Here is a 144,179-nt window from a genome sequence, read left to right on the forward strand (position 1 = left end):
TACATGTTGGTCACCAACCATCCAGGATAACTATATCTTAGTGAAACTTGATTAAGCAATAAACCAGCAACATTAAAATTTGCGAAGAGAACATCTGACAATATATATTCCATGAAATCGTGAAGATTCAGGTTATTGAAAAACACTGAAGCTTCACTGCTGGTCAGGCCTGTACAGGGAACGGGGAGGAATCAAGGCTTGTAGCAGCTGACTCTTGATTCAGTTAGACAAAGTGGTGCGACAGGAAAGGGACAAAGTGGTCATCCTACCTCAAGAACAAGAACCAACACCAATGGGTCAAAGATAGACCTGTTCCAGCCGGGAGAAGGACAAGACCCGTTTCAGCTTTTGAGGACAGCACAGTTGTGTAGCAGTTAGTGCAACTCTTTACAGCACCAGCAATCGCTGACTGAGGTTTGATTCTGTGAGGAGTTTGTACATTCTCCCTGTAACTGCATGAATTTATCCAGGTGCTCCAATTTCCTCTCACATTCCAAAGACACATGGTTAGGGTGAGTCATGGGCATGCTACATTGGCACTGAAATTGCGGCAAAACTTGCAGCAGCCCAGCACAATCCTCACTGATTTGATTTCATGCCAATGACACATTTCACTGTACGTTTTCATGTTTTGATTTACATGTGACAAATAATCTAATCTTTAAAAACATAGACCTTCTCTGGCTTGGACTGAGATTTTTCAGAATTCCTCAAACATTTGTGATACAAATTTCTGAAGTAGCTGACCAAAATACTACTTAGTTTGAGATAAAAATTAATGTCCGGGTGTCAGGAGAAATAGGATGGTTAAGCATGCAAGACAGATTTCTCAGTTTCATTCAGATCTAATGCAAAGATCCTTCAAGTAACACACTCTAAATGCAACGTCCCGAGGCTGGGCTAGGGATTCAGACAAAAGTAGGAATGAGCCAGAAGTATTACTACCAAACTAACCAGATGATTCCAATAGTTCAATTAACTACAAGCAAATAGCAAGTGCCGCGTTGATGGTGTTGGCTACAGAACTCCTCACCCAACAAGCAGATTCCGCTTTCTCAAGTGTGTCTTCCTCCAGCAGTCTTTTCAGAGTCTGCAAAAATTAATTGACAAAATTTTACAAGGTTAAGCAACTCAAAAATCAAGCTTCAAGCGTTAGCATTGAACTGAAGCCTAGCCACGATGGATCCAATGAAATATTCCACCATGCAAGCAGCCTGAATCACCAATTCATTAACGTTATGGGAAATAAAGCTGCAGATGCTGGAAATCTGAAATAAAACCAGATGAAACACCCTGGTTTCCTTGGCTGTGCAAGTCCAGGGAATGCACTCTCCAGTCCTGCCAGACCTGTGAGATCGAGACGACTCTCCCACCCCAAACCCCGGGTTGTGTGGATGTTGTGTAGTTTACCACCATTACAAATCAGTGCCATGAAATTACAGACAGTACCTGCATACAGTTAAAGGAATTATATTTATCAATCCTAACTTAACTAAAAGGTTAGCAAAGAAAAACAAAAAGAAAAGGGCCCATTTTAATTAAACAAGTTGGAGCTCAACGTTTCACTATATTCACCAATCCTCAATTGACCTTGGCACCTGGCTCCATCGAATCAGATCCCACTCCGGGTCAAATCCTACAACCTGTTCTCTCCAGCGTCTTCTCTCTTCATCTCCCGTCAAACAAAAGCCCCAAGCCCAACCTTAATATCCCTCAGCAGAAACACCCCCGCCCCCAGATCCACCTTACTAATTGGATGGCACACATTCCTCATCATCAACACCCAAATCCTAAGAACTTTCTACAGGGGCACAACTGAGAGCATCCTGACTGGCTGCACCACTGCCTGGTATGGGAACTGTACCTCCCTCAATCGCAGGACTCGGCAGAGAGTGGTGCGGACAGCCCAGCACATCTATAGATGCGACCTTCCCGCTATTCAGGACATTTACAGAGACAGGCGTGTAAAAGGGGCCCGAAGGATCATTGGCGACCTGAGTCACCCCAATCATAAACTATTCCAGCTGCTACCATCCAGGAAACGGTACCACAGCATAAAAGCCAGGACCAACAGGCTCCAGGACAGCTTCTTCCACCAGGCCATCAGACTAATTAATTCACGCTGATACAATTGTGTTTCTATGTTATATTGACTGTCCTGTTGTACATACTATTTATTACAAATCACTCATTGCACATTTAGACGGAAGCGTAATGTAAAGATTTTTACTCATGTATATGAGGGATGTAAGAAATAAAGTCAATTCAATTCAATAACCCAAACAGGCTGAAAGCAGAACAAACAGCTCTTACAGAGCTGCTGAATGAAATAACTGCAGCATAACGGTAAAACTGTGAACCAGAGCATTACACTGATAGAGAGATGACAACACGCAGGGCAGGCTTCAGGCTGAAGACGATTCGATGGTCCATCTGTATCTGGTTGCTTTCCTTACCATCAACCACACAGTCAAGCTGCACATTATCATGCAACGTCTTCTGAGCAGCCAGTGCAACTTAGCCCAAGTCATTATTAAATATTGTCCAAAGTACTGAACTCTGCCGAACCACACTAGTAATAAAAATTCTCAATCATTACAATCACTAAGATAGTTTTTGGATTAAGTTTACCACTCTTCCTCAGATCCCATTGGCTCTTTATTGCTAGGCTGCCCCATTAGACCCATCCTAAAGTCTTGTTAAGATCCACTGCATCAATTACACCAAATATTTCAGCCCTTAAAGCCCTACCTCTTTTCTTTCTTCCATGGCCTTCTGTCCTCTTCTATCAGACTCTCCCCTCCAGCCCAGTATCTCTTTCACAGATCAACTTCCCAGCTCTTTACTTCATCCCTTTCCCCTCATCAACTCGTGTTTCTCTCTCCCCTCTCCAACCATTTAAATCTACTCCTCAGCTTTTCTCATCCAGTCATCCGTAGGGTCTCGGCCTGAAACGTCGACTATTTTCCATAGATGCTGCCTGGCCTGCTGAATTCCTCCAGCATTTTGTGGGTTTTGCGTGGGTACAAGGTGTTTGCAAGCCAGAGCTTCCTTGAATACTTAGCTAGTAAGGTCTAGTTCTATATTGTTTTTTTTAAAAAAAAAGACAGAAAGTGTCTTTGGGGATATGCAAATGGTGTCACATTCTTGAAAACTGAAGTTCAGCTCCCCAGTATTGCCTCAGGTCAAGGGGTTCCAACAGGACTTTGCCTCTGGCACAGAGCCAACAAGATTCATAAATGCCCAAATATGCACTTTCCCTAAAAAGAAGAACAAACACAATCACTATTCCCAGAGCTTTTTCCAACCACCAGCCAAGTGATTAGTGGTGCCGTCACAAGGTACCTGCTTCAGCAGTATGTGCTAAACAGTGCTCAGTCAAAAACGACCCAGCTTTACAGACCAGCCAAAGACAAAAGAATGCAGAAGCCCAAAACCAAGAATAGCAAGGGCTTTTGAAATAAAGCCCTTGGAACTAAGGTCTGTTACTTGGACATCCCAGGAAAACGGCAGGAGAGAGAGCAGTGTGCGCAGACCTCTAGTGAAAAATGATATCGTATCCGTTAAATAAGGGCCGTGGACAATTCTGATTTGATGGAGACGGATGTGAAAGCACAGAGGAACATCTGGAGAAATTTCTGAAATGCCAGTTCGCTGCTATTGTTACTGCTTGATCGGGAATCTTTCGGAGGGAAGGCCTCAAAATCCCCGGCTTTGCCTGCTGTTGGCGACCGAGATGGAGGTCAAATCGTTCAGTTAGAGATGGTGCTCAGTACTTGGCGTCGGAGAGCTGATCAGAGCTCGAAGTTTTCGGATGACTCAGAGTCGGACCATGGTCAGGTATGGCAGGCAGAGTTTTTCTTCCTTCTCCCGTCTGCGTGAGATGTGGGACATTTGAGAGACTTTGAACTTTTACTCTGCTCATGGACTTCATCAAGTTATGGTATTGTTGCACTGTTGTAACTACATGTTATAATTATGTGGTTTTGTTAGTTTTTTTTCAGTCTTGGTTTGTCCTGTGTTTTTTGATATCACACCAGAGGAAATATTGTATCATTTCTTAATGCATGCATTACTAAATGACAATAAAAGAGGACTGCGTGTCTTCATAATCTAAAAAATTCAAGCTATCACTTAGCTATCAGTCGGCATTGCCCATAAACAGAAAATATTGTAAATAATGGATGCTATGATTGCTGTCCCAGGATATTACTGTTGCTCAGGGCAATGTCCTCTCTCTATCCGCACTCCCCGATTCAATGATCTTCCATTAATGCCAGAATTGGAGCACTCTCGAATCACGGCTGAGTGACTATTCAGACCCCACTAAAATCCTCCAGACATTGAAGAACATAACAAAAGTCAGCAGGACTTGATAGGCAAATGACATTCATGCCACACATATGCAGGAGGAGCTCGGCAGGTCAGGCAGCTTCTATGGAGAGAAATAAACAATCGAGGTTTTGGGCTGGGACCCCTCATCAGTACTGGAAAGGAAGGAGGCCCAAGTCAGAATAAGAGGGTGGGAGAGGGAAGGAATACAAGCTGACAGGTGATAGGTGAGAACAGGTGAGGGAGAAGCTGGGTGGGTGGGGGAAGTAACAAGTTGGGAGGGGTTAGGTGAGAACAGGCAAGGGAGAAGTTGGGTGGGTAGGAGAAAGTGGGAGGGGGACTGGGAGGGGACAGGTGGACAAGATAAAGGGCTGAAGGGGTCTAGGAGAGGACAGTGGACCATGAATGAAAGGGAAGGAGGTGGTGATAGGCAGGTGAGATGAGAAGAGGTGAGAGGACGACCTGCATAGGGAATAGAGAAAGAGGGAGGAGGGAGGAAAACAGCCCCCTCGCCCAGTTTCACATCACCTGCCAGCTTGCACTTCTTCCCCTACCCCCCTCTTATTCTGGCTTCTGCCCCTTTCCTTTCCAGTCCAGATGAAGGGGCTCAACCCAAAACGTTTATTCCTCTCCATACTTGCTATCTGACTTGCTGAGTTCCTCCAGCATTTTTAGTGTTGCTCAAGATTCCATCATCTGCAGAATCCCTGTGATCATGCCATACAAGCACCAAGAAATTAGGCAGAATCCAACCTCAGTGTTCATCTACTATTGTTGCAGACATCCCACCCTGCAAAAACTTATTTCAGAGAGGTAGCACCATCAATTTGGGGGAGACTTCCAGAACTTCCGGAAGAGGTGGGACGTCTGCAATAGAGTAGCTCCTTAGCAGCTGGCCAGCTAGTTTAAATAACGTTAGCTATGCTAATGAACGAATGACACCTGTTAAACTCACCTCAACATGTCTTTTACAGTCTTAACCCACCATGGGCAATAGAAAAGTCACTGTTACAAACAGTGCAACGAGCAACACTGTCATTATTTTGACCCCTGTTAGGCAAGGGTACACTTTAGTATAGTCCGGGGTGACGTACGTTTTATATTTTGTTTGGAACACTCTGCCATGGCGTGTTCTCTCTCTCTCTCTCTCGTGGTCACAGGCGCGCTCTCAAGCGCTCTCGCTTGCTTTCTTTCTCGCTCTCTTTCGTGCTCGCCCTCGCCCTCTCTCTTGCTTTCTCTCGCTCGCTCTCAAAAAAATTGATTTCCGTGATATTGTATATAATTTGCGGGCATCAGGGAGCCACTATTAATATGCGGGAGATTCCCGGAACTTCCGGGAGAGGTGGGATGTCTGTTGTTGAATCCTCTCATCACAAAGCCCTGAGGGGCTCACCGACTCAAAACCTGACCTAACCAGCCAAAAAATATCCTGGCTGCAGGATTTCTGTAAAGAGATACTGGAACCTCAAAGCCTTTCCATCAAAGAAGCACTTTGGAAGGGAAATGCAGTACTCCTTTCTTGTATGGATCAGTGAAACTTAAAATGTTCAACAATATGTAGGATAATGAAGCTAGTTTGATCTACATCCCTCCCACTAATTCACCATGACTGCAGTGTACAACATCCACAGTGGCAATCCGCCCATTTTCTTTGCCAGTTTCTCCTAACAGCAGTTGGACAGCCAGAGACAACAGATGTATGAGGATACCAGCTTCCAGATTCCTCTTGGGTCTCACTTTAACGTGGTGTGTGAGCAAAGTGTTACCTCATTGCAACTGGCTCAAAATGCCAGAACTCCACCCCCCCCCCCCAAATGCATCTGAAATTTCGACAAAGCTATGAAATCAACATTTTCACGTGCATCTTGCACACCCTCCCTGCCACTGTCATCAGCACAGGTTTAAAGTTTTAACATTACGCTTTTCAATTCCCTTCCCAATTTTTTTCTGCGTTCACCAGCAACTTTGATGTGTGTTGCTTGAATTTCCAGCATCTGCAGAATTCCTCGTGTTCCAATTTTCTTCTCGCCGTCTCTCCCTTTCCAACCCCCTCACCGTTCCTCGCGTGGCTTGACATTCTAGCGCACTGCTGTGACCTTGCCCGAGCTATTTTACCACATCACAAAAGGCGGTGCACTGAACTGATGCAGCTGTCGGGAGTTACCTTACCTTCCTCGCACTCCTGATACTGTTCCAATATCTGTGCAGTTCCACAGTCTCTGCAAACAGAGCCTTGTTCACTGCTTGGAAGTCCGATACTGTAGAGGAGTCTTGTAGGTGATTCTTGCACATCTGAAATTAGAAGCCAACAGATTAAACTTCAAGCAGAATTAAAGTCACTGGCTGAACATTGCAGAACAACTCTTAATTCATGAATTGGATATTTCATTAATACAACTATACCATCCAAAAGCAGTAGTAGTTACCCCCATGGTAACTACTAGTGGTCTCTCTGGTGAGATTTTCATTGCTGCTGATTTCAATTAGTTTGAATCATTCGCCATAAAAGTTGGATTGTGACTTTCCAAATTAGCTTGGTGTGGGACCATTTTACTACAGTGGACATGTGTATTAATGGATATAGAAGTGTGACGATGCATTGGGAAGCAATACCTTACACCACCATCATGCCAGCTGGTCTTGCCAAGTCCTGGGAGTTTTAATTTGGGCACAGCCAGACTATACTGCCATATTTTGGTGATGTGTCACCATCACGCAGCAACAGGTCAGAGAGCTGCAAATACTTTGTGGTGGCACCTACAGCACTGGAACCAACACACAGTTAGCAAGTCCTATGTCTGACTTCTGCATGAGGATGGAGTGGAGCCCATTCACCCTTACAAGCCTAGCCCAGAGCACCACACACAAAATGCTGCAGGGGCTCAGCAGGTCAGGCAGCATCTACAGAAATAAACAAACAGTTGACGTTTGATCAGATCATGTCTCATCTGTACCTCAACTATCTATTGTTTCGGTTCTGTGATTTTGAACTTCCTTGCCCATCTGGGTTGTCCATTTTCTAGTAGTTTGGGGTGAATGGGGGGAGTGGGGGAGGAACTGTTCCCAATGAGGCCAGCGCATACTATCATCCGCCAATTACTAGAATTTGTGTGCTTGAGGTCACTCACCTCAGCTGAGACTGTAAGGGAGCAATACTCCGAAATTGGTACACATCACTAAATCCCAGATCTTTCCTGACTCTTGAAAGAAGTGACACAATTGGAAGCATTATGGTCGACCCCATCCCAGATGAGTTGCAAGAGCCTGGGACCAAGTATCAAATCCAGCACCCACCAACGTCCAATGATTATAAAACTGCCCACACCGGGCACATTCCGGTTCCTACAGAAAGTGATTCAACTAAAACTGGTCCCAAACCAGTCAAATATTGAAATTTCCATCAGGGGAGCCATGCAGAGTTTGGAATGAGAGTGAGGTGGAGGTTTCATAACAGAGCGCCTCGGTCAAATAGCAAGCCCACTGGCATTCTATACATCAGGTCAAGGCCACAGGGACAGGGTAAAATACTGGAATAAAACAGGGGGATTTATTTGGCAATTTAAAAACAGGCAAGATGAGATTTTGTTTTAAGTGTAGAGTGAGAGATCTGGCCATTTGTGAGACCACATTTGGAATACAGTATACAGGATTAGTCTCTATTTATGGAGGCATAAAATGAATTTAAAGTAGTTTAGAATTAGACTAATATCTGGAATGGGAAGATTGACCAAAAAGGAAGAACTGGCTGAGCCTGTATCCATTGGAATGTGGAAGAGTATGAGGGATATTGATTGTTGAAGATTGCAGAGAGACATTGATAGGATGCAGAAGTGGGCTGAGAAGTGGCAGATGGAGTTCAACCCGGAGAAGTGTGAGGTGGTACACTTTGGAAGGACAAACACCAAGGCAGAGTACAAAGTAAATGGCAGGATGCTTGGTAGTGTGGAGGAGCAGAGGGATCTGGGGGTACATGTCCACAGATCCTTGAAAGTTGCCTCACAAGTAGATAGGGTAGTTAAGAAAGCTTATGGAGTGTTAGCTTTCATAAGTCGAGGGACAGAGTTTAAAAGTCGCGAGGTAATGATGCAGCTCTGTAAAACTCTGGTGAGGCCACACTTCAAGTATTGTGTCCAGTTCTGGTCGCCTCGCTATAGGAAGGATGTGGAAGCATTGGAAAGGGTACAGAGGAGATTTACCAGGATGCTGCCTGGTTTAGAGAGTATGCATTATGATCAGAGATTAAGGGAGCTAGGGCTTTACTCTCTGGAGAGGAGGATGAGGATGAGAGGGGACATGATAAAGGTATACAAGATATTAAGAGGAATAGATAGAGTGGACAGCTAGCACCTCTTCCCCAGGGCACCACTGTTCAATACAAGAGGACATGGCTTTAAGGTAAGGGGTGGGAAGTTCAAGCGGGATATTAGAGGAAGGTTTTTTTACTCAGAGAGTGGTTGGTGTGTGGAATGCACTGCCTGGGTCAGCGGTGGAGGCAGATACACTAGTGAAGTTTAAGAGACTACTGGACAGGTATACGGAGGAATTTAAGGTGGGGGGTTATATGGGAGGCAGGGTTTGAGGGTTGGCACAACATTGTGGGCCAAAGGGCCTATACTGTACTATGCTGTACTGTTCTATGAAATACATAAAAACATATGAGATTCAGAACACTTATACTGTAATTGATTTACTTATTATCATTTTTTTCTTCTATGTATTGCATTGAACTACTGCTGCCAAGTTAACAAAGTTCATGACACATGCCGGTGATAATAAGCCTGATTCTGATTCTGAGGAGCTGTGACAATGTGATGTGGACAGGACATTTCTTCTTGTGGAAGAATCTGATCTAGGAAGTTCTTTTAGGAAAAAGGGTTACCCATTGAAAACAAAGACAACAATTGTTTCCCCTCTGCGGGATGACTGTCGTTGGAGCTCATTTCCTTGAAGGGCAGTGGGAGAAGTGTCTAAGTATTTTTTTTTTAAGGCAGAGACAGGAAAATTTTGTTAAGCTAGGAGGTGGAAGACAATCAGGGCAGGTGGAATGAGAAGCTGAGGTTGCAAACGTGTTGCAAAATGGCTATTGTATGTTTGTATTTAGAATGTGCTGTTGGGGGTGGTGGTCACAGTAGGGAAGGGAACAGCAGAATCAGGCCAGACAAAAGCTACACGAGAACTTCCTAAGGCGAGCAAGTCTGAATAAATGGGTATAGAAAGAAGAAAGTCTTGGGACAGAAATGTAGGGCTTATTAGGGAGAGTCAACATGGCTTTGTGCGTGGTAGGTCATGTTTGACCAATCTGTTGGAGTTTTTCGAGGAGGTTACCAGGAAAGTGGATGAAGGGAAGGCAGTGGATATCGTCTACTTGGACTTCAGTAAGGCCTTTGACAAGGTCCCGCATGGGAGGTTAGTTAGGAAAATTCAGTCGCTAGGTATACGTGGAGGGGTGGTAAATTGGATTAGACATTGGCTCGATGGAAGAAGCCAAAGAGTGGTAGTAGAGAATTGCTTCTCTGAGTGGAGGCCTGTGACTAGTGGTGTGCCACAGGGATCAGTGCTGGGTCCATTGTTATTTGTCATCTATATCAATGATCTGGATGATAATATGGTAAATTGGATCAGCAAGTTTGCTGATGATACAAAGATTGGAGGTGTAGTAGACAGTGAGGAAGGTTTTCAGAGCCTGCAGGGGGACTTGGACCAGCTGGAAAAATGGGCTGAAAAATGGTAGATGGAGTTTAATACTGACAAGTGTGAGGTATTGCACGTTGGAAGGACAAACCAACATAGAACATACAGGGTTAATGGTAAGGCACTGAGGAGTGCAGTGGAACAGAGGGATCTGGGAATACAGATACAAAATTCCCTAAGAGTGTCGTCACAGGTAGATAGGGTCGTAAAGAGAGCTTTTGGTACATTGGCCTTTATTAATCAAAGTATTGAGTATAAGAGCTGGAATGTTATGATGAGGTTGTATAAGGCATTGGTGAGGCCGAATCTGGAGTATTGTGTTCAGTTTTGGTCACCAAATTACAGGAAGGATATAAATAAGGTTGAAAGAGTGCAGAGAAGGTTTACAAGGATGTTGCCGGGACTTGAGAAACTCAGTTACAGAGAAAGGTTGAATAGGTTAGGACTTTATTCCCTGGAGCATAGAAGAATGAGGGGAGATTTGATAGAGGTATATAAAATTATGATGGGTATTGATAGAGTGAATGCAAGCAGGCTTTTTCCACTGAGGCAAGGGGAGAAAAAAACCAGAGGACATGGGTTTAGGGTGAGGGGGGAAAAGTTTAAAGGGAACATTAGGGGGGGCTTCTTCACACAGAGAGTGGTGGGAGTATGGAATGAGCTGCCAGACGAGGTGGTAAATGCGGGTTCTTTTTTAACATTTAAGAATAAATTGGACAGATACATGGATGGGAGGCGTATGGAGGGATATGGTCCGTGTGCAGGTCAGTGGGACTAGGCAGAAAATGGTTCGGCACAACCAAGAAGGGCCAAAGGGCCTGTTTCTGTGCTGTAGTTTCTATGGTTTTCTATGGTTCTATTCTGGCAAAAAGGCTATTCCATCCCAGAGCACTCGGAACAAGACCGGTTCTGTACATAGAAACATAGAAACATAGAAAATAGGTGCAGGAGTAGGCCATTCGGCCCTTCGAGCCTGCACCGCCATTTATTATGATCATGGCTGATCATCCAACTCAGAACACTGCCCCAGCCTTCCCTTCATACCCCCTGACCCCCGTAGCCACAAGGGCCATATCTAACTCCTTCTTAAATATAGCCAATGAACTGGCCTCAACTGTTTCCTGTGGCAGAGAATTCCACAGATTCACCACTCTCTGTGTGAAGAAGTTTTTCCTAATCTCGGTCCTAAAAGGCTTCCCCTCTATCCTCAAACTGTGACCCCTCGTTCTGGACTTCCCCAACATCGGGAATAATCTTCCTGCATCTAGCCTGTCCAATCCCTTTAGGATCTTATACGTTTCAATCAGATCCCCCCTCAATCTTCTAAATTCCAATGAGTACAAGCCCAGTTCATCCATTCTTTCTTCATATGACCCTTATAGTTTACACAAACTAAAATGCTTTGCAAACAGCCAGATCAATTTACACCAGATATAGACTCCATCCTCATAAAGGTCAGCAAAGTTGGGCAAATATAATTCATCTTTGATATAACTTTTCTGCAGAATAAAAGCCAGCCATGTATTATGCAGCTGATGTGTCCAGGCCATCTGATTACAACACACTGTACTCGAAAGTTACCTTCATAATTTCATCAATCGTGACAGCAGGCTGATCCTCTGACCTCGCCACCATCCGCTCTATCAACTGTTCCAACGGCAGGCTGAGAACCCTTTCCTCATCATCAGGCAGACTCCAGTCAAGGGCCTTGTAAATTTGAACTCCAAGGGACTCAATGACCTGAAATAAGACCAGAGACCATAAGACAGAGTGGAATCAAGCTAATTGGCCCATCGAGTCTGCTCTGCCTTTCTATCATGACTGATTTATTTTCCCTCTCAACCCCTTTCTCCTGCCCACTTCCTGTAACATTTAACACTCTTACTAATGAAGTACCTATCAATCTCTCGTTTAAATATACCCAATGATATGGCCTTCACAGTCACCTGTGGCAATGAATTCCACACATTCATTATCCTCTGGCTAAAGAAATTCCTCCTCATTTCTTCTAAAGGAATGTCCTTCTATTCTGAGGCTGTGCCCTCTGGTCCTCGACTCCTCCACCATTGGCAACATCCTCTGCACAAATATGCCCGTCCTAATTAAATATTTAGTAGTTAAACCAGTCTGTGCACTGTACAAGCAAAACTCTGAACGAGTTATCTTTTCTTTAAGAGAAAGGACAATGGAAAAAGATTAGTTCATACTAAAACTGGCATCTAGGTGGAGCAGGAACATCTGGTTGGAGAAACAGATCCATTAAAATTATACTGAACCCTCACAAGTGAAATTAGAAGAGCATTTAACGTCGTAACTGTGAAAATAGTAAAGACAACTCAAAGCCTTCTGCAAAGGGCACACTTAAATTTGCCTTGATGATGGGTCACTGGCTTCATAGCTAACATCAGCTGTTAAAAATGTTTGTTGACTAAGGAGTCAATATTCTACAAAGAATTTAGACTTTGTATATTTTTAAGTCAACATTGATGGCAAATCAAAGACAGAACAAGTGTGGCACACGCAAAATGCTGGAGGAACTCCACAGGTCAGGGAGCATCTGTGAAGTGGAACTAACCGTTGATGTTTTGGGCTGAGGACCTTCATCAGGACTGAAAAGGAAGGGGAGGGGGGAGAAGCCAAAATAAGGTGGGGGCAGAGGAGAAGGAGTATAAGCTGGCAAGTGATAGGTGAGACCAAGTGAGGGAGAAGTTAGACGAGGTGGGATGATGTGGAAAGGGGGTAGGTGACAGGAGGAAGAGGTAAAGCACTGGAGGAATATGATAGAACAGCACAGTGGACCATGGAAGAATGGGAAGGCAGTGGGGAACCAGAGTGAAAGTAATGGGCAGGCCATAATGATAGGGGAGGGTATGAGAAGGGGGTGAGAGGGCCACCAGAATGGGACACTTGGCCTTCTGAATACAATTCATAGGATTAAGAGAATCAGAAAAGGTGCTAGAATAATAGTTAATAGTTCAACATCAATCAGATGCTTCAAGTAGTATTTGCTGGCTAAGTACAACAGTTCTTGGGCAGGGTCAACCATGGATGTTGCATCCCAGCTGTCTATATGATACACAGGCCAGGGCAGTACGATATGGAGAGCAAGCTGCTGCCCATGCAACAGACTCCCCCTCTCCACGCAGCTGATGAATCCAAAGGAACGGCAGAGATCGATACAGTCTGGCACCAGCAATGTCGCAGGAGTTGTCTCTGTCAGCATTGAATTCAACGTAGGAGTGCCTTAGGGACTCCAGCTCAGGATCCACCCCCCCACCTCAGGTTTTACTCCCAAAAGCTTTCCCATGAGTGGGTGAAGCCGGGGGGTGGGGGTGGGCAGTGGAGGTCTGAGATCAGAGTTTTCCTTCTTCTAACTAACGAGCCCCCTATACCCAAAGAGAGTGGTTTTAAGGCACCAGTAACCCACCTTTGCCCCTTCTCCTGTCAGTAGAAATGGCTTCACTGAGCTTAGTAGCTAAGCCACATGTGAAGGCCAGGAGCTGGACTTGGTTGTCAGAGGCTACATGAAGCACACACCATCGGGAACATTAATAGACAGTGGGAGCTTACCCGCACTATCACCCCCGACCATAACAACGTTATGGAACCAGTGTAACAATGAGCGCTAGTGATCCTGTACCCTCTACATACTGAAGATTTCTCTGCACGTTTAAAATAACACCCTCCAGGGGGCTTTTCACCCTCTTGTTAACAATGCATCACCTGCTGAGAGCTTGAGACAACACGTCAACATAGTGGTGAACCAGAGGTGGAAGATACAGAACAGCTTAAAAAAGGAATTCAAAGTTCAAAATAAATCTATTATCAAAAGTACATACTGTATATGTCACCATATACTACCCTGAGATTCATTTTCTTGCGGGCATTCACAGTAGACCAAAGAAATACAATAGAATCAATGAAAAAACTACACACAAAGATTGACAACCAGTGTAAAGGACAAACTGCAAATACAAAAAATAATAAATAAATAGGTAAATTAATAATACTGAAAACATGAGCTGTAGAGTCCTTGAAAATGAGTCCATAGGTTGTGGAATCAGTTCAGTATTGAGGTGATTGAAGTTATCCACACCAGCAGCCTGATGATTGAAGGTTAGTAACTGTTCCTGAATCTGATGGTGTGGAACCAAAGGCTCCTGTACCTTCTATCCAATGGTAGTAACAAGTAGAGAGCAGAGCTTATCACAAGCTGAACCAAGCACCAACATTGACTAAACAGAGAAGTTAGGCCACAGCTGTGCGACGTCATGTTTCCTCCGATTTTTTTGGACAGCCATGCTCTGAACAGGAAACTTATACATGGCCTGAAAAATGAGCAGCACTAATTATTTTTGTAATATGCATACTACAAATATTTAGAACGAAAATTGATAAACCACATGCTTTTGATTTTAATTGAAGGGTGTAATGAAATACAGTACAAAGAAAATCTTTCATGTTTCGTAAACTTTTTCTTATTTGTCTTTATTACAAATCCATCATCTATAAACACTGCACCAGATGAAAGATGCATCTTAATCCACATTAGATCATCCAAATGTTCCACTTCTAGTCTGTTTATAGATTGACATTTCATTGAATTCATAAGACTGAATCCACATCCGCAGTCAGGACAACGAGCTTGAAATGTTCCAAAGACATCAACAAGATTTAACAGCTTTTCAAACTCTTCGTTTCTAACATAGTGAACGTATAATTGAACTAGTCTTAACTCTCTCTGAAACGAGAGATTTGAAATTACAGTATTGCTGTGATATTTTTGAGGCAGTGCATTTGTCATAGTTCATAATAGCTGAGTAATATTTTGTCAGTCTTGCAACACTCTCCTTTCCAAATACAAAAATTAGTTGCATTTGCGATGGTAACAGTCAAAAGCTTGCCATTCTCCAAACTCATCGTCTGGGCATCTATTATCCAAGTGATTACGCACGTTGAACTAATCAAATAATGGGCGCAGATTCAACATCAGAACTCATAGCAGCACTCCATAAATGTTATTCTAAGATATTGAGACTGTAACTTGATAATTTTTGCTTTTTCATACTGCAGTGTTTCTATGGTATTCACACAACTTTTCTGAAGGGATTTTCAAAGAGATGCCAGATCTTCGAAAACATCATTAAGGACAGTTAACACTACTTGATATTGTGGATTGGTCAAAATCTTCAGGCGGTAGTTGCTGATTGGATTGTTACATTTCATTAACTTGCTCTTTGCAATACTGGATCAAAACTTAGTAATTCCTCATTACAGCAGTAAGAGCAAAATATCTTGATGGCCATCTTAATTTGCGAAGTGACAGCCTAGCATCCCTTTTTTAACCAATGACCTGCTGAACATTGTATACACTGTTTGTAGCAGTGTTTCTATATCCTGCATAATTGATACGTCCCCCTGCCCCCATGTGTCATCTAATCCCTGTTCTGTGCTCAATGCAATGTTGCTCAGACAAGTGTTATTTCTCATTGAAAAATTGTTGCCACACCATTATTCTTTCCAAGCATAACATTTGCCCTGTCTGACACAAACATAACTATCATTTGAACAACAGGATTACTGTTGATTCTTTTAAATTGCTTCAACAATGGTGATATTGTATGTGTCGTTAATTTCAATATACCCACAAACAGCCTTATAGAAAGTTTCATTTACTGGTTAAAACTTAAAACACAAAATTAACTTTTCAGTACAGAAATGCCTGTACTCACATCAGCAATTAGTGCAAGGAAAGCAGATTTCCACAACACTTCCAATATGTTTCTGAAGCAGAAAGCTGATGCACTCAACAAATACAAACACATAGTTCTTGCCGTACCAACTCTCTGGTATATTCACATATTTGGACACGTGCATGAATTTCTTGCACAGAATGCACAGAAGCATTAATTTTCATTGCCAAGATAATGTTATTGTTTACCACTTTCACCATAGAGTTAGGCGACTTTCACACATTTTTTTCACTCTTGCTTCACTCTCATTTGGAGCTTCAGTTAACATGCACAAAATTCCACGTCTTCTGGTTACATAATTTGGCAACTGCATCTGTATGAATTCTCTGGATAAGATGTTATTTTAAGTAATCTAACTTCCATTCTCCCTTTCTTTGTTTACTAAACTCACCCCCAACTTCTGTTCCCATGCAAATGGTGCATACAACATCACCAGTATGTTAATAGGTAAAAATTATCACCAAATTTTATTTTTTTGTTTTTGATGCAAAGACATATCTCAAAATCCAAGATTTGCAAAAGCCATTCAACCTTAAGTTTTGCACAAGCTTTGTTCTTCAAAACATTTTACTCTCTGCTTTCCTTTTTGAAATCCTTCGGATACTAAAAATAATTATTATTTGACAATACTAAAAGTAATAATAATTATTAACGTTCAACAAGGGAAGTCAAAAACTTTATCATTTTAACAGAATCACCAGTCATGCAAACAATTTTATGAAACAAATTTTTACCTTGTTCTAACAATTTTTAATTTAATATTAAGTTTTTTTTTATAAGATTACTCCCCAAAAAGTCAGAATATAATTTTTTCACAAAAAACCCAAAAGCACAATTCACAACACAAGTAAATGTGGGACTGTGGTGCAGAACGGAAAGAGGGAGAAGAGGGGAGCAAAAGTGATAGGGGACTTATATGTCAGGGGAACAGACAGGGGATTCTGTGGATGTGAAAGGGACACCTGAATGGTATGTTGCCTCCCAGGTGCCAGGGTCAGGGATGTCTCGGTTCGCATCCATGGTATTTTGAAGAGGGAGAGAGAACAGTCAGATGTCTTGGTACATATTGGTACCACTGACATAGGAAGGAAAAGCAAAGAGGTCCTGAAGAGAGAATTTGGAGAGGTAGGCAGAAACTAAGAAGCAGGACCTCCAGGGTAGTAATTTCTGGATTGCTACCTGTGCCAGTGAGGGTAGAAACAAGATGACTTGGCAGATAAATCTATGACTGAGAAGCTGGTGCAGGGGGCAGGGCTCTAGGTTCTTGGATCATTGGAATCTCTTCTGGGGGAAGTATGACCTGTTCAAAAGAAGGGTTGCACTTGAACCCGAGGGGGGCCAATATTCTCATGGGCAGGTTTGTTAAGAGCTGTTGGGAAGGGTTTAAACTAATTTGGCAGTGGGGTGAGAACTAGAGTGAAGGGACTCAGGATAGGATGGATGGTTTAAAAAAAAGCAAAGATAGCATGTAGTCAGACTGTCAGGACAAAATTGCAGCCAGCAAGACAAGTATCAGTGCATTAGGGGTGCAGAATCAAAAAGGGTAACAAATACAGCACTCACAGTGTTACATCTCAATGCACAGAGTATAAGAAATAAGGTGGATGATCTTGTTGTACTATTACAGATTGTCAGGTATCACTAAATCATGGCTGAAGGATGGTTGTAGTTGGGAGACGAATGTCCAAGGTTACATGTTGTATCAGAGGGATGAGAAGGTAGACAGAGCGGATGGCATGCCTCTGCTGGTAAAGAATAGCATCAAATCATTAGAAAGATGTGGCATAGGATTGAAAGATGTTAAATCCTTGTGGGTTGAGTTAAGAAACTGCAAGGGTGAAAACACCCTGATGGCAGTTATATGTAAGCCTGCCAACAGTTGCTGGGATGTGAACCACAGATTACAATGGGAAATAGAAAAGGCATGCCAAAAGGGCAATGTTATGATAGTCGTGGAGATTTCAACATGCAGGTAGATTGGGAAAATCAGGCTGGTAATGGATCTCAGGAGAATGAGTTTGTTGATGCCTGTGAGTTGCTTTTTAGAGCAGTTTGTCATTGATCCTGTTAGGGGATCAGCTATACTGGATTGGGTGTTATGTAATGAACCAAAGGCGATAAGGGAGCTTAAGGTGAAAGAACCCTTCGGAGACAGTGATCACAATACGACTGAGTTCAACATGAAATATGATATGGAGAAAGTAAAATCTTACATAGCAGTATTTCAGTGGAGTAAAGGAAATTACAGTGGTGTGAGAGAGGAATTGGCCAAAGTAAATTGGAAGGAAAAACTGTTAGGGATGACAGCAGAGCGAAAATGGTGTGACTTTCTGGGAAAAATGAGGAGGGTGCAGGATAGATGTATTCCAAAAGACCAAAATGCTCAAAAGCTAAAATCATACAACCGTGGCTGACAAGGGAAGTCAAAGCTAATGTAAAAGCAAAAGGGAGAGAATACAACAAAGCAAAAATTAGCAGGAAGATAGAGGATTGGGAAGCTTTTAAAACCCTACAGAGAGCAACTAAAAGAATCATTAGGAGGGAAAAGATAAAATATGAAAGCAAGCTAGCAAACAATATCAAATGGATAGTAAAAGCTTTTTCAATTATATAAACAATAAAAGAGAGATGAGAGTGGATATAGGACTGCTAGAAAATTAGATCAGAGAAATAACAACAGGGAACAAGGAGATGGTAGATGAACTAAATGAGTATTTTGCACCAGTCTTCACTGTGGAAGACACTAGCAGTGTGCCAGATGTTGAAGGGTGTGAGGGAAGAGTAGTAAATACTACAAGGGAGAACATGCTCAAAAAGCTACAAGACCTAAAGGTGCACAAGTCACCCGGATTAGATGCATTGCACTCTCGGGTTCTGAAAGAGGTAGCAGTAGAGATTGTGGAGGCATTAGTAATGAACTTTCAAAGATCATTGGATGCTGACATGGTTCCAGAGGACTGGATAATTGGAAATGTCACTCCAATCTTTAAGAAAGGAGGAAGGCAGCATAAAGGAAATTATAGACTTGTAGCCTGACCTCAGTGGCTGGGAAGATGCTGGAGTCAATTGTTAAGAATGAGGTTATGGTGTACTTTGTGACACAGGATGAGATAGGACAAAGTCAGTATGGTTTCCTTGAGGGAAAATCTTGCATGACAAACATGTTGGAATTCTTTGAGGAGATTACAAGTAGGAAAGATAAAGGGGATGTAGTGGATGTTGTATATTTGAACTTTCAGAAGGCCTTTGACAAGGTACCACACAAGACTGCTTACCAAGTTAAGAGCCCATGGCATTACAGGGAAGTTACTGGCATGGTCAGAGCATCGGCTAATTGGAAGGAGGCAGCAAGTAGGAATAAAAGGGCCCTTTTCTGGTTGGCTGCCAGTGACTAGTAGTGTTCTGCAGGGATCGGTGTTGGGACCACTTCTCTTTTTGCTGTATATAAATGATTTAGTTGGTGGAATAGACGGCCTTGTTGTCAAGTTTGCAGATAATACAAAGATTGGTGGAGGGGCAGGTAGTGTTGAGGAAACAGGTAGGCTGCAGAAGGTCTTAGACAGATTAAGAGAATGGGCAAGAAAGTGGCAAATGAAATACAATGTTGAAAAATGTATGGTCATGCATTTTGGTAGTAGAAATAAATGTGAAGACTTTTCTTTCTTTTTAAATCTTTTTATTGAATAAGTACACAAAAGGTAAACCATATAGGCACTAATACACTGTTAGAATATAATATATTACAGGAAATAATAATACAGAAAAAAATTAATACAAACAGTGCAATTTAAACATAAAATAGCAAGGTAATATAATAGTATACTAATTTTTATATCAATAAAGAGAGAAAAAAAAACCCCAAAACCCCCCCCCAAAAAAAACCCACCGTGCAACTAAAAACTTGGAAACAAGTAGAGTTAAAGAACTTAAAATCACGTCCTCAAACCCGACCTCCATTAAAAAGTTAAAAAAAAACAAGGGAATATAAATATGGACCGAGAGAAAAAAAATTACATTAAATGAAAATGTTGAATAAAAGATCTCCAGGTCTGTTCAAATTTAACTGAAGAATCATAAAGATTACTTCTAATTTTCTCCAAATTTAAGCATAATATAGTCTGGGAAAACCAAAAGAACGTAGTTGGAGCATTAGTCTCTTTCCAATGTTGTAAAATACATCTTTTCACCATTAAAGTAAGAAATGCAATCATTCTACGGGCTTAAGGAGAAAGATTACTGGAAATTTTAGGTAATCCAAAGATAGCAGTAATAGGATGGGGAGAGATATCTATATTCAATACCTTTGAGATAATATTAAAAATGTCTCTCCAAAAAGTTTCCAGAGTAGGACAGACCAAAACATATGAGTTAAAGAGGCTATCTCCCCCTGACATCTGTCACAAAAAGGATTGGTATGAGAATAGAAATGAGCTAATTTATCTTTGGACATATGTGCTCTTTGGACAACTTTAAATTCCTGGGAACGGGAATTGGGTTTTATTATTTCGGCGGATGATTGGGTGCAGATTTTACAACTAGTCAATACTTCCTCTATCTGTGCTAAACATTCCCTAATTCAATTTAAAGTGAAGACTATTTTCTAAATGGGGAGAAAATCCAAAAGTCTGAGATGCAAGGAGACCTGGAGTCCTTGTGCAGGAGAACCTAAAGGTTAACTTGCAGGTAGAGTCAGTGCTGACTAAGGCAAATGCAATGCTAGCATTCATTTCGAGAGGTATAGAATACAAGAGCAGGGATGTGATGCTGAGGCTTTATAAGGCACTGGTAAAGCCTCACTTTGAGTATTGTGAACAGTTTTGGGCTCCTCATTTAAAAGATGTGCTGGCATTGGAGAGGGTCCAGAGGAGGATCAGAAGGTTGATTCCAGGAATGAAGGAGTTATCATACGAGGAACATTTGATAGCTCTGAGTCTGTACTCGCTGGAATTTAGAAGGATATGGGGGTGGGGGGCAGGGGGGAGAATCTCATTGAAACCTTTCAAATGTTGAAAGCCCTAGACAGAGAAGATGTGGGAAGGATGATTCCCCATGGTGAGAGTGTCTAGGACAAGAAGACAGCCTCAGAATCAAGAGGAATTCTTTTAAAACAGATGTGGAGAAATTTCTTTAGCCAGAGGGTGGTGAATTTGTGGAATTCGTTATCACAGGCAGCTACAGATGCCAGGTCATTCGGTGTATTTAAGGCAGGACTTGATAGGTTCTTGATTGGACACGGCATCAAACGTTACAGGGAGAAGCCAGAGAGTGGGGCTGAGGAGTGGAAAAAAGGATCAGCTATGATTGAGTGGTGGGGTAGACTCAATGGGCCGAAGAGCCTAGTTCTGATGCTATATCTTATGGTCTCTACATGACGTCAGGCAGTCAAAACAACTGACAGGCACAATGGCAAAAATAAAATTTTTGACTAGGTGGCGTAGGCGTTCAGCAGGCTGGTGTTTTATTACCAATGAGCTACCAACTTCCATTCTGTGTTTATTGTTAAAATTTGTAACAGTGTTGTAACTTGAGACACTGATAATGTAAATATATTGAAGCTCTAAAATGTTTTGAAGCTTGAGTACGTTTATTATTTAGATAATTTATGGATTATATTCATTAACAATTAATCAGGATATTTTACAATTATATTAATAGATTTTTAAACTATATTAGCACAATTTCAAAATTATATAAAAGAAAACTAGACAAGATGGCACCATCCAAAGGCAACATCCTTCAGACAGCTCACATGTGTGCTAGTTGTTCACTCTGTGTGCTAGTTTGTGGTCCCAGGACTGGCTCTGAGTCCTTTTATTGATTTGTTCAGATGTTGCTGGTGTTTATTGGCCTTTAGACAGAGCCAAAAGGTAAACTACATGGATGAACTTGGATTGCACACCAGGCAGACACTGCAGATTGCACCCTGACTGGACCAAAAGAGATTTTTCACCAACCCAATTGTTTTCACAGCCATGTTACAAAGTCTAGCTTTTTCTGCAGAAGATCGTGAACACAGCCCAGCACAGCACACAAACCAATCTTCCGTCCTTGGACTCACTTTACACCGCACGCTGTCGGAGCAGTGCTGCCAGGATAATCAAGGACATGACCCACCCAGCCAACACACTTTTCGTCCCTCTTCCCTCTGGGAGAAGGTTCAGGAGCTTGAAGACTCGTATGGCCAGATTTGGGAACAGCTGCCTTCCAACTGTGATAAGATTTCTGAACGGATCCTGACCCAGATCTGGGCCGTACTCTCCAAATATCCGGACCTGCCTCTCGGTCTTTTTGCACTACCTTACTTTCCATTTTTCTATTTTCTATTTATGATTTATAATTTAAATTTTTAATATTTACTATCGATTTGTACTCCAGGGAGCGGGAAGCACAGAATCAAATATCGCTGTGATTATTGTACGCTCTAGTATCAATTGTTTGGCAACAATAAAGTAAAGAAAAAATTCATTATTGATTTGATTTAATTATTTAAATTTCCAACCTCCTATGGAGAGAATTGAACTTGTGTCCCTGGATCAACGGGCTGGAATTCTGGCTGATACTCTAGCAGGCCTCTGAGAACGGTAATTGTATGTGAAGACAAGAGAGGGATCATTCTCACACCAAGGGACTGCCACCCACACCACACAACTCTAGTACATCCTGTGCAGAATCAACTTCTGCACATGACTGCAAGGAATTGCAGAGTTCTGGACAGAGCTAAGTACGTCAGCCTCTCCTTAGCAGATTCGCTCTACACTTCTCACCACCTCAGTAAAGCAGCCAGCATAATCAAAGACACCACCCACCCCAGACATTCACTCTTCTACCCTCTTCCATTGGACAAAAGATGCAAAAACCTGAAAGGACACACCAGCCTCATAGACAGCTTCTAGCCCACTGCCAGAAGACTATTAAATAGCTCCTTAGTACCATCAAATAGAGTCTTGACCTGACAATCTACCTCATTATTATCATGCACTTTATTGTTCACCTGCACTCTCTCTCTCTCTCTATATATTCTCCATGATTATTGTTTCCCTTGACCTGCCTCAATGAGTGATCTGTTCTGTACAAACAATATGCAAGACAAGCCCTTCACTGTATCTCAGTACATGCGACAATAACAAAAGCCAAAGGTTAAGAACACACAATTTCACATTGATGAGCATGTTCAAAAGCAAACCTCAAACTTCCTGGCTTTCCATATTTTGACTTAGTCATTTATGGAGAGTGCAAATAAAGCTCGCTCTCATTCCACAATAATCAGTCTGTCTACCACCATTAGAAATCCCATTCCAGGTTAAGTAGAAGCCAGTTACCTTCTCTTCTGTGCACGTATTCTTCTTGTCATCTGAAAATTAAAAGGAGCTGCATTTAGCATCAAGTCAGACCAACATCATCTAGAATCCAATATCAGCACAAGCTGTGTCCTTGGCCCCAACTTCAAAGGGCGGAGACCTCATCACAGTTATTTACCTTTCCGTACCCTTTTGTCCCCTTCTTCTCCATCAACTCCATCAACCTCCAGATTACTGACGTTGAAAACGTTTCTGCCTCAGCTGTGGACTCAAAAGGAAATCGCAGTGTCCCAACAAGGAGGGAATTTCTGCCAAACTCTATTCTGAATCTCATGAAATAATTTGATGGCTACAAATAGTCCGCTGCCGTCTATAGCCATAGAACCATTATTTTCATCAAACAAATCTCGTGTATTAGTTGTTCATGTCTGCACATTCTGATGACAAAAACCCCCTTAATCAAATTTCAGTAGCTTAGCTTCTCACCAGGAAGAATTCTCAAGACCCAAGGTTCACCCTCCATGTTCTCTCCACAACATGTCAGAACACTGCATATAGAAGTGAAGTTATGTTTTTATACGGACCCATCTAGTCCTCTTGCCCCTACACCTCAAGAAGTGGATTCACCTACTCCTCCACAACAACCTTATCAGCCCAAGTAGGCTGACCCTTCCTCCTTTACAACACAAGCCAGTTGCTATTCAGAGCACAACTTTCTTCACCTTCTCGGGAAAAAGCTCATGAAATTCAAAATTTAAGATTACTTAATGTGGCTAGTCAAATGGCGGAGGTAGAAAATATGAATACTACAACACCAAGCACCGGGAAGACTGAAATAATTGTTGCCCGAGACATCATAAGTGCTGGTTATAAATACCGTGCAGGTAAGCATCTGTTACACTTGTTGCCTGGGCAAAACCACCACATTTTGTTCACCTGAGAAGCAGCACTAGGGCAAGAAGGAGCTCAAACCCACATTTACTTCCTCAGAGTACCCTGGAGCCTGTAGTCCTCTGACTAAACTCATCCCACCACTACCTGCTTGCTTGCAACACAAACCAAAGACTTGGAGCAACAAATTAAAGGAACAACAAACTAAAATAAATCAGATCAAATAAAAGACAAGTTGCAATGTCAACACTAGAGGACACACTGGGAATAAATAATACTGAGCTACAGTGGAAGTCCTTAAGGAAAAACCAAGCAAGAGACTCCACTACTTCCCCAACACCTCATTATTTTCTCAATACCCCCAGGGTTTTAAGAGCCCCCAAGCGCAAAAGAAGTTTCACTGTCCAAATTACACCTTTTGGGTCTCTTAAGCAGCTTATATAATAAATATGTGAACATTGAAACTGAAGGATTCTAAATAGTACCACCAAGCAGTCTGTTCCTTCCCTTTTCTAAAGCAGAGCAAGTTACCTCACTCATGTACACCAGTGGAGCATTACACCAGCACGAGCTGCCAATGAACAAAGTCGGACAGGTCCCCCTTCCTTTTGACCCCACTCAAGATCAGAGATGAAAATAATGGTCTACGGTAGTGTCTAACAACATAACAAATGGCAGCAGTTCAGTCAAACAAATACCTAATGACTGGCAGAGCAGGCCAGAGCAAGAGTCTCAACGGCATCTCAAAGACTCTCCACCACCTGAAAGGCACAAGCCCAGAGGGCAAAGGAACACTGGTGTTCTCGAGGCGCAATTTCAAATAAACGCTATCAAAACCCTTTTGATCAGCATCCTATCACCAACCCAAAGCTCCACCATAAACACAGATATGCCAATGCACCCCAAAAATATGTTCTACAGCAATATCAATAAAACCAGGACCCTCAAAGAATTAGAAGCACAAGGTGGGGAGAAACATGGGAATACCACTGACTCCAACTGTTCAACCGAGTTGGTCACCTTTTAGCTTTGGAACTATCCAAGGCATCTTCCATTAGATAAACATCCTCGGGCTGAGGGAATAACTCTTTACTACTTACCTCAGTATCACAAGGAGGCAACACACCACCATTTTCAGAATTAGGCTTACTATCACTGGCATGTGAAATGTGTTTATTTTTGGCAGTAGTAGTGCCATACATATAAATTACTACAAATTATATTAAAAAAACCCATAGTGCAAAAGAGAAATAGTGCAGTAGCTTTCACGGACTCACTTGGCCAGCTAGAAATGGATACTCAAAAAGAAAAATTTTATCAAATCTGGAATAAATGGATTGAATATATAACCCCAATGCGAGCAGACTTTAGATGACTCTCCTAATGATTTATACTGCTCTTCTCATCAACACAGTAATATTGCTAACGTAAGCACCCCTAGTCTAAATGTCTGTTTTTTTTTTGTTTTCTTTTGGAAAATAGAGAATTAACACAAGTAAAGGGAAAGATTTGGGAAAGGGATAAAAAAATGAAAAAATTAAGTACATAGGGATTGGATAATTATGTCTGCGGGCAGGAGCAAGCATGAACAAATTAGGATATAAACACCTACGATGGTTGATACATAGGCTTACATACAACATTTTGGACCAGTGGAAATGGTCCAGAAGAGTTATATGGAAACTATTATTACCATTTTTCTTAACAACTAATTCCATTACTTAGCCTAATAGGTTAGATTTACCACAGTACATAATTATCTATTTAAGTGTTTATTTTCCTTTTATATCATCTCAATGTGTACTTAAGAATGTATAAATAATTGTAGTTTTATACATATAAAAAAATGGAAAAGGTTATATGTGTGAAAAAAGTACATGATATTTGTGAATTCCTTATCCAAATAAAAATAAAATTAAAAAAAAAGAAATGGATACTTAATACTAACTATACCAGCCCTTCACCTGTCCTAACCATAAGAACATCAAAGAAATTGAGCAGACATTAGTGGTACACTGACTCAACAGTACAAGTTCTCCTTCGCAAAAACAATAAAGCTTTAAAGCATGAAACCACCAGGATCATCTGTTGCATGGGATTTTCTATTGCCACTCACCAGCCAATACTTCTCCCCCAACGTTACCGTGACCAGTGGAAACACACACAACCGTTCCATCTTCATTCAGGATCAAGTCTTCGATAGTTCGGAACTGAGGCTGCCTCCAGTTCATCAACCAGTCAGTCCAGTTACTGGCTTGATGCTGTTGCTGCTGGATAGCTTGGCAGCCGTGGTAACACAGGGCCCACGCCTGCTGCTCGGTCACCGGCTGGCCTTGAACCGGCAGCAGCTCCCGCAAGGCTATCTGTGAGGGCACCGGCGCAGACATCATAGCCCAGTGCACGAGGGGACGCTGCCAAGTTAGGAAGGGTGTCACCCAAAGGTCTTCTTGTGGAGGTTCATCAGCAAGCAGCTGGGGAGGGCTTGAAGGAAACGAGCACAAGAGAGTTAATGCCAGGGGTTAATTAGCAAGCGCTTATCCAGCACATCATTTCTTAAAGAGCTGTTAAAGTCTAAAAGCCTTCCAAGAGAGGGAAATGAGGGAGAGTGTCACTGTGTTATCCATCATAAAGTGATTGAATTATGCATGGAAGTGGTGGAAAACTGAATTTAAAATAAAGTGGTGCTTTTAACCTTAAATCAGTAAGCAAATGGAAATTGATGAGTGAAACATAAATGCAATAGGGAATTCGTTCACTCTGAGGTGGTGAAATGCTTGGCTGAGATAGAGACCAAAAGCTCCCACCAGACACACAGATGAACCATTACCAGCAGGCAGATCCCACAATCTCTCATGCTCCTCCAATCTTCCAATGGTTATTGAAGACACCTGCACCATTTTAGGCCAAGCAGATCCACAGGAGGAAATGACATCAGCTGTGATGTCATCTGCCACAGTTTGCAGGAGATCTGGCTTGTCTGTACTCAGTGGTAACCACAGCTACATGTCTGACAGACAGAGGCAAAGGAGTATTTAAAGGGTAAGGATTAATTGAAGTGTGCTTAACCTGCTATGTGTAGAGGCCAGGCTGGTAAATCTGTGTGTAGAGATCAAAGTCAAAAATCAAGTTTAAGTGCCATATATGTAAATATATGAATGCCTGGTGCAATGGGAAATGTATGTGCAATAGCAGACATCCCACGCTGCAAAAACTCATTTCAGGGAGGTAGCACCATCAATTTGCAGGAGACTCCTGGAACTTCTGCGAGAGGTGGGATATCTACAATAGAGTAGCTCCAGCTAGTTTAAATAATGTTAGCTATGCTAATGAATGAATGACACCTGTTAAACTCACCTCAACATGTCTTTTACAGTCTTAACCCACCATGGGCAATAGAAAAGTCGCTGTTGCAAACAGTGCAGTGAGCAACAATGTCATTATTTTTGACCCCTATTAGGTAGGGGTACACTTTAGGGTAGTCTGGGGTGAAGTACATTTCATATTTTCTTTTTTTGGAAAACTCTCTCATAGTTGCTCTCGCACTCTCTCTCTCTCTCTCTCGAATTGATTTCCGGGATATTGTATCTAATTTGCGGGCATCAGGGAGCCACTATTAATATGCGGGAGACCCCCGGAACTTCCGGGAGAGGTGGGATGTCTGCAATAGCATCACAGGCACATAGCATCAGATACACAGTGTTCCAAGAAAAGCGTAAATTAAGCACAAACTTTACAAGCAGGAATGCAATTAGAACAAAAATAGTTAATTATAATGCAAAGTGGTCAAAGTTTTGCTATACTATAGCAATTAGGGTTGTGCCAGCTGGTTGAAGGGACATAGCAGTTCTTAAAGCTGGTGGTGTGGGACTTCAGGCTTCTGTATCTCCTGCCTGACAGTAGCTGCAAGATGGCATGCCCCAGATGGTGGTGATCTTTGATGATGGATGTTACCCTCTTGAGGCAACACCTCATGTCAGTAGTAACGATGGTAGGAACCTTGTTGACCACTATATTATCATGCCACATCTTGCAAATGGCAGTGCCTTGCATGTCTATATTTAATAAAGAGAACGCCAAGGAATGGCTTGCATTTCTAAGTATTCCATGAGCTCAGGATGTTCTAAACGATTTTTTACAGCCGTGGCAATATGTCTGAGGTATAATGAGAGTTGAATTACAGGAAATGCAGCAGCCAATTAATTAGCAGCAAGGCCATGCAGGCAGGTGGAAGACAAATCAGTGGATGATCTAATTTAATGGCTTGGATGGAGGGTTTATCGACTGAGAGAGCGGAGAAGGAGGAATACATACTTACATGATGTACAAATAATATTACAACAATGGTGCCAGATAAGAACAAGATTAATACTTTTTATAAGATGGGTTCTTACATGCAGCTCACATTTCAGGGTTACTCACTGCGGATGTGTAGTGGGGATGCAGATGCTGGAGTCTGGAGCGACAGGCAGCCTGCTAGAGGAATACAATGGGTCAAGCAGCATCTGGGCGAGGGAAGGAGTTGGTGAGCTTTCGGATTGAAGCCCTGCATCGGCACAGGGTTTTGACCCAAAACGTTGGCAACTCCTTTCCTCCCGCAGCTGCCGCTTGAGCCCATTGCATTCCTCCAGGGGATTGTTTGTCAGCTGTACAGCACAATGGAGTCCAAAATAGGCGTGGGAATCACGGTGGGTGTGCCCTCGTCACACTGTAAGTGTATGAGCTGATCTGCTGTGAAGACCAGTCAAGGACATGAGGGTTGTGATATCATGCCATTTGCTTGGAGGAGAGCGTACCAGGTGGAGAGGGGAGAAAGCCTCAGGCCAGACAGAGGATAGTCTGTTGCTGGATGGAGGAGTCGGTCATAGATCACTGCGAAGCGATTTGTGGAACAGATACTCCCCTAGCCACAGGCACTCTCCTATTTCCAGGTTTGCAGCCACATAGAGGCCACCTGGAGATCCTACCAAGAATGCGATCTGCAGGCACTCAGGGCTACTTTACTGTGTAATGCCCCTTTCTTTGTGTTTTTCTTCTTTTCTTTACTAACCCTTCAGTCAAGTTACAAATTATAAAGGTAATTCTTTTAACCGTATGCGGTGTACAGCATCCACATAAAACGGGGGTTTGCGGGGGGCGGGGGGGCTCGCACCTCGAGCCCACACGTTTGGTGGGGCCAGAGCTTGTCGTCCCTGGGCTTGTGGAGCCGAGGAAACCACGGTGTTTCATTGTGGGGGCTCTTCCGGGATCGATTTTGTTGGATGCTGTGTGATTGCCCTGAGCATCAATCTAGTGGGTTGTGTGTTTAAGTCTGTGCTAAACGATTGTCCGGTGAAGTGATTACGATACGTGGTTATGGATGCTGCAGGGGTTGAGCGGTGGTGCAGATCCACGGGGGTACTGGTACTGAATGTGTGTGTGTGCTGAGTAAGGTAGACACTCATATCCCTGATGAATTGTTAATTTGAACTTCAAGTACTGTTAAAGCCATAGGAACAGTTATGATTGTGGAGCGGAGGTTTGATAAAATGCTGGGCAAAGACTTTGTTTTAGTCCAGACTAGTGCTGACGTAACGGCAGTGGAATTGCCTGGTACTACTGGGGCCCCAGGAGAGGAGGGGCTATGGAGTGTCCATACTTTCTGGGAGGAGGGGAGTGTAGGAGAGCGGGCCGAATCTCCTGTAGCTGGGGGCAAAAAATTCAAAGACAGGGTGCTCTCCTTTCTGAGGAGTGAGGGGAAGGAGTGGTCTGATTTGGAATATCTAATGAGTCCCCCAGTGAAGAGTGGGACTTCTGAGTTGGTATCAGCCCTTACCTCCCTGGCGAATGAACGACCCAGTGCCCAGGCAGAGGGTCCTAGCTATCGACAGCTGAGAATGCTCTCTGGGGTGAAGCTCACCCCCGAGGGGAAGACTTGGGCAGAGCAGACCTCTCAGTTGTTAGGTGAGTGGCAGTGCTCTGATGATGTAAGAAGACAGCGATTGGTTGAGAGTTTGAGAGGCTGGGTTGCTGACATGAAGTCACTGAACCCCCTTGCCACCTCTGCGACTGACATGTAAGCGCTGGAAAAGGTGTTTGAAGCGACAGGAAGCCCAATGGAACTCATGACAGGGTTTCAGAACATGCGTCAGGAGAAGAGGGAGAATCTTTCTGACTACATCTGTTGGCTGGAGAGGCAGCTAAATTGCTTGCGGCATAGAGGGGTCATTTAGACGGCAGAGGTGGATCAGTTAAGAATGGACCAAATAGCAAAAGGCACCCAGTCCCAGGACTTGATCGCTTGGGGTCTCCAAATGTCTCGTAAGACATGCCCCCTCCCTCGTTTGTTGAGCTGATCAGAGAATTACGAGAGGAGGAGAATGCATTGGAGGTGGCGGGGGGGGCTCCATCAGCAGGGTACAGTCCTCGGTAGTGGTCCCCCGCGGTGAAGTGACCACGGATAGCCCACGTCGGGGAGGGGTAAAGGAGATCGTGGCAGAGCTGAGGACTGAGATGTTGTGGTTGTTATCAGCGGGCGTGGCTCCCCCGTACGATGGAGCTGATAGGGAGCGGACCGCCTAAAGGGATGGACTATGCAGAGGGCTGCTAGTGGCGGAGTCCCATGAGAAGGGGAGCGGCCGATATTGTCTGTTATAACTGTGGTGAAGAGGGACACTTCAGGCGGGAGTGGGATGATGACGATGTCGACTCAGACCTGAGAGGCCAGCGTCGGGCATTTTCATGCCTTACAAGGCACAGTTTGAAAGGCTGTGTGGGGCGCCACTCCTCACACAGACATTTCACAGTATTATTTTATGAGGTCGAGTTGCAAGCTCGACATCAACCCGGCACGGATGGAGAGCACGCTCAGGAGCGGTCTGTCACTGGATCGAACTCGGGAGCCTCCGCTCTCGCGCCCGGCGCTGATCTCACTGCGCCACCAGGCGGGAGTGTGAACGATGGGAAACCCCTCAGAGAGTGAGCCTCTGGGTACCTAAGAAGAGAGAGACATCGGGAAACTTAGAAGAGACTCCGTGAGGCCATGGCCTGGCATGTCGGGGGAACAGGTTCCTAGCAATATATCAAGGAACACCCTAAAGCAAAAATCCCTATTCCTGAAGGCTTAGTGGGGCCATGCTTCAGTGTATTGCTACAGATAGAGGGTATTTATTCAAGAGCCATACTTGACACAGGGTCACAGGTCGCTTTGCTGTACCACTCATTATACAACCAGTATTTGACACACTTACCATTGACACTACTCAGTGCACTGGAGATCTGGGGTCTTAGTGTGGGTGATTATCGGCATGTCAGTGAAGCTGGAGTTTTCGGAGGCTGATGTGGGAGTGGCTGAGGTCCTTGATAAATTAACACTGGTTGTCCGGACCCTGTTGAGAAGGGTGGAGTTTCAATTCTTGTGGGGACAAATACTTCTATTGTGCGGAAGCTAATGGGAGCCTGCAAAGAGAGAGCTTTCTGAAACATTATCCGTTCTCCCAGTGTTTCAAGCTGCTTTAGCAGAAGTGGGCCGGATGATGGGCATGGAGGAGGAGCTCATCAAAACCAACCATGTTACGGCCTGGGGAAGTAGTGAGAGTGATGGGAAGCCCCAGATTCTCCAGAATGCCTGAAGCTGAGATCCTCCTGGTGGACGCTCCAGAAGACCACAAAGAGGAGTCAGGCTTACCTGCTGAGATGCTGGTGAGGCCCGGGATGCAGAAGCCCTTGGTTCTGCAGGTGAACAGGATGGCAGTGATTGTCAGGAACGCTACAAAGAGGGAGGTCACGTTCAAGCAGAGGATGCCCCTGGCTCACCTCTTCCCGGTGATGGTAATGTCTGGTGTCCCTGTGAGACAAGCCGGGAAGAAACTCTCTTCGAAAAAGGGAAAGTTGACTGCTGAGCCATTCAACTTTGGGGACGCCCCAGTACCTGCGGGTTGAAGAGGAGGTTGATAGAGAAGATGTTGAAATTGGAAAGTGTCTTTTCTACTGATAAGTTTGATGTGGGTTGTTCCAAGATCACTCGCCACACTGTCTGGGTGACCAAAGACACCTCGTTCAGAGAAAGGTCGTGATGACTGGCCCCTGCAGAGGTGGAAGACACTGGGCAGCATTTGTGGAAGCTGAAGGAAGCTGGGATCACCCAAGTCTACAATCCCCTATGCATCCCCAATAGAAGTGACCAGGAAGAAGAATGGGAAGGTACGGATGTGCGTGGACTATAGGACTCTGAACAGGCGTACCATCCCCGACCAGTATACGGTCCCAAGGATCAAAGATACGCTGGCCTGTCTGAGTGGTGCGAAGCGGTTCAGTGTGCTGCACTTGAGCCCCTGCGACTTTCCAGCGTGTCATGGAGAAAACAGTGGGGGATATGAACTTGCTTCAGGTATCGGTGTATCTGGATGACCTCATAGTGTTTGGGTCAACCTTGGAAGAACATGAAGTGAGGCTACTGAAGGTGCTGGGCCCCCTGGAAGCTGAAGGGTTAAAACTTTCCCTGGACAAGTGCCAGTCCTGCAAGACATCTGTCAACAATGTTGGGCACGTAGTCTCACAGAATGTAGTAGTTACAGATAGAGGCAGTGATCAGATTGCCAAGGCCCCAGACTGTGAGCGCTTTGTGCTCATTCCTTGGGTTCTGTGGATTCCTTGGGTTCTGTGGGTACTATCGGAGGTTCGTGAAGGACTACGCGAAAGTGAGTCACCCTTTACATCAGCTTCTGTGCAGTTACCCTCCTTTGGGGAAGAAAGGGAGAAGGGTAAAGATTATTTTAACCTTTTGGAGCAAGATGGGATGTGAAATATGAAGAAGCCTTTCAGTCGCTGAAGGAGCTGCTGACACAAGCTTCTGTGCTGGCTTTTGCAGACCCCCGATTGCCATATGTACTGCATACAGATACCAGCAGAGAGGGCTTAAGGAGTGTTCTGTACCAGGATCAGGACATAGGGACCTGTTGCGTTTGTCAGCCGGAGTCTGTCATCCTCTGTGAAAAACTATCCTACATACAAGTTGCTGTTCCTGGCATTGAAATTGGCTGCGGTGGATAAGTTGAGTGACTACCTCTATGGTGCCAAGTTTGAGATAAGGACGGACAACAATCCCCTAACTTATATCCTGACCTCGGTGAAATTGGATGCCAAGAGGTCTGCCTATGATTTCAGCCTGAAATACCAGCCGGGAAGTAGGAACATTGATGCCAATGTTTTGTCCCGATGTGCCCATGAAGGACTGGACTGGGATGAAGAGTGGGAGAGTGTTCCTGCCCCGGGAGTGAAAGCCATGCGCCAGTTTTCCATCACCGTGAGAGCAGAGGGAAGGCAAGGGCAGAATCGAGCGGTAGGTCAATTGGGAGCTTCTGATGGCACCATTCCATAAGCTTACTGTAACCTGATTGCCCTGAAGACAAACCAGTTACTGAAATTGAGTCCTGGGGAAGAGGCAGCTGCTCAGCGAGATGACCCAGGCATCGGTACCATATGGTCAGTGGTCGAAAAGAGGAGACGTGGCCCAAGTGGAGAGGATGAAACAAGCTGAGGTGCCTCCATTACTGAGAGAATGGCTTAGATTGGAGTTGAGGAACCAGATCCTATACCGGGCCACGTAGCCTCAGCGTTCCCAGCTGGTTCTGCCTGAGAAGTATTGGAGGATAGTGGTGAAGTCACTTTATGATGATTCTGACCATTTGGGGGCTGAAAAGACCTGTGGATTGCTCAGAGATCGGTTCTACTGGCCCCGAATGAAGCTGGAGGTCAAAGAGTACTGCAAGTTGCGCATTCGATGCATACGGCGGAAAACGCTGCCTACGAGGGCTGCTTCATTGTCCCATTTGCAGAGTGCGGGGCCCCTTAACCTGGTGTGTATGGATTTCCTGTCAATAGAGCCAGATACCAGCAACCATGGCGAATGTCTTGGTCATTACGGATCACTACACCAGATATGCGCATGCTCTCCCTACCAAGGACCAGAGGGCGTCCACGGTGTTATAGGAGAAGTATTTCATTTATTATGGCCTCCCCATGGGATGGGATTTCGAGAGTAGGCTCATACACGAGTTACTGAGCATGCTTGGAGTTGAGAAGTTGAGGACTACGCCTTATCACCCGCAGCATGATCCCCAGCCCGTTTAATCGGACCTTGCTAGACATGCTCAGAACCTTGGAGATCAGCAAAAAGAACAAATGGAGTCAACATATTGGACATCTGGTCCACTGCTACAATGTACACAAAATGAAGCTACTGCCATACTATCTGATGTTTGGGTGCGAGACGAGGTTGCCCATCGACCTTTGTTTTGGGGCTGGTGAGGAACACTTACCACTGAAGTAGGTGCCTGATATGAGAAGGGAGCTGAAAAAGGCTTACGAATCAGCTGAGGTCACGGCTGCCAAGCAGAATCAAGGAAATAAGAGGAGGTATGACCAAAAGTTGAGGTTCTCCCATTCCCTCAATTCTGATTTAGTATTCCTCCCTGCTTTCCTTCAGCTGGCTGTTGGCTATCTTAGCACTAAAGACACCCCCATCACATATTAAATGAAAAGAACCTAGAGCAATACAGAACAACACAGGCCCATCGGCCCACAACCTACTGCACAATCAGTCTAACCCTTCCCTCCTACATAGACCATACCCCCTACTTTTCCTTCATCATGCGTCTATGTCCCTTATATATCTGTTTCTACCACCATCCCTGGCAGTGTATTCCAGATATTTATACTCTCCATGGGGGTAAAAAACACTTAGTTGTTGACACCTCCCCTACCCTTTCCTCCACTCACCTTGAAATGATCTTCTCTGGTATTGGCCATTGCCACCCTAGGAAAAGGCGCTGGCTTTCCGCTCTACCTATGTGTCTTAAAATGTTGCACATTTTTGTCAAGTCATGTCTATTCTCATCCTCCTTTGCTCCAAAAAGATAAACCTTAGCTTGCTCAACCTTTACACACAAGACATGTTCTCTAGTCCAGGCAGTATCCTGGTAAATCTCCTCTGCAAATTCATTCAGACCAAGTCTGGCAGCTCAGACATCCATCAGCCCCAGCAGGAATTATACCGCCATGACCTGTAACCTCACGGCCTTCACTCTTCCACTACTAACAAGCCATGGTGGATCACTCCAGCTTCAATGAGAAGGGCAGAAGGGCAAGCCACGAAGGGCACTATGTATTGATAAAAATGAGGTGCCAACACTAAGCTATAAAACAGCCACCATTATCCCCCACCAATGGGTGAGATCGAAGCTCATGTCACATCTGGTCATGAATGGTGGTGGACATTCAATGGCAAGTGAGGAAATAATTGAAGAGCACCCTCTTCCCCATGGCAGAAGCCAATGAGCGTGAGTGATAAAGACGAGGCTAACACATTCAAAACCGTGTTTGCCCGGAACTGTCGAATGGGTGGTCTGTCTTGGCTTTCTCCTGTGGTCCCTGCCATTACAGAAACCATTCGGCAATGAGTACAACTCACCACACATGATATTCACAAATGGCTGGGAGCACTGCATACATCAAAGGCTATGAGGCTAGAAAACAAACTGTAATGAAGACCTGTACTCCAGAACTAGCTACTCCTCAGGGATGCCCAGTTTTGTTTTTGTTAGGACCCCTTGGCTCCAGACATTATCTCACAGACCAAAGAACTGAATTCCAGAGATGAGGTGAAATAGATCATAGAACAGTACAGCAGAGTACAGTACCTGTCCTTTGACTCACAGTGTTGTGCCAACCTCTTAACCTACTGCACAATCAATCTCAAGCTTCGCTCCTGCACAGCCCATATCCTCCATTTTTCTTCCAGGTATCCCTCCCCACAAGGAGTCATCATTTAGCCCTGCATGACTATTGCTCAGAAATCTGCCTAAACAAGTCTACACTTGGAGATCCTCCACCTTGTATATGCGTGATAAAGAAGAGAAGCTGATTGCTGCACCGTGTTAATCACATAGGGAATGATCAGCTCTCGAACCACCGGAGAAGCCTGAAGCGACAGAAACTTTGATAGCTCACAGATTTATTGAAAACTCATGACATCTTGCCCTGCATCTTCTCGAACTTACAAAGATTGAGAAGGTGAATATGAGGGGTTTTGTACAAGGGAGATTTGTAAACAGACATCACAATTATGGACCTTGCAGATGGAGAAAGCATCTTGCTGTCACAATATTATAAATGTTATAGGGGCATGCTGAAGCTGTATTGATTGAAGGATTATTACAGTATGTGTCCAGATTGGTCATATTGAAAGCGAACTGAAAAGGAAGGTTAGATGAAAATAATTTATTGGTTAATAGCTCTTCCAGAGAACTGTCCTATGATTTGCTTTGCTTCACCTTCTTAATGCTCCTCACTTGGTCCAGAAAAAAAAAATCCTTCAAAACCCCTTTGAACGAAGAAGCACACAAGCAGCAAAATTGTGCCCTGGGCTTGCTGATGGACCCTGCCCAATCTATTCAGAAAATATTAACATTCTCTCTGAAGCAGTTGGCTCCGTTTTTAACTCCCACTCCGGAGGCTTAAACCAATAATCCATGGTACATTGCAGTACGAGTGACAGTGGAGTGCTGTCATTTGGATAGCATTCATCTGTGAATGAGGATGGATATAAAAGGTTTCATCACACTGATAAGTTGTAGCTTTATCTTGTGTCTAGAATTATCTCTCCACGGACATCCCTAAGGGATCTGGTCACACTGCTGCTTGAGGAATCTTCTTACGAACAAGCAAGCTGCAGTTCCACTCTTACGAGTGACCGTTCCTCAAGTTTCTTTTGGAAGGCTTGAAATTATGACTAAGCTTTCTCATTTTCACTTCTCTCCTCTGCAGCTAAGTACCATGCCTATTTAATTATACTATTTCAGCATTCAAGAGAGAGGTCCAGGTTTGGATCACTAGGACCAGGCAGAATAGTTTGAAACAGACTAAATGGGATGAAGCGCAAACACGAGGAAATCCGCAGATGCTGGAATTTCAAGCAGCACACATGAAAGTTGCTGGTGAACGCAGGCCAGGCAGCATCTGTAGGAAGAGGTACAGTCAACATCTCAGGCCGAGACCCTTCGTCTGGACTAACTGAAGGAAGAGTGAGTAAGAGATTTGAAAGTTGGAGGGGGAGATCCAAAATGATAGGAGAAGACAGGAGGGGGAGGGATGGAGCCAAGAGCTGGACAGGTGATTGGCAAAGGGGATATGAGAGGATCATGGGACAGGAGGCCCAGGGAGGAAGAAAAGGGGGAGGGGGGGAAAAAAGCCCAGAGGATGGGCAAAGGGTATAGTCAGAGGGACAGAGGGAGAAAAAGGAGAGAGAGAAAAAGAATGTGTGTATATAAATAACAGATGGGGTTCGAGGGGGAGGTGGGGCGTTAGCGGAAGTTTGCGAAGTCAATGTTCATGCCATCAGGTTGGAGGCTACCCAGATGGAATATAAGGTGTTGTTCCTCCACCCTGAGTGTGGCTTCATCTTTACAGTAGGGGAGGCCATGGATAGACATATCAGGATGGGAATGGGATGTGGAATTAAAATGTGTGGCCACTGGGAGATCCTGCTTTCTCTGGTGGACAGAGCGTAGGTGTTCAGCGAAACGATCTCCCAGTCTGCGTCGGGTCTCGCCAATATATAAAAGGCCACATCGGGAGCACCGGATGCAGTATATCACCCCAGCTGACTCATAGGTGAAGTGTTGCCTCACCTGGAAGGACTGTCTGGGGCCCTGAATGGTGGAAAGGGAGGAAGTGTAAGGGCATGTGCAGCACTTGTTCCGCTTACAAGGATAAGTGCCAGGAGGGAGATCGGTGAGGAGGGATGGGCCGGACGAATGGACAAGGGAGTCGCATAGGGAGCGATCCCAGCGGAAAGCGGGGGTGAGGGGAGGGAAAGATGTGCTAAGTGGTGGGATTCCGTTGGAGGTGGTGGAAAATGGGATGAAGGGCCTGTTTCAGTGCTGTAGTGTATTGGTGGATGAATAAATCCTAGTCAGGACACTAGAAAATTTGTTTGCCACTAGACCTCTAAGGTCCACCTGAGCACCACAGTGAAACTCAGTCTAACATCTCATCCATTAGAGAGTATCTTGAGCCGTGGAGACCACAAATAACACTGCACTTAGCATGAATATTTCCCTTAAGTATCTATGCTACCTCAAACCACTGTCCTGATTCAAGAGAAAGAGAGCCATCATGATGTGGTTTGAAGAATTTACAGCCACAACATCTGAGAAACCTCTTCCTAATCCCTTGATTTATTTAACTTTTATAGCCATGGAAGAACCTTCCTAAATTCCCACAGCCCCCAATGACCCTGTTATTTCCATCTCTTGAGTCCAATGTGAGAGCATCTTTCAGAAGGGTGAACCCACAGAAAGCATTTGGCCCTGTTGGGGTACCTGGCCAAGTACTAAAGACCTATGCTAATCACCTAGATGGAACGTTCACCGAAATCTTTACCATCTCACTTCAGCAGTCTGAGGTACCCACCTGCTTCAAAAAGGCTTCAATTATACCAGTGCCTAATAAAGAGCATGGCAACCTGCTTCAATGACTATCATCCAGTAGCACTTACATCCACTGTGATGAACTGTTTGGAGAGAATGGTGACGAACATCAATTCCTGCTTGAGGAGTGACTTGGATCTGCTCCAATCAGCCTTCTGTCACAACAGACACCATTTCACTGGCTCTTCACTCAACTCTGGAGCATTTGGACAGCAAAGGTGCATACAGCTTGGCATTCAATACTATCATTCCCTCAAACCTAGTCAATAAGCTTCAAGACATTGGCCTCAATACTTCCTTTCAATTGGATCCTCAATTTCAGACCTCACTCAGTTTGAATTGGCAACATCTCCTCCACAACCTCCACCACAACAGGTGCATCACAAGACTCCTGGTCTACCCACTTTATACCAATGACTGTGAGGCTAAGCACAGCTTCAATGCCATATTTAAGTTTGCTGATGACACGCAGCATTGTCGCTGGCCAAATGAAAGGTGGTGATAAATCAGGATATAGGAGGGAGACTGAAAATCTGGCTGAGTGGTACCGCAACAACAATCACTCTCTCAATGTCAGCAAAACCAAAGAGCTAATTATTGACTTCGGGAGGAGGAAACTGAAATTCTCAATGGGGGATCAGAGGTGGAGAGTCAGCAACTTTAAATTCCTCAGTTTTATCACTTTCAAAGGATCTGTCCTGCCATTATGAAGAAAGTACAGTAGCACTTCTACTTAGAATTTTACAAACATTCGGCATGACATCTAAAATTTTGACAAACTTCTATAGATGTGCAGTTGCAAGTTTAGCGACTGGATGCATCATGGCCTGGTGCAGAAACACCAATGCCCTTGAATGAAAAAGTCTACAAAAGATAGTAGTTACGGCCTAGTCCATCATGGGTAAATCCCTCCCCACACTGAGCACCATTCGTCAAGAACCCTCACCACCCAGGCTATGCTCTCTTCTCACTGCTGCCTTCAGCCTCTGGGCCCACACCAACAGATTCAGGAAGTTATTACTCCTCAACCATCAGGCTTTTGAACCACCTGGGGGATAACTTCACTCACCCCATCACTGAACTGTTCCCATGACCTCACTTTCAAGGACTCTTCATCTCATGTTCTCTATTTATTGTTCATTTGTTATTGTTTATTTCTTTTCTTTCAAATTAGCAGTTTGTTATCTTTTTACACCTCAGTTGTCTGTCTGTCCTATTAGGTGTGGTCTTTCATTGATTATATTGTTTCTTGGATTTAGAGTAGGCCTATAAGAAAACAGATCTTGAGGTCGTATATGGTGATATAAATGTACTTTGATAGTAAAGTTACTTTGAACTTTTAGATCCTTCTTGACTAAGCTTTCAATCAAAAGCCAGTTCATGCACATCACCCTCTCCTATACAACTACTATCCAAAATGGCTCATGGATATTTTGGCACAGAGATAGTCACTGACCCCAATCAGCTGCTTCTACCAATTCCCTCCTGTTTTCCCATCAGCTGAACCATCTCAAAATGTTTCTGACTGCTTTAGTCCTAAAATAAAATGCTCCTCTAGATTCAACCCATCTCCTATCTAGACTTTTCTAATGAATCTTGCCTCCACCTTCTCTCTCCTGTCTAAAGTCTTTAAGATTGTTACTGCCTCTCAAATCCATCCCCATCTCTCCACTTGAAATTGATCAGGCCTCCATTCCCCTCTTAACAATGCAACACCATTCTCTTCACCATGGCAATCTACAACCTTGACTGTATTAAAATATTCCCAATTTTCTCAGAGATGGGCTGCAAATTCAATCACTCCATCCTCCACCATTTCTACATTATTCAGATGGCTTGGCTCTGTTCATATTTATTCAATTGTAGTTGAGAATTACTTCTGATTATCTCACATTCCTTACATCCCAAGCAACCTAAGAATCTGTAATTGACCACTATGATGTTGTACAAAAAAGCTATTTCTCATCTACATATTCTTCTTGGCATAGCGTGCTTAGCCAGATCTGGTTCTCATTATGTACTGACAACCCTCAGCTATACCCTCATCTCAGGTTTGCCCTATTGTTTATGACATCCAACTAAACACAAGGAAGACCAAAGCCTTAAGAATCATTGGCATCACACACCAGATTCTTCTCTCTAGTCACCTTTCAGATTCAGGAAAATAGTTGAAGCCAAGTTAGCTTGAAATCTTTGCATTGTGTATGATCCATGCAAGTTTTAATTCATGTAACCATTCCCAGGCAAAGTGTGCTAATTTTCACCCTATATTATCATCCAATCATCCCTTGCTGTAGCTCAGTTGCAGCTTAAACCTCATCCACACTTTACTGCCTGCTATATTCCAGTAATCTCCTGCCCAGCCTATATAAACTTCACCTTCTACCCAACATGAACTCTGCTTGCCAAGGTTGGTCTAAGTCTATTTGTCCACCATACAGTGAACACCTCTTAAAATTCTCTTGCTTCTTTCCAACTTCCCCTGCAATCTTGCAATAACACCCCTCTGCAACCTCTTGCTCAGATCAAGCCTTCCAGATCTTTGGGTTCCTCTAATTCAGCCTTTTTTGCAGACTCAGTTTTCATTGCTCCTTTATCAATGACTATTTGAGCTGCTTTGATACCAAGCTCTGTAATTCCCATTTTCAAACTCTGGCTTGCCTTTAGATACCTTTAAAAAATCTACCTGTTTGACCAAGATCTTGATTATTAACACTAACAGCTGTGGCTCAGTGTCAAATTTTGTTTAATAATACCCCTAAACATTTTGCAATATTTAAATTTGTTAAAAGGTACTATATAAAAGCATAAAAGTTGTTGTCTAGTGGATTCCTGGAAGGGCTGCCTTTTAAAAAATCAATTCCAATTTTTGCTTCGTTATCACAACAACTGATGCTCATTTAGGAAATGATTCACTTCAAATTCTGAATCCCAGTGGGAAACACTTATCCATTTGGCTTTCTTCAATTTGTGTATCAAATGCACACTGTGCTGGTTGTAATTTTAAAGTTGACATTCCTAGCAAAAGTAACACTCAGTCTGAAACACAGTTAGGCCCAGGAAGAGCAGACAATATTTTATTTAGTAGATGAACTCAGAGGAGAGTTTTAGGGGTGCAAACATAGCACCTTACAGCAATTCAGTATCTTCAATCCCATTATTCACTGCAGACAAAAGATATTTGATGACAATTATAGATATTCTATCCATAACTCCAATCACTGCTACAACCTTTCCTGTGAAATTGCAACATCACTCAATGTTCACTGTCTCTTAAACATAATACTGCAATTACTCCATAAGATTAGAAGTGAGGACAAAATTTCTCACTATAATTGGGTCTAGAAATGAAGCATTAGCTTTTCATAACCAGTGGAGTACTTCCTGAATGGGGGGGAAAAAAGTTCATTTACAGGAAACCCTAAAGTACAGAAAGAATTAACTCATTTACAAGATCATACACAAAAGTTATTTAATGTCATGGGAGGATTGGAAAGAGAGGTTTTAAAGCTCACAAGCTACAGCAAATTGAAGAAAACAAGTGTGAAGTTCAGGGCAGAGTTCATAGAAAAGAGTGAGGAAACACCATAAACCATGCAAATTGTACTTTAAAAGTGTGAGACAGCCACTATAAAATCACCCCATTTAAACCACTGCAAAATCTTTCCAAGAGCTTGTTATCAGTGAAAAAATAAAATCCAAACTTTCTTTTTGTCAATCCCACTGGAATGAGGCCATTCATAAATGCTATTAGGAGTTAAATGCCTGTTGCAAACTCCATTGTCTTGATGGCTTGCATTTGCAATGTGACTGACCAATGAACTCTAAAAAGGTGTCTGTTGCCAGCTGCCAAGGTGTCAATGCAAACCAGAGTGTAAATGATAGAACAAAATGGGGCTCTCAGCCATAAAGCATAGCAGAGCACCCCAAGCTATGGATAATAACTGAATGACAACCCCATCCTCTTCAGTTTGCAGTGTTCATTTATAAAATTCAGCCTCAAGATGTAGTGAACTAAAGCAGCTGGTGTGTACAGAGATTTGGATCTGCATTTCCAGCAAGGACACCAGATATAACTATTTAAAATGCATAGACACCACACATTGTAGATTTTCAGTTTTGCTGAATAGTTTCCTCCTCCCCCTACTGCATACTGCACAAAAAGCAGCTCAATGCACACCTCCCACTCCCAACAAATCGTACACAGTGCCTGACCTGGTGAAAACAGCAGTTGCACAGCACAATGTTTTCCAGTACCCAATTCATTTCAACTGAAGAGCATGTGAAACAACTGCGACAATGAAATACAGATAACTCAACTCAGGGGCAGTTGCTGACTTTGGTTATCAGTGCTTTTCCCAGCCCCACTTTCATATATGTGGCAACTTCAGATGGGTGGAACCCCACGCAGTCTACGGATTACATTAGCAATCTTCTTTGCCACCCCACCAGCAGGCTCGGCGATTTGGAATGTCCTTGTGAGCAAGTTGTAGAAGGATCCATAACCAACTGCAACCACAGTACAAGTCAGGCAGATGACATTATAGGGCATGCTGAAATCAGGCGTGGGTAAATTCACCAGCAAGGCTTCAGTGTAGAGCCTGACAAAGTAAACCGAGGGATCAATGAGTGGAAACCTGCAAAAAAATGCATACATAACTGGTTACAAAGTAGATTCTGCACCTCTTCAACAAACTAAATGCCATTCTACATTACTTCCAGCTGAAGTTGCTGCACTCTTTAAGCAAGAACAAAGAAGGTTATTTAGCTCCTTGTCTCCTCTGATATTTATTGATATCACTGTAACCCAATGTCATATTCTACAAATTTCTAGCATTATATGTATGGAGATGAATTTCCTAATTTCACTCTTGAAAGGCTTGGCTTTAAACTTTGGAAATGCCCCCGCAACTAAATACAAGTATCATCATTTTTGCGCCATCTCCTTAGAATCTTATAAACTTCAACAAGTCACCTTTAGTTTTCCAAATTTCTGGGAACATTATCAAGTTTGTGTGATCTCATAACTCAACATTTTGGAGTTCAGGTGTTATTTTAATAAATGTATAATATATTCCTTCCAAGAATAAAACACAATTCCCTGATGGTATGGTGCCCACAACTGAATACAATACCTTAATAAAGCTCTCTAGCTACAGCAGGACTTTAAACCTCATGTTATAATCCAAACCATTCCTTTAGTCAGTAAGTGGTAAATCCGTAGAATTTGTTGCCATGAGCAGCCATGGAGGCCAAGTCATTGGGCGTATTTAAGGCAGAGATAGATAGGTTCTTACTTAGCCAGGGCCTCAAAGCGTATGGGGTGAAAGCAAGGGAGTGGGGATGACTGGATGAAGTGGATCAGCCCATGATTGAATGGCGGAGCAGACTCGATGGGCCGAATGGCCTACTTCTGCACCTAAATCTTATGGTCTTATAGACTAGGTTTCTATTAAGTTACTTTCTATACTTGACTATGATGCTGATAGTTGATACCTATGTACCACATCTTTTACAATCTCTACTGCAGTCAGTTTTTCACCATTTTGAAGTACTTTAATACATTGCTTTTGGGTCCACAGAAATGACTTCTACTTTGCTAATGTTGCATTTACTCCAGTTTTGTCTATTCAATTCATTGATTAATACTGCTTTGAAATTTAATGCTTCCAATTATAATTTTTAAAAAGCCACCCAATTTTGTGTCCTTGATAAACTGGAATAAGTGGCTTTTTAATCCTATTTAGTCATTTATAAGTTCAGTAAATTGCTGAGCCTCCATAATAGGAACTGTTGGTCACTGCCTGGCTACTAGAGGATGTCCAAATCAACTTTACCATCTCTTTGGTAAATGGCATTCTTATCCCTTAACAGCACAACCTGTTTCTAGGGATTAGGTTTCCATGCCTGTACTTTGTGGTATACAAGTCAAATGCAGTGCATCTGACCTTTTGTTACAGTCCACATTCACTGTCAAGGCTAGGGGCAAACCTTCCACCCATCCATGATCACACACTTACTTCCAATGTGACCCTGGGAGCAGTTTTCTGCTGGGAACCAGTACAGTCTCTCCAGCAAAAGTGGCTTACTACACTCACAAAATGGATTTGACAGCCAGTAAGATCCCAGCCTCAAGTCCATCAGCAATTAAAGCTGTCATTGACACCAAATGTTAATAAACATTCACATGTATTCAAAAACCCAGAAATTATTGAACATTTCAAATGTAAACACAATTAAACACATTTAATGAAGTCAAGTCAAATAAACAGGTCTACAAGAAGAGATACAGAGACTGCAGCTGCTGGAATCTGGAGCAAAAGCAAACTGCTGGAGGAACTCAGTGGGGCAAGTGGCATCTGTGGGGGGAAATGGACAGTCGATATTTCAGGTTGAGACTCTTCATCTTGACTGAAATATAGAGGAGAGGTAGCTAGTATAAAGAGATGAACAGAAGGGATGGAGCCAGACCTGGAAACCAATAATCAGATATAGATGAGGAGGGGTGATATGCAGATAGAGGAGGGAAGACTGGAGATAGTGACAGAGTTGTGAGTTGATAGGTGGAAGCAACAAAGGCCTGCATATGATGGAATTTTGAATCTACACATTTCCCTAATATTCAGTGTTACTCAGTTCCTTACACTGTAGCCACACAGGAAAAAGCTGATATACTCTCTGGACTATGATGGCTCCCAAAGGACAGCAGCATTGGAACAGTAGAGTACAGCAGACCCTTCAGCCCACAATGTCTGTGCTGGCCATGATTCCAAATGAATCCAATTCCACCTGCCTGAATATGATCCATCTCTCTCCAAGCTCATGTGTCTGTCTAACTGCCTCAGTCACCACTATCAAGTCTGCTTCCACTACCGTGCCTCACAACATGTTCCAAGCATCTACAACTCAATGTAAGAAATAACTCATCCCATACATCTCCCTTAAACTTCCCCCCTCACCTTAAAACTACACCCTCTAGCATTTCACATTTCTACCCTGGGAAAGAGACACTGACCATCTACCTTATCTATGCTTCTCATAATTTTATAATCTTCTGTTAAGTTCCTCCTCAGCCTCTGACATTCCAAGAAAACAATCCAAACCTGTCCAACCTCTCCTTTTAGGTAATACTCTCTTAACCAGTCAGCATCTTGGTGAACCTCCTCTGCACCCTCGTCAAGGTCAAAGTCTCCATATTGCTCCTATAATTGGGCGACTAGAACTGAACACAATACTTCAACTGTAACCTAACCAGAGTTTCATAAAGCTGCAACATGACTATCTGATTCTCATACTCAGTGCTCTGACTGATGAAAGCAAGCATTCCATATGACTTCTTTACTACTCTATCTACTTGCATTGCCACTTTCAAAGAACTATGGACTTGGACCCCCAGATCCATCTATACATCAGTGCTCTTAAGGGTTCTGCCATTAGCTGTGTACATTCACTTTACATTTGATCTCAAGTGCAACACCTCACATTTACCCAGATTAAACCTACCATTTCTTTGCCCATATCAATCAACTGATCGATATCTAGCTATGTCCTTTGACAACATCCTTCACTATCCAGAATTCCACCAAAAATCAGCCCATCTACATTTTCTTTTGTGCCCCTGCACTTTATTAAGCATTATTCCTTATTTCTGTGTCCCTGCACCACATTAACCATTAATCTAATAAGACATTAAACTATAAGAAGTGTGAACTTAAGAGTTACCAATGAACTTACTGGCACCTACCAGGTGTGGGAGGAAACTGGAGTTCCCTGCAGAAAAGCAGAGTTAGGGAGAGTGTGCAAATTCTCTACAGTCAGCACCTAAAGGACAGAATTGAATGCACGTCCCTTGAACTGAGGCAGTGGCGCAACCGTGCCGCCCGTTCATATGCATGTACCAACAAACATAGTTCAGTCAAAAGCACGAGACCTTCCCTGTAAAGAAATCAGCACAAAGACCAGAAAATAGTGCAGACCACTCATGCTTACAGTTTATTGAAAAGAGGCATAGGTTTGGTGTTGTTGGCTTCCATAGTTACACTGCTTGGCACCAGTGCACTCAGAACAGATGAGCTGTAAAAAAAGACACAAAATTGGGAAACAATCAGATCTCAGACTCAGCAGCATGACCACCATGCTTAGTTAATACCTAGACATCAAATTCACTGGTCAAGAAGCCTTTAAATGTACGGATGGGAATTACAATGGACATTTACAAAATAGAGAAGATAACAGCATCTGTTAATCACAAGCTGGAACAATCTTATTCATACTGGAAAAAATGGTTTAACTACATAACACCTCATAGGCCTGATTTTATTCTCACAAGTCAATGAATTTGTTGTAAAAAAAATCACTTCTTACTCTATACACAGTTTTCTTCTTTTGATTGTTCTTTCTTTCCTCTTTCTATAAGTATATACCTCAGATAAATATTATGTGGAGATTTGTGACAAATATGATTATATGATATATATGTACAGTATCTGAAATACATCTTATGGAAATGTTTGATGATGAAATTCAATAAAAAATAAATTACAAAAAAAAGAAAGCCTTACAAGACCCACAAATTCTAATAATTGAATTAAACTTCTAGTGTCAACTAGAAATGCATAAAATGCCTGTAAGTTTCAGGCTTCCAAGCAGAAAGTGAAATAATGCCTGATTTTCAGGTACTTCACGTATGGTCAGACTAAGCCCAACAGAAGCAGTCCTTTCATTTGTCTTGAGATAAGGCAAAAATTCTAAGGCCTTCCCGTTGCTTTGCTTTCTTTAGTCTGTTTATCACAGAGCCAAAAGAGAGTGATCTTTACACATTGACCGTATTTGCACTTCATTTTGCGTGCATTGTTTCTTTCCCTTCTGTTTCCAAAATATTTTTTTGAAGTGATATCCTTTATGCAAACTAAGAACAATATTCATAGTAGAGAAGGTCATTTGTTCTTTTGGGTCCAAGCTGACTCTGTGCAAGAGGAGCTTCCTAAAACAGATTCAAACCATTTTAGATTATTTTAATATTCACCTCAAGTCTGCGCCCTTCCACCATTGTAAGTTTCTCGCCATTTATTCTATCTCAACTTAAATTTGTAAGTTGAAAAATCCTTCCCAACTCTCCTCCAAACGTTCCACATGTTATTCATCCACAAAGCTATTCTGGCAATTATACAGTCTTTCATAGCCTCCATATCCTTTATAGGCTCCAATGCACTCCCATCTCCTTACCCAACGTAGAAGCCATGATTGGGATCAGGAGGGTACTCTGTCCACTTTAATAGAGCTCGTTCAAACTCGATGCCGATCTTCGTGACGGAATTGGCAGGCAACTGAATTAGCATTTCCAGTAGATGAGGGCACTCTCTGTCTTTTGCTGGCTGATAGTGAATGTAACCTGCCATTAAATATACCAGAAATTATAAGATGCTGCCAAATACATTTCACAAATAATAAAGCTGTAACCTAATAATGTTCAATAAATAATCTGAAATATTCATTGAAATCCAATACATTCAGCACACCAGAAACCTTCAGGATATTGCAGTGAAACAAGGAATTTTTAGCTCTGCAGTGGCTTGGAAGCAAACAAAAATCTTAATATTTAAAAATGGTAACAAAACTAGCCAGAACATCTACAGGTCATCAGGTTAACTTGAAGCAAAAGAAAATGGAGAGAAGCAAGAATAACATTTAAATTTAGAAACTAAATGTTGTCATGAGGAGGATAATATAGTGGATTCCAGTTAATTGGGGCAGCCGTTTAATTGGGTCAACTCAAAGTACAAAAACTAAATCAAGCAGAATAGCTGGGATTCGCTTCATTTATTTGGGACACTAAGTCCCTTAATTGGTGCAGGGGGCCGCTGCCGAACAGTTTCTAGATAGTGTCACCCGCATGCACTTGCGTGGCTGTTAGATACTACTCTGTGCTTAAGTGAACAGTTTTTAAAGAGCATCAGTTGCATGTGTTTGTGTTCAAACAGCAGTGATTTTTGTCACTGATAGTTGGTGAGAAACAAGCAATAACTCAGAACTGTTTCACTCACCAAGGTTTCAAGCAGCTAGGCTTGAAGATGCCAGAAATGGATGGGAGTGAAAGTGAAATGATTTCACTACCTCAACAAGTTAGGAATTACATAAGTATCTAGAATTGCCTTGAATATTACAATTAAAATGTAGATTTGAAGGATGCAATTGTCTAAAACATTGTATGAAGGTAGTTCATTATCTGCATGAGGTGCCTGCACTGGTTTAGTTCACTTACAGTCAACCAAACAAGTACATCAGATGAATACTCCTGTCAGTAACTATTAGGAACTAATACAGTTTTATTGTACTGTAGAGGTATTGGTAGTGTTCTAATTTGTTCTGTACTTCATTTAAATACTTAAATTGTTACTCATTTAAACAGTAGTTTGTCACTTTTTTCTTCAACGCATGGAACTTCGGCTAATTGAGGCAGTTGCTTAATTGGGCTAAAATGTACTAGTCCCGATCTGTCCCAGTTTACCAGAATCCACGGTAATAGGTTACCTCTACAGTTGGCAATGGGCAGTGCTGAGTACAGGTACATCTAATCCTTGATGCTCTACTGCTCCTAACAATCTAGATACTAGCTGTAGCTACAAAGACAGGTCAGAGGCCAAGGAAATCACAAGCACATCATTCACCTCGTCTCTTCAGTCTTTCCACAAGGTATAAGCCAAGATTGTAACGAAGTGTACTGCTTGCCTGGATGAAACAGATGCGATAAATTCATGAGGGTAGTATTATCCAGTGCAAAGATGGACAAGCTATCCACTTTATAGCCTTTCCATCAGATTAAGCATCCAGTCCCTCTGCAGAATTTTTCTGCTTTATTCGTTTTCAACATCTGAATATCAGTGGCAAAGCCAGTATCTGTTGCCCATTGCTAAATGCATTCAAAGTGGTGGAATTATATCACGATGAAGGATCAGCCACATATTTCCAAGTCAAGATGGCATACAATTCAAAGGGAACCCTGTGTGGTGGTGGGCTCGTGCACTAGCTGCCCTTGTTTACTTGGTGGTAGAGATCATCTACAGGATGGGGAGCAGCACAGTGGCATAACTAACAGAGCTGCTGCCTTACAGCCCCAATGACTCGTGTTCAATTGTAAACCCCTTGCTGCTGTCTGTATGGAACCTGCACATTCTCTCCACATTCTGGCGTTCTTCCACATCTCAAATACATGCAGGCTAACAGGGTAATTGGCCATTGTAAATTGTTCCTAGTGTGTAGAATCAGATGAGTCATGGGAATATGGGGAGAATACGCTAAGGAGAAGTTAGGAGGAACAGGATTCATACTGTCAGGATCTTTGTGCAATCAGTGAACATCTCTGTTCCTGACCTTACAATGATAGCACAAGTCCCTTCCTGTTTCCGCTCAACGTATGATAGCCTTTTCGACTTTATTGGCTAGGAGAGCCATTTTATTGAAGTGGAGGGATTCTAATCCACCTATGGTCTTTTATTGGCTCTCCTCCATTATGGTATTGGGGGTAGGGTACTGACATGGATAGAAAATTGGTTGGCAGACAGGAAACAAAGAGTAGGGACTAACGGGTCCTTTCCAGAATGGCAGGCAGTGACTAGTGGGGTACTGCAAGGCTCGGTGCTGGGACCACAGCTATTTACAATATACATTAATGATTTAGATGAAGGGATTATAAGTAACATTAGCAAATTTGCAGATGACACAAAGCTGGGTGACAGTGTGAAATGTGAGGAGGATGTTATGAGAATACAGGGTGACTTGGACAGGTTGGGTGAGTGGGCAGATACAGTTTAATGTGGATAAATGTGAGGTTATCCACTTTGGTGGCAAGAACAGGAAGGCAGATTACTATCTGAATGGTGTCAAGTTAGGAAAAGGGGAAGTACAACGAGATCTGGGTGTCTTTGTTCATCGTCACTGAAAGTAAGCATGCAGGTACAGCAGACAGTGAAGAAAGCTAATGGCATGTTGGCCTTCATGACAAGAAGAGTTGAGTATAGGAGCAAAGAGGTCCTTCTGCAGTTGTACAAGGCCCTGGTGAGACCCCACCTGGAGTACTATGTGCAGTTTTGGTCTCCAAATTTGAGGAAGGACATTCTTGCTATGGAGGGAGTGCAGCGTAGGTTCACTGGGTTAATTCCAGGGATGGCGGGAATGTCATATGTTGAAGGATTGGAGCGACTGGGCTCGTATACACTGGAATTTAGAAGAATGAGAGGGGATCTGATTGAAACATATAAGATTATTAAGGGATTAGACATGCTAGAGGCAGGAAACATGTTCCCAATGTTGGGAGAGTCCAGAGCCAGAGGCCACAGTTTGAGAATAAGGGGTAGACCATTTAGAACGGAGTTGAGGAAAAACTTTTTCCACACAGAGGGTTGTGGATCTGTGGAATGCTCTACCTCAGAAGGCAGTGGAGGCCAGTTCTCTGGACTCTTTCAAGAAAGAGTTAGATAGAGCTCTTAATGATAGCGGAGTCAAGGGATATGGGGAGAAGGCAGGAACAGGGTACTGATTGTGGATGATCAGCTATGATCACAGTGAATGGCGGTGCTGGCTCAAATGGCCTACTCCTGCACCTATTGTTTATTGTCCTGTTTAAGTTTAGAGAAAATAAGTCAGACAGACATTTATATCCTTTAAGTTTGAGCAAATCTGGTGACCTTTTATCCAATATTTTCATTTAATTTGATTTATCACTCTTCCAACCTTTTTTTTCCAAAGTTTTAGATTTGATCAGAAAGCCTTTCTTTTTTTGTTGGTCGTATCCTCAAAATTGACTGCCCAATCCTTTTTTTTGTTTTTTTTTATATATAGCGTAGTGGTTTTTTTAAATTCATTTAAAATTCAGTGTTTTTTCTTTCCTTTTAATGAACAGATAAGAGAATAGCTGTTTTCTTTTTTATTATATATTTTACACTAGCTTAACAATATGTATAATTTTGATAATGTCTATCTTAATCTCGGTTAATATTGTTATTGATATATATATTTGAGATCATTCTCCTCTTGTTTGTATTTATGTTCCTTTTAAATCAATAAAAAGATTAATAAAGAGAGAAAGATAGCACAGGTCCCACTACAACTTGCCTCCTCATTATCTCTACTGCCCTAGAACAAGATTGGAAGCCTGTGGAAATATCATTAACTACAAGTTCACACCACCCTTAACGGGAAATATATTGTTGCTTTCTCAGAATCTAAATCAAAATCTTCAAGCACTTGGAAATGAGCAGCGTGAGTATCTTCACCACACGAACAGGATGATAACAGGTACACTCTTACTCTAGTAAGTCATCCTTAAAGAAATTAAATTTTGAACCACGTCAGTGTCGTAGTATTTACCCTTCACTGCTTAGGCTTTAATATATGCAGTAAGTCTGCCCCAGATGAATTTAGGCAAGATACCTCTAATAAATATAATTTGTGCTCCATATTACAGCCCAGCCAATAAAGATGAAAAGTACATGGCAGAGCATAAAGGTTACAGCAGGAATGGATTAACTGGCATAATTAAAGGATATAAATGATTTTTTTTTCTGGAATTTTGCTTGTCAGATGAACAAGTGCTTATTGAAGCATTGAGGATAATTTATTACTGGGTTAAAAGAGACAGAAGATTTGGTAGCTAATCAAAATCAAATTAGTTACCATGAAAGGGGAGTTAATTGACTTGAAGAATACATTTTGAATGCAGTTTTCCCTTCATTGGTAGTAGATGTGTTTATCGGAGTTACAGTACCATCAAGTGGCTGATTATAGATTCACAAGAATTACAACCTTACCTTGCTCCAGAACACCAATAAAAGGACCTTCATCTAACGCAAGTTTGAATATAATTAGGAATGAGGTGCAGACACTCACCCTGCTGATCTCCAACATACTTATAAAAATTCTCCCCAAACACTTCCCTCTGTGGTGTACTAGGTCTATAGTGAATGAAGAGTGATCCTCCACTAGCCACGAACTGTAGCTAGAGCAAATCTGAGCATTTGTATTTAAGGGGATTTCCAGGATCAGTTCTCTGCAGCTCAATTTAGAGAATGTCAAGAGCATCTGGCTCCATTCTACAAATCTGGATAAAAGCTAATTTTAGAGCCAAGATGTGAGTGACTACTGCTCACATCAAGGAAACATTTGCAAAGTGAGGCATCAAGAAGTGGAATGGGGAAAGAAATTACAATTTAGTCACAAAAGAAAATGGCTGTGACATTTTAAGGCATTCATCTCAGCCTGAAGACATTGTTTCAGGACAAGTACACTTGGCCCAATCATCATTGACTACATGACCGCACCCACCCCCCACTCAATATAGTCAAAAGGATGTTCCTTATTGATCATTAAACTCAACTGCTTCTCCTAAAATAATGAAAGTAGATGACATGCAGGCTGGTAACACTTGTGACACCCAAGTATATGATATGAAGTTATTTTACGCAGGCCATCTCATCATTTTTTTTCCATAGAGACGAGGGGAAAGGGGACCATGAGAAGAGAAATGTGACGGGGAGAGAGAGGGAGAGATGGGAGGGAGAAATCTCTTACTTGGTTTGTTTTCCTTGCCCTTAGTGTTGATGGTGAGTGTGTGGACATAGAGCCGAAGGTACCATGGTACAACCTCCATCAGCAACACTGGGAATGATCGGTAGGGGTGATTATTGTAGATCAAGGTGTTGATCTTTCCTGTCCAAAGGCCAAAGCCACTAACATATCGCTCTGCATGGAAGATGGGCACTTCAGGTACCACTGCAAATAAATGAAAATAACAAGTCAGTGCCTGGCCATAATAGTTAGAGATCTCTAAGTTTGGACCAACCCAATAAACAGAAGTCCTCGTCTAAATGATACAAATTGAACAACTTCTTGATATTCCAGCTACGAGTCAAAACAGACTAAAGTTTATCTTGTCAATTTATTACTTCAAACAACTCCATCCCTGTTTAACCCACACTGGCAATGGTTTATTTCAGTCCCTCTCCATGTATTATCTACCATCACCATCAAGATGAAATTAGGAACCAACAGAGTAGAGCTTTATGTTCACACTATCTTTGTGGGCTATTCATTCTCGAAGACACAACACATTGTTACTAGTGCTGACAACCCAGTTTAAATAAGCCACATTTTTGTTCCCTTTTTCTTCACGTCCTGTAGCCACTGATTGACTGCCTCTGGATAATCTATTTATAATAGAACCAAGCAGTCCTCACTTACACTTCCAAGAGAAATATTTACACGTTGAAGAGTGAAAACCTTACCCAATTCCCTTTCCCTAGTCCACTAATTTTGGAATTTCTATTCCCCTTATACTTTCAGTAATTAAATAACAATGAAATTCATGCGCATATATGAATATATAGCTGATGCAATATTTGGTACTAGTATACATAGATTAAGTCTTTCTTGTACCTACCTAGCCAATTAAATTTTCCTAAATTTGAAGACAGCAACCCCCCAGTTTCTGCAATTACAGTACAAACTTATTCATTTATTTTGTGCTGAGTCAGTTTCACTTTTGCTGCAGAATAAATTTGGACTTAGCAAAAAACTGCTGGAGGAACTTAGCAGTTCAGGCCAAGTTAGCAATCGCACTCCTCCAGCTGCTTCTCTTTTGCCCCAGCAACTGCAGTCTCTCGTCGACAGATTAAGACTCAGGCTCTTCTATTGACTGTACAAAATGAGAGATTCCAATACAGACATCAAATAAGCTGTAACTCACCAAACTGTTTAAATGGTTTCCATTTCAACACTATGTTTAAGGAGTGTGATGATACACTGTACAGCTGAGGATCTAGCAAATTGTACACTGCATAGGATCTCCACTGACCATGTACTGTCGTGTTAAGCCGCGTGAATGCTGGTGGCATCAGTTCATAGGTGTCATTCACCTAGAAAGTTGGAAGAAAGCTTTAAGAGCATTTTTGATACCCCGGTCTGTAAAATAGCTACTTAATTAGAAACTAATCTTTATTTTTGCTACACTTTCAACCTGTATCATTTTTGAACCTGAACATTTGTGAAGCCAATACACCAAAGAATGTTGAACTATTGAAAATTGTCACCTTTCATAAAATTTAATCAAGTCCTACCCTCAGGTAAATCTGAAATATCTCAGATGTATTCAATAAAAGAACATGAAAATCTACAGCACATTACAGGCCTCCCTGTTTTCCTTGGTGTCATGGCTAAGGCTTATTCCTCAACCAATATGAGATCATTATCAATTTGCTGTTTGCAGCTTGCTATCTATAAACTGTTTGCCATATATCCTACATTACAAGTAACATTTCAAAAATGCACAATTCGCTAAAAGGATGTTCTGAAAGAGACAGGTGGAGTAACGCAAATTCTGGTCTTTACTGGATTTGAAAGAGGAAGCATCAATCATACTACTAATTCTGCCATCAATGAAGTTTTTAACCTATTGCCACAAGGCATTTGTAGCTCTCCCCTATAATGCACGGATCTCCCCATTCAGTAGTTGCCACCTCAGGATAAATTACGCCAGTAACCACGAGGGTAATTATGGCCTACAGTCTTGAAGGCCACAGCCAGTCCTCAGTGCACCCATCCTTTAAAATCTCCTTGGATGAACAGTGTACGTGAATTAAAATTTGAATCTGAATAGTACCTTCTCCTTGTCTGTGACGTCCACGTAAATTGTACTTTGTGATGCCAGAGGACATACTTCTGTTAGTGTCCGTGAAAACATCTTAAACAGTGACCATTCTGTAAAACATCAACTACACAGTAAGGAAATTATGCTCAGTGACATGTGGCTATTAACATCTTTACAAAAAAAAAAATTTGTACGTGTGCCTTTGATGTTCATGCACTTAAGGGAATGTGAGTATGGGGGTTGAGAGCAAATGTATCATTGTAACTGGCTCCTATTTGAACCCATTTACATTGCATGCTGAGATTCAAAGGTTCTTGGGCATAACATCAGATGCCGACCTGACAACCAGCTAAATACTTTAATCCGACTGAAGAACATCAAAAAAAGGATATCAAGTTTATTTTATGAAAAATACAACTTTGTTAATATTACTACACCTGTGGCACATTGTCAGAACTATCTTTCAGTTAAAATGTTAAATGTGAGGCCTCGTCTATCACAAAAAAGTCTATAGACTTAATTTTAAAGAGCAGGGAAGTTTTCCCTGGAATTCTGGCCAATACTGAACCCTCAATAAACATTGTAAAGTAAAATCTTGATCATTAACTTATTTGCGTTTACTAAAGCTTTTTAGCAGCATATTGGGGAATGTGCTTCTAAGATAAAAACAGAAAACATTCACCAGATGCAAGTACTGAGTGATTGCAGTTTTTTTGTTTTACAGGTTTCCCCCGCCATCTGAAGGTAGAGCGTTCCTATGAAATGGTTCGTAAACCGAAATGTCGTAAAGCGAAGAAGCAATTACCATTTATTTATATGGGAAAATTTTGTGAGCGTTCACAGACCCAAAAACAACCTACCAAATCATGCCAAATAACACATAAAAACCTAAAATAGTAACATATAGTAAAAGCAGGAATAATATGATAAATACACAGCCTATATAAAGCAGAAATACTTTTCCACATTCATTACTGGACTGTTCTCCATAGCGAAAATCTCATGCAAGCACCGTCGGCCAAAAATCTCACGCAAGCGCTGTTGGCAAAAACACGGTGCAAGCGCTCTCCAGTAACCTTTAAGGTATGAAGCTGCCAAATCATACCAAATAACACGTAAAAATACACAGCCTATATAAAGTAGAAATAATGTATGTACAGTGTAGTATCACTTACAGGAATTGGGAAGATAGCGCCAAGCACACTGATGATGGTGCGTTAGACTGAGTCATCGCAGACTGGCTGGTGCAGTGGCCCCCACCCTCCAGGCTGCCGAGCGATACATTGCCGCAAAGCATGCAGGAATGCAGCAGTAGGCGGGAGGCACACAGCACATCTTTAAGAAAAAAGCCGAAAAAAACATGCTAATTAATTAGGTGCCGCCCGGCGCGTAATTGTTGGCCCAGATCAGTGCCGATTTCTGATTGCGTCGTCTCTGATCTGGGCTGACAATTACGTGTCGGCGGGACCTAATTAATTAGCATGTTTATTTCAGCTTTTTTCTTAAAGATGTGCTGTATGCCTCCCAGCTACCGTTGCATTCTCCGCGAATCGATATCTGTCCGTGGCCTGGGGGTTGGGGTGGTGGGACACTGGGCGTCATCTCATCGTCTGTTTCCATTACGGCAGGCAGGTCATCTTCTTCTATGTCTGCCTGCCTCGATGTCGAAGGTCGAGGTCCGACGTCTGCTGTGGCTGATGTGGAAGGCTTGCTTGACTGCTGAGCCTCGCACATTTTTCTATCACACAGTTCTTTGTAAGGACTCAAACCATCCTGCAAATATCCCCCTAAACCGACGTACCCTTTCAAAATTAAAGTCATACTTTATCATTACTCATTTGGTTTCGATTGTTATTCTTTTTTCTTCCAATTGCATCAGCTCTTCATCTGTCAGTTCTTGGTGATGGGATGCCAAAACCTCTTCAACATCATGTTCGTCAGCTTCCACAAGCCAAACTCACGTTGTCCTTACTTCATTCACCATGATCAAAATGCCTAATTATGTCTAGTTTTACGATAACTGTAACACCCTTACAAGCTCTTTCAGGCTTTTCCAATACCATAGAACTCATCTTGCAAACAACTGCTCACAGGCACGTGTTTAAGCAATGTCGGCGAGAATGCAGTTTCGAATCCGGGGGAAAGCAGCTGCTCGGGGCGCGCGGCACGCTGCCTTTTATCGTGCGCTGATTTTTTCGCACGCTGATTTTTTTTCGTAACAGTGAAAACACCTTCTGAAAGCAAAAACAGGATACTAATGTAGGTCTTTCGTAACAGTGAGGTTTCGTAAAGCGAACGTTTGAAAAGTGGGGGATACCTGTATTTGAGATTACCAGCATTGCCAATTTTATGATTTGCATGATGTGTTCTTATATTGAAACAATACCACTCATTTCACCATCCAGGGAACTATACATCCTCACCAACCAAACAGCCTGACAAACAGCCCCATGAAAAATTGTGAGGTGCTTTGGGAGTACAGCCAAAACTGTACGATGAACAAGCCAAAACTCAAGGAAAAGAGGTTACAGGACAGAGGAGGAAGACGTCAGTGAAAGGAGAGACAAGTTCTACAGAAGAACTCAAACCTAGGGCTCAAAAATTTTAATCAGAGGCACTGATGGACCTGAAGCAAACATAGGTTATTAAATACTTGCAGAATGTACGAAAAAAAGTGATTTGATTCACAACAAAGATACTGGAGTATTGGATGAGTTAATACCGAGGGTGGAGGGTGGCTGCATATATGAACCCTTGCTTGGGCAGGTCCATTGGAAGAGTTAGCACAATATCATGGACCAAAAGGTTTGTACTGTGCTGTGCTTTTCTATGTTCTATATACAGTAAAGGCATTGATGAAAGTTCCTCCAGGATTAGGGGAGGCAGGAATAAAGTCAGTGATGTTATGCAGGTGGCAGTGGAAATTATGATGGTGGAAACCACTGTTCATTCAAGGATATTGTTTACGCGCCATGAAAAATAAACAGTGAATGGACTAAGACTTCTAGGCATTATGGAGAAGTGAGCTTTCAATTTGAATAAAACTTATTTTTGATGCTCATCTTAGAGCATAAGTTTGAAGTGCCATGAGGAAGTCAGACTTATCTTGTGCTCCAAATATCTTTAAATATTAGAATAGCTGGGTCAGGTATTGACAAGCACATGGGATAAAGATCAACTGCAAGTGATGGTTACAACTCTGGAATGGGCTGAGTTCCCATGGCAGAACTCAGCAATCTTTGTAACCATGATAGACTGGGGCGGGAATCCATACTGTAACTGACACCATAACTGGCTACCACTTTTCTGACAAAGCTGCATCTGGAATTCATGGAAGCCACTATATACTATAGACCAATTCTTTCCTCCTTTCACTCTTTAATGAAAGGTTTACACATAAATCAATAATCTTTGCTTTCTCTTCTTATGGTGATCTGCCTGCTGTTGTTCCTATATTTCCTTTCCTCATTTCATATTTAATAAACCTACCCCTTTTCCCGGAGCCAGCAGCATGGAGGTCAAATACGACAGATAGGCTCAGTGTCAACTCCCAGGAGGTACTGGTGCATAGATGATCCTAGAGAAACAGCATGAAAATATATTCAGTATTCGACAATTGGAATATATGAAGTTTATGGCAAGTTAGTCCATTTCTTTCATTAGAAAGAGCAAGTTAATGTTTCAGATGTTAATACAGACTCAATGGCAACATTTATAATGGGTTCAGGTGCTACACAAGGATCAGTGTGGTACAGCGGGAGACACTGAGAGGCATTTCATGAATTACTAGCAATCAGAATCACAATTTTAATATTTGTAGCTCTGAAAGTCTGATGCTGGTTGCGTAAAATATCAAATAGAAGAAATCCCTTACAATTGTATTTATTTCCATCTGCAGCAACAGTAGGCTTTAAATTAATTGCACGAGCTGTTCCATGCATATATAATCTGAAAACATTGTGGTACTAATCACACGATATTAGGTTCCTTCATGTCCAAATCCAATTCTATTTGATATCCATCACTGACGGCTTTGGAAATAAAAATATAATTCAGGAGCTAAAGATGTTTTAACCACTCCAAGCAAAGACCAATCTGAGATTAACTTGTCCATCATAAACTGCAGCAAGGGATACAGGTCAAAGGCTCAAACTATTTGCATTCCAATCACTGACCAGATGGAGGTCACAAAACACAATGGGTCTTTTGACTTTTTTGACTCAAATACACTAAAAATAATATTATCATTGTTTCTATTCCTTATCACTGTTCCACAAAGCCCATTAGTTCAATCCTCAATCTAAAAGCTCCACCCAGCTTATTAACATAGTTTACATAATATAGGCACCCAGAATTTGATAAAGCTGATTATCCCCTCTGGGCAGTTAGTGACAACAGAGCCAAATTAAAACGTTCACAGACTGAGTGAGCTTAAATCTTGAGTGGGAGGAATGTAATGAATTGCCATTGGATGTGATTGGACTGGAATACCCTTTGAGAAAAGGTATATAAATATTAGGGACAGTACAAGATCAATGGAAAAGCTGAACTACTTCAGCAAACTGTTGGACCAATACAATCAAATATCATTTTCTGGTGTAAAATTCTATCACATGTTCTGTGATACTCAAAGAACAATAGCCTTTGAATGTTGAATATTCTAGATGGTGACTAGTGTATCCTGTTTGCAAAAGGTGATGCGCGGCATGACATGAATAGGAATACGAATGTATTCCACATAAACACTACAGATAAGACTTTGCTTAATTCAGAAACAGCCGTACCAAGTAAGACAAAATGAAAAAGTGTTCTGCACTCACCCGACAAACAGGTCTGACATGAACAGCCTGTGAGTGATAACTGGTATGAAATAACCGCTCAGCTTTCAGCAGCACTCCCAATCCTGCCTGAACACAAAATATTTTTTTGCTCTTAGTAAGGAAGTATGCAAGGCAGTAAAGAAAAAGCTCAAAATGTTGAACCTTTAAATATTAATATGTAACACAAACAAGCTCAACATTGCACATTAAAAGTGGTATGCATGTCAAGCTCAAAATATCATGATTTCTGCATATTGTTCCTCACACCTAAAGAATTACACACTTAGCAATACACATCAAATATCACACAACGCATCTAGTACATAACTGCCACACTCTAGATATCATTTCTGACACAATGCACATGTCTCATATCCAATATTCTTCTAGATATCTGGTCAGGGACAGATGTATGCATCTTAAAATGCTACTGCCCACTGGATCTCAACTCTTCATATCAAGCACATGCTCAGTGCTAGTGGTTCAATGTAACAGACACCTGTTGTGCCTCAGATCTCACGTTGCATCAAACATGCATTCGTCATATCAGATACCAAACTTTGTACATGCTATAAAACATCATAATTCCTGTCTTCAATCAGCAGTCAACCTAGAACAAACGTTTCACCTTTAGCGGAGTTTTAGATTATTTTCCTTTGTACTTATTATGTATCAACTATTAAAGTCCAAAAATAATATTTATATAACTTAATTTAAATAATATTTATATTATTTATTAAAGTATATTTATGAGGGTTACCCAATTAAATATTGTTAAAATCTAATCAATGGATATAGAACTTGGTGTAATGGGAATGGTCCAACAATCCTCAAGCAATATTACAATAGCAATACTCCCAATAATCGTCTATTCACAAAACAACTCTGCAGCTCCTGTCCCCTTCCTGAGCTCCCAAGTCATCGATAGTCTGACAAAAACAGTACCCGCTCTACAGCCTGGAAATTGAGTTGCTAAACAGCAGCAAATCCAAACTCATTCACATTTTGGTTCTGGGCTTAAATATTCTAACCATCTGGATAATTAGCTACATAAAATCTCACACAAGGCTGATGCTCATTATAATGCAATAATCTTTGAGTACCCATAATAAATGATGAATTATCATATGACTTCTACCTCATATTACTTCTACTGGTTTACTTAAAAGTAACTTGTGTAATTTAATTACTTCCACTTCTTCCTGACTCTAGATTTCTTTAGTCATATTTTATTTTCAACACCTTTAATGCTGTTCATTACTTTCACTCTAAAAAGATTTACCTTTGAACCACACGGTAAGAGTTTCTTCCATGGTGTAAGATTTTCAGTGCACACAATCTCTCTTGGCAGTGCTGCATATCTTAAATAGTTATGATTGGTTTCTGTAGGGAAACAGAGCAACATACCATGCTATGAATACTATAAGTTGCAAACCAAGCAAGATAAAAGATGACAATGGAGTGAGACCAGTATTTCATCAAAGGATACCTCAACCAGGTACAGAACTATACATTTTGCTAGAAGTTATTACGAAGGATCTGGGAACAGGAAATCAGAAAATCAAAATATAATCAGGCAGAATTAATGCAGGAAAATGTTTTGTTTTGACAAAACTAAAGATAGTCTAGAACTATTAGATGCAGTATTTTTCAAACTTCAGAAGGCAATCCACAAAGTGCACGTACTTGTCGAATTGGGAATAATACGTTAGCACGTTGAGGGAACTGGTCAACCAAAAACAAAAGTGTGAGGATAAATGAATCACTTTAGCATTAGCAGGCAGCAACCAAAAGAATAAAGCAAGAAGATGTGCTTTGACCTCAACTATTTAGAATATCTAACGATAACTTTAAAAGAGGTGTGTGAGTGTAGCACATCCAAGTCTAATTATAATGTAAAGCTCAATTGAAAAACAAGCTTTGAGCCAGGGTATATATACAGTGGCATGCAAAAGTTTGGGCACCCCAGTCAAAATTTCTGTTACATTGAATAGCTAAGTGAGTAGAAGATGAACTGATCTCCAAAAGTCATAAAGTTAAAGATGAAACATTCTTTTCAACATTTTAAGCAAGATTAGTGTATTTTTTTGTTTTGTACAACTTTAGAATGGAAAAAAAGGAAAGGAGCACCATGCAAAAGTTTGGGCACCCCAAGAGATTTGAGCTCTCAGATAACCTCTCAGACCTTAATTAGCTTGTTAGAGCTATAGCTTGTTCACAGTCATTGTTAGGAAAGGCTAGGTGATGCAATTTTCAAAGCTTTATAAGTACCCTGACTCCTCAAACCTTGTCCCAACTATCAGCAGCCATGGGCTCCTCCAATCAGCTGCCTAGCACTCTGAAAATAAATGATCCCCACAAAGCAGAAGAAGGCTATAATAAGATAGCAAAGCGTTTTCAGGTAGCCGTTTCCTCAGTTCATAATGTAATTAAGAAATGGCAGTTAACAGGAACAGTGGAGGTTAAGTTGAGATCTGGAAGACCAAGAAAACTTTCCGAGAGAACTGCTCGTAGGATTGCTAGAAAAGCAAATCAAAACCTCCGTTTGACTGCAAAAGACCTTCAGGAAGATTTAGCAGACTCTGGAGTGGTGGTGCACTGTTCTACTATGCAGCGACACCTGCACAAATATGACCTTCATGGAAGAATCATCAGAAGAAAACCTTTCCTGCATCCTCACCACAAAATTCAGTGTCAGAAGTTTGCAAAGGAATATCTAAACAAGCCTGATACATTATGGAAACAAGTCCTGTGGAGTTAAAATAGAACTTTTTGTCCTCAATAAGCAAAGGTATGTTTGGAGGAAAAAAGGGTGCAGAATTTCATGAAAAGAACACCTCTCCAACTGTTAAGCACAGGGGTGGATCGATCATGCTTTGGGCTTGTGTTGCAGCCAGTGGCACGGGGAACATTTCACTGGTAGAGGGAAGAATGAATTCAATTTATTACCCAGCAAATTCTGGAAGCAAACATCACACCATCTGTAAAAAAGCTTAAGATGAAAAGTGGATGGCCTCTACAAGAAGATAATGATCCTAAACACACCTCAAAATCCACAATGGACTACCTCAAGAGACGCAAGCTGAGGGTTTTGCCCTGGCCCTCACAGTCCCCCAACTTAAACATCATCGAACATCTGTGGATAGACCTCAAAAGAGGCCCAAGAATCTCACAGAACTAGAAGCCTTTTGCAAGGAAGAATGGGCAAAATTCCCCAAACAAGAATTGAAAGACTTAGCTGGCTACAGAAAGCGTTTACAAGCTGTGACACTTGCCAAAGGGGGTGTTACTGAGTATTGACCATGCAGGGTGCCCAAACTTTTGCTTTGGGCCCTTTTCCTTTTTTGTCATTTTGAAACTGTAAAAGATGGAAATAAAAAAATAATCTTGCTGAAAATATTAAAGAAATGTGTCATCTTTAACTTTATGCCTTTTGGAATTCAGGTCATCTTTTACTCACTTAGCTATTCACAGTGTCATGTGTGACACCCAGCAGAGGTACCGGACTGATGATGCTAATGAGAGAGAAAAGAAAGACAATGGAGAAATATTCAAAATGCTAATACGAGAGAAGGGAGGGATTAACGGGAAAGGAACACAATTCAGCTATTGACAGAGCGGTTGCTTTGAACCTGAACTGTTTGAAGTTTGATAGACAGATGATACCCCAGCAGGGGGATAAAAGGAGCAAGTTTGCTAAGGCATGTGGCACACTACGAGACCCTGGGAAGAGCAGTGTGCCCCCAAAAGTTGGTGGGAGTTTGGAGGTCCGGTTCGCGGGAACCGACCAGAGGCTCACAGGGTGTAAAGGTACGATTGGTGGGAACCTGGGGTGTGTGTCCACCCTTGCCTGGGTGTCGGGTTCACCATGGAAGAACGATCATATGCGGAACGGAGGGGTCACAGTCGGTGACCACAGCGGGATAGAAGACATCAAATGGTCTGCCCGAAACCAACTGCGAAGACATCCAAAAGGTTTGCCTGAAATCAACTTGCATCTCTCTCTCTCTCTCTCTCTCTCTCTCTCTCCCTCCAAAGGTACGACAACAGCAATTACTGTGAACTGCACTAAACTGAACTGAACTCTGCTTCATTTAAGACTGATCATTTTACCCCTAGACTGCAATAGAGCTTGGTTTGATTCCTATTACCCTAGTTCTGAGTATATAGATAGATAGATATACTTTATTAATCCAGAGGGAAATTTGGTTTTGTTACAGCCGCACCAACCAAGAATAGAGCGTAAATATAGCAATACAAAAAATCCCAACAATCAAACAACAAAATGCAAACTATGCCAGATGGAAAATAAGTCCAGGACCAGTCTATTGGCTCAGGGTGTCTGACCCTCCACGGAAGGAGCTGCACGTTCGATGGCCACACGCAGGAACAACCTCCCGTGCCGCCAAGTGTTGTATCACGGTGGAATGTGGCCGAAGTCCAACAGTAAAAAGTGCAGTATCCAGTCGGCAAACACATTCCTCGATCATAATATTCTCCGGATTGCACCATCCGTTGTTAACCAGATCAGTAAGCACGAAACTCCTTTACGCTTACCGCTCTCGATGCACTTCTGGAGGGCCGGAACGGTATTAACCACCGGACTCCTCTTCTCCAAAAGTCTCTGTTGTCTCGACCCGGTCCCCTTTCCTCGTGTGTATTATCATTGCTAACCTGTTACATTTATATCCTTACGATTAGTGTACTGTATTACTTATTTCTTTAATAAAACTTTATTAGTTCCAGTAATCCAGATTCCAACGAGCGTTCCATTTCTGCTGGTTTGGCAACCCAGTTACAGGGTACGTAACATAAGTAACAGAAATTTTGACTAGGGGTGCCCAAACTTTTGCATGCCACTGTACCAACTGTACCACTCAAGTGGATAAAGTGTGAAATTATCCACTAAGGTAAGAAGAATTCGTTTTTAAAAAGAAAACATTAGTAAGCATTGGTATCTGATAGATTTGAAGGACATTAATCATTGACAAAGGGTAACATGTAGGTATTGCAAGCAATTAGATAGGCAAATCAGGGAAAATGAAAGCTAGTTTGCCATCTGAGTGGTTGTAACCAACAAGATACAATCAGGTGCTGCCACTCAAACTTGCTTTGCTATTCAACCACTTTACCTCCATATCTCCATATCCTTCAATCTCCCAAGATGCCAAATTTATCTAGTTCACTGCTTGGATCTAGTTTATATACTAGGAATCTGACAGCATTCCAAGTTAAACTGTTTTGGCTAATCTCAACAACATTTAAATTCCTCAGAACTAAATGGATCATCTTTGAAACAAGTTTCTGTTATGCATTTGCTGATATACTGGTCAAAGTATCGCTTTTATTCAGATCTCTGTGAAATATTCCCACTCACAATGTCTGACCTTTATCATTGTCCTTCTTCATGATCCTATTACCCTTGATAATTTCTTTATTATCAGGGTTACAACACCAATTCCCCAAAATAATTTCTGTCTTCAGAACAACTCATAGCCTTGCACATTTATTTCCCAACTTTGGTCTTCTTGCAACCATGACTCTGCAATGACAATTAATTAAAGCACATTTATGTCATTAGTGCCACTAATTATTTAATTTGTTCCATGCTGTGAATTTTGATCTTCTATTAATGTGTCCAAAATTTGACTCTTTTAATCTACTGTTGTGGTGTTATAATTTAATTCTGACAACATGATACCCTTATCTAAATGACTAAACTATTCTTTTCCTTAGCAACACTGCCTATCATTCCAAATTTCCACTAACTTGAAAGCTTTACTCAGCATTTTTTTTATTTTCAAGCACTATCTATAGCCCCTGTTTTTCAATTGGACACTGGTTCTAGACAAGTTTGAATGGAGTTTTATCTAATGGAACAGCTCTTTCTGTGGGGAAAATGAGATTACACATTCTGGAAGGAAAGGGCAGATAATTGTTACTACCACTACAACGAAATTTATATTTACATGAACTGAGACTACAAAATATATTTTTACAGAGGGATATGTTGGCTCCAGTACATAAAAGTGAATAAATAGCATGCACGTCAGCAAGCCATTAGGAAAGCCAGTGGAATGCTGAACTTTATTGCATGAGGTATGGTGTGTAGAAGGCAGTTTTGATGCAAGTTTATGGGGTGTTGGTGAAACTGCAGCTGGATGGAATGCTATGCACAGTTTTGGTGTCCACACTTAAGCACTGGAGGCAGTACACAGAAACTTTACAAGGTAGATTCCAGGGATGCAGGAGATGAAGAATAAGGTTGGTTGGGCCTATAATCACAGAAGTTTAGAATAAGAGATGATCTTAGTCTAAATTCTGAAGATTCTGATCAGGATTTACAAGGTGGATGCTGAAAGAACAACTCCCCTAAGTGGGAGTATCTAGAACTAAAGGGCATAATTTCAATACAAGTAGTTGCGATTAGAAATGGAGGAAGTACTTTCTCAGAAAGTCATTAATCTTTAGAATTGTCTATTCCAGGTAGCATTCAACCACAGGCATATAATCAGGCATGTGTGCATTGACCCCTTCCTGAAATCAATGACCAGCTCTTCTGTTTAACTGACACCGAGTGAAAGGTTGTTGTCATGACAACACACCACTAGGCTATCTCCTTCTTGTACTCTGACTCATTTGAGATTCTGACCACTACTGTGGCATCACCTGCAAACCTGTGGAAGGAGTTCGAGCAGAATCGGACCATGCAGTTGTGGGCACATAGGGATTAGAGTAGGGCAATGAGGACACAGCCTTGTAGGGCACCAGCGCTGTTGCCAGCAGAGGTATTGCTGCCTTTCTTTACTAATTATGTTGGTTAGGAAGTCAAGGATACAACTTTTAAAGGTAGTGTTGAGTCCTAGGCTTAAGAGTATGGAGACAAGTTTACTTGGAATTATTATATTGATGGTGGAGCTGTAATCAATAAACAATAGTCTAATATAGGTGTCTTTACTGTCCAGATGCTTCAGAGATGCGTGTAGGCCATGGAGGTGTCATCTGCTCTGGAACTGTTCCAGTGGTAGGCAAATTTCAGTGGGTTGAAGCTGTCCAGGAGGCTGGAATTGATAGTCTTTGAACTAGACTTGCCCTGCCAGTATAGTCTGATACCTACCATTAATAAGGCCAAGAGGTTTGAAAGAAGCTGTTGGAGTAACAGTGTTCGTTGAATCAATGAAATTAAGAGATGCACAGAACAAGCCTGAGAGAACATTAGTCAGTTCCTTCCAGGTAGTGTCAACACTGTAAGAAAAAAGTGTAAATATAACTGATCTAAAATTGTACATTTAGTTCTTAATGCACAAGAAAATATATCACAATCAAACCTTTGGATGCGTGTGAAAATCGTATCACCTTTACGCTCTGGCATTAATTTTAAGGTGGTGATAATATACACATGAAAACCTACTCCACACACCACTTAGAACCACATTTAATGCACACCCAATGGTACAGTAATCAGACGTGCCAATTTACACCAAATGGCGGCTAACCCTGTATTTCAGGTTTCTGCCCATTAAGAACTGATGAACTGATGTCACATCAGACTTCTGAAGTGTCAAAATATTCATGCATCAGCTAACACTAAATTCAAAGTCAATATTCAGAAACAAAAGGTCAATATGCAGCCCTGGTTTACTATCCAGTGTTACAGAATGTTCAATTTAGTGTTAATAACTGTGATTAATAATATAAAACCTGTTTAGAATTATAAAGCATTTTGCCAAGCCAAAGGAAGTTTTCTGCAAGTAGCATCTCTTGGCCAAATGAAAGGAGTTCAAAACATAACAGCAATTCTATTCTTAATTGCTTTCTTAAATATCTGACTAACTAACTGAAAACCAAATACATTTCCTACAATAGGCTATGACATTCAATGACAAGTAACAAGATGGACAAGTTATCAGACCACATTAATGTTCAACAAGGGGCTGATGAAGGTCTTTGACATGAAGGATTAACTAGTTTCTCATTCCACATGTTATTTGACAGGCTGCGCTCTTCCAGTGATGGTTAGCATCTTGAGGAGAGGAGCAGAAGAGGGCTATGCACAACTGCAAAATCTGTGTGGTGCTCCAAACAGCCTGTCCGTAGCTTCAGTAGGATTACAACGTTGACACAGTAGACAACTGCATTTGCTACTTTATTGGCACGTATATGTGAGGATGCACATTAGACACTTGTATATTTCCATACGACTTACAGAGCTTATGTTCATTCTCAGCTATTTAATTCCCTAACCTACTTAAAGCCCATAATTTCACCACCAGCCACATACAGAAGGGGGAGGAAATCAGAACACAACGGGAAACCCGCATGGTCACATGGAAAAAGTGTAAATTCCACTCAGACACGCAACAGATTCTGCAAGTCCACAGTAACAAATACAAAATGCTGGAGGAACTCAGCAGTTCAGACAGTATCTATGGAAAGGAATCAACAGTCAATGCTTTGGGCTGAGACCCTTCATTGGGTCCTGATGAAGAATCAAACCCAGGTCAATGAAGCTGTGAAACAGCGACAATATCTTCAGCTGAGAAGAGTTAGAGGTCAGAATTTACTGTTCGTTCAGATACCCTGGCCTTAACCTCCCATTATAAATTCCTGTGAAACGAGGAAAGGAAAACAACACTCAAGCTAGTAAGGACACTACAGCCCCTCCAAAAATCCAGAGAGCAACAGCTTACATTACAAATTTGAACTTTAAAATGTATATAGGAAAACCAACAAGCAGCACACAAAAATACAATACTCATTTAAAGGTATGTAAGCACACAAAATACAAGGGTTTAACACACTGTCACATCAAGACAGCTTGCCACTTACTCTGTAACCGACGGCTGAAACCAGACCCAGAGCTCTGCCCCTGGTGGGGCTTGAAGGAAAGGCTGCCCCCACGCCGCCCGCCTCCAGAAACCGTGACTGAAAGAAAGGTGCAGCTCGCGCACAGCAAATTTGGAGAGTACTTGCCCCAGTGACTTCGGAAAGAGTCTGTAATGAGAGACTGCAGACACAGCCTGGATATTAATATCAGTTGCACGAATATACAGCAGTGTAGCATTATCGCTTCATTCAGTGTGGTGATTTACTAATAAGCAGAAACAACACCAAACCTAAATACCTTTAAATGAGAACTCAGCAGCAGAGGAAATGGTGTAACCATTCCTACACAGTGCTTCTGGATCATGAATAACTTGCTTCCACTGTGGTTTTGTGGTGATTGATGCCAATGGGAGAAATCACAGGTTCTTTATCTGATGAAGCAGTGGTGACTACAGGGGTTATTTTGTGAGTAGTGCACTCTTGTCATTCCTTGCACAAGACCATAGTGAAAGCTCTCTTTTCACTTTGAGTGGTCTCAGGAATCAGTGGGGACGGTGAATTTATTCAAGGATGCTTTGCGAATGTGGGCAGCATAGTGGCTCAACTAATGGAGCCACTGTCTCACAACATCAGAGACGGGGGTTCAATCCTGCCCTTGCATGCTGTCTTAGTGGAGTCTGCACACTCTCACTATGACTGGATGTGTTTCCCCATTGTTTTCTTTTCCTCCTGCATCCCAAAGAAGTACAGACTGGTCAGTTAACTGGCCATTTCAAATTGCTGTAGTATATTATCTGGGGCGGTGGATATTGATGGGAGTGTTGGGTGAACAGAAGATGGGATTGATATAGTTTTAGACTAAAATGGTTGCTGATCAGTTCAGACTCATGCACCAATAGAACTGTCTCCTTGCTTTTATAGTTCTGTATTTACTTCTTTGAAAGTATTCCTCTATCAGTCTGGTAACCTCTACAATGATAGAGCTGGGATATATATATCACCCACTGCCTACCTCCTAACATTCCACTCTCCACCCACAGAATCTCCCCTCTCACCCCCACTACCAGACTCTCCACACCTCCCCCACCACTACAGACATTCCCCACCATCACAGATCCTGCCTGACAACAACCTCCCGACCTCCCTATGGATGCCCTCCGCCCGTACTCCTTCCGCACTGTCCCTCCGCTACAGTTGGCCGAAACTCACCCCGGCTCCGGCTTCCGTCTCCTCGCCCCGGCTCCACGTCCCAACGGCTGCGGAACTGAAAGCTGGCCGCCACATCGCCGGAGCCGAGCGGCTTCAGCACCAGCTCCTCCTCGAAGCGGTCCCGCTGTGCACAGTGACCCTGCTCCGGCTGCAGGGCCCAGCCAGCCGCCGCCAACAGCCCAGCGGCGACCAGGAGCCTACAGCCCGGGACTGAACTAGGCCCCATCGCCATGGGAACCGCCAGCGCCGGTGCACCTCTTCCGGGCGGACAGGATATTGCGTCATGTCCAGGGCAAGTCCAAGACAGTCCTCGGCGCCCAGTGGTGGAGTGATAGGTGTTGCTCCTTGTGAGAGGAGGGTCTAATCAGTCGTCGGTATCTGCAATTAGGGACCAATACTGTACCTCCTTCTGAGCAATCGATAGGGAATCAGGAATCGACAGTGGGCCCTGTGAACCGATATCGATTGCTCTTCTCCCCATGTTTTCCCTTATCCCTGTGCCTCTTTCACCCCTTCTCTTTCCCTGCCTAACGCCATCACCCTCATCCCTCTAATTTCCTTTATTCCTTGGTGTACAGTATTGTCCACCATCAGAGTCCTTCTTCAGCTCTTTGCCTTACCCACCTGTCACCTCCCAGGCTTCCCCACCTCTCACCTGAATTCACTCATAACTCGGCAGCCGCTGCTCCTTGCCCTCCCCACCCTTGCATTCTGTTTTCTACACCCTTTTTGTTGAAATGTGTTGCGGGTTGCCGCAGCACATTCTCAAGTGTTGGTAACGCTGTCTGTATCTTGTTTTACGGCGGTTGGCATCCAGCTTAATGGTGCATTACCGCCACCCTCTGCTCCAGAATGTGTACTAGACATATATTCTAAATCCCTTCACCCAATCGTGCACGCGCACAAACACACACACACACACACACACACACACACACACACACACACACACACACACACACACACACACCCCCCTACACTTTACCCTCCCATCTTTGACCATCCTAGTACCCTATTCCTGTTTATTCGTCATATCCTATAAAAAACCCCTGTACCCCTTAAAAACGCTAAAAATACCCGGACTTGTGCTCTCTCACCCATGCCCAGCAACCCTTTTAATGTGAATTCCTGCAACCCCAACTCCCTTAGTTTAATTCTCATCATCTCTCTCTGTATCCCATACTTCCTGCAACACAAAACTACATGTTCTGCTGACTCCTCTTCCTGACATTCCTCACACAATCCTGTCTGGTGTTTCCCTATCATTTTCAATGTTTCGTTTAATGCACAATGCCCCAGCCTTAACCTAGTCCACACAATTTCCTCTCTTCTGTTTCCATTACCTACCCTAGTAACTGCAACACTCTGTTGTATTTGATATAAATGCCTCCCTTTCCCCTCCCTGTCCCATCTTTCTTGACACATTTGGTTGACTTTTTCCCAGATTACACACTTACCCTCTGCTTTACTGATACTAATGTGCATTTCCACATTTTCTTTCTTTAACGCCCTCTTTGCCAACTCATCCACCCTCTCATTCCCCTTCACCCCTACATGTGCTGGAACCCATAGAAATTTTACCTGACCTCCCTGATTTGCAATTCTTGTAACTAACTGAAGAACTTCATAAGGTACATCTTGCCGACTATTTGTGTAAAAAGACCTTAAACTTGCTAGAACTGAGGATGAATCTGAACATATCAATGCTTTGACTTGTCTGGCTTTCTGCACCCATTGCAACGCAACCAACACCGCCAGCATCTCCACTGTAAACACCCCTAACTTATTAGATGTTCTTCTGCTGATTCCAATTTCTTTTACTGGTATTACCACCCCAAACCCTGTCACTCCTGTTTCAGGTTCCTTCGCACCATCCGTATAAATGTGAGTATAATCACTATACTTTTCCATCACATGACAGTTAAATGCATTTACCAAATCTGTTTTATATCTTTCTTTCCTTTTTACCTCTAACAAATGCCAGTCTATGTCAGGCCATACAAGCTTCCATGGAGCTACAACCGGATAAACTACTGAAGGACTTATCCTCAGATCAAACACTCCACATTATTTCGCGATATCATTCCCTACCCGACTAAAGGTATCCCTCTGAAACCTCCCATTTTCCCAGCACTCCTGCAACACTCCTTTAGTAGGGTGAGAATCATTGTGCCCCTGCAAGTTAGCCCAGTAGTTTGCCATCAGTTGCATCCTTCTTAGTTCCAAAGGCATTATTCCCATTTCTACCTGTAGGGCTGACACTGGTGACGTTTTAAAAGCCCCACTGCACACTCTCAAGGCCTGAGCCTGAATCACATCCAGTTTCCTTATAAGAGACCTAGTTGCTGATCCATATACTATATTTCCATAATCCAATACAGATCTCACTAAAGCCACATACATTCTCTTCAAAGCTGAACAACTTGCTCCCCATTCCCTACCAGTCAAACATCTCATCACATTTATTACTTTTTTACATTTCTCCTCAACTTTCCTGATATGGTCTGCCCATGTTAATCGTGAATCAAATATAACTCCCAGAAATTTAAATGATGCAACCCTTTCTAATTCAACCCCATACATCCTTAACTTCTTCCCTACCTCAACCCTTTTCCTGGTAAAAAATACAGTTTGAGTTTTATCTACTGAAAATCTACATCCCCAATCATAACCCCCCTCCACCACTTCATCAATTGCTTCTTGTAGTTTCCTGATTATATGGTCCATGTTCCTGCCTCTTTTCCACAAGGCCCCATCGTCCACAAACAGTGACCTACCTATATCCACTGGTACCTTTGTGAAGACATCATTGATCATAATGATGAAAAGTAACGGGCTAATCACACTACCTTGCAGTGTGCCATTTTCCACTATGTACTGTTTTGATAATTCTGATCCAATCCGAACTTGAATTTTTCTACCAAACAAAAAATCTTTAATCCAATTAAAAACTCTCCCACCAACCCCCATCTTGTGCAGTTTAATTAATCATCCTTCTTTCCACATCATATCATAGGCTTTTTCAATGTCAAAGAACACTGCCACTACTGACTCTCTATTTGCCTGGGCCTTCCTTATTTCATTCTCTAACATAATCACCGAGCCCATGGAATTCCTTCCCTTTCTAAAACCACTCTGATAACCTGCCAGCATTCCCCTTTTCTCAAGCTCATATAATAACCTTTCTGTTATCATCCTTTCCATTATCTTACATATACTTGATGTTAATGCAATTGGTCTGTAGCTAGTGGGTTTTGACAGATCCTTGCCAGGCTTCCTTATTGGAATTACTACTGCTTCTTTCCATGCACTTGGTAATCTTCCCTCCTCCCACACTCTGTTATAAAAATGCAGCAACTTCAAGAGCGCTCCTTCTCCTAGATTTTTTAGCATCACAGAGCATATCAGATCTTTCCCTGGGGAGGTTGGTCTCGATCTCTTTATTGCTCTCACCATTTCTGCTAATGTAAATGGATCATCAATTATATCATCTGTTCCTTCCCTCCTGCTTAACACACCTGGGTGTTTGCTCATTATTCTTTCCCTTCTTCTTCTCCCTTCTTCAGACAAATTTTCTGAACTGTGTATCGGTATAAATGACTTGGCCATGACCTCAGCCTTATCCCTACTGGAGACTGCAGTTTCCTCCTCAGATATCATTACTGGATATTCCCATTCCCTTCCATCTCCTCCCATCCTCTTAATCATTCCCCATATCTCTCCCACAGGTGTTGTTCTTCCTACCTTGTCGCAAAAACTCCTCCAACTTGCCCTTTTAGCTTGACGTGTAGTTCTTCTCAGCACTGCCTGTGCTTTCTTATATTGAACCAAATGCTGCATATTATGGGTTCTTTTAACTAGCCTGAATGCTCTATTTCTGTTTTTTACAGCCTGACAACATTCCTCTGTCCACCATGGTACCAGTTTTCTATTCATCCTATTTTTACTCCTAGGTCTAGATCCTTCTGCTGCCATGATAATTGCTGAAGTCACCTGACTGTTTAATTCATCTACATTTCCAGAAATATCAATCTTTGTCAACCCTTCTTCACTCAATTTCTGGAACTTACCCCAATCTGCTTTTTCAAACACCCACTTTGGGGTTCTGCCACCTGGTCTTACTTCAACTCTTTCACCCACTGAACACAAAACTGGGTAGTGATCACTGCCTACTGTTGAAGCAGTCCAAACTCCCCAGTTACTAATGCCAGCCAAGGTATTAGACACTAACGTAATATCTAACACTGACTCAGTTCCTGTTGTTATATCTATCCTTGTGCTGCTACCATCATTCATACACACCAAATCCCTTTCTTCCATCAAATCTTCAATTACCTTTCCATTTGGATCTGTAATCTGATCCCCCCATGTTGTGCTATGAGCATTGAAATCTGCACACCACACTACTTTATGTCTGTTTTGTCCTTGTATCTTTAATAGGCTGTACAAATCCAACCTTTTACATGGATTGTAGTAGTTAATTATAACCACTCCCTCCCCTCTCTCCCACACTTCCACCACTATGTATTCCTGATCATCTCCTTTTTCCAGTACCCTATATGGTATACCTTGCTTGATTAACATAGCACAACCCCCTCCTCCCCCAAGATTTCTATCTTTCCTTATCATTGTATACCCATATACCACAAAGTCTAAAGTTGGTTTCAACCAAGTTTCCTGAATATACACTACATCCGGTTTTACAACCATTTCTTTAATAAAGTGCTTGAATTCCTGGCTATTGGCCAGTAAGCTCCTTGCATTCCATTGTAAAAGAATCACCATAATTAGTATTAACCAACACATGACACTTCCTGGCTTGACTGATTACTGAGGTTCTCCCTCACTTCCTCCCATGTCAGTCCTACCAACCCTAAATGGTTTACTGCTGCTTTTACCACCAGCTGAATTTTGTCACTTTTTGACTTTACCTCAGCCGTACTATTAATCACTCCTGCAATGAATGTTACTAGAGCCTTTTTGTCTACATAAATCCTGTCATTTGTTCTTTGTTGCATCTCTCGTATCCCTATTGCTCCCTGTTCATTAGGAGCATTATTCTGTTCTCTTGACGTTCTTACAGCTTCTGCATAAGTGATCTTTCTTTTCACTCTTATTTCTTGAATTTTAGTCTCCCGTCTGACAACCTCACACCCACTATATGCAATATTATGAGCTCCTCCACAATTGCAGCATTTTGGTTGAACTCCTGTTCCGCACTTTCCATATTCATGATCACCCCCACATCTAGCACATCTCCTCGGCCTTTTACAGTTTTTAACCACGTGTCCAAACCTTTGACAATTATAGCACCTCAGTGGTTTTGGCACATACACCCTTACTGGGTAGCTCATGAAACCCAGGAATGCCTTCCTGGGCACTCTTTCTTCTTCAAAGTCAATCAATACTGACTCACTTTCCTTTTTCACTCCCTCCTTTGTTGTTTTCAGTCTTTGAACATTTATTACTTTCCCTCCTTTGATATTCCTCTTTATCTCCTCCATATTTATACTCATTGGTATCCCCGTGATCACTCCTTTACAACCACTATTTTGTGCTCCCACCCTCCCAGTGTATTCCACCTTGCATTTTCCTATCTCTTTTAGCTTGAGTGCTTTCTCGAGTTGTTCCTCATTCACACATCTTACCAATAAGTTGCCATCATTAAGGACTTTTGCAAATACTATTTCCCCTATCTTATTTGTCAGAGTTGTTGTTAGTACAAACGGGTTAATTTTCTTCTTATGTCCCTGAGCCTTCTCATTAAACCTAATTATGACAACACCTCCTCTCTGAGCTTGTTCATCTTCCTCACTTTCAGAGCTTTCTCCACTATCATTTCTTATTCTTTTATTCCCCTTGTCTTGGTTTTTATTCACCCGACCCCTCACTACCTCCTCATTCCCTTTATTTCTCCCTTCACAATAATCCACCTCTCCCCAGCTGCCTACATCTGATCTCAAGTCCCTATCCCTCTCCTTCTCCACTTTCTTTCCCTCAACCCCCCCTCTTATCTTGTCCGCCATTACCGGACCCACACGACCCCCTCCCAGCATTTTCCATTCCTTCCCCACTCTCTTTCCCTCAACAGGTCCCAAACCACATTCATGCATCAAGCAAAACACAGCCAGCTTCCAGTCGAGCCAATTCCCTCCGCTCGTCGTTCGCACTTCTCTTTCGCACTGATTGCCTGTCTGCCATCCGCCCCAACTCATGTTGTTAACGCAAACGATGCACCTCACTTTATGTTTTGATGTGCACGTGACAAATAATCTTGCATCTTTCTTTCCCGTTCTGATGAAGGGTCTCAGTCCGACTCTTAGATAGGTGCATGGGTGGTAGAAAAATAGAGGGCTATGAAGGAGGGAAGGGCTAGATTGATCTTGGAGATGGTTAAAAGGTTGGCAATACATTGTGGGCTGAAAAGGCTGTACTGTGCTGTAATGTTCTGTGTTTTATGAAACATTGAATGTCCATTTCCCTCCATGGATGCTGCTTGACCTGCTGAGTTCTTGCAACATTGAGAGCCCATGATTAGGCTAAGGTTAATTTGAGGGTTGCTGGGCAGTGTGGCTCGAGGGGCTACAAGTGTTTGGGAATCAATATCAATCCTCAGGATCCCCACATTAGTTCCTGGGAATTGTTCTCCATTGCAGAGGACATCAATTCACATTCAATAGACAAAAGTTGGAATTGGAAATGTTTTATTGTTAAACATACAAAGATATAGTGAAAAGCTTCTCCTGCATACTATTCGTACAGATTGCAACAGTGCATTGAGGCAGTAGAAGGGAAATCAAGAACAGAACGCAGAATAAAGTGTAACAGCTACAGAGAAAGTGCAGTGTAGGTGAAAATAATGTGCCGAGCCATAACAAGGTGAATTGTGAAGTCAAGAGTCTATCTTACTGTTCCAGAGAACCATTCAATAGTCTTATAATGCAGGGTAGAAGCGGTATTTGAGCCTGGTGGTATGTGCTTTCAGGTTTTTGTTTCTTGTAGGGAAGGGGGAAGAGAGAACGTCCCAGGTGGATGGTATCAGTTACAGAGAGCCTGAGTTATAGGGAGAGGTTGGTCTTTATTCTTTGGAATGTAAGAGAATGAGAGCCAATGTTATAGAAGTATTTCATATTATGAGAGCCACAGAGGTTAACAATCTTTTCTGCAGGGGAGGAGATTCCAAAACTGAAGGGCATAGATAAAGTGTGAGAGGGGAAGACTTAAAAGGGAGTTGAGGGGTAACTTTTTCATGCAGGAGGTGGTGAGTACATGAAATGAGCTGCCAGAAGTGGCAGGTACAAAAGTACCATTTAAGAAGCGCTTGGATAGGTACATGGAAGGGCAGGGCTTAGAGAGATGTGGGCAAAACACAGGACATTAACTGAGTGGGCACAGAGGTCAGCATGGACTGCTTGGGCAGAAGGGCCTGTATTTGTGTATTGTTCTGTGGCTCTGAATACAGATACTAGTCGTCAATATTGGTAATTTAACCTGTTCCTGAGAGATCTCTGTCAATTACCTGTCAAGGCCCAGTATCAATAAAGAGGAATTGACATCATAGAGTGTACAGCACAGAAAAGGGCCCTTCAGCACGCCATGTTCATACTGACTTTTTTTTGCCTAGAAAGGAGCTTTTGCCTGTATTTAGGTCTTCCTGTGCCCTACCTATTTAAGTGTCTGACTAAACATCTTTTCAACATACTGTAAGTGATTACATGTGACCTCATCACCATCTGTGCAAAGGAGTTCCAGATATCAATCACTCTGTGTGTAAAAAAAAATTCTCAAATCCTATTTAAAGCTCCTTTCTCTCACCTATGCCTTATTGTGTTTTGATCGCCTTCTAGGGGAAATAGTTTCTGAGACAGAAGAGACTGCAGATGCTGCAGTCTGGAAGAACAAACTGACCTTGGAGGTCAGATAGCACCTGTGGAGGGAAATGGATAACTGATAGTTCAGGCTGAGATCCTGACTGTCCTGTAATTTTATGCCTGTTTTGCCTACCTTCCTCAGGTCACCCTCAGCCTCCAGTCCAAGGAAAACACTGTGAGTGCCGCGGTAGTGTAGTCAGCGCAACACCATTACAGCTTGGAGCAGTCCAGAGTTCAGGATTCAATTCCGGTGCCAGCTGTAAAGGAGTCCATGGAATACGTGGGCTTTTCCTGGGTGCTCTGGTTTCCTCCCTCAGTCCAAAGACCTACCAGTAAATTGTCCTGTGATCTTGGTTAGGGTTCATCGGGTCTGTCGGGCGCTGCTCGGGCAGCGTGGCTTGAAGGGTCTACTCTGTGCTGCATCGCTAAATAAAATAAAAAAGATTTCTAACAGGTCTGTCCCCATAACTAAAGTCCTCCGATCAAGGCAGTATCCTGGTGAATCTCCTCTGCACTCTCTCTTGTGAAGGCACACCCTTCCTATGGTGGGCCAACCACAACTGCACGCAGCCCTCAAGGATTTGTAAAGTTCATAACACTCCAGCTTTTATATTCTATGCTCTGATCAATGAAGACAAGCACACCATATGCCTTCTTCACCAACCTATCTACCTGTGTTGCTACTTTCAGGAAACTATAGACCTGAACCTCTGTTCCTCAACATCGCTTAGTGCCCTACTATGTACTTGATTTGTCCGACCCCTATTTAATTTCCCAAAACGCACCACCTCAGACTTGTCAGGATTAAATTGAATCTGCCAAGGTTCTGCCCAATTCTCCATCTGATTTATATCCTGTTGTAGCCTAAGATAACCATACTGGTTATCCACAACACCAGCAATGTTTGTGTTACACACAGACTTTCTGATATCTCCTACACATCCAAGTTATTAACATATATGGGAAATAACAAGGGTCCCAGCATTAGCACCTGCAGTACAACGGTGCTCACATGCCTCCTGTCAGAAAAACCTCTGTCTCCATCATTCAACCAGATTTGGGTCCCAGTAGCCAGATCATCCTTAACCTTAACCTTCTGGACCAACCCACCACGTGGAACTTCCATCAAATGCCTCACTAAAATTCATTTAGACAATACCCACCACCCTGCCTTCATCAGTCTCCTTTCGGTAGCACAGTCATGTAGCGGTTAGCACAATCACTTTTACAGCTTCAGTGATCACCATTCAGGGTATGATCCCCACCACTGTCCGTACATTCACTCTGAGACCGTATGGGTTTCCCCTGGGTGCTCCAGTTTCCTCCCACATTCCAAAGACATGCAGTCAGGGTTAGACAGTTGCGGGTAAGTTATATTGGCACCAGAAATGTGGCAATATTTGCCCAGCACAATCCTTGGAAAGTGTTGATTATTGACACGAAGCGTTTCACCATATGTTTTAATGTCCATGTGACGAATAAAGCTATTCTTTTTCTTTTACCTTTAACTTTATCTCCTCAGGACGTTCAGTCAAATTAGTGAGAAGGGACTTTCCCCATACAAAGCCAAACAGACTACCTGTGATCAGACTCTGCCTTTCCAAATGTAATTAATTTTATCCCTTAGGATTTTCTTCCATAATTTCCCTCTGACTGACATAAGCACCAGCTAATGGGCTAGCATCTGCTGACATCTCCTCCTTTAGAATGCTGACCTTATCCAGATACAGTCCTGAACTCACCATCTCCCATGTTCTTCTTCAGCTGAGCACAGGTGCCAGGTATTCATTTGGGAACTTGCCAACCTACCTTGGCCCTACACGTAGATTATCCTTTTGGTCTCTAAGGGAACCCCTTCCCTGGCCACCCTTTTGCTCCTGATACACTTGTGGAATGTCAATGGGAACAGTTACTGAGAGCCCAGTGTCAACAATAGGGGGTGGATATCAATCATAAGGACGTCCACCCTGGTTACCAAGTCAATATTGTAGCGTGGACGAAATTACCAGAGAGACAGAGTCACTGGTAGATACAAAGCAGTTTCTTTATTCGACACAACAAGCTACAGCAGGCATCTTACGGACAGAGTTGCTTTCCGCAGAAAGGTCTGCTGGCTAAATGTGGGCTTGATATTTATATGCTAAACACAAAGGCAATCGCTACTTAAAAAAGCTACAGACAATGCTTCCTATTGAAGCTACATACAAGCATCACACCTTAGGATTTCATCTTTTCCTTCTGAAGCCAACATGTCTGGGTTGGTATCCACAGCCTTTAGTTCAATCCACAATACATTTATTTGGCATTTCCCGTGCTAACGTAGAAGACAATTAATATTTATAATGTATAGATAATACTGTCTTCGAAACTACAGCATCAGGCACCAGAAGCGTTTGGTATTTACACCTTTTAGGAAGCCCAATGTGGTGGACTCAATCCACAGTCCTTTGTCAAACAGTTAAAATGGAAGTCTGGTGGCCAAAGTCATTAAGTGTAAACAAATCATCTACCCAAAAGGAAATCCACTCTAACAAATATAACTCAATGCAGCATTAGATTCCAATTACTGAGAGAAGAATATCAATTATTAGAAGTCCATAACTTGAGAAACAGCACCTCATCAGCTATCTGCAATGATATAGCCTTCTGGAGTCAATAATGTAGCAAAGTTAATTGTAATCTGTAAAAATAACTCAAATTTTCTACTTTCACAGACACTGCCAGATTTTCCTGTAGGTTTCAGCTCTGACCAGAATTTCACAGTGTTTCCGTATCCCTGTGTTTGTTTCCTTCCAATCTATCAACCAGCTGGCTTCATAAACAGCACGTCACCATGGCAACCTAAACCTCACCCTATCAAAGATGTCCTCTTTGTCTTATCCATCTCTACCCACTCCATCTGCAACTTGAGAAGTAACATGTTTTCTCATTTCACCAGTTCCGATAAAGAGTCCTTGACCCTCAACTCTCTTTATCTCTCCGCCAGTGCTGCCTGATCTGCTGAGTGTTTCCGGTGTTTTCTCTTTCTCCTACAAGATATCTGTTAGCGAGGGATGGGTGTTCTATCAGCTACTGTACCTAAAGACTGATATCACTGGGAACCATTAACAGCTACTGAGAAACCAATATTAGTTACAGTTGTCAGTAATAGAAAATCAATATTAGTCACTGGGAATTAAAGGCATTCTACGTAAACAGGATCTAACATGGGATTTGTGTTAAATCTTCAAATATTCAGCAAATTTATAACAAGAATTGAATAAAACAGTTTTAAAGAAAAACATGAAATGACAGCCATTACATCTAAGGCACTGAATTTGAAGGCAATCATGTATAGCTGTACAAAGCTTAATAAGTCCACACTTGGAAATCTACAAGGAGAAATACCTTGGCTTTGGAGAATGCAGTTTAGAAGAGAACACAACAGAAAGATACCTGGCCCATCTTTACAAGAAATGACCCAAACTAGTGTTGCAAAAGGCTAACGGTTTTTTTGATCAATGTGTTCACTGTAGTAATGTTGTGCAGTCTAGAACAATGAAACACTGCCTGAGAATTTGAAGGAGGCCTTTCAAAAGTGAAATTAGGAACATAACAAGAAATAGGAGCAGAAAACCATTCAGCCCTTCAAACTGCTCTGTACTTTCAACAAGATCATGTCTGATCTTCCACCTCAGTACTTGTTTTCTGCCTTGTCCAAATATTTATTTGATTCTGGTCAAGTGCAAAACTCTACTTATCACTGTTGAGTGCAATCATTGATAGATCCTCCAGAGATTTCTGGAAAAGAGATCAAATTCTGCTTGAGGAAATATCTCCTCACTTCAGTCCTAAGTAGCCTATCTCTTGTATTGAGACTGTAATCCCTGCTTCTAGGTTCTTCAGTAAGGGGAAACAACCTTTCAGGATCCAGCCTTTCAAATTCACTAAGGCTTTTGTACATATCACCTCTCACCCTCTGTACTCTTGAGAAAAGAGGCCAGTTTTGGCTCAAAAGATGGACACACTATCTCAAAAACAAATCTAATTATCCTCACTGAACTTCCTCTGTGGTGGTTGTCCATCGTGTCCAATGATGACAGGAAACCTGTGCAGGGGAGATTTTAAAGTGGAAAAGCCATTCCACTCTCTCGACCTTGGAAGTCTGGATCCAGTGGTACCAACAAGTGTCACAAACTAGGCTCTTCCTTGATTGAGATGAATGACTTTTTCTGTGCCTAGTCATGCCCTTCGATCTTCACGGAGCATTGCAGAGCCACTTTTCCTGGCTGTTTGATCAAACTTCCTCCACATTTTAGATCAGGAGATCAAAACTATACTGGCGGGAGGAGGCGATAGCAGCTCACTGTGAATGCGCAGCCCTCTGGTGGAAAATGATATTGTATCCGTTAAATAGGGGCCATGGACAATTCTGATTTGATGGAGACGGACATGAAAGCACAGAGGAACATCTGGAAAAATTTCTGAAATGCTCGTTCGCTGCTGTCGTTACTGCGCGGTGGGGAATCTTTCGGAGGAAAGGCCTCAAAATTCCCGGCTTTGCCTGCCATTGACGACCGAGAAGGAGGTCGAATCGTTCGGATAGACATGGTGCTCAGTACTCGGTGTCGGAGATTTGATCAGAGCTCGAAGTTTTCGGATGACTCAGAGTCGGACCGTGGTCGGGTATGGCAGGGAGAGTTTTTCTTCCTTCTCCCGTCCACATGAGATGTGGGACATTTGAGAGACTTTGAACTTTTACTGTGCTCATGGACTTCTTCATCAAGTTATGATATTGTTGCACTGTTGTAACTATATGTTATAATTATGTGGTTTTGTTTTTTTCAGTCTCGGTCTGTCCTGTGTTTTGTGATATCACGCCGGAGGAAATATTGTATCATTTCTTAATGCATGCATTACTAAATGACAATAAAAGAGGACTGCGTGTCTTCATAATCTAAAAAATCTAAGATTCAAGATACAAAATTTTTTATTGTCATTCTTCAGTTCACAAGAGAATGAAATGATTGTTTCTCCAGATCCTACGAAGCATAAAAAACAATAAGCATAAAGAACTCATTAAAAAACACAAATATATTTTATTTACAATACAATCCTATAAAACACAGTTACAAGTAACTGTTATATACGTACTTAGACTGATTCTATATACATAAAGTGACACTAAGTGATGTGTATGTAGTCATGATGGAGGTGGTGGGGGGCCTGACGGTTTGGGGGAAGTAACTTTTTGAGTCTAATGGTCCTGGCGTGGACGCTGTGTTGCCTTGTCCCTGATGGGAGTGGGACGAACAGTCCATAAAAGGGGTGAGTGTGTTCCCCCATGCTATTGCTGGCCTTTTTCTGGCACCTCTCCGTATTTATGTCCTTGACAGGAGATAGACTGGTGCTGGTGATGCACTGGGCAGTTTTAACTATCCATTGCAGAGCCCTCTTATCCACCACGGTGCAGTTTCTCATTACCCACACAATTATGGAGCATGTTAAGATGCTCTCAACTGCTCACCTGTAGAAGGTTGTGAGCATTGATGTGCATAATGCAGCTCTCTTCAGCCTCCTCAGAAAGTAGAGGCACCTCTCTTTTTCTTTCTTTCTCTCTCTCTCCCTCCCTCTACTCCCTCTCTCCTTCTGTCTCCCTCTCTCTCTCCTCCTCACTCTCTCTCCCACCCCCATGCCAAACTGTTATTCTGCCTAGTCCCATCGACTCACACCTACACATAAACCTCCCTACCATTCCCACTAAGGTACTTATACAAACCTCTGTCAAATGTTGCTATCAAACTCACATCCACCACTTCCACTTGCAGCTTGTTCCACAATCACAACATACTCTGAGTGAAGAATATCCTCCTCAGGTTTACCTTAAATATTTCACCTTACACACTTAACCTATGACCTATGGTTCTAGTCTTACCCAATCTCAAAGGAAACAACCTGCTTGCACTTACCCTATCTATACCCCTCATAATCTTGTATCATCATCATCTTCAGGTGCCATGCCCAGTTTGAGCTTTGACTGCCATGGCCCACACAATCCTGTTTCGGGTCAAGTGGATCAATTCATTGGTATTCATTTCCAGTTCTCTGGCTGCTGTCTCCATCATCATTTGTCTTTGTCTTCAATCTTTCCCATAATTACCGTGCATTCTAACTCCTCTGTCCAATGAAGTTATGTTGCCTTTTCATGATCTCATACATTATTTCTCTTTTTGTGTTTGCTCTGTTCATGACATCCTCATCAGATATTCGTTTCGTCCATGATATTCTTTGCACCCTCCTCAAAAACCACATCTCTGCTGCTACAATTCGTTTCCTCATGTTACTAGATATTGCCCAACATTCTGAGCCATATAACATAACTGGATAAACGTAACTTTTCAGTAATCTGAGGCGGGTTGTCATGCCTAGTTTAGTATTGGTCAGTATACTCTTCATTCTCTTAAAGGAGTCTTTTGCCATCCCTATTCTTCTTTTGATGTGCAAGTCACACCTGCCATCTGATGTCACCCAGCTTCCTAAGTAGCAAAATTTCTGTACTTGTTTTATGTCTTCCCCGTTTATTCTCAGCCTGGAGATAGGATTCTCCTTCTTTTTGGACATCACCATACATTCTGTCTTTTTGCAATTGATAGACAGACCAATTTTTGCACTTTCTTCAACAATTATATCAATTAAATTTTGTAGTTCTTCCTCCGTACTTGCAATTAACACAGTGTCATCTGCATATCTGAAATTGTTGATGTTTTCACCGCCAACTTTAATTCCCAAGATGTCTTTTATTTTTTGTAATATTGTAATATTAATCTTGTATACCTCTATCAAATCTTCCCTTCTTCTCCTACACTCCTGAAAATAAAGCCCTAACCTTATTCAACCCTTCCCCATAACTCAGGTCATCAAGCCCGACAACATCCTCATAAATTTTCTCCTTACTTTTTAAATCTTATTGATATCTTTCCTGTGGATAGGTGACCAGAATGCACACTATACTCCAAATTTGGCCTCACCAATATTTTATGCAACTCCAACATTACATCCTAACTCCTGTACTCAATTCTTTGAATTATTAAGGCCAATGTGCCAAAAGCTCTCTTTGCAACCCTGTGACACCACTTTCAGGTTCAGATTCAGATTCTGAACATGAAAGATTCATAATTCAAGGAATTACGAATCCCAGATCTCTTTGTTTTACCACACTCCTCAGTGCCCTATTGTTCACTATGTAAGTTCTACCCTTCTTTGTCCCCCCTAAAGTGCAACACCTCACACTTGTCAGCATTAAATTCCATCTGCCATTTCTCAGCCCATTTTTCCAGTGGGTCCAGATTCCACTGCAAGTTTTGATAGTCTTCCTTACTGTCTATTAAGCTGCCAACCTTGGTGTCATCCACAAGTTTGCTGAACCAGTTAACATTATCATCAGCTTGTTGATATAGATGACAAACATCAATGGGCCCAGCATTGATCCCTGTGGCACACCACTAGGCCTCCAGTCAGAGAGGCAATCATCTACTGCCACACACTGGCTTCTCCCACTAAGCCAACGTTGAATCCAATTTACTACTTCATCCTGAATGTAATTGAACCTTCTGGACTAACCTCCCATGCAAGACTTTGTCAAAGACCTTGTTAAAGTCCATGTCTTTCCTTCATCACCTTTCCTGGTGACCTCCTTGAAAAACTTTATAAGATTGGTTAGACAAAACCTAGCAGTATCGCCTATCCTATATCAGTCCATTTTATCCAAATCCTTATGTATCCTGTCCCTTAGAATGCCTTCCAAATAATTTACCCACTACTGACATCATGCTCACTGGCCTATAATTTTCAGGCTTGTTCTTAGAGCCTTTTTAAAACAATGGAGCAACATTAGCTATCCTCCAGTACTCAGGCACTCCACCCATGATTAAGAACATTTTATAAATACCTCTGCAGTTTCTCCACTAGCCTTCCACAAGGTCCAAGGAGACACCCTGTAGGATCCTGGGAACTTAGCTACCCTAATGTGCCTCAAGAAAGCAAGCACCTCCTTTTCTGCAATCTGGATATGGTTCATAACCCACTACTCTTTTGCCTCAGTTCTATAGACTACATTTCAGTCTCCTAAGTAAACACAGGTGCAAAGAATCCATCCAAGATCTCCCCCATCTCTTTCAGCTCCATTGCTAGATGACCATAGTATTATAGGAAAGATATCCCTATCATTGCAGGGGATTTCAACCAGGCCAACTTCAGAAAGTCTCTGTTTAACTACTACCAACATATCACCTGTGGAACCAGAGGAGCCAACGGACTTGACAACAGTCACAACACCATCAAGAAAACTTGCAATGACATCCCAAGCCTGCACTTTGTAAAGTCTGATCACCTGGCTGTGCTTCTACTCCCTGAGTACAGGCAGAGACTAAAGACTGCAGCACCAATAGTGAGGACCAAGAAGGTATGGTGAAGGGAGGCAGAGGAGCATTTCCAGGACTACTTTGATTTGGTGGACTCGACAATATTCAGGTATTCATCTTCCAATCTGAATGAATATGTCACAGTTGACAGCGACTTCATCATGATCTGTATGGATGAGTGTGTGCCTTTGAGAACATACTAGACACACCCAAACCAAAAGCTGTGAATGAACCAGGAGATTCATAGCCTACTGAGGGGTAGATCCGTGGCATTCAAGACCAGTGATCCAGGTACGACCTACAGAAGCCTATTTTAAGAGTGAGAGAACAATTTGAATTGAAGTTAGATATGGAATTGGTTTCATGTCAGCTCTGACAGGGTTTGCAGGCAATTACTTCCTACAAACCTGATGTCATGAATGGCTGTGATGCTTAATTTCCATATGAGCTCAATGTCTTTTATGCACGCTTTGAAAGGGAAAATAAAGCTACACCTGTGCAAAACCCTGAAGCATCTTGTGGCCCTGTGATCTCTGTCTTGGAGACCAATGTCAGAATATCTTTCAAAAGGATGAACCTTGCAAAGCATAAGCTTTGTTAAGGTGTTCATGGTGTTCTTGATAAGGGCACTGAAAATCTGTGCCAACTAGTTGATGGAAGTGTTTAAGGACATCTTCAATCTCACTGCTGTAATCAGAAGTTCCCATCTTCTTCAAAAGGACAACAATCATACCAGTGCCCAAGAAGAGCAGGTTGAGCTGCTTCAACGACTATTGTCCAGAAACTCTCATGTCTACTGTGCTTTGAGACGTTGGTCATTGCTATAATGAACTCGTGCCTAAGCAGGGACCAGGACCAGCTGCAATTTGCCCATCACCAAAATAGCTCACTGGATCATTGGACAATAGCAATATTTATATCAGACTGCTGTTTATCTTTGAACATCTCAGCATCCAACAGCAGCATACCCTCGGTACGAATCAACGTGCTCCAAACCCTGAGCCTCTGTACCTTCCTCTGCAACTGGATCCTTGACTTCCTCATTGAGAGACCACAGTCAGTGCGTATCAGAAATAACATCTACTCCTCACTGAAAATCAACACTGAAACACCTCAAGGATGTGTGCTTACCCCACTTTACACCCATGACTGTGTGGCTAGGCACAGCTCAGAAACCATCTATAAATTTGAAAATGACAAATATTGTTGCCAGAATTTCAGATGGTAACAAGGAGGCATGCATGACAGAGATAAACCAGCTGGTGTCAGAACAACAACCTTACACGCAACGTCAGTAAGACCAAAGAAGTGATTGTGGACTTCAGGAAGGGGAATTCATGGGAACACATGCCAGCCCTAATAGAGGGATCAGCTGTGCAAAGGTGAACAGTTTCAAGTTCCTGGGTGTCAGCACCCTTGAAGGTCTATCCTGGGCCCAACATCTGATGCAATTACAAAGAAGGCATGGCAGCAGCTATAACCCACACGGTCGTGGGGAAAATGTATGAACTCCTGACAGGTGGTGGTAGGAATTGAACCAGATCACCTGCATTGTAAAGTATTGTGCTAACCACTGCTCTACCACGTCGCCCCACTGATCTCAGTCACAAGCAGGCTAGTTCTCAATTTAAGATTATGTCTTCTTTTCCCCTAGGTAGAATTAATTCCGTGCCTACCTCATCAATTCCCATTGATCATTTAAAAACCTTGATTAGGTCACCCTTCAACTTTAAAAACGTATGGAAATGCAAACACTTGGTCTCACAATTAAACCCTTAAGCCTGAGTGAAAATAGAACATTGCTGATTCATTGGATTGTGAAGACTTTAAACTCCTGATTAGCTGCCAGCTCTTTAACGTTATGAGATTCTAAGCTCCATTTCTCTTATCTCTTTCTAAAATGCTCACACTTATCCTCAGTGAGGTCTCCAACATGTGTGTGTGTGGGAGGGATAGGACGGGCAAGAGAACAGAATTGCGTTTCCTAAACTGACCGCCCCTTGATGCCATGTGACATTATGACAGGCATTCCGGCTTTTCCGAGAATCCAGGCAAACAGCTGTTGCTGACGAGGTAGTGGGCAGTTGGGACTTTAAATCTTCCAGAGCTCAAGCACCAAGCTGGGCAACATGCGTGAAATAGTGCACTTTCAGATTGGCCAATGTGGTAACCAAGTAGGGGGCAAGGTAAGTGGAGTTTAGTTTGGATGACCGAACGAGTTATTTCTTAATTTTGTAAATTGGGATTGTGCTTCAGGGGTCCGTGGAATACCAGCCTTGCCCGTGTGACCATTGTTAACCATTGGTTTCAAGGGGCACATCCACCCATGGGTCAGAGCCTTGGTCTTGAATGCATAATCTCAGCTGACACCACAATACTATCGCCGAATGTGGCACTGCCTTCAGTTGAGACAGTGGGCAAGCCTTCCAACAGTTATAGATGGTCAAAGTACAACACCAATATTCCATACTCAACAGAAGATCAATTGAGGACATGGATTGTGAACAAATTACATTGACGTGGATCAGAGAGAGATGGTTATATATCTCAGTATCTTGTGGAAGTACATGAAATAAAAATAATGGTTTATACGTGTATTTTATTTAGATATTAAATAAGTGTAAAATATTAAAACACTTCTGTTTATCTCTTAATGTTGGAGAGCTTACTCAAAACTAGTTGTGAGGTGGGTAATTTTTGTACTTTGAACTTGGATAGTACATTGAATGATGCAGTCTAAAATTTAAATGTCATGCAACGTGGTTGAAGTGACTGGCAGTGTGTGGTTAGTAAACAGATAAGAGCAGAGATGGGTGGGGGAATTTCTCTGAAATGCCTGTCAGTCTTGTTTACACATTGCAGAATTGCTCCCCTCTCTCTGTGACTCTTAACCAACCAGAGTGCAAGTGAAAAGTGCAAAGGCAACAGCGGCTGACCTCCATTAGCAAATGGATAGATTTACTATGTGTTGTTTCTGGCTCACAAAGGTCCATAGTCTCTGTCATTGTGGCAAAGGGAAGCTCTGCTACTGTCAGTTTGAAGTCAATGGACATCAAGCAGAAAACACTCAAACTCCCTTGCACAAAGGAAGATGGTTGTGGATGCCAGAAATCAATCATCCCAGCCTAAAACATCTCTGTGGGAGCTTCTCAGTGCTGTGTACTGGTCCCAACCATCTACAGCTGCTTCATCAACAACCTTCCTTCTATAAGTTCAGAAATAGAGATATTTGTGGTGATGTCAAATTCCACTGACAACTCTTCAGAAAATGACAACATCCAGACAACAGTCAAACATGGGCAGGTAATATTCATGCCAGACAATGGATGCTTGCAAGGAGAGATTGAACTAGCCACTCTTTGCATTCGATGGCATGACCATCAGAGTCTTCAACCATCAGCATCCTGGAGGTCATAACACAATCAGATTATGTCCAGCTATCTGTAGCTAATCAAGCAGGTCAAAGGCTGGATGTCCTGCACACAACTGATTCACCTCCTGTCTCACAAAAGCCTTTCAATTATCTGCAAGGAATAAGTCAAAAACTTGACAAAATCATTGTTGACAACGTCACTGTCATTAGCCAAATCAAAGGTGGTGACGAATCAGCATAGGAAGATTGAAAATCTTCCTCAGGATGCCACATCAAGAACCTCTAACACAATGCCAGCAAGACTAAGAAGCTGATTATTTACTTCAGGAGGAGGAAACTGGAAATCCATGAGCCAGTCCTCATCAGAGGATCAGAGGTGGAGGGGGTCAGCAACTTCAAATTCCTTGGGGTTATTAGTTCAGAGGATCTGTCCTGGGCCCAGCACATAAGTGTGACTACAAAGAACGTACAGCAGAGCCTCAACTTAGAAGTTTGCGAAGATTCAACATGACATCTAAAACTTCGACGAATTTCTATAAATGTGTGGTGGAGAGTATATTGACTGGTTGCATCGCTGCCTGGTATGGAAACAACAATGTCCTTGAACAGGAAATCCTATAAGAAGTAGCGGATGTGGCCCAGTTTATCACAGACAAAGCCCTCCCCACCATTGAGCTCATCTACACAGAGTGCTGTCACAGGAAGGCAGCATCTATCAAGTACCCCCACCACACCGGCCATGCTTGTTTCTCGATGCCGCCATCAGAAAAAAGGTACAGGAGCCTCAGGACCCACACCATCAGGAGCAGTTATTACCTTTCAACCATCAGGGTCTTGAACCAAAGGAGATAACTTCACTCTCCTCATCACTGAACTGTTCCCACAACCTATGAACTCACTTTCAAGGACTCTTCATCTCATGTTCTCGATAGTTATGATTATTATTATTACTTCCTTTTCTTTAGTATTTGCAGTTAGTTGTCCTTTGCACATTGGTCATTTGCCTGTCCTGTTGGGTGCAGCATTTCATTGATTCTTTTATGTCTTTTGGATTTACCGAATGTGCCTGCAAGAAAATGAATCTAAGGGTTGTATATGGTGAGGTATATGTACTTCGATAATAAATTTACTTTGTCCTTTGGGCTTGTTGAGATGAGAGCTGGTCCAATAACACTAAAGCAAGTCAACAATATTTTGGACAGGGCAGCCCACTTGACCAGCACCCCATCCACTACTGTAAGCTTTCACTGCCTCCAACACTGATACACTATGGATGCAGTACATTGTTTACCTTGACTGCTCTGACAGCATCTTCCAAACCCATGAGCCCTACCACCAAGCAGAGCAATGGACACAGGAACACCACCAGCTCTCTGCAAACCCACTCCCCCAACTTAAGATTTCATCAACATTTGGTCTAAATCCTGCTCGTCACTTCACAACACTGAGAGCTCCATTACGGTAAGAGTTGCACTGATTCAAAAAGGCCTGCTCAAGGGTAGGCAATAAATATTAGTCTTGTCAGTCCTTGTAAAACAGATAGAATTATTGAAAATAATTTCAGTCCATCTGATCATTGCCATATTCATGATCCTCATCATCATCAGGTGCCATGCCCAGTTTGAGCTTTGACTGCCATGGTCCACACACTCCTATTTCGGGTCAAGTGGATCAATTCATTGGTATTCATTTCCAGTTCTCTAGCTGCTGTCTCCATCATCAAATGCCCACCACTAAGCTCCCTATGCGGCTCCCTTGTCCATTCATCCCTCCCAACCCTCCCCACTGATCTCCCTCCTGGCACTTATCCTTGTAAGCGGAACAACTGCTACACATGCCCTTACACTTCCTCCCTTACCACCATTCAGGGCCCCAGACAGTCCTTCCAGGTGAGGCGACACTTCACCTGTGAGTCGGCTGGGGTGATATACTGCATCCGGTGCTCCCTATGTGGCCTTTTATATATTGGCGAGACGCGACGCAGACTGGGAGATCGTTTTGCTGAACACCTACGCTCTGTCCGCCAGAGAAAGCAGGATCTCCCAGTGGCCACATATTTTAATTCCACATCCCATTCCCATTCTGATATGTCTATCCACGGCCTCCTCTACTGTAAAGATGAAGCCACACTCAGGTTGAAGGAACAACACCTTATATTCCGTCTGGGTAGCCTCCAACCTGATGGCATGAACATTGAATTCTCTAACTTCCGCTAATGCCCCACCTCCCCCTCGTACCCCATCCGTTATTTATTTATATACACCAATTTTTTTCTCTCTCTCTCTCTCCTTTCTCTCCCTCTGTCCCTCTGACTATACCCCTTGACCATCCTCTGGGTTCCCCTCCCCCTTGTCTTTCTACCCAGGCCTCCTGTTCCATGATCCTCTCATATCCCCTTTGCCAATCACCTGTCCAGCTCTTGGCTCCATCCCTCCCCCTCCTGTCTTCTCCTATCATTTTGAATCTCCCCCTCCCCCTTCCACTTTCAAATCTCTTACTAGCTCTTCCTTCAGTTAGTCCTGACGAAGGGTCTCGGCCTGAAACGTCGACTGTACCTCTTCCTAGAGATGCTGCCCGGCCTGCTGCGTTCACCAGCAACTTTGATGTGTGTTGCGTGTCTTTGTCTTCCTCCTGCTTTCTTCCCTTCAATCTTTCCCATAATTACCATGCATTCTAACTCCTCTTTCCTAATCTCATGTCCAATGAAGTTGCGTTGCCTTTTCATGAACTCATACATTATTTCTCTTTTTGTGTTTGCTCTGTTCATGACATCCTCGTGAGATCCTCATTTCGTCCATGATATTCTTTGCATCCTCCTCAAAAACCACATCTCTGCTGCTACAATTCATTTCCTCATGTTACTATATTCATGATACAGTACACCTAACAAAAATTTGTTTTCTCTGACAGTTCTGGGAGGTGATTAGTCAAGAACATGGAATCAACTCCAAAGGGAATTATGAAGGAGATTCAGACCTCCAACTTGAGAGAGTCAATGTATACTTCAACGAAGCACATGGTGAGGAAGCCATTTAAAGAAGCATTGAACTTACTGCCCTTGTAGCTGCTTACACGTATACTGTCATTTATCTTCAACGTAGTTTTGTAGCAAACTCATCTGCAAAGCTCCAAAGCACAGGTAAAATTGAGCAACATACTATAATAGTATTATCATTGACAAATGTCATGAAATTTGCTGTTTTGCAGCAGCAGTACAATGCAAGACAGAAAACAAACCATAAGCTACAATTAAAAATACACAATGCTAACAGGAGTAGTGAGGTAGCGTTCATGGACCGTTCTCAGAAATCTAATGGCAGAGGGGAAAACGCTGTTCCTAAAACGCTGAGTGTGCATCTTCAAGCTCCGAACGGTCGAAAGGACAGGAGGGCATTTCCAGGATGTGTCCTTCTTGAGGCACCACCTTTTGAAGAGGTCCTCGATGGTGGGGAGTGTTGTGCTGTGATGGATCTGGCCTTTATCCCTCTGCCTATAGCTTTCTGTCACCTCTTTCAATCCTCCCCGTGGAGAATCCGACACAGGTCCGGTGTCAGAAAGGATCTGGCAAGTGAGGATTGGGACGGGCTATTTCCTAGCAAAGGTGTACTTGGTAAGTGGGAGGCCTTCAAAAGTGAAACTACAACCACTAGTTGGGTGAGACTACAACTGGAGGTCATGGGTTGAGGATGAAAGGTGAAATGTTTAAAGGGAACATGAGGGAAACTTTTTCACTCAGAGGATGGTGAATGTGGAACAAGCTGCCGGTACAAATGGTAAATTCGATTTCAACGTTTAAGAGAAGTTTGGATGGTATATGGATAGCAGGGGTACGGAGGGCTATGGTCTAGGTGCAGTCGTTGGGACTAGGCAATTAAGATGGTTCAGCACGGACAAGAAGGGCCAAGGGGCCTGCTTCTGTGCTGTAGTTTTCTATGACTGTGATCATAGAAATGTGCTGACCAAAGTTAAGAACATGGTTTTCAATCTGCTGCCCAAATGTGCACAGCACAAAGATAAAACTTACAGCTCAGGAGAGCTGAATGGAAAATAAATACCACTCTTGTCCCTTAGAAGGATCTTCTCTGAATCTGTGACTAGGACATTGTTGCCAAGGTACAGATGGTGCTTTTCTCTTTCACCTACACTTGGAGAGTTTCAAAGGAGGGGGTTACTCTAAAATCAACCCAGGATATACTTTGGTTTCTATAACTTCCGGTAACCGCTCCCCTCTGTCCCTTTTCTTTAAACCATCACTTCGGCTCATCTCTTTTCCCTCCCCGACTCCCACGATCTGCCCATTACCCACCATTTTCCCTCCTCACCTTTCTTTGTTCCACAATCAACCATCCTATCAGATTCCATCATCTTCAGCCCTTGTTTACTTCCATCTGTCATCTTCCAGCTTCTTCCATCACTACCACTCCTCCCCTCCCTCAGTTACCTACCAACCCTCAAAATCTGGATCCACCCTGACCTTTTTATAGTGGCTATCTCTCCCCTTTCTTTCCAGACCTGATGAGGGGTTTTGACCCAGAAAATCTGTCCATTTCCCTCCACTGACGCTCCCTGACCTGCTGGATTTTATTTTATTTAGGGATACAGCATGGACCAGGCCCTTCTGGCCTAACGAGCCACCCAGCAACCCACCTATTTACTTCAACCCTATCACACAACAATTTACAATTACCAATTAACCTACTAACCGGTATGACTTTGGGAAACCCACGCATTCACAAGGAGGACATACAAGCTGATGGTGTCGGAACCGAATTCTGAACTCCAGCTTTATCGTGTGTTGCTCCAGGATACACTTCCTCTGGTAATGTGTCAAGGGGCTGTGTAGATCATGCTTTAGTCTGATTTGACTATGTTCAACATGTGAAAATGTTTGATGGGATAGAGCAAAGGAGGCATTATAATATCCAATCTATGCCATATCAAAGGCTTTCTCAGTGTGGAGAATTGTGAAATAGTTGGAGTTTACATGTATCATATTGAATATTGTGTACTGCAAGGCTAAATTGTGAACCTTTTTCCTTCAGGTAACAAGTACGTGCCGAGGGCAGTACTGGTGGACTTGGAGCCTGGAACAATGGATAGTGTCCGGTCTGGCTACATCGGTCAGCTCTTCAGGCCGGATAACTTCATCTATGGTACAGCTTTAACTCAAAAAAAAACAGGATACTTTGAACTGAAAATTTTTTACTGTTAAAAACTCAAATTATTCTTAAGTCCGACATTTTTAGGCTTGGTTCTTTCTGATGTGCGCTCCATTTGCTGGGTCACAGAGCCACATTAATGAGAGCCTGGTCAGTTATATATACACACAAATAGATTCAGGAACACAGAAAGACAAACCTGCTGAAGAGCTTATCTATTGGATAAGAGTCTGATACAGTGGATAAAGGGTAACAGAGATACACCCAGTGGACAGCACATCTGTCTTATTCAGAGAATACCAATCAGACGTGTGTAAGACTTTGAATCTTACACACTAGGCCAGGCATTGAGTCAGTGCCCAGCAGGCAAGTCTGGACACAGTAAGGTCTGAGTGTTAGTGAGCAGGTATTTATAATGATGGGTACAGGAGCACTGGGAATTCTTTGCTGTGGATTCTTCTGTGTTATCAGTAAAAGATTAGAATGAACAGTTTCCTAAAGACTTCCAGTTATGGTACAGCAATTGATTAATCATTCCTATTACTGATCTGTACAGATGCTCCATTTATTTGTCAGATCCATTTAACCAGTCTCTTTTCTCTCTCCAACCCTCACACCCCACTCCACCTGGGTGCAGGAAACTCAGGGGCTGGCAACAACTGGGCCAAAGGCCATTACACAGAAGGTGCCGAGCTGGTGGAAAACGTGCTGGATGTCATGAGGCATGAGTGCGAGAGCTGTGACTGCCTCCAAGGCTTCCAGTTGATACACTCACTGGGAGGAGGCACTGGCTCAGGCATGGGCACTCTCATCATGAGCAAAATCCGAGAGGAATACCCCGATAGAATCATGAACAGCTTCAGCGTGATGCCTTCACCGAAGGTCTCTGACACTGTGGTTGAACCGTACAATGCCACCTTGTCCATCCATCAGCTGATAGAGACCACCGATGCAACCTTCTGCATCGACAACGAGGCCTTGTACGACATTTGTTTCCGGACCTTGAAGCTCCCCACACCAACCTACGGTGACTTGAACCATTTGGTCTCCATGACGATGAGCGGTGTCACCACCTCACTACGTTTCCCAGGTCAACTCAATGCAGACCTGAGGAAGCTGGCAGTCAATATGATTCCTTTTCCTCGGCTGCATTTCTTCATGCCTGGTTTTGCCCCACTGACGTCCCGTGGAAGCCAAGACTACCGCTCGCTGACTGTTCCAGAACTCACTCAGCAGATGTTCGACGCCAGGAACATGATGGCAGCCTGTGATCCGCGTCACGGCAGGTACATGACTGTGGCAGGGATCTTCAGAGGCAAGATGTCCACCAAGGAGGTGGATGATCAGATGTTAGCTGTCCAAACCAAGAACAGCCATCACTTTGTGGAGTGGATCCCCAATAATGTCAAGGTGGCTGTGTGTGACATTCCACCAAAGGGACTCAAAATGTCTTCCACTTTCATAGGGAACAACACTGCCATCCAAGAGCTCTTCAGGCGCATTAGTGAGCAGTTCTCCGCCATGTTTAGAAGGAAGGCTTTTCTCCATTGGTACACAGGAGAAGGTATGGATGAGATGGAGTTCACAGAAGCCGAATGCAATATGAATGATTTGGTGTCTGAGTACCAACAGTACCAAGACGCTACAGTTGAGGTTGAAGATACGGAGCATGAAGAGGAAGAAGCCAACTCTGCGCAAGTTTGAGTAATTAGGAGAACTGTGCACCTCGCCAAAGGAATAATGAATGTAACAGCAAAAGAAGTGAATCAAACATCTAAAGTAACAATGATCTTATTCTAATTGGAAATATTAGGAATGAACCTGGAAACTGAAATCACCACTATATCTTCATAGATTTATAATTTCATATTTTACCTATGCATCATTAGCAACCAAACTTCAGAAGCATTGCTTGGAAACATTAGATGTTTATCTACTGAACACAAACATAGGCAACCGTCATAAATTAGTGAGGAAAAATAAAACACATCATAGGTAAGCTTCCACTAGGGGATTACTCTTAGAATATTTTAAATAATCTGGGTGGTCAAAGGTGGAGGAATGGAGGGATGCATTACATAATATTGCATTTTTTTTAATGCAGTGATGGATATTCACAATAAGAGCACGTGCCTCCAGCAGTATGAATTAGACAAGAGGATGGTTGTGCAACATATATTTTTGAGAGAAAAAATATAATTTCTGGACTGAACCAAAGTGGAAACCAAATTTGCTACAGTCATTATCCAATGCTTTTTTTTAAAAAAAATACATTCCAATGTTTTAATTGGCAAATATTAAAGCTTATCTGACAGAATCCGGTCATACTTGAAATGCTGCACAACCTAAGCTCCCACACATCACTCCTCACACTTTCCTGTGATGCTTTAAGATAGAGAAGAAAAGCGAAAATCAAATTTTAGAAAACTGCAGATGATGTATACACCCAGTTGGTCTGGCAGTATCCATGGAATGAGAAACAGTTAACATTCAGATCCTAAAGACAATGTCAAATGTCAACTGTTTCTCCCTCCACTGAATTCTGCTGACTTGCTGAGCGTTTCCAGCATCTTCTGCTTTATTTTTCCAGACCTTTACCTAGAATCCGAAACCTACTCACCTTAACCACTTGAACTAACTACTCGCAAAGGTCCAGAGCAGCAACACACCCCACAGTCAAAAGTAGGTTCAGAGGTAACCTGACAAAAATGTGCGATATTATGTGACGCTTACTATTTTGCAAGACCATTTTATTACTTCTCATAAAAATGCTTTATTTAGTTGCTGAGCATGCTGGTGAATAACCAAAATTTGCCTGTTTTTTAAGTGGCCTTGCTTGCAATATTTTATCCAACCAGACTTCTGTATTTATAAGTAGTCACAGTGATGTGAATGGTAATGGATGGTGTCATAACAGGGATAATTATTGGTATGAGTGATGATAATAGCAGTGCAAATATTGCTTGGGAGTGGTACTCTTGTCCAATGAAACTTAATTCAAATGCCTCCAATCAACTGCAAGGATCACAGAGTCTTCAGTCAGACGAAAATATAAATCACATCTCCCCTCAGCCATCTCTGCACTGCTCCAACTAAGTCCAACAAACTTGGCAGACATCAACTCATCTTCCATCTGGCAAATTGCAGTCCTTAGGACTTCATGCTGAAATTAACAATTTAAGATAACTTAATTTATATTTTTTCTATCCAGTTATGACTGTATCTTACATTTTCAACTTATACCTATTTTACTCTTGTTTCCAACTATCAGCTTTTAAAATAATTGTTACCTTCACAACTTTGGTCTGCATTCCATCATGGATATTGCCTTTGTCCTCTCCACAACTTAAAAAGCATATTTGCTTTCTTATTTCTTCAGTTTGGACAAAAGATCCTTAATCTGAAAGGCTGACTTTATTTCCCTCCCTTGGGATGGTACCCAGCCTCATAAGCGTTTGCAATATTTTGTTTAGATTCCCAGCAGTTTTTATTTTGCTCAAATTATTGCTTAGATTCCTTAATGTATAAATATTAAACATGAAAAACAGTTGCGCAGAGCCAGCCTACACACAACTGCAAAGAGGCAGTCTCACTTTCTTTATGGTACTTTACCAAAGCTAAGAAAATAATAAAAGAATTCTTGTTAGAATTCCTTGCATTATAGGATCTCCCACTGATTTCATCGAAGAGGGAGATGGCAAGTGTCCGGGAACATCATCAGCTCAGTTCCCCTCTAGCTTGCATCCCAGCAAGGAGCATACATTGCAATACTTCATTTTCACTAAACTTCACCTCAGAACTCCCTAAATGACAGCTTCACCCAGTCTCCATTGGTTCAAAAAATCTCACAAGAGCCTCATGGGCAATCACATGTACAGACTGACTGGAATAAATAGTTTTCAAAATTATTATCAAAAAACAAACTAATAATCACTTTAAGATGTAAAATAATTTTGCCTTCTTAAGGCCTTTGGAAGGACAAACCAAGGTAGAACATACAGGGTAAATGGTAAGGCACTGGGGAGTGCAGTAGAACAAAGGGATCTGGGAATACAGATACAAAATTTCCTAAAAGTGGTGTCACAGGTAGATAGGGTCATAAGGAGTGCTTTTGGTACATTGACCTTTATTAATCAAAGTATTGAGTATAAGAGCTGGAATGTTATGAGGTTGTATAAGGCATTGGTGAGGCCGAATCCGGAGTATTGTGTTCAGTTTTGGTCACCACATTACAGGAAGGACATTAATAAGGTTGAAAGAGTGCAGAGAAGGTTTACAAGGATGTTGCCGGGACTTGAGAAACTCAGTTACAGAGAAAGGTTGAATAGGTTAGGACTTTATTCCCTGGAGCGTAGAAGAATGAGGGGAGATTTGATAGAGGTATATAAAATTATGATGGGTATAGATAGAGTGAATGCAAGCAGGCTTTTTCCACTGAGGCAAGGGGAGAAAAAAACCAGAGGGCATTGGTTAAGGGTGAAGGGGAAAAAGTTTAAAGGGAACATGGGGGGGGGCTTCTTCACACAGAGAGTGGTGGGAGTGTGGAATGAGCTGCCAGACAAGGTGGTAAATGCGGGTTCTTTTTTTAACATTTAAGGATAAATTGGATAGATACATGGATGGGAGGCGTATGGAGGGATATGGTCCATGTGCAAGTCAGTGGGACTAGGCATAAAATGATTTAGCACAGCTAAGAAGGGCCAAAAGGCCTGTTTCTGTGCTGTAGTTTTTCTATAGTTTCTAAAGTAAAAGATGCAGGAGAAACCCAGATTCTGACATCATTGGTCTATGTAGACTTCATAAATCTGGGGTATGACAGAGTAAATGTTTAATCACTCCCAAATAGTTCTTGCGCTCTCTGGCTGGAAATTACAGTGTCAACAGACTTTGAAAAATTAGTCTCAATTTTCCACACCCTCAACACAAAAAGTCTTGTACACTCCAAGTTCCTAATGCCATTTACAGCACTCCTATCCCACTGCTTTCATTACCAATTAAAACATTTTCAGCATTTTATATTTTGGCAGAAAATAATTGCTTAATTGTAGCAAATGCCTTCATGGGAAAACTGAGCAAGCACATGGCAAATGAACAGATGGTGTATGGATGGTATTGTTGAATGTACAGGGAGTTCATTTAAAGCATTGACATATTTGCTTTGGTTGGTTTGTGCTGTAAATTCTGTGCCTAACTTCCACGCCATAAGTGTGCTTAATTCAGCTTATGCCATTGCGCAAGATACAGAATGTCACAATGGAGTTTTGTTTACTCTTGTTTTTAAACATGAATATCAATAAATGAGCATCTGTAATCTTTGTTGTAAAAATATGTAAAGCAACCAAAGGTTGGACTATATAATAATGAAGCACATATTCTATCGGTTCTTCACTGATAAGACTGGTGTTTGTGTTCATGAGCTAATAACACAACACCCACGGACTAAGGAGCCAGATTAAGCACAAATTCAAATCCAAGGCTGTTTTTAATTTACCTCTATCCCCAACAAGGTCTGGTCGCCTGCAATTCAATGCAATTGACATTCAACCAATGACGAAAGCAAGCTAGCAAGGCATTTAGTTGTAGTAATGACTGACCTTAAAGTGAACAGGAGGTCATCATTTGGCCTCGCTTTCATGCTGCACCATTCAGTAAAATCACCACAACTTTTCTGCATCACATTCTGTAATGTCCTTAATATCCCAAACACTAGCAATCTCACCAGTGCCTTTGGACTGGCAATTCAAAGGTTCACTACCCTTTGGTGAGGGAATCCCCCTCACCTGTTCTGACTGGCTGACCTCTTTGAGACTGATCCCTAGTTTTCCCTGGCTGTGATATCTTGACCACCACCAATGCATCAACCCAGTGAAGATATACCTCACAGGACAATCTCTCCCATCCCAGGTGTTCATCTCTCTTTTACAAGCATTTTGCCATAGATCAGGAGACTATGTGTGCATGATACTCTAGGTGTGGTCTCACTTGAGCACGACTTCTCTACTCATTAAAATCCTTTCGGAAAGGAATAAGCTTTGGCAGCAACATAAATTGTGATCACCAGGAAGGTCAACCTTGTACAAATTGACTTTGAAGAACACGTCATTATGAACGTCAAATGTGCAATATCAAGGCTCTTCGTCAAGGTCAACAGATGGCCATTTAATCATAAAGATACCCACTCCAAGAAGCAAACTATATGCTGGGACAGTGCTCATCAACTGTGGCTAGAAGCACATGCTGGCTTTTCAGGTAAGCTCTAGAAAGGTTAAGCAATGAAAGGAATAATGCAAGTTATTTACTGTGAAGCCCACCCCTCTCCCATCCAATAAAGTTAATTTCAGTTTTTTTTAAGTTATTCCTCCAGCATCGACTACGTTTAGGGTTGGTTAAGAACCAGTAATCTTGTAATTGAAAGACACTTGTGGGTTTTAAAATGAATGAATGACATAGATCTAACTTCAAAATTCAACTTCAAATTCATTGTCACTTGCCTATACAACCAATGTTCCTCCAAACCACAGCACATAAAATATTACCACAGATAGAGTTGATGTGGATAGGCTTTTTTCCACTGAGAGTGGGGGAGATTCAAACAAGAGGACATGAGTTGAGAGTTAAAAGGCAAATGTTTAGGTGTAACATGAGGGGGAACTTCTTTACTCAGGGAGTGGTAGCTGTGTGGAACGAGCTTCCAGCAGAAGTGGTTGATGCAGGTTCGACGTTGTCGTTTAAAGTTAAATTGGACAGCTATATGGACAGGAAAGGAATGGAGGGTTATGGGCTGAGTGCCAGTCGGTGAGAGTAGGAGTAAGAGTTCGGCACGGACTAGAAGGGCCAAGGTGGCCTGTTTCCGTGCTGTAATTGTTATACGGTTAATAGTTAAAACAGTACTGCACAGCACAGGTAAACAGCTCGCTGCCCTAGTGACCTCAGTGGTGGCAGGATATTCATTAGTCTCACAGCTTGAGGGAGGACACTGTTACCCAAACCAGCAGCCCTAGTCCTGACACTTCTGTACCTCCTTCCTAAATGTAGTGGGTCAAAGAGATTGTGGGATGGGTGGTAAGGATTCTCAGCATTTCTTCGAGCCCTTCGTACACAATGCTCCTGGTAAATGTCACAAATAGGTTGGTGGGCAGGGGTGGTAGTTAGACCCAGATGATCCTCCCAGCAGTTTTTAATATGCTTTGTAGGGTCGTGTGGGCAGATGCCTTGCAGCTTCTGTCAGGATACTCTCAATGGTGCTCTTGTAGGAAGTTGTTAGAATGGGGGTGGGGAGCTTTGCATACCTCATTCTCCTCAGAAAGTTAAGTGCCGCTGTGCCTTCTTGACTAATGAGGTGGTGGTGTGGGTCCTGGTTAGATCATCCATTTTGTGCAAACCAAGGCATTTACATGCTCTTCACTCTCTCCACAGCAGAGCCATTGATGTGCAATGGAGAATGGTCAACCTGTGCCTTCCTGAAGTACACAACCATCTTAACTGCATTGAGACTCAGGTTGTTGTTCTCACACCGATTGACAAGCCTCTCTACCTCCTCTCTGTATGCCAACTCAATAATGTTGTTGGTGAACTCTGAATGAAAAATTATTCATTCAGACATAATTTATTATATCTAATCCATTGGATCTTGTAATTTGAAAACACCCCCATATCACTCCTCAATGACCCAAGAAGTACATTCCAAGCTTCTCCTGCAAATCCTCAATTTCAATCTTTTACCCTACGGATTATTTGGTGAAATGTGCTGGACCTATTTCAAGTTGCCTGACTTTTAAATGCTTCCAGATCCAAGTAAGGCTCCATACAAAATAACACTCAGTTAAGGCATCGTTTTTTTTTGCAGTCTATTTATTCACTACATTTTGAAGTTAATTGAGTGCCTAATACTGATATCATGTATCTCTAGGTTACAATGCAAAAGCTGAAGTTAGATTAATTAATGTTCTTCAAGTGACTCAGTGTTCCACAAGGATCAGACTGACCCAGCAATGAGTGAGATGATGCAACACTTGGAAACCATGCATCAAATACCAAGCATACCTCAATCCAAGATGAGACAAGTGAACTCAGTACACCTTTCATGAAATGACAAACATTCATGAATTCAATTACCTATTTGTCAAGAGCCCTATACAAGATTCAAATCAATTTTGTTGAATCTCGTATGATTAACCTTCAGAATGACCTCAGACACACCATCAGGAAAATATTGTTTTACCTGCAGTGTTGCATTAAGTCTCTGCAATCACATTTTTAAAGTTTATTACTTTGAATAGCAGAAAGTCTCTTCTAGCATTTACATAGAGCCTATAAAAATGATTCACCCCACCCTTGGAAGTTTTCCTTTTTTATTGAATCACAGTGGATTTAATTTGGCTTTTCTGACACTGATTAACAGAAAAAGACACTTTCATGTCAAAGTGAAAACAGATCTCTATAAAGTCATCTAAATTAATAACAAATATTAAAAATAATTGATTGCACAAGTATTCACCCCCCCCCCTTTAATATGGCACACCAAATCATCACTGGTGTGGCCAATTGGTTTTAGAAGTCACATACTGAGTTAAATGGAGATGTTTTTGGAGACCTGTGTGCAGTCAAGGTGTTTCAATTGATCGTAGTAAAGATACACCTGTATCTGTAAGGTCTAACTGCTAGTGAGTCAGTATCAAACTACACTATGAAGACAAAAGAACACTCCAAGCAACTCCATGAAAAGGTTATTGAAAAGCACGTCAGGAGATGTATACAAGAAAAATCTTCCTTGGAGTATGGTTAAGTCAATCATCAAGAAAATGAAAAGAATATGGTACAGCTGTAAATCTGCATAGAGCAGGACATCCTCAAAAACCTGAGTGACCGTGCAAGAAGGGGACTAGTGAGGGAGGTCACCAAGAGACCCATAACAACTCTGGAGGAGTTACAAGCTTCAGTGGCTGAGCCGGGAGAGGTTGCACAGACAACTATTGCCCAGGTGCTTCATCAGTTGCAGCTTTATGGGAGAGTGGCAAAGAGAAAGCCACTGTTGAAAAAAACAAATGAAATCTTGGCTAGAGTTTGCTAAAAGGCATGTAAGAGACTCTGAAGTCAGCTGGAAGAAGGTTCTATGGTCTGATGAAACTAAAATTGAGCTTTTTGGTCTTCAGACTAAATGCTGTTTGGCATAAGCCAAACACATCAAAAACACACCATTCCTACCATGAGCATGTTGGTGGCTACATCATGCTGCGGGGATGTTTCACTGCAACAGGCCCTGGAAGGCTTGTGAAGGTAGAGGGTAAAACAAATGCAACAAAGTACAGGGAAATCCTGGAGGAAAACCTGATGCAGTCTGCAAGAAAACTGTGACATGGGAGAAGACTTGTTTTCCCAGCAAGACAATGACCCCAAGCATAAATCCAACGCTACACAAGAATGGCTTAAAAACAAAATAATGTCCTGGAGTGGCTAAGTCAGAGTCCAAACCTCAATCCAATTGAGAATTTGTCGCTGGACTTGAAAAGGGCTGTTCACTCATGATCCTCATGCAACCTGTCAAGGCTTGAGCAGTTTTATAAAGAAGAATGGGGGAAAAATTGCAGTGTCCAGATGTGCAAAGCTGATCGAGACCTATCCACACAGACTCAAGGCTGTAATTGCTGTCAAAGGTCCATCTACTAAATACTGACTTCAAGGATGTGAATATTTATGCAATCAATTATTTTGTGTTTTATATTTGTACTTAATTTAATCACTTTGTAGAGATTGTTTTTCACTTAGACACAATGGAATCTTTTTCTGTTGATCAGTGTCAAACCTGTTGTGATTCAATGCTGTAAAACAATAAAACATGAAAATTTCCAGGGGGATGAATACTTTTTATAGACACTGTAACACAGAGGAAAAATTCTTTACAACTATGTAAAAATAGGTTGCTTTTAAACTGCTAGTTTCAAAACAGTGTAGTCATAGGGAATCTTTTTAGTAGGTTATGAGGCCCTCTGTTGGTCAGAGTCAACCAAGGATATTGCATCCTAGTTGCCTATGTGATACATTGGCCAGGGCAACATGAGAGCAAGCTGTTGTATATGCAACAGGTCTCCCCTTTCCACATAGCTGATGAAATTAAATGAATGGCAGACACCAATACAGTTAGGCACCAGCAGCATGCATCACAGAATTTGCCAGTCAGCTTTAAACTCAACGTACAACTACCTTTGGGACTTCAGATCCCGCCCCCCCCCTCAGGGTTTACTCCCTAATCCTTCCCCATGAGAGGGGAAAACAGCTGAAAGATAGTGGAGGTTTGTGATCAGAGTTTTCCTTCTCCTAGATGAACAGCCAACCACTGCTGACAAGCCTGGATCTGCCCAAAGCGACTGATTTTAAGGTGCCAGTAACCCACTTTCGCCTCTCCTGTAAGTAGGAACAGTTCCGCTGACTAGAGGCTAAGCCACACATGAAGGCCAGGAGCTGGACCTGGCTGTCAGAGGAGACACATGCTATTAAGAGCTTATCCCCACCACCTCCCCAGCCAAGAGAATCTTAAGGAAAAGTAATTTGTTCGTAGGTTAACAAACTGATTATGACAACAGCTGGAAGCCATCTCCAACTCCCGTACTGTCAGAACCAGCAACGAATGAGATGATGGAAAATATGAAAACTGTGCACCAAACATCACAGATTTACAATCATCTAACTTCACAACAAAAAAAGGACCCAGAAACTGCCTACAAACTGATACAAACAGCAATATGAAATTCAGATCTCTCTCAACAGTGCATTAAAAATGAATGCACTGATCAAAATCAGCCACTTTAGGGGGTACTAATGACAACCAAGCTATGAATCAAGACATTGGACAATTGATTTTCTGGTTTTCTTTCCTGTATAAAATTAATTTACATTATCATTATTCATTACATTTTTGGGGTGGGAAAGAAGATGCCCCATTTGGTATCCCATTGCCCCAGTATGAATATGGTCCTTGCCAATAATGCAAGGCAAAAATTGGACAGCATCTTTCAGATTTATCTGAAGAATAGAGGGACAAGTTACATTAGATTTTACAATCAAAATGCCCCAACACATTTCACTCAATACAAACACTCAAGTAAAAAAAAATTCCACAATCCATTAAAGAATGAGAGTTTAAATAATATCTGTATTTTGAATCAACATTAGTCAGTATTGCAGTGTTCAATTGCATTCAGCGTTCCAACAACAAGGACGATAACTTGTAAGAGTTCACATCTTCAAACTTTCAGGTCTTCAGATCCTGCAGAAACACAAAATTAAACAATTAATATAATGTAATAAATATTATATCTCTAAATCCTTTCAAAGTTATGATCAACTTACAGCACTTAGTTAAAATGCCACCTAACTGAACGGGGAAACTGGGAAAGATTAAAAGAATTTTATATAAAGATTTCAAGAGGACTAGGTCAATTTAAAACTACAGTTTTAAACCTACACAAAGGAAACCATGAAGGAATGAGTTTGGTCATAGCAGAATGGCACTATGTGAATGAATTAATATGCATGACAGCAAGAAGCAATGGCTAAATTAAAACAAATGAACACACGCTTACTATAAATATATATCTTTTCAAGGCACTAAACCTGAACAGGATCAGGGGGTCCATCAACCCATGAATGAGACTGCCAGTCGTAGCAACAGCCGATACTCACTGCTGGAATAGTGCCAGATCTAAGATTTAAATCAGAAAACTGGGAGCTTTATCCTTGGAGCAGAAACAATTAAAGTAAAAAGGATGAATAACTTTAGTAAATTCATGAATGTCGGACATTGTAAATATGGAGGATCTGCTTTCAGTGACAATTGTCAGGAGTTTGCAGATGGATTCAAAATACTGGTTAAACCAATGAAAGATGTCACATGAAAATAAAAGATCATGTTATTGCAAACTGGGTTGTGAAAAGGAAAATCATGATTGGTTAAAATAGAGTGAACAGACCATAATACACAGGAGCAGAATTAGGCCATTTGGCCCATCATGTTTAACATTTTTCCTGGAATGGCGATGGAGACAAGTATGGGATTACAAGTAAATGAGCAAAGTAATTCATTGGTTAGCTCCAGTAATGAGCCTGCATTGATTCTGTGGGCCACACAGTCTGCTCCAGTACTCTGCAACTGATTCCAGTTGCCCTAACCCCGACTGCACTTAATCCAAACACAGATTCAGACCCTGGTCTTGAGTTAGTTGAACTCAGACCATTACAAATGATCTTTTGCCCTTGGTCAGTGAAAGACTGCTAGAAGTATGAAGGAGTGAAACCTGAACATTTGAGGGGGAACTGAGAGCATTCATGAAACCATAGAGCATTAGCAGCTTGTGTCACAAATGGGAGGAATGGAATCATTGCAGCTTCAATCTCTCATTTTTTAAAAATTGCTCTTTTAAACCCCATTTGAAACATGAAAGTTATATAATCAGGGAGGACCACAAAACACAGCAGCAGAATTAGGCCATTTGGCCAATCAAGTCTGCTCTACCATTTCATCATGGCTAATTTATTATCCCTCTCAACCCCATTCTTCTGCCTTCTCCCAGTAACATTTAACACCCTAACTAATCAAGAAATTATCAACCTCCACTTTATATATACCCAATGACTTGGGCTACACAGCCACCTGTGGCAATGAATTCTACAGATTCACCAGCCTCTCACTAAAGAAATTCCACGTCTCTGTTTCTTACACAAGGGGCCTAAAGGGACATCCTTCTATTTGGAGGCTATGCCAACTGGTCTTAGACGCCCCCACCATAGGAAACTTCCTCTCCATGTCCACTCTCTCTAGGCCTTTCAATATTTGATACGTTTCAGTGACATCCCCCACTTTCTTTTATCACGTAAAGGCCCAGAAGGACCAAACACTACTCATACAATAAACACTTCATTCCTGGGATAATTCTTGTGAACCTCCTCTGCACCCCCTTCCACGCCAGCACATCCTTTCCTAGATAAGCGGCCTAAAACTGCTTACGATACTCCCAAATGCAATCTGACCAATGCATTGCAAGCCCTCAGGCACTACATACAAGAGAAAATCCGCAGATGCTGACGAGGGGTTTTGGCATGAAACATCAACTGTACCTTTGCTCCCCCATATATGCTACCTGGCCTGCTGAGTTCCTCCAGTATTCTGTGTGTTCCGCAACCTTGTTTTTAATATTCTAGTCCTCTCAAAATGAATGATAACATTACATTTGCCTTCCTTACTGTCGACTCAACCTGTAAGTTAATCTTTCAGGAAAGGCACAACAATTAATGAAATAGCAGCCATCGCAAGGATACAGAAGAACTCTATCATCTTTTTCATATTTGGATAAAAACGTAAGCATTTCATAAAACAATTTATTAAGATCTTACTTCCAGCAATGCTACATCTTTTGACTGGTATTCACAACCAGTTAAACCACAGCACAAGCGGACCCACAATTAAAAAATGGACCACTCGACTTTAACTGGAAAATATTCTTGGATGGATATACCACTTCATAAAACAACTGCACTGTCGCAAACATCACTAACAATTTGCTTTTGCTAAGCCACTTTGAACATAAAAAGCCCCTGCAACTACAGTTGTGTGTGTGTGTGTGTGTGTATACATACACACACACACAGCGCCTATGATTTTTGCACAGTACTGTATTTGTCAAGATGGAGAGGAGAGCGAGTTTGTAAATCTGGCGGGAGCAAATGATGTTGGGAATGGCAAGGAGGGGTATGGGACAGCTGGCAGAGTGCCAGAGGGCAGAGACTGGTGCGGGTGCAGACACACTCAACCCTGAGACACCAAGCAAAGTAATTTGATTCCAAACAATTGGTTTACTGATCATTACACAATGTCTCGCTGGTGCTTTCTGCTCCCTCCTCTCTTCCCCAAACATGATCCCCCTCTCCCTGCCCCCTTCCCACTCTCAGTTCACCAGAGAGATCCTTATAAGAATCAGGTTTGTCATTACTCACGCATCATGAAATTTATTTTTATTTTTGCAGCAGTATGGTGCAATATACAAAATTACTACAGTAATGTGCAAGTCTTCAGGCACCCTAGCCATATACATGTGCCCAAAGCTTTTGCACAGTTCTGCACGCAGATCAACAAAACGCATTACTTACACATTACTCTTTTGGCTTGTTGACTTTTACATTTATATCTCCTACTTTCTTAGCCTCTGCTTGGTACTGGGGTTTCAGAGCAGCCCGCACTGCTTGTGCACAAATACGAGAATAACGAATGTAACTGGAAGAGAACCGAGAGCAAACATAAATCAAAGCATTTCTTTGGTGTTAGGCTCAAATGTAATTAATGCTCCAACCACAAAAGCAGTAACTCCAATGAAATATACATGTTAAATTTGCTGAAGCTACAAGTAGTAAGATGAGGCTTCCAAGGTTTTATCTGTGAATCTAAATCACCTGTCTTCACCTTGCACCACTCAGATGGATAGAATTTTATGCAAAGATCAAAAATGATTTAATACACTGGAATATCAATTTTTACTGCAAATGGTGACACTGCACCATGTATGGACTAAGCTGTCTCGATGGCACGAAAAGCCATTGTATTTCAGCACTAGTGACAATAATATTAGTGTACTGTTCCAAGAGAAAAGATCAATACTACATGTCACCGAGGGAGCAGCAAAGTAGACTGATTTCAGGAAGGACGTGTATGCTGTGTTATATCAGGCAAAACTGACTACATACACTAGCGTTCAGCAGAATAAGACAGACATTACTGTAACATCAAATCCTTACATCACTCAACCGATAGGATGCAGAGGATGCTAATGTCACGTCAGAGGACTTCAGATCAAGAAGTCACAATTTCAGAATAAAAAGGCCATTTAGTGCCAAGATGGATCGAAATAACTTCATCAAAGCGTTTGTTGCCCCAGATTCCAGCAAAGGCAGACTCCAATTTCTCGAGGTCTCCACACCAGAGGGCTGCGGCAGCAGTTAACAAGCTCATTCAAAAGAAGTTATCGGATTTCTGGACACGAAGAGAACCAAGGATGTGGATGACAATGATGAGTGGCAAGCAGGCTCACTAGGGGACCCAACAGCCAACTCCAGCGCTTGATAAACTAATTTGGGAGTCAAAACAATGAAGCTTCAAGGGCCTTCTGTCCTACACCCTCAACCTCCTCTTTCCCTCCATCCCTCCCCAAACCAAGGACACTGCGCCCCGGTCCCCAGCCGAAGACACGCCCGGTGATACCTATAACCTCCAGCCAGGATCTCAAGGTGGAAGCCAGCAGCGCTTCACGGGCCTACTGGTGAAGGCGGCATCCGCCGGTCCGACGATGGCCCCAGTACCCCCAACCCTAGACCCACCTCATCCTGGACACTCTACCCGTTCGGTCCCGGACCTACCTGAGTCCCGCCTGTCTCCAGTACGCCACCATTTTCACTCCGCTCCCTCTTCCTCTAGCCCGCGGTGAAGATGGCGGTAGACGTAGCGCGGCCGGCTGCGCTCAGCCAATCAGTGGCGGATTGAGAATATAGACCAATGAAAATATCAACTGCCGTCTAATGCGACCAATTAGCACGCAGTCTTTATGGCCAATCACTTTCTTGTAAATGCCGACCATGCGGAGCGTGTACTAAATACACCAATCACAAACCAACATTTCCCGCAATCGGCCAGTCAGGATTCTTGATTTTTCGCTAAACCCGGAAGGAGAAGTTAAGTCACCGCAGCTGGAAGTCTGAGGTTCTCCTACCTCAACAGAGTTCGGATTGAAGCAGAGGGACCGCTTCTCCGAGAACCATCTGTTACAACAAGCAAGATCTCCCGGTGGCTACCCACACCGATATGCCTGTCCGCGGTCTCTTCTATTGCCATACTGAGGCCAAATGCAATTACCGGAGGGGCACCTCACTATTTCCTCTTGGTATCCTCCAACCAGACGGCATCGATGTCGTTTCCCCCATTTGTAGTAACCCTCCCAGTAGTCTGGATGTAGGGTGTAAGTTGAATCAAGAGTTAAAAATGGCATGTCTCAAAGGTTATGGGGGACTTCCAACATGCAGGTAGACTGGAGGAATCAGGTTGGTACTAGACCCCAAGAAAGGGAGTTTGTGGAGTCCCTCCGAGATGGATTCTTAGAACAGCTTGTACTGGAGCCTACCAGAGAGAACGCAATTCTAGATTTAGTGTTGTGCAATGAACCAGATTCGATCAGGGACCTCGAGGTAAAGGAGCCATTAGGAGATAGTGGCCATAATATGATAAGTTTTAATCTACAATTTGAGAGGGAGAAGGGAAACTCGGAAGTGTCAGTATTACAGTTGAACAAAGGGAACTATGGTGCTATGAGGGAGGAGCTGGCCAAAGTTCAATGGAACAATACCCTAGCAGGGTTGACAGTGGAACAGCAATGGCAAGTGTTTCTGGGAATAATAATGCAGAAGGTGCAGGATCAGTTCATTCCAAAGAGGAAGAAAGATCCTAAGGGGAGTAAGGGGAGGCCATGGCTGACAAGGGAAGTAATGGACAGTATAAAAATAAAAGAGAAGAAGTATAACATAGCAAAGACGAGTGGGAAGCCGGAGGATTGGGAAACTTTTAAAGAGCAACAGAAGGTAACTAAAAAGGCAATACGCAGAAAAAAAAGAGGTACGAAGGTAAACTAGCCAAGAATATAAAGGAGGATAGTAAAAGCTTCTTTAGGTATGTGAAAAGGGAAAAAATAGTTAAGACCAAAATTGGGCCCTTGAAGACAGAAGCGGGTGAATTTATTATGGGGAACAAGGAAATGGCAGACGAGTTGAACAGTAACTTTGGATCTGTCTTCACTAGGGAAAACACAAACAATCTCCCAGATGTAATAGTGGCCAAAGGACCTAGGGTAATGGATGAACTGAAGGAAATTTATATTAGGCAGGAAATGGTGATGGATAGGCTGCTGGGTCTGAAGGCTGACAAGTCCCTGGGACCTGATGGTCTGCATCCCAGGGTACTTAAGGAGGTGGCTTTAGAAATCGTGGACGCATTGGTAATCATTTTCCAATGTTCTATAGATTCAGGATCATTTCCTGTGGATTGGAGGGTGGCTAATGTTGCCCCACTCTTCAGGAAGGGAGGAAGAGAGAAAACAGGGAATTATAGACTGGTTAGCCTGACGTCGGTGGTGGGAAAGATGCTGGAGGCAATTATAAAAGATGAAATTACGACACATCTGGATAGCAGTAACAGGATAGGTCTGAGTCAGCATGGATTTACGAAGGGGAAATGGTGCTTGACTAATCTTCTGGAATTTTTTGAGGATGTAACTATGAAAATGGACAAGGGAGAGCCAGTGGATGTAGTGTACCTGGACTTTCAGAAAGCCTTTGATAAAGTCCCACATAGGAGATTAGTGGGCAAAATTAGGGCAGATGGTATTGGGGGCAGAACTGACATGGATTGAAAATTGGCTGACAGAAAACAAAGAGTAGCGATTAACGGGTCCCTTTCGGATTGGCAGGTGGTGACCAGTGGGGTACCGCAGGGTTCAGTGCTGGGACCGCAGCTGTTTACAATATAAATGATTTAGATGAGGAAATTAAAAGTAATATTAGCAAATTTGCCAATGACACAAAGCTGGGTGGCAGTGTGAAATGTGAGGAGGATGTTATGAGATTGCAGGGTGACTTGGACAGGCTGGGTGAGTGGGCAGATGCACGGCAGATGCAGTTTAATGTGGATAAATGTGAGGTTATCCACTTTGGTGGTAAGAACAGGAAGGCAGATTATTATCTAAATGGAGTCAAGTTAGGAAAAGGGGAAGCACAACGAGATCTAGGTGTTCTTGTACATCAGTCACTGAAAGCAAGCATGCAAGTTCAGCAGGCAGTGAAGAAAGCTAATGGCATGCTGGCCTTCATAACAAGGGGAATTGAGTATAAGAGCAAAGAGGTCCTTCTGCAGCTGTACAGGGCCCTGGTGAGACCACACCTGGAGTACTGTGTGCAGTTTTAGTCTCCACTTTGAGGAAGGACATTCTTGCTGTTGAGGGAGTGCAGCGAGTCCAGAGAATGGTGGATGTATGGAATGCTCTGCCCCAGAAGGCTGTGGATGCCACGTCTCTGGATGCTTTCAAGAAAGAGATGGATAGAGCTCTTAAGAATAGCGGAATCAAAGGTTATGGGGATAAGGCAGGAACTGGATACTGATTGTGGGTGATCAGCCATGATCATAGTGAATAGCGGTGCTGGCTTGGAGGGCCGAATGGCCTACTCCTGCACCTATTGGCTATTGTCTCCCTTGGCCTCGCAACCCGCCCCCTTGTTTTTCCTCATCCTTCTGGTCTTATTAGATCTTTTCTACCTACCAGACCAACCTGTCTCCCACAGCTTAGCTCTCCTTCCTCCTTCCATGGTTTACTGGCCTCTTCCTTCTTCAGCTCCTTGTTAATTCAGCTCTTCCAGCTTCTCACATCATTTCCTCCACCCCCACTTCCCCATCCTCCTCCCTTCCTCTTACCTGGGTTCACCTTGTCACCTGCCAGTTCCTGCTCCTCTCCTCCTCCTCCTCCTCCATCCTTTTATGGAGTTGCTTTATTATTGTCACATGTACCGAGACACAGTGGAAAAACTTGTCTTGCTTAATGTTTCTACAGATGAAATCATTGCACATTGCATTGAGGTAGAGAGAGGTAAAACAATAAATTGGACAGCTATATGGACAGGAAATGAATGGAGGGTTATGGGCTGAGTGCAGGTCGGTGGAACTAGGTGAGAGTAAGAGTTCGGCATGGACTAGAAGTGCCGAAATGGCCTGTTTCCGTGCTGTAATTGTTATATGGTTATAATAAGAAACTATTTAAAGATTATAGTTCTGCCCTCTTTCTTTCCGGTCGTGATGAAATGTCTCAGCCTGAAATGTGGACTGTTTATTTCCCTTCATAGATGCTGCCTGGCCTGTTGAGTTGCTCCAGCTTTTTCTGCGTGCTTCCCATGGACATCCCACAGTGTTTGGGAACCAATAATACACAACTTATAAATGGCACAGTAGCACTCTAGTGAGATTCTTTTATAGAGGGAAAAATAAGATTGTTTTGTTTTTAGAAAAGGTGTTCCCTTAAGAACATATAGCCTTCATTTGGACTGCTGCTTTGTCCATACTTTTATTAATAATACGCCCTAATTTGGTCTCTATGAATGTCTGTTCAAGATCAAAGTCAGGGATCCCAAAAAAAAAATTTGATAACTCAAACTTTTCACCAACTTTCAGTTCACTGGCCTTGATCGCCTCAATTTCACTATGGATGTCTAGTCCTATGCACTTCTATCTGCCATCCGGAGGGATTTAATAGGCATTTTATCCCCCGTGTTTCAGTCCCTTCCCACTTTCATCGGTAGCACTTCACATGCTCACAATCTCTTCACCAACTTTCAGTTCCCTGGCACCGATCGCTTCATTTTCACATGGATGTTCAGTGTCTATACACTTCTAGCCCCATCAGGAAGGTGTTAAAGCTCACCGCTTCATACTAGACAACAAACGTAACCACTTCCCCGCCACCACCACCTTCCTCCTCTGGTAGAACAAGTTCTCACATTCAACAATTTCTCTTTCAGCTCCTCCCACTTTCTCCAAATCCATGGGCAACCCCATGGGCCCCAGCTATGCCTGCCTTTCCATTAGCTATGTGGAACAGTGCATGTTCCAAGCTTTCCCTGGTAACGCTCCCCAACACTTGACTGCACGGTGCTGCTTCATACACCCATGCCGAGCTCGTCAATTTCATCAACTTTGCCTCTAACTTCCACCCTGCCCTTAAATTCACTTGGTCCATTTCTGACACCTCTTTCTCTTTTCTCAGTCTCTGTCAGATTGTCTACTGCTATCTTTTATAATCCTACTGACTCTCACAGCTATCTTGACTATATCTCTTCCCACCCCGCCACTTGTAAAAATCCTGCATCCTTTCCTCAGTTCCTCTGTCTCTGCCACATCTGTTCTCTGGATGAGACTTTCCAGTCCCAAATATGAGGTGTATTCTTCCATTCCCGCTGCCCTCACTTGCTTCTTCTCCATTTCTCAGACATCTGCCCTCACTCCATCTTCCCGTCGCCATAACAGGAATTGGTTTCAGTTCCCCTTGTCCTTGCTACCACCCCATGAGCCTCCACATTCACACATCATTCTCCATAATTTCCACCATCTTCTACGGGATTCTACCACTAAGCAGATCTTTCCCTGCACACCCAATCTCCACTTTCCACAGAGATTGCACCCTCCGTGATTCCCTTGTCCATTTGTCCCTCCCCACTAATCTCCTGCCTGGCACTTATCCCTGCAAGCTGGACCTTCAACCAAACAGGGCTCCAAACAGTCCTTCCATGTGAGACAACACTTCACCTGCAAGTCAGTCAGGGTAATTCACTGCATCCAGTGTACCCGGGGCAGCCTCCTCTACATTGGTGACCGGGGGACTGCCTTTTTGAGTATCTTCACTCTGTCTGCAATAGGCATACTTTCCTAGTGGTCACCCATTTTTATTATACTTCCCATTCCCATTCCCATTCCAACATTTTGGTCCATGACTTCCTCTAATGCCATGGTGGGGTCACTCTCAGGTTAGAGGGGCAACACCTGGTTAGAGGGGCAACACCTCATATTCTGGTAACCTCCAAACTAACATCAATTTCTCTAATTTACAGTAATTTTTCACCCCTCTCCCTTTTTTCCATTACCCTTTCAGGCTCTCCTCTTAGCCCTTCTCTTCTCCTCCCTGCCTATTACCTACCTCTGGTTTCCCTTTTCCTACTCTTTCTCCTATGATCTACTCACCTCTCCTGTCAGATTCCATCTTCTTCAGCCCTTCACCTTTTCCACCTTTCAAGTGTCAACTTCTCACCTCATCCCTCCTCTTCCAACCTCCCCCCTCACCTGGCTTTACTTATCACCTGACAACTTTGCTCCCTCCCCTCCCCACACCTTATTTTGGAGATGTAGGGTTATCGGTCCAAATGCCAACTGTTTCTTCCTCTCCATAGACGCTGCCTGATGTTATGGTAGTTATTATTGTTATTCCTGTGTCACTCTGTTAGCCACTCCCACGTGGGAGGAGTTAACATACTGTACAAGCAGAGTTATCAATAAAGTTCAGTTGAGTATCCTGCAAGGCTGACGCCCGGGTGTACTCTGCACCGGCCCTCAATATCAACCACAACATGGTGTCAGGAGTGGTTCATCATTGATGAATTTGTGTTACAGACCAGGTGAGATCCCCAACAAGAAAGAATTTACAGTAAGACTGTTCTTGTTTGCATATATCTATGAAAAATATACAGAGACTTATCAACCTAAACTGTTTATGCTAGTTTGCTAAATGTGTGCACCAGGAGGCTGAGCTGAGAACTAGCCAGAGTTGCCAGGCAACACCTTCAGGCTGCATGCAAAAATGGATACATTGTAATAATCCATGAGCCACTAGCCTGGGGAAGTGCACAGAGACACAGACGCAGCAGAGAAGTCGGTCAAAATCCCAGGGAGAGAAATGAAGACATTTGTAGTCCAAATAAATAAAATAATAAATAAACAAACAAACAAACGGGAAAATGAAGCAAATACCTGCAGTATTTACATCTACTTATTTAATAAAGCCCCCGAAGACGTTTGAATTCTCTAAACCAGGGGATTTTTAGAGATCGTTCATACGCTTCAAGAGATTTATGGTCACAAGGAATCTCACTCTGAGCTACCTGCCAGCCTAGTCATCATATGGGAGCCCAAGCATGGGAGGATGAACCCTGGGCGCCCTCCCAAGAGTATGGTCAACACACTCCTAGAAGACAGTGGCTCAGCTAATGTAGATGAACTGAACACACTGATGAGGGAGAGGGAGAAGAAGAGAGTCCATCATCGTGCCCGACGCCAGCCCCCTAGGCCTGAGTCGACGTAGTAGTAGTAGTAGAATCTCACTCAGCCTTCAGGAGAGCATCAAGTAAGCACACTGATACCTTGAATGGATGACAAAGCAGACGACACTGTGGGTTGATTAGGACTGACAGATGCTCAGAAAAAGGAATACAAAACAGTGCAGGAGTAATTCAAAGAATATTTCAGAGGAAAGCAAAATGTGATATATGAGAGGGCAAAGTTCAATTCCAGGAAAAAGGAGCCAGATGAAAGTGGGAATGACTTTATCACAGTATGCCCTCTCAGACAACCGTCCATATATGGAAATCTGAGAGATGAGCTCATTAGAACAGGATTGTTGTGGGGCTACTGGACACCAAATTGTCAGAGAGACTTCTGTTGCAGGCAAATCTCACACTAGAGAAAGCTCTTTGTTCAGACAGAGTGAGATTGTTCATCAGCAACAGGCAGAACTCAGGCATGGAAACGATACTGAGGTAAAGCTAGAAGCTGTACAAAAAGATTGGTACAAACAAGATGCAGTCAGGACGAACAGAAAGAGGTGACAGTAGAGTTCAGCTCGAACAAAACAGACAAGTAAAACAAAGAGCAGGTAAAATATCCAAATACAGGAGATGTGGCAAGTCTCCATTCCATGTCAAAGTGCTCTGTCCAGCAAAAGAATGGAAATGCCACCAATGCAATAGAATTGGCCATTATAAAAGCCAATGTCACTCGAAAACAGTTATTCAGGAGGCAAAAGAACACCATGATTCAGACAAAGAGAGAGATTCCCTTGCAGCTCTAGATTCAAATAGACAAGGCTGGTATAATTCAGTTGCAAAATGAGGCACACTAATGTTCAAAATGGTCACTTGGGCAGATGTCACGGGCATCCACAAATGTCTGTTCACAAAACTGGTGAAGAAAACAGGCATTACACTAAACCCAACGAAGAAAGTGCTCACGGGGCCAGGGAAACATAAGCTCAGTGTGATAGGAATGCTTACTACTTCCATCCATAAAAAAGAGAAACAATTAAAAGAGGATGTCTGTTGTTCAGAATCTTTTCTTAACACTACTGAGACAACATACCATTGAAAAGCTGAACCTCATTGCAAGGTTGGATTCGCTTAGTGGCAGAAGTACCCAGAGTTGTTGGCAGGCCTGGGGACACTGAAAGAAGAGTTTCCTATCCAACTGAGGTCAGGAGTGATGCCCTACCCTCTGACTGCAGCGAGGCGTATACCAGTCCCATTGATCAACAAAACTTGAGAGAATGGAGGTGCTTGACATTTCAACAAGGGTAAATGGACTCACTGGCATGCAGGCATTGTTCCTGATGGCACAGGTGGCACAGTGAGAATCTGTGAAGATCTAACAAAATTGAATAATGGAGTAAGACAAGAAAAGTTTATTTTGCACACATTGGGTATGTTGTGTGTAGCAATGTTCTTCACCAAGCTAGATGCAGACTCAGGGTTCTGGCAGATCTGTTTAGCTCCTGAGTCACAGAAGCTCACAACCTTATCTCACTTTGCCTTCAAGAGACTCCCTTTTCACATCACATCAGCCTCTGAACTCTTTCAGATGAAGATGAACCAAATTTTGGGGGGACTGGAAGGAGTAGTCTGCCACATGGATGATATACTCATCTTTGGTGGTTCAAGTAAGGATTATGACAAAAGAGTGGAAGCTGCTTTTGAGAAACTGAAATCAGCCTGAACAAAAAGAAATGTCAATTTGCAAAGTTGGAAGTGAAGTTCTCAGGCCACCTATTGTCCTCAGAGGGAGGGCAACCAGATTCGGACAAACTGGCAGGAGTTCGGAACATGGTACAGCCTACAAATGTATCAGAGATCTGCAGCTTCCTTGGCATGGTAAACCAGCTAGGAAAGTTCATTCCAGATTTAGCAGAGAAATCAAATCCACTACATGACTTCCTCTCTCAGAGAAACATTTGGAATGGGGATGTACCACAGGAGAAGTCTTGTCTCTCCGCCAACATTGGCATACTTTGATTCGAACAAAGCAACGTCTCTTCCTTTGGCCTGGGGGAGTGCTCATGCAACACTGCAGTGGTGTATGGAAACTGGGGGCACATGCATCAAGAGCACTGACTCTGTCTGAACAGCATTATGCCCAAATCAAAAAGGAGACACTAGCTCTCACATGGGCTTGTGAACACTTCAGCTGTTCCTTGATATGCACCAAATTCCTACTTGAAACAGACCCCAAGCCACTTGTCAGCCTTCTCAGCTTGAAACAATTGGATGACTTACCTCCATGTCTGCAAATATTCAGAATAGGTTTTATGTGATACAGTTATGATATTGAACATGTCCCCAGCAAATCTTGCACTACACCAGACGCTCTGATGAGGATGCCATGCAAAAGTGAATGGATGAAAGCTGACTCCACCCTCATGGAAGATACCAACATCTACATAGCTCAGGTATGTGAAAGCTTTCCTGCATCACAGAGTAAACTGGATGAAATTCACGCTGAGTTGAGAAAGGACCAAATCTGCAGCAAGATCGTGCAATATTGTGAGCATGGATGGACAACTGTTCCAAAAGGAGTTCACAAGCTCAGGCCTTACTGGCTTGAAAGAGACATACTCACCATTCTTCATGGTTTGCTGCTAAAGGACTCCAGACTTATCATTCCTGCTTCTAAGCATGACAAAATCATCAGTCAAATCCACCAAGGACATCAAGGTATTGAAAAATTTCACCTAAAAGCCAGGCAATCTATATAGTGGCCTGGTCTGAGCACACAGCTGGGAGAACATATGAAGCATGTGAAGCATGCAGAAAACTGCACAAAATCATGCAGGCCCGAGACGTCAGCTGTACTTTTTTCCATAGATGCTGCCTGGCCTGCTGAGTCCCTCCAGCATTTTGTATGCATTGCTTGGATTTCCAGCATCTGCAGATATTCTGTTGATTGAAAACTCAATCTGAACCCCACTGTCCCACAGAATTCCCAGATTTTCCATGGCAAATTGCAGGCACAGACATTTCAGACGTCTCATTAGCGGGACAGAAGCAAGGTCGCATTGTGTATTCCAGGGACCAGCTGTTTGCGCTAATGCCGGCCGGTTTAGCGAGCAGAGCAGCGAACACCCCTGCTGAAATCTGGAGGAAAACACACAGAGGATGCAGAGGGGGATCTCAAAGTTGAGGAAAGAGGACCAGGTCGAGACAACAGAGACTTATGGAGAAGAGGAGTTCGGTGGGTAATAAAATGGATGAGCTCACGGCGCTAGCCAGGCGTCAGAGAACATTTCGGGAGCGCAGTGTTATGTGTTTCACTGGAACGGGGCTGCACGAAGGCATACCCAACCAAAACTTCTCCATGGACGGCTTCCAGACCGTTCCGGCTGACCAGAAGTGCACTGAGAGCGGTAAGCGTAAAGGAGTTGGCGGCTTACTGTTCTGGTTAACAACAGATGGTGCAGTCCGGGTCATATTACGATCAAGGAATGTGTTTGTAGACCGGATATTGAACTTTTTACTGTTGGACTTCGGCCATATTCCACCGAGATACAACACTGGGCAGCACAGGAGGTCGTTCCTGCCTGTGGCCATCGAACTTGCAGCTCCTCCCGTGGAGGGTCAGACACCCTGAGCCAATAGACTGGTCCTGGACTTATTTTCCATCTGGCATAGTTTGCATTTTGTTGTTTGATTGTTTGTGGTTTTTGTATTGTTATATTTATGCTCTATTCTTGGTTGGTGCGGCTGTAACGAAACCTAATTTCCCTCAGGATCAATAAAGTATATCTATCTATCTATCTAAAAGAGACAAATATCTTCTCACTGTGGATACTACTCATGGAATGCTGAGGTGTCCATGTTGTCCTCTCCATCCTCAGCAACAGTTATACAGCACCTGAAAGCTACATTCACTCACCATGGAATAAATACCAGAGACACTTGTGTCAGATAGCGAATGGTCCACAGAATTCAAGGCCTTTGCTAGGGACTATGATTTCAAACACCAGACAATCAGTCCACAGTACCCATGGGCAAATGGAAAAACAGAAGGAGCACTGTGAACTGTTAAGAGTCTCCTACTGAAGGCAAAGGACCCCTACAATGTACTACTAGCTTATTGCTCCACACCTCTTGCGAATGGCTACAGTCCATCAGAGCTGTCAATGGCCTGGAGATTGAGGACAAGCCTGTCCGTTCTTCCTTTCCTTCTCCAACCTCACTTACTGGACTTAGGCAAAGTGAGAAAGTAAGAAAAAGAGGACATGCATGATCTCAGATACAGAGCAAAATCTTTTTCACTGCTCAGGAGTGGTGAAGCTGTTTGGGTTTCAGACCAATTGGCCAAAGGAACAATAGTTCGGAAGCATGCACCATGATTGTTTATGATCATGTGCCTTCTAGGTCCACAAGAAGTGGGGAGATGTGGTAGTTAATAGTGTTATTTCTATGTCACTCTGTTAGCCACTGCCACATGGGTGGAGTTCACGTACTGCATAAGCAGAGTTATCAATAAAGTTTAGTTGAGTATCCTGCATGCTGGCGTACTGGTGTGCTCTGCACTAACCCTCAATATCAAACACAACACCTGACCAGTTCAGTTTCTCCAACATATTGTGTTTTTTAACTTGTTAGGAGGAGACTACACCCTTTCACCTGATGTCAGTAGTATGTTTTAATTGTGATACCCCTGGACACATTGATCAAAGCTGGGTTTCGTACAATAGATGAATGACTTTTATAATCTGATTGGTGGTTGGAATGTGAATAAAGTTGGAGACTTCTGGAATTAATGTTGATGTATGGATGTTTGATGCTTGTTTGTGCATTAGCAATATCTTCTAGTTTTATTTTATGAAAATTTAAATTAAGTCCAGTGCAAATTAACAGATTTGTCAAATCACAAGATGTTTAAGAAAATGACAGAGAAAAAGATGCATAATGCCTCAACTAGAATCATGGTAGGCAAAAGAGTTTAAGAGTAATAATGTCAAGAGCCAAATCTTAGAGAAAACTTAAAATGCTGAATTTAAGTATATTTAAAACCAGGTTGATGAATCAGATTAAAGGTTCAAGATTCAAGATTGTTTAACATCATTTCCAGTATAAAAGTGTAAAGGAGACAAAATAACCGTTACACCAGATCTGATGCAGCATAAAAACAATAAGATAAAGAAGACAATAATGAAAAACACAATAAATATAAATACGTAAGATAGCTTAGATACTTAGATTGATTATATGTTCACACAGTAACACTAAGTTCAGGGATGTCTGCACATGAGGCGACTGACAGGAAATGATAAAGTAGTGCTGGTGGGGGTTGTGGACAGGAAGTTTTGTGGGTCGAGGTGTTGAACAGCTTTACTGCTTGGGGGAAATTAACTGTTTTTGAGTCTGGTGGTCCTGGTGTGAATGCTGCTTAGCCTCCTCCCTGATGGGAGTGGGACAAACAATCGATGAGCAGGGTGGGTGGGATCCTTCATGATGTTATTGGCCCTTTTCCGTCACCTATCTACATATATACATACACACACACACACACACACACACACATATATATGTGTATGTGTGTGTATATAATGGTGGGTAGGCTGCCGCCAGTGAAGTGTTGAATAGTTTTGACTACTTGTTGTAGAGCCTTCCTGTTCTCCACAGTGCATTTTCCGTACCATGCAGTGATCAGCTTGTCAGGATGTTAATTCAAAGTACGTGGAGGATAGGGAGATCAATGTTGAGAGTATTAATATGCTCAGACATTTCGAAGTAAAGAAGGTGTTTGGTCATTAGGGTGGCTGTGCCCAGGGCCTGATGGGATAAACCATAGAGGTAAGTGAAGACATTGCTGGCGCCTTAACCAATATCTTTGTGTCCTCTCCAGCCACAGGAAAGGTCCCAAAGGACTGGCAATTAGCTAACGTTCCATTGTTCAAGAAGGAAACCAGGGATAACCCTGGAATCTCTAGTCAGTGTTAGGGAAGTTACTGGAGAGAATTCTTAAGGAGCGGATACATGAGCCAGCATGGCTTTGTGAGAACCAGTCATGTCTTACCAGCTTGACTGAGTTTTTTGATGAGGTGACAAGAGTGATTGATGAAGGGAGAGCTGCAGGTGTTGCCTACGTGGATTTTAGTAAGGCGTTTGACAAGGTCCCTGGTGGGAGGCTCATCCAGAAGATTACGATGCATGTGATCCATGGCGAATTGGGCGTTTGGATTCAGAACTGACTTGCCCATAGAAGGTAGAGGTGGTGGTCAAAGGGGCTTATTCTTGCTGGAGGTCTGTGATTAGTGGTGTTCTGTAGGGATCTGTACTGGGACCTCTGCTGCTTGTGATGTACATAGATGATCCAAATGAAGGTGTAGATTGGTAGGTTAGTACTGTAAGTTTGCAGATGACATGAAGATAGGTGGATAGCGTAGATGACTGGCAAGACCCTTAACAGTGTTGATGAGCAGAGGGATCGTGGCTCCCCGAAAGTGGCTAGGCAGGTTGATAGGGTGGTTACGAAGGCATATGGCATGCTTGGCTTTATTACTCAAGGCATTGCATTCAAAAGTCAGGAAGTGTTGCTGCAGCTTTATACAAGTCTAGTTTGGCCACTTCTGGAGTACTGCATACAGCTCTGGCCACCCCATTATACTGTAAGATGGATGTCATGACTTTGGAGAGGTTGCAGAAAAGGTTTACCAGGATGCCGCCTGGATTAGAGGGCACGGATGAGAGGTAGGAGAGGGAGTTTATTGCTACTTACTTACACTTGCATTTGCACAATTTGCTGTTCATTGATCGTGTTTACAGTTACAGTTCAACACATTTGCTGAGTATGCCTGCAGAAATCCTCTGCAGTATCCTCTGATAATAAATTTTACTTTGAACTTTGATAAACTTGGGTTGTTTCTCTGGAGTGTTGGAGGCCGAGGGGAGATCTGATAGAGGTTTATAACATGATGAGGCATAGATAGGATTAGGCAGACAGTATCCTCTTCCCCAGTGTTGAAATCTCTGATACCAGAGGGCATGCATTCAAGGTGAAGGGGCTAATTTTAAAGGAGAGGCGAGAGGCAAGAATTTTACAGAGAGTGGTAGGGTGGTGTTAGAGGCAGCTCCATTAAAGACTTTTAAAAGATGTTTAGACAGGCATATGGATGTGAGGAAAATGGAAGGATATGGACATTGTATAGACAGAAGGCATTAGTTTAGTTGGTCATTTGATTACTAGTTTATTTGATTCGTCACAACATTGTTTGTCTAAGGGCCTTTTCCTGTGCTGTGCTGTTCTATGTTCTATCGCCCGATGAAGGGTCTCAGCCCGAAACGTCGACTGTTTATTCATTTCCATAGATGCTGCCCGACCTGCTGAATTTCTCCAGCGTTTTGTGTGTTGCTCTGGATTTCTAGATTCTGCAGAATCTGCTGAAACTATGGTTCCTGGTTTTCGACATTTATCCAACAGGATGAAATTTCTCATTATCCACCTTATCTATGCCTCTTAAAATTTTGCATCCCTCAGTTCCTCTGCTCCAAGGAAACCAAACTCAGCCCATTCAATCTCTCCTCATAACCAAAATATTCGATTCCAGGCATTATCCTAATAAATCTACTCTTCACCATCTCTATTCCCTTCATGTCTTTCCTATAATTGACTGATCTCTTAGCTCAGTTCAATTTTCCTGCACTAACTTCCTTTCCTCATGCTCAACATCTGACCCTCCTCAGCCCATTGAGTCACAAAATCATAGAGTACTACAGCAGAGAAACAGGCCCTTCAGCCTATCTAGTCCATTCCAAATTATAAATCTACCTAATCCTATTGGCCTGCACCTAGACCACAGCCCTCCATACCTCTTCCATCCATATACTTATCAAACTTCTCTTAAGTGTTTTAATCAAACCTGCATCCACCACTTCACATTCACACCTCACTCTGAGTGAAGTTCCCTCTCAGGTTTCTTTTAAATATTTCACTTTTCACACTTAACCTATAATATCTGTTTCTAGTCTCACCCAATCACGGTGGAAACTGCCTGCTTGCATTTACCCTATCTATAGCCTTCATAGTTCTGTACACCTCTTCAAATCTCTCCTCATTCTCCTATACTCCAGGAAATAACGCCTTAACCGAGTCAATCTTTCCCTATAACTCAGGTCCTTGTCCCATCAACTCTCAGGTGAGGAGTTGTTAAGACTCACTAACCTCCAGATATTCACTCTATCTTGAATGGCCTACCCTTTATTTTCAGCCTATGACCCCTTGGTTCCAGACAGCCCAGTCAGGGGAAATATCATCCTTGCAGCAACTCTGCCAAGGGCCACAAGAATTTTATATGGTTCAATGAGGCTGGCTTGCATTCTTCTAAACTCAATAGCGCAGACCCAGTCTGTATAATCTTTCCTGAAAGGCCAGTCCCCCACACAGCAATCAATCTGGTGAAACTTTGCTGTACTCCCTCTATCACAAGTATATCCTTCCTTGTTTAGGGAAACTAGACCTATGTCCCTGGTGTGGTCTCAACAGGCCTCCATATAATTGCACTAAGGTTTCTTTAATCTTCAATCCAAATATCTTGCAATTAAGCCCAACATTCCTACAATTCTGATCAAAAAGCTCCTGAACCTGGACCTCTGTACCTCCCTCTGCAACTGGATCCTCGACGGCTTAACTGGAAGACCACAATCTGTGCAGATCAGAAATAGCAACTCCACCTTACTGACAATCAACACTGGTGCACCTCAGGAATGTGTGCTTAGCCCACTGCTCTACTCTCTCTACACCCATGACTGTCACAACCCAAATGCCATCTGTCAATCTGCTGATGATACAACTATTGCTGGCAGAGTATCAGATGGTCACGAGAGGGTGTACAGCAGCGAGATATATCAGCTAGTTGTGGGGTGTTGCAGCAACAACCCTACACTCAAGGTCAATAACATCTAGGAACTGATTGTGGACTTCAGAAAGTGTAAGATGAGGGAGAGCACAAACCTGTCCTCATAGAGGGATCAGAAGTGGAAAGAGTGAGCAATTTCAAGTTCCTGAGTTTCGATATCTCTCAGGATCTATCCTGGACCCAACGTATCAATGCAGCTACAAAGAAGGCACAACAGTGGCTTTATTTCATCAGGAGGTTGAGGAGATTTAGTATGTCACCAAAGTATCTACGGATGTATCTCAGAGAGCATTCTAACTAGCTGCACCACCGTCTGGTATGGGGGGAGGGGCTACTGCAGAGAATTGTAAACTTAGTCAGCATCACCATCGACACTAACCTCCGCAGTATGTAGGACATCTTCAAGGAGCGATGCCTCAAAAAGTCAACATCTATCATTAAGGACCCCTTGTGTGGGCACGTGGCCAAGTGGTTAAGGCATTGGACTAGCGACCTGAAGGTCATGAGTTCGAGCCCCAGCCGAGGGAACATGTTGTGTACTTGAGCAAGGCACTTAATCACACATTGCTCTGCGACGACACTGGTGCCAAGCTGTATGGGTCCTAATGCCCTTCCCTTGGACAACACTGGTGTCGTGGAGAGGGGCGACTTGCAGCATGGGCAACTGCCGGTCTTCCATACAACCTTGCCCAGGCCTGTGCCCTGGAGAGTGAGGACTTTCCAGGCGCAGATCCATGGTCTCGCAAGGCTAACGGATGCCTTTATCATTATTATCATTAAGGACCCCCATCACCCAGGTCATGCCTTGTTCTCATCGCAGCCATCAGGAAGGAGGTACAGGAGCCTGAAGGCACACACTCAGTGATTCAGGAATAGCTGTTTCACCTCTGCCATCCAATTTCTGAAAGGACATCGAACCCATAAACCTCACTACTTTATTTATTTATTTCTATTTTTGCACTACTTATATATATATATATATATATATGTGTGTGTGTGTGTGTGTGTGTGTATTCTGTCATTTATGTTTTCTCTATATTATGTAATTATACAATATAATTATGCATTGTCCTGCTGCCACAAAACAACAGATTTCACAACATACGACAGTGATATTAAACCTGATTCTGATTCATCTGCTTGCATTTGTAATTGCTTCCTGAACAGCACGATTCAGTGATTTGTATAAAAGGGCACCTAGCCCTTTTGAATGCCAAAACTTTTGATCTTCCACCACTTAAATATCTTTTCCACCAAAAATGTGGAGCACAGTCTCCACATTATATTCCTCCTGCCATGTCCTTGCCCATTCACGTAACCAAGATGTATGCACTCCACCAACCCAACCCTGCCCGAGACACTCATCTTGGTCAGAATTCACACACTGTATGTAATCTTGGATATGTATGGGGAGGGCTGGCTTGTTTGCATACCAGCACCGTCTTTGTATGTAGTTGCGTCATGATGAATGTATTAGAAAACAACTTACTAGCAACTGTAACCACTGAGTTGGCATACAATGTGGTCACAACAAACATATCTTATTTCATTTTGATTAAGAGCCTGATAATGTTTTTAACAGAACAAAGTCAGAATGATCTTCCCTTTGGGTCTAAAGTAAGATATTCGTTCCAGAAATTAGTTTCATCCCCAGTTTTCTTCTGGACTACCAGATTTGCATGCCGAAGAGCTTTCAAGAGTCAGACGTAAACTTGGGTGTGTTTCAGTAGGGGGAGTTGTTTGCTTACCAACAATCTTTTTATCTGTAGTTGCAGTAAGCTGAACGCATTGGAGAGCAGTTTATCAGCAACTCTATCAATTGAATTGGTGAACAACACACGTCAAAGTTGCTGGTGAACGCAGCAGGCCAGGCAATATCTCTAGTGATACTGCCTGGCCTGCTGCGTTCACCAGCATCTTTGATGTGTGTTGCTTGAATTTCCAGCATCTGCAGAATTCCTGTTGTTTGCGTTTTTAAAATTGAATTGGTGAGTTTTCATTCCGACGTGCGTTTAATTTGCGTAATATGACCTGTCATGAACAAATCATTTTTGGCTCGATAGTGGTTGTTAATGGGATGCCACAAAGCTCTGTACTGTGGCCTCAGTTACTTCTAACCTATTTTAACAGCTTGTATGAAGGGATATTGGTATGAAACATTGACTTCTGTGCTGCTCAATCTCCTGAGCATTCTCAGTACTTTCATTTTTATTTCAAGTCTTGGTTTTATTGACCCATTGACAATTTGGAGGCAGCTCAAGTTCTGCTTTCAAATTTAAACCCCAGCTGCTCATTTTCCTCAGCAGTACCTTGTTTTATCTAGATCATTGGTTCCTGCATAAATTTTGAGAATCAGATCTTTCCCACCCATCCTCCATCCCTGAGGACTGGTCAGGCAAGGTGACCTTTGGGATTCTAGTTTCTAGGACTAGAGAACAGTCCAATCCTCTCACTACACTGTCTCCTCTTTCTCAATTCTTTTTTGATTTCGTCGTGCTGTGATCAGCTTATTTATCTATTCGCAGCCACTGCTCGCAGCATGAGAATCACCTACCAACTTGATTGAGTTTTTTTGACAAGGTGACAAGAGACATTAATGAATGTAGGGCAGTGGATGTTGTCTACATAGATTTTAGCAAGGTGTTTAATAAAGTCCCTCATGTGAGGCTAATCCAGAAGATCAAGATGAATGGGGCCCACGGAGAATTGGCTGTTTCGATTCAAAACTGGATTACACATGGAAGACGGAAGGTAGTGGTTGAAGGGACTTATTGGAGCTGGAGCTCTGTAATTGGTGGTGTTCTGCAGGCATCAGTTTGTGATGCATGTAAATGACCCGAATGAAAATGTAGACAGGTAAATAAGTTACGGATAGTGTAGAAGTCTGGCAAATACAGCACAGTATAGATCAGTTGCAGATATGGGCAAAGAAATGACAGATGCCAAGTTTAACCCAGTTAAATGTGAGGTGTTGCACCTTGTAGGGAAAATGCAAGGAGACAGTACACCATTAAGGGCAAGATCCTTAACAGTGTTGCTAAGCAGAGAGATCTTGTGGTCCAAGTTCATAGCTCCCTGAAAGTGGCTACACAGGTCAAATAGGGTGGTTAAGAAGGCTTATGGAATGTTTGCTTTTACTAGTCGAGACACTGAGTTCAAAAGTCAAGAAGTAATGTTGCAACTTTATAAAATTCTCGTTAGGCCACATCTGGAGAATTGTGTACAGTTCTGGTCACCCCACTATAGGAAGAATGTGGAGGCTTTGAAGAGGGTGCAGAAGAGCTTTACCAGTATGCTATCTGGTTCAGAGGGCATGTGCTATCATGAGAAGTTGGAAAAATTTAGCTTGTTTTCTTTGGTGCAGAGGAAGCTGAGGGAAAATCTGATAGAGGTTTATAAGATTATGAGAGGTATGGATAGAGCAGACAGGGAGTTCTGTTTTCAGGGTAGAAATGTCTAATTCCAGACAGCGTGCATTGAGGGCGAGGGGGTTAGGTTCAAAGGGGATGTGAGGGGTAAGTTTTTTTACTCAGAGTTGTGGATGCCTGGACAGCATTGCCTGGTATAGTCGTAGAGGCAAATACATTAGAGGATTTTAGAAGAAATTGGTTGGGTACATGGATGTGAGGATGATAGAGGGATACAGACATTGTGTAGGTAAGGAGAGATACATTTTTTATTTACTTTTTAGCCGGTTCAGCACAACATTGTGGGCTGAAGGCCCTGTTCTATGTTCATCTTAACTCACTTTCCCCGGGAAAAAAGGACTGTGTGCTTTCACCCCATGTGTCTCATGATTCATATCATTACCCTTAACTAATTTTTGAGTAAAGTCCACAGTTCTTGGCTGGAATGGACACTGGGAGGAGAGGGAGGAATTTGAAAGGATTTAACTGCAGATAAAATATTAAAAGAATTTGATGTGTCAAAGTAGAGCAGGATGTATGTAAAGCTAGTATTTCCCTTGACTGGGGGTGATAGAGGGATTTGAAAGGATTTAACTGCATATGAATATTAAAAATATATAGTGCAACTTGCAGTTTTGCAGGGTACATGTGAGGTTGATGTTTCCCTTGACTTGGTGGCGGGGGGGGTGGGGGGTAAGATCAGAGAAGTCTCGAAGCCAGAGATCAGCCATTCAGGTGCAAATAAATCTCTTCAGCAGAAGGTGGTAAAGCTTTGGAATTCCCTTGGGCAAGCAACATACACAAAAATTACTGGAGGAACTCAGTAAGTCAGGCAGTATCTATGGAGGGGAATGAACAGTCAACATTTCAGTCTGAAACCCTTTATCAGGGCTGGCAAGTAAGGGCAGAAGCCAGAATAAATAGGTGGAAGAGTGGAGTATTGGAACGCTCTTGCACTGGTCTTCATGTGCCATGCATGGTTAAAGATATTCATGATGCATTAAAAGTCTATTAATTGCTTGTTTTATGCCTGGAACTCTTTCATAACAGCACTTTTGGTGCATCTTCACAGAAAAAAAATGCGAGTTTAAAGCAATGGCTCTGTATCACCTTCTTGAAGGAAATTTGGGATCCGATCCACAATGAACACCAGTCTTGACAATTACACTCTGATTCCAAAAAGTAGAACATATTCCAGCGTCTAATGAGAGGGTTTGATGTTGACAGAATGTTCCTAATGGCAAGAAAACTTGGAACCAGGGTGCAATAACAAGACTTTGGCCATTTTAGTACAAGTGCAATATTTTCTCCTCCACACCTTCCCCCCTCCCCCAATCAGGATTGCTAATTCTTGTAATTATTTATTGTGGCAAGCTGTAGACACACAGTTGTTAAGTATTTTCTAAACTGAAATAGTCTTTTTGGTCATAGGAGGAGTCAAAGGATATGAATGGATCAGAAAGAAAAGTGAATCAGCAATTACTTTATTAGCCTCTCCAAGTCCAACCCTACATTCCCATCATGAGAAATGGAAACGGGTAAGGCTCTACAGGCCAATCCCTTGTACAGTGGATACAACAGATTACAGAAACACTGATGAACTCTCGACTTCTGAGGATGATGAAGGCGGAGAGGTAAGGGCCCAAGTGTGTATGACTTTATTGAAGGGGATGTGGGGAGATTTGGTTCCCATCCTCGCATTTCTTCAGTGGAATGGCAAAGAAATTTTGTCGAGTCACTCTAGAAAATTGTGCTTCTGTGGCTCTTGTATTGAAGTTAAAATTAGATTTCCCCACACCAAGTTTTATTTAGTATATCAGGTTTGTAACATTAAAAATCAGGCATTTTTATTGTTAATGTTCTGCAAAATATGCATTTCCTGATTCATGCTGATGTCACCACAAGGGCGATGTCAGGAATGGCCACTGAAAATAACTGTCTTAACAAATTCCACAGGTTACAGCCAAAAAGGAAATTGGTCAGCCTATCAGAATTCATCACTGGTCATTTTTGGAACACTTGATTGAGCTTCATCTACTGTGCTACACTCCATATTTCCTGTTTCTGCAACTTGCAATTGTTATTCAGTGTTTGAGCTTTGATTGGCATTTATTGGTTCAGTAAATGTTGGTTGTTCGTGTAGAAAAATTATTTATAAATTTGCAGTGTTTTGAAGCTAGTAATCAACACTTAAGCAGCACTGTTAAACTCAGCAGCAAATTCATGCTTTGCACATACAGAACCTTTGGCAGATGCATCTCATATCACCCTCTGTTCTAATGTCAGATATTGGCCTTGAAAGCGAGTACACTGCAGGATCACCAGAACAGTAATTTATGAGGAAATGTTACATAATCCTGGCTTGTACAGAAGGTTGTTTTGAAGGTTAAGGGATTATTTAATTGATTTTGTTTTAAAAATATTTCGCGCAAAGTGAACAAAGCCTATTTCTTTTGATGGATAACATAACAGAAATTATTTGATTTTAGATTTAGCATCAAGACATGCTCAAAGGTAAATTAAATTCTCAAAGAGTATATGAAATACTGAATTCATTCTGTCAAAGGTTGGGGATGCTGGGTCAACTGAAGTTTCATGATAACATTAACTTGTTGATTATGATTGCAAGGAATATGGAGTATGAAATGGGTAAATGGGAATGGCCTATACATATGCAGAACATCAAACCAAAAGGGCCCTGACTAATATTTGTAAACTTCATCTTGTTCAAATCTGGACCATTTTACGCTGAGAGAAAACTAACCGACATTACACTATAACTAATATTCAAATACAAGAACATTTCAGATATGATACTTTAAGACAATTTTATTGACATCAGTTTTGTTAAAAATGATAAACCACTTGGCTGAAGTTTGAAATATAGTTCAGTGCTATTAAAATAAATATTCCATACAAAAATGTCCTTCATGGATATGCAAGTTATCAGGTACTACACAGGAATATAAATTTATAAAACTAAAACTGTGCATTATTGTTCAATCGAACAAACCTAATTCAACTTATTATCTTCCTTGTTGGTTACATTAAGTTAACGTATCCTCACCAAGCAAAACATTAAATAAATGTTACTAGCAACATACAGAATCCATCTGTGTTCTTTCATTGTTGCAAAGCATTCTAGATCACTGGTCATTTTGTGTAGAAAAGGAATAACAACACAAATAAATACAGACTATACTAAATAGCAATGTCCATTCCTTCAAAACAACAGTCCCAATCAAATGCTCCCTTATCGATCACATTTTTTATTCTCATCACAATATAGTGCGACTCTAAATTAAATAAATCTAGTCCCTTCTAAACTCTACCTTTCATGTTATGTGCTGCTAAGTATGCTTGGATACGCCAAACGTGTTTCCAGTTCTAACTATTTTATTTTAAGCTTGTTCATAACACCAACAGAAAATTATCAGTCTTGTATCCATAGAGCATCTCAAACACAGCATAGGCACTTCTGTGCTGTCCCTAACTGGAGGTGTGACCATCAGATATGAAAAATGGGAGTAACTGAAGGAACAAACAGAAAATGTTGGCAACAAATATAATCTGTGCAGAAGGTGGCACAATAATCTTTTATAAACAAAACTGCTGATAAAAGATACAGCATTCTCAGCTGTAGATTTGTGCAAACTACTGCACAGTAACAAACTCACCATCTTAAAGTGGAATATTTGATATAATTCTAACTTAAAATCTTATCTTTTTAATTTCTATTCACCAGGTGTGCAACGCTACTCCACCCAGTGCAAAATTCCAGGCTAAATACTGAATGTACTTAACAAGGAGTTATTTATAGAAAAGAGCTGTAGTTTATTGAGGTGTATATCTGAACCTCAATGAAACAGCATTTACCTTAGATACCTGCAGGCTGCTGCTGCATTTAGGTTTTTGCATCAGATATTGATCTTTTCATCAGTGTACTGGGAGAAAGCATTGGCAACACAAATTCCCCACATTGTCCTGCCAACCTTTGTTCCACCAAAATAGATCAGTACCAGAGTACACAGCCGAGTTTGCACTCCTTGCAAACATAATGGAAACTGAGTAGAAGAGTCGCTTGGAGTAAACAAGAAATAATGCTCTATATTATTTAATAGTCAATGGATCAGTCGGTACTAAAACTTCTGTGCCACATTAGTGGTTGTATAGAATATATCAGTAAGAACAATTTAGAATATAATATTTTATTCTAAGACAGTTACTGGAGGAGAGCTTAAATGGGTTAAGGGGTCCTCAGGCAGTCCAGATAGGATTCTCAAATTTAAATCTCCCTTGCATTTAAGATTTCAAAGAATTATTATTAAACAAGGGTTGCATTCATTAACTGCTCAATTATATTACTGCAGAGTCACTTGTGCAGCAGGAAATTGTGCGATCTGCACATAGCAAGGCCCTCCAAATCACAAGTAAGGGTTTGCTTAAGAGAAGAATTGATAGCCAACACGGTGGGAAAGCCTCTTCTTTAGTCATTCAAGGTCTTTCTTGTCTGAATAACACATAAACATTGTTTATTAAAGCTGTTGTGCTGATGATCAGTGCCAGGGTGAAACTCATTTTTCTCTTAGGAACATCTGATCCAAAGATAAATGCCAAGCTGACTTCACGGAACAATTCAGTAAATGATTATAATCCCTTCAGAACCGCAACCTTCCAAACACCAACTGAAATCTAAATTTTAAATTTGTAATTGCTTTTAAAATTCAAAGCACATTTGAAATGAAACAAAGGAAACAGTTCAGGTCTAGAATATATCAAATGTCACCTTTAGCTTTTTAATACTACAAAAGCTCTCCTTTTCACACAGCCTGGTACAGCGATTCTCACACTCAAGTGGATTGTGGCATGTCACAAAAAATGTTTACTTGTTTTCAGCCAGTGACTAGGGGTTTTATATGTATTCAGCCAGCAGTACTGTCTGTAACACTAGCAGCCTAAGACAGTCAATGATAGAATTATTCTAAAGGCTCCACAATTTACACAAGGCACAAGGCTGCAAATTGGGAAAGGACAGACTTATTTCCTTGGACTAATTTACTGCTGGATGAGATGATGTTACTCTGAAGACCAAAATTAAAAGGGAAAGTTTGCTATTGCTTCCCTTTAAAAAAAAATCTAGATCCTCAACCAAAGGAAAATTTTTAACATCAGTGCTTTAGGAATGTTAACACCTCAGTATAGAATATCTACAGCAACTACTATGGTTCAGTTCTCTCAAGGTTAAGTACTAAACGCTAAGAAAACAAATAGGTTATCAAAGCCGAGTGAAGCAGATTCACTAACTTTGTGACACTTTGTAAAACCATGATCGCAAAGTTTCTATTTTGACTTTGGGAATACTTTGGATTCCCAACAGGGGCTTCCTATCATATGTAAATGTACAAAATCTTCAGAGAAGGAAATCCTTCTACAGTAGATGCCCATCAATTTTAACATTTTACAGTAAATAATACAACTGTTACAACAACTATTTTCATTAAGTATAAAACAATTAGCAATAAATGGTTGCTAGAGCTAAGAGTTGGGCCGTTAGATATATGGAAGGTTTAAATAAATCACTTTGCAGAAGAAAAAAAAAAAAATCACAAGTTAGTCCAGGATTTCCAACAAGTATAAATTGTAAATTCTTCTCTAAATTGCAGGTGAAGGGTGTGTCTTGTACCTGAAGCTGCTAGGTGCTAGGTTACCATCATGTATTTGCCACCGTTCAATGAAACATGTTGGTGACAATTTACAAGTTGTGATTCTAGGTAACAATTCTCAGTAATTGTTCAACAGAATGCACACAAACATACATTTTCCAGTGAGAAGAACTGGATAGTAACCAGGAATGGAAACTTGGCTTCTCCCCCACCCATTTTACCAACTATCCATGAGGAAATTATTGCCTTCTGATTTATTCAAAGAACTGGTCAATACATTTAGGTCCTTAATTTGTAAAGGCTTGAGGATTACAAAATTGACTTAGAACAATCTCCCTCACTGCACTGCCAAGTTTTTGCCATCTCCCAGTTCTTCTGCCAACATTACATTTTACATATTAATATTAAAAACCCAATGCTTCTCTCTGTGCACCTACTCCAGTTCAAGATCTCCACAACCACAGCTGCTCACAAGTCCTGTCCCTCAAAGGAACAAAATCGATCAAATACAAGCTGCTTACTCTTTTTAGACCTGGAGCCCCAGTGAATTAGGGGAAAATTGCACAGTGGGAAGCAATAGGCTAAAATAATCTGGAGGCAGGCATGGTATATTTGTCCAAATCTTATCTATTATTCTACTGATGATGCAGCCATTGGAATTTTGATACTTCGTGCAGATGCTGCCAACTCTTCAATTTCAGCATTTAACTTGTGAATTACCCACTCCATAGCTTCTCGGCCCTGTGTAAGAAAACACATACTTCTATATTAATACAGTGGTTACACCTAGTGCAAAACATTGTTAACTGTTGTTAGAAAAGCATAGCTTTGTGACGTGTAGAACATCCCAAAAGCAGATGTACTCAAACTAAGGTTGTTCCAAGTTCATTTCATATCTTGTTCAGTTAGCTGATTTTATAGAACGTTACTAGCCATTCTCTCAACTATTTTTAATGTCAGCTTTAATGAAGAAAAATTGAGAAAAAAACAAATAGCAGTGGGAAGACAGAAAGAACAAAGATTAATCAAAATTACCTCTCCCAAACACCACTCAGTGTTGTCAGAAGATAAAAAATATTGCTCAATTAAGTGAATACCCATTTTAACCTTATTGATAATTATCAAAGCACTCTGAGATTTCTTAGCATTATACTTAAAAAGCAGGGGAGAATGCAGGAAGAGGAAAGTACACCAGGGATAAAATATACTGCTTAGGTATTCCAATAAATAAATCAGAAACTCCAAAGCAAATACACAAAGACCTTTCCATGCCATATTATTACAAATTTTGCAATTGCACTTACTTTATTTGCATTAGCAGAGATGGTGTTTGCCATTATTCCTTCCATGTAACTGCTTAGACTCACCCCTTTTACACTAATTATAGCTTCTTGGGTAAGAATGGTCCTGGAAAAACAGGTTTGGAACACAAGGAGTCATCAGATGTGGTAGTGATAGAGGAACTAAAACTTCTTCTTTGCACACAGTAGTTAGACAATTTTTGGCTTGTGAAATGAAGGATGTATAACAGGAACATAAGCAGTATTCCCAGCATAACCAAAGCTGTCTTTTATTTTGTTATAGGTGCCAGTTGGTTCATTTTGGCTCCCATTAGACTCATTTTCCTTGTTGCCAGACAATTTATGCTCCTTCACATGTCCAGTGCCTCCCCTTTGCTTCTTTTAACTAAGGGCAAGCTATCATGAACAATGCATATTAGTCACTGGCCAAACATAGCTAAACAAAATGAACTGGTGTACAGTAGATTTGCAATCTGTTTGCCCAGCTATATTACTAAATAATTAGGCATGGCAAAAGATAAGGGCAGTGACCAGAGTGTGAGCTCAAATGTCACTGCTCAACAACATAGGCTGGATGATTAGATCCTGCTCTGCCAGGATGATGCAAAAAGAGCACTTTTTGTCTACAAGGCACAGCAGTCACCCTGCTGTTAACCACCAAAAGTAGCATAAATACATCCTCCACAGAACCAGTAAGGAATACAATGCTTTTACAGGAGTTACAAACATCATGTAGAATCCTTGTATTTATACTGCTACCTACTTTTCAGGGTCCTGTGGGTGTGGTTTATATTCCAACCGCTCATCAACCGATACTAAATTTGTTAATGTTATCTGTAAAACAATTAACAGGATTTAAACAGTTTTACAGAAGATCCATTTGTTCTACACTCAAAAACAGTCAAACACAAGTAGAATTAGTGTCAAATAACATGGTTACCAATAAATGAAAACCAAAAAGTAACTGTATAAGCTGGAAATCTGAAGTAAAAGTTGAATAATAATGTTGAATAATAAAGTTGAATGTCTAATAATACATTCAAGGTGAAAATAAGCAAAGTTCAAAGATGACATGCAGGGCAAGTTTTTTTAAAAACAGAATGCAATGATAGGTGTTTGTGAAGGAAACTATGACAGAGGTGTTTAAGAGATTCTTACATGAATATGCAGGGATGGAGGGATGTGTAGACAGAGGGAACCAGTTGGCTTTTAATTACTAGTCAGTTAATCTGGTACGACATCATGGCCACTGTGTTCTACTGTTCTGTGGTCTAATCTTTGATCAGAAACACTAGCTCTGTTTCTCCTTCCACAGATGCTGCCTGGACTACTGAGTGTTCCAGTACTTTGTTTTCATTAGCCACCAGTAAATCCTGTTAAAAGCTGGGAAACTGGGCAAAACAACCTAGCTCAACAGTCAAATTAAACCCACACTTATAGAATTAGTAGGCTTTAGGATGTCATCATGGACAAGAACAAATCCATCCTGAAGAATGGACTAAATGACAGCTACACAAAAATGAAAGGCCATGTAAGGACTTATGCAGTGGGGACTGCTATTAGAATACAGAATGGTACAGCGCAGGCCCTTTGGCCTATAATGTTGTACTGACCTTTAAACCTACTCCAAGATCAATCTAGCACTTCCTTCCCGCATTCTCTTGCCTATATATAGCTTTCAGAGTCAACTAAAGTAGTTAATTCTTAAATGTCCGCTGAAGTGACTCAGTTGTACCATGGCCACCTGGTCTAACTGGAAGGATAAATAGAATGGAGCACTCAACACAACCTGGACACGGAATGTAGATACAACAAAGATACTTGTATGCAAGTTAGGCTTAAAGCCCTTCTCTTGAACATTAAAAAAAACAGATGTCCAAATATTTGTCAAATAACTGCCAGACATTGTAAAACTCAACAGAATCATATGTCAGAGTGAAGATGCCAGATTCCTCCATCATAACCCTTGAGTCTCAAAGTCAAGACAGACCTTAAAAGGCTGGCAGTGACAGTAACAAGAAAATCCTTTGCAATTACTGTTTTTTGCATTAATTGCTCACAAAATGTGGCCTGATCTTCCTCTAAGTCACAATAATAGATGAGCACAATCTGCCTAAACTAATAACACAAACAAAATTGTACTTTTCATGTCTTTATTGTACACATTGTTTAATCATTCATAGTCCAGGCTGGAAAAAGTATGTGAACCCTTGTATTTAATAACTGGTAGAACCTCCTTTAGCAGCAACAACCTCCACCAAACATTTCTTGTAGCAGCTGATCAGACTTGCATTAAGGTGAGGAGGAATTTTAGACCATTTTCTCCAACAAAATTATTTTGGTTCATCAATATTTCTGGGATACCTTGCATGAACAGCCTTCTTCAGGTCATGCCACAGCATCTCAATTAGGTCAAGGTCTGGACTCTGACTTGGCCATTCCAAAACACAAATTTTCTTCTTTTTAAACCACTCCGTTGATTTACTCTTGGGTTTCAGATTATTGTCTTGTTGTGTCATCCAACTTCTATTAAGCTTCAGGTGACATTCTCCTGTAAAATGTCTTGATACAATTTTGAATTCCTTGTCCCCTCAACGATTGTAAGATGTCCAGGCCCTGAGGCAGCAAAGCAGCCCCAAACCATGATGCTCCTTCCACCAGGCTTCACAGTTGGGTTGAGGTTTTGGTGTTGGTGTTCAGTGCCCTTTTTCATCCAAAGCCACAATCCAATCTCATCTCATTGATTGGAACAGCTGACTCCCAACAGCTGTTGTAGAAGGCGTTGCCCCAGAAGTTCACATACTTTTTTGAAACTGGACTGTGAGTGTTTAAATGATGTACTCAGTACTGACGAGAAGTAGTACACTTGTTTGTGTGTTATTAGTTTAGGCAGATTGTGTTTGCCAATTATGAGGTAGATGAAGATTAGACCACATTTTATGAGCAATTAATGCAGAAAACCAGGTAACTGCCAAGAGTTCACAAACTTTTTCTTGCAACTGAAGTGTCATGACATCAGGTAAAACATAGAAAACAAAAGATGCGGCTGATTAACACCTAACATAACTCAGCTGATTTTACTGGTCCTTGATATTGAACAATGGTCGGAATAAGCAATAAGAGTTCATTTCCAAAACTGGCTTGGCAGCAGTGACTAAGTTAGCCATTCTGGAGAACAGATTCTGTCTGCTGCAAGTAGTGAGGAAACCAAAGTATCAGTTGATCAGTCTACCTGTAGCAATCTGTGTGTAGTACATTATAGCAATGGCAGAAGTCCCTTTGGGAACATAGTCTTACCTTCACAATGGAGGCATTCTGCATTGTAATATGACAAAATTAGGTTAAATGGGACAGGCTCTGAACAGATCTGGCAACTTAAAATTGGACATTCACTTTGCAAACCTTAACCCTGTGGTGTGGCAAATCATTCACTCACCAGGGGATCAATTCTAACTCTACTAAAACAGCATACCAGATGCATCTAAGTAGCAAGGCCCAATCTAGAGAAGTAAAAACACAGTATGTAAAACAGCGGAAAGACAGTATGCAGTAGACAGAGGCAAGTGATCTGAAAAAAGATGAGATCAAAATGGAGCTCTGCTGTTCTATGGCATCTGGGCATGGACTGTGGACAATTAAACAGCTAACAGAGGCAGCAGCTGTAAGAGCTTTCCCATCCTCAACGACGGCTGGGCCCAGCATGAATGACAAGACAAAGCTAAAAATTTACAACTGCATTTGGAATAAAATGTCAAGTAGATAAACCATCTTCCAAAATGTCCATCATCACAGAGCTGACCTTCAGCCTATACAATTCGCTCCAGCTGGAATGGTGAAATGACAAAGAGCAAGGGCTAAGGACAGAAAACATTCCAGATAGGGTACAGGAACCTTGTACACAGCATCAGCCATCCCCGGAACCAAGCTGTTCCAGTTCATTTAGAAAGCCAACACCCACTGGGAAATAACCCAGGTACAGTATATTCTGTTCACAAAAATCAGCACAAATCCAATCAGGCAAATTACTGAAGTTTTCTCCTAATAATCAAAGCGATGACAGGTTTGTTCATTCCTGTCAATTGGCACTTATTCACCAATAAACTACTCCTTGATTTTCAGTTTAGACCTCACTAGGACTCCAAATCCCATCACAACCAAGTGAATTCCAGGGGTTACGTGACAGTGATTGCCCTCGACATCAGTGCAGTATTCAACAAGGAGTCCAGTTAAAAGTTAAACGGGCATCAACAAGAATAAAATTTGAATCACTGGTGTCTTTTCTTGAACAAAGATGGCTAAAGTTGGGAGTCAATTGTACCAGACGCAGGGCATTCTAGAGGAGTTAAGCACCTCGACCAATGGTCTTGCTTCTATTTACATTTACCTCTTCTTTGGGGTGTATGGGGTGTCAGGAAGGGGTAGCACCTCTGGTGGGGGAACATGTCGTGTCCTTTTCAGGACGGTTAGTCCACCTTTGGTCCCCACCTGGCACTCAGCTCTCACCTGTGGCTCCCTGGAGCTGTTTGCATGCGACAGTGGCCACACCCCGGGCAACGGCTTCGACAAGCCGGCTAAACCAGGTGAGGGTAGCCGACGGGTCTCAAACCCTCGGTGAGATAGGGAGTTGTCTATCCCAGCATGTGAAGACAGACTCCGGCAGATTGAGCGGACGAGACCAGCAGAAGGTCCAACGGTCAAGAAGGCGGTCTCTGCAAGCGTCGTGGAACGTGTAGAGCAGGACAAGACACAGAAGAAGTCCCGGTCATCCACTGCGCCTAGTCCCATCTCCAGCCGTCTAGACTCTGTCTTGCCACTAGATCCAGATGGGAATTGGGAAGAGAGAGTGAGGCTGACGCTGCGCAACTCTCCCTCACTTAAATCCAAATCACGCGCTAGTCTTGAGACCATCATAATGGTGTCGAGGTCCTCATCGACGTCAACGATGGACGAACAACCAACCAACCTCTTCTTAACAAATGAAGCAGCCCAAGACACACTGCAGACAACATTCAGGCACTGGCTGTTAAATGAATGGATGCCAAAGACATGCCAGACAATGACCTCCTTCAACACATCCAACCACCTACCCATGTTATTCAATGCACTAACACTGCCATCCTGGGAGTTAGTGCTGACTAATGGACCAGCCACATAAGTACTAGAGGCACAAGAGCAGGTCAGGTTTGATATTCTGCAGTCTTTTTATCAGTTACAAGGTACATTACAGTAATGGGATGGAATACTCTTCACCTGCTTGCAACCATCCAGTTCAATCCAGCCTGACTGATAGCCCTACTACAACAGAATACCTTGACTGGCATGTGCATTATCTTCAAGAGGTATTGCAGTTATTTTCCTAGGTTACTGTAATAACAAATTCCAAATCTATGACCTCTACCAGGACAAGAGTAGCTCTCACATAGCAAAATCCCCATCTTCAGATTCTACCACCATAACTTGGAAATGTATCCCCATTCCTTCAGTGTTAGTGGTTTTAAATCATGATTTATGATTGAAATTGATTGGTGTAGGCCTAGGTTTATAACACTACCAGCACATGGAGATGTCCGTGGGAGAATGCTGCCAACTGGCACATTCTCGGCTGCAGGAGTACGTGCTGAGGGACGCACTGAAACTTGGTGCAGCCACCGCTAGGGCCCGGTGGGGAAGGACCACGGTATAGGTTTCTCCACCCGTGGGAGTGGGAGGGGTCAGGTGGCGGGGAGTATACCCCTCAACAGTGATGTGGTAAGGTGAACAACTGGAGTGCCACGTGGGTGGCCATAAGTATGGATATGTACAGAGTATGATGGAAATGTATGTAAAGGATGGAAAGTTACTGAATGGTTTATTGTATATAATTTTATTTTTGAATAAAGTATATTTTGAAATAAAAAAATTTAATGTAAAAAGAAACCAAGAAATCTTACAGAATTGTGATCAAAGGCCAACTATGTCAAAGGTGAAAGTTAAAAAAAAATGTTCAAAGGCACACAGAGCAATTCCAGAGCTCAAGGCATACTTAACTGAAGGTTTAGTTGCCAGATTCTGGCATCAGTTAAAACCATGAGTTTGTTTGGTGTATAGCATCATGTATTGCATGGAATGGAACTGGCCACACATAGTTGCTGGGTGTCTTCACCCAGATGGAAAATGCTCTGACGTGATAGATTGGATAGTGCTTTAACAGGGCATGTTAGTAAAGAACAGAGCAGAAAGTAGGGTGTTAAAGTAGCTGATGAATAGCTGGGATAACATCACAAACAGTCTCAGCATTCACAGATTAAAGAAGGGGTCCGTAGGTATGGTGGAAAACGTCTGTACTCATCTCCTGATTGCAAGTCAAATAATTAGTTAACATGGAGCTCAAGTAGAAGAGGTTGCTGTCAACTTGTAAGTATACTACAGAATAAAGTTTGGGAATAACACACCCAAATTTGCTTGCAATAAAATTCATTATATCATAAGGCTTGTATATTTTAGAATAAATTAGTGATGGTAATAAATAATGTAAACTATTTGAAAAAGAAACTGGCTCACATCATATAGTAATGCTAAAAAAATTGTAGTCTCACAGGTATGGATTGGATATTGCAGCAACATTTGTTTACTGTGCAATTTTTCAATGTCAAGTAGAATACTAGACGCAAGAGTTTATTTACATACTACCTAGCAACAGATGACATGATTTCAATTAGTCCCTCAACCATTATAACAGCAAGAGTATTATGCAATGTTTCTACAGTTATCAATTTACTAACATTTGCAGATCTTAGCTCCATGGTTCTTTTCACTGGATCGACGATGGAGTGTTCATGCACGTATGTCCGTGTCCTGGATGCACCGATGAGCTGGAAAATTGGAAGTACAGTCAGTCAATGCTTTAGTAATAAATCCAGAAATAAATTCACACCTATGACCTTTGCAACCATCCAGATTTGACAAAAAAAAACTGTGTGGTCTATAAAGTTAGTTACAACTACAAAGGACTCCTGATGGTAGAATGAATGATACAGTTGACCCACAGTAAATCACTAACTTGCTATAGTAGAGATGACTATTGGTTTGGAGTGAAGAGCCAGAATTTATAAACTTCTGTTGAGTCATTAAAATCTTCCCGACTCTACCCACTGATTTTCTTCCATAGCAGCAAAACATGCCCTTCAAAATTAAATGCATTGATCCACTCAGTCAGCATCAGAAACCACTGTTCCCTAGTAAATGCAAAGACACAAGATATTAAGGAAAGCTATATGGGACGTTGTTGATTTCCTGCTTCCACTACCACACTGATCTCCCTGAGAATTCAAGGAGCTTTCTGACTCCATCTTCAACATAAACCAATTCTAATGTATAAACATGATCTGATCAAATGTCAAGTATAGTTACAACAGCCAATTAAAAATACAGTATAACCATAACCGGGTTCAATTGCTCTGTCACTAACTTTTCAAATAGCTTGGTGTCAGCCTATCTGTTGTCCACGTCACCGAGCAGCATTGCAATGAGACAATGAATGATGGCCTTGTGCCATTTCTTTTTGGTTGTTCCATGTGTCAAGGGAAGGATTGTGAATAGAACAGAATTACACAACTGAAGTCTTTCATAACGGATGATGTCACTGATCAAAACCCTTCCACAGCAGAAAATCAAGTTAATCAACATTTCAGTTCCCTTATTGAACTTCACCCCTCTGGCTGATTCAACCAAAAGCGCCTTCCAATTCACGTGTTCACTTTAGCATTGTTCAGGTAAATCGTCAGATATAATAAAAACACTTTGATGAATGTAACCAATTAAACTACGGTCAGCGCAATTATAATTTCATTCCCGATTCCCGGCCCCGCCCCCCCCCGGCCATTCTACAGTGGTTCTGATAGCACATAGTAATATGCTATGGGTGGAAAGTGGAGAACCAGTAATCTAAATCGTAAGCTTGCATAGATAAGAGGACAATTTATGGCTGTAAAAAGCAGTTCCCAATGCCACGCTGGATATTGATCCTCTAATTATAGCCAGAGTTATGCAATAGTCCCACTCTTAATACCAGGTCAAGTTGTTTATGTGGCAGACTAGTATCCAATGTGCAAGTCTTAATGGACCTTATTATCACTTCCCTATCATGCTTTGCAAGCCTCAGTAAAATTTAGAATCGCAATCCTTTAACTTACACACATTTCAGTCGTACACACAATTACATTTTGATTCAAAAAACCTAGAATGGCCCAGTAAAACAAAACCTTGGCCACGTACTAAGTTTAAGTAATATTGGGTGAGTTCAAGGAACGTTATTGTCTTATATAAACACACTTTTT

At 42.1% G+C, this 144,179-nt stretch overlaps 4 protein-coding genes across 5 annotated transcripts in view; 1 reads left to right on the forward strand and 3 right to left on the reverse strand.

Annotated features, from left to right (window-relative positions):
- Positions 1-41,481: 41,481 nt before the first annotated feature.
- Positions 41,482-70,205, reverse strand: pigt (phosphatidylinositol glycan anchor biosynthesis, class T). Its single transcript, XM_072238903.1, has 12 exons — positions 69,925-70,205; positions 68,719-68,896; positions 67,007-67,134; positions 61,172-61,272; positions 59,890-59,976; positions 58,559-58,646; positions 55,082-55,179; positions 54,170-54,338; positions 52,996-53,196; positions 47,656-47,821; positions 46,420-46,503; positions 41,482-43,067 (listed from the first exon to the last, which is right to left on the reverse strand). Exons 1-12 carry the CDS (start codon positions 70,154-70,156, stop codon positions 42,818-42,820), a joined length of 1,782 nt encoding a protein of 593 aa, XP_072095004.1. The 5' UTR covers positions 70,157-70,205; the 3' UTR covers positions 41,482-42,817.
- Positions 70,206-88,234: 18,029 nt separating this feature from the next.
- LOC140185566 (tubulin beta-4 chain-like) lies at positions 88,235-100,037 on the forward strand. 2 transcript variants are annotated; one of them, XM_072238914.1, is made up of 4 exons: positions 88,235-88,380; positions 92,478-92,586; positions 94,610-94,720; positions 95,364-100,037. In XM_072238914.1, exons 1-4 carry the CDS (start codon positions 88,324-88,326, stop codon positions 96,428-96,430), a joined length of 1,344 nt encoding a protein of 447 aa, XP_072095015.1. In that variant the 5' UTR covers positions 88,235-88,323; the 3' UTR covers positions 96,431-100,037. The 2 variants fall into 2 exon arrangements, with proteins under 2 accessions (XP_072095015.1, XP_072095024.1); XM_072238923.1 differs by lacking the exons at positions 88,235-88,380; positions 92,478-92,586 and adding an exon at positions 92,603-92,706.
- A 5,818-nt stretch (positions 100,038-105,855) lies between these two features.
- atp5f1e (ATP synthase F1 subunit epsilon) lies at positions 105,856-110,236 on the reverse strand. Its single transcript, XM_072238935.1, has 3 exons — positions 110,126-110,236; positions 108,866-108,989; positions 105,856-105,989 (listed from the first exon to the last, which is right to left on the reverse strand). Exons 1-2 carry the CDS (start codon positions 110,155-110,157, stop codon positions 108,869-108,871), a joined length of 153 nt encoding a protein of 50 aa, XP_072095036.1. The 5' UTR covers positions 110,158-110,236; the 3' UTR covers positions 105,856-105,989; positions 108,866-108,868.
- A 21,478-nt stretch (positions 110,237-131,714) lies between these two features.
- LOC140185583 (PRELI domain containing protein 3B-like) overlaps positions 131,715-144,179 on the reverse strand; it is a 19,004-nt gene continuing 6,539 nt past the window's right edge. The window contains exons 3-6 of the mRNA XM_072238944.1: positions 142,626-142,715; positions 136,628-136,698; positions 135,868-135,970; positions 131,715-135,304 (exon numbers count right to left, since the gene is read on the reverse strand). Of these exons, the coding sequence (XP_072095045.1) occupies positions 135,194-135,304; positions 135,868-135,970; positions 136,628-136,698; positions 142,626-142,715 (375 nt within the window). The 3' untranslated portion in view covers positions 131,715-135,193. The remainder of the gene's footprint in view (positions 135,305-135,867; positions 135,971-136,627; positions 136,699-142,625; positions 142,716-144,179) is intronic.

This window comes from Mobula birostris, chromosome 2 (assembly GCF_030028105.1).
Source record: "Mobula birostris isolate sMobBir1 chromosome 2, sMobBir1.hap1, whole genome shotgun sequence".
Lineage (NCBI taxonomy): Eukaryota > Metazoa > Chordata > Chondrichthyes > Myliobatiformes > Myliobatidae > Mobula > Mobula birostris.

What these genes read in the sequence shown, in the direction of transcription:
- pigt (XM_072238903.1), bottom strand. Translation starts at nt 70,156, where the DNA reads ATGGCGATGGGGCCTAGTTCAGTCCCGGGCTGTAGGCTCCTGGTCGCC. An exon ending in TCTTACCGTGTGGTTCAAAG is followed by an intron (nt 59,977 to 61,171) that starts GTAAATCTTTTT and finishes TTTTGTGTTCAG; the next exon opens with GCAGGATTGGGAGTGCTGCT. An exon ending in GAAACCATTTAAACAGTTTG is followed by an intron (nt 53,197 to 54,169) that starts GTGAGTTACAGC and finishes ATTTATTTGCAG; the next exon opens with TGGTACCTGAAGTGCCCATC.
- LOC140185566 (XM_072238914.1), top strand. Translation starts at nt 88,324, where the DNA reads ATGCGTGAAATAGTGCACTTTCAGATTGGCCAATGTGGTAACCAAGTA. An exon ending in ATACTTCAACGAAGCACATG is followed by an intron (nt 92,587 to 94,609) that starts GTGAGGAAGCCA and finishes TTTTTCCTTCAG; the next exon opens with GTAACAAGTACGTGCCGAGG. An exon ending in GCCGGATAACTTCATCTATG is followed by an intron (nt 94,721 to 95,363) that starts GTACAGCTTTAA and finishes ACCTGGGTGCAG; the next exon opens with GAAACTCAGGGGCTGGCAAC.
- atp5f1e (XM_072238935.1), bottom strand. Translation starts at nt 110,157, where the DNA reads ATGGTGGCGTACTGGAGACAGGCGGGACTCAG. An exon ending in TGGAGACAGGCGGGACTCAG is followed by an intron (nt 108,990 to 110,125) that starts GTAGGTCCGGGA and finishes GTTCTCTTCCAG; the next exon opens with TTACATTCGTTATTCTCGTA.